Source organism: Pseudophryne corroboree, chromosome 4, assembly GCF_028390025.1.
Source record: "Pseudophryne corroboree isolate aPseCor3 chromosome 4, aPseCor3.hap2, whole genome shotgun sequence".
In the NCBI taxonomy this organism is placed as follows: Eukaryota; Metazoa; Chordata; class Amphibia; order Anura; family Myobatrachidae; genus Pseudophryne; species Pseudophryne corroboree.
The window spans coordinates 595749913-595894091 of NC_086447.1; positions in this window are offsets into that span (position 1 = coordinate 595749913).

Genomic DNA, 144179 nt, shown 5'->3' on the forward strand with positions numbered 1-144179 from the left:
ACACCAGACACACAATTTATCAGAGATTTAAGTGAATAAGCTACAGTGTCCAAGGTACTAAACATAATATATTTTATGGGTTGTCATAAGTAAGTCATTAGAATACTTTCCTACTAAATTTATAAGACATAAGAATTCAATATTTGAGTAAACAAAGAGAAAATAAAGCTATCTATTGGGTTTCACTAAAAAGTCCATTGGAAGACTTGACTATTGTTGTTAAAAGACATAGGCATTCATATTGTAGAGCCACAAACCACACTAGTAAAATAAAAACATGATAACGTGGGATTCGAACCAATGACAGTCTTAATTTGATAGTGCAAACCCAACACCTTACTAACTGTGCTGACCAGACTATGCATACCAGACACACAATTTATCAGAGATTTAAGTGAATAAGCTACAGTGTCCAAGGTACTAAACATAATATATTCTATGGGGTGTCATAAGCAAGTCATTAGAATACTTTCATATTAAATTTATAAGACATAAGTATTCAATATTTGAGTAAACAAAGAGAAAATAAAGCTATCTATTGGGCTTCACTAAAAGTCCATTGGAAGACTTGACTATTGTTGTTAAAAGACATAGGCATTCATATTATAGAACCACAAACCACACTAGTAAAATAAAAACATGATGACGTGGGATTCAAACCAATGACAGTCTTAATTTGATAGTGCAAACCCAACACCTTACTAACTGTGCTAACCAGACTGTGCATACCAAACACGCAATTTATCAGAGATTTAAGTGAATAAGCTACAGTGTCCAAGGTACTAAACATAATATATTCTATGGGGTGTCATAAGCAAGTCATTAGAATACTTTCCTACTAAATTTATAAGACATAAGCATTCAATATTTTAGTAAACAAAGAGAAAATAAAGCTATCTATTGGGTTTCACTAAAAAGTCCATTGGAAGACTTGACTATTGTTGTGAAATGACATAGGCATTCATATTATAGAGCCACAAACCACACTAGTAAAATAAAAACATGATAACATGGGATTCAAACCAATGACAGTCTTCATTTGAGAGTGCAAACCCAACACCTTACTAACTGTGCTAACCAGACTGTGCATACCAGACACACAATTTATCAGAGATTTAAGTGAAAAAGCTACAGTGTCCAAGGTACTAAACATAATATATTCTATGGGGTGTCATAAGCAAATCATTAGAATACTTTCCTACTAAATTTATAAGACATAAGCATTCAATATTTGAGTAAACAAAGAGAAAATAAAGCTATCTATTGGGTTTCACTAAAAAGTCCATTGGAAGGCTTGACTATTGTTGTTAAAAGACATAGGCATTCATATTGTAGAGCCACAAACCACACTAGTAAAATAAAAACATGATAACATGGAATTCGAACCAATGACAGTCTTAATTTGATAGTGCAAACCCAACACCTTACTAACTGTGCTAACCAGACTGTGCATACCAAACACACAATTTATCAGAGATTTAAGTGAATAAGCTACAGTGTCCAAGGTACTAAACATAATATATTCTATGGGGTGTCATAAGCAAGTCATTAGAATACTTTCCTATTAAATTTATAAGATATAAGCATTCAATATTTGAGTAAACAAAGAGAAAATAAAGCTATCTATTGGGTTTCACTAAATGTCCATTGGAAGACTTGACTATTGTTGTTAAAAGACATAGGCATTCATATTATAGAGCCACAAACCACAATAGTAAAATAAAAACATGATAACATGGGATTCGAACCAATGACAGTCTTAATTTGATATTACAAACCCAACACCTTACTAACTGTGCTAACCAGACTGTGCATACCAGACAAGCAATTTATCAGAGATTTAAGTGAATAAGCTACAGTATCCAAGGTACTAAACATAATATATTCTATGGGGTGTCATAAGCAAGTCATTAGAATACTTTCCTACTAAATTTATAAGACATAAGCATTCAATATTTGAGTAAACAAAGAGAAAATAAAGCTATCTATTGGGTTTCACTAAAAAGTCCATTGGAAGACTTGACTATTGTTGTTAAAAGACAAAGGCATTCATATTGTAGAGCCACAAACCACACTAGTAAAATAAAAACATGATAACATGGGATTCGAACCAATGACAGTCTTCATTTGAGAGTGCAAACCCAACACCTTACTAACTGTGCTAACCATACTGTACATACCAAACACACAATTTATCAGAGATTTAAGTGAATAAGCTACAGTGTCCAAGGTACTAAACATAATATATTCTATGGGGTGTCATAAGCAAGTCATTAGAATACTTTCCTATTAAATTTACAAGACATAAGCATTCAATATTTGAGTAAACAAATAGAAAATAAAGCTATCTATTGGGTTTCACTAGAAGTCCATTGGAAGACTTGACTATTGTTGTTAAAAGACATAGGCATTCATATTGTAGAGCCACAAACCACACTAGTAAAATAAAAACATGATAACATGGGATCCAAACCAATGACAGTCTTCATTTGATAGTGCAAACCCAACACCTTACTAACTATGCTAACCAGACTGTGCATACCAGACACACAATTTATCAGAGATTTAAGTGAATAAGCTACAGTGTCCAAGGTACTAAACATAATATATTTTATGGGTTGTCATAAGTAAGTCATTAGAATACTTTCCTACTAAATTTATAAGACATAAGAATTCAATATTTGAGTAAACAAAGTGAAAATAAAGCTATCTATTGTGTTTCACTAAAAAGTCCATTGGAAGACTTGACTATTGTTGTTAAAAGACATAGGCATTCATATTGTAGAGCCACAAACCACACTAGTAAAATAAAAACATGATAACGTGGGATTCGAACCAATGACAGTCTTAATTTGATAGTGCAAACCCAACACCTTACTAACTGTGCTGACCAGACTATGCATACCAGACACACAATTTATCAGAGATTTAAGTGAATAAGCTACAGTGTCCAAGGTACTAAACATAATATATTCTATGGGGTGTCATAAGCAAGTCATTAGAATACTTTCATATTAAATTTATAAGACATAAGTATTCAATATTTGAGTAAACAAAGAGAAAATAAAGCTATCTATTGGGCTTCACTAAAAGTCCATTGGAAGACTTGACTATTGTTGTTAAAAGACATAGGCATTCATATTATAGAACCACAAACCACACTAGTAAAATAAAAACATGATGACGTGGGATTCAAACCAATGACAGTCTTAATTTGATAGTGCAAACCCAACACCTTACTAACTGTGCTAACCAGACTGTGCATACCAAACACGCAATTTATCAGAGATTTAAGTGAATAAGCTACAGTGTCCAAGGTACTAAACATAATATATTCTATGGGGTGTCATAAGCAAGTCATTAGAATACTTTCCTACTAAATTTATAAGACATAAGCATTCAATATTTTAGTAAACAAAGAGAAAATAAAGCTATCTATTGGGTTTCACTAAAAAGTCCATTGGAAGACTTGACTATTGTTGTGAAATGACATAGGCATTCATATTATAGAGCCACAAACCACACTAGTAAAATAAAAACATGATAACATGGGATTCAAACCAATGACGGTATTAATTTGATAGTGCAAACCCAACACCTTACTAACTGTGCTAACCAGACTGTACGTACCAGACACACAATTTATCAGAGATTTAAGTGAATAAGCTACAGTGTCCAAGGTACTAAACATAATATATTCTATGGGGTGTCATAAGCAAGTAATTAGAATACTTTCCTACTAAATTTATAAGACATAAGCATTCAATATTTGAGTAAACAAAGAGAAAATAAAGCTATCTATTGGGTTTCACTAAAACGTCCATTGGAAGACTTGACTATTGTTGTTAAAAGACATAGGCATTCATATTGTAGAGCCACAAACCACACTAGTAAAATAAAAACATGATAACATGGGATTCGAACCAATGACAGTCTTCATTTGAGAGTGCAAACCCAACACCTTACTAACTGTGCTAACCAGACTGTGCATACCAGACACACAATTTATCAGAGATTTAAGTGAAAAAGCTACAGTGTCCAAGGTACTAAACATAATATATTCTATGGGGTGTCATAAGCAAATCATTAGAATACTTTCCTACTAAATTTATAAGACATAAGCATTCAATATTTGAGTAAACAAAGAGAAAATAAAGCTATCTATTGGGTTTCACTAAAAAGTCCATTGGAAGACTTGACTATTGTTGTTAAAAGACAAAGGCATTCATATTGTAGAGCCACAAACCACACTAGTAAAATAAAAACATGATATCATGTGATTCGAACCAATGACAGTCTTCATTTGAGAGTGCAAACCCAACACCTTACTAACTGTGCTAACCAGACTGTGCATACCAGACACACAATTTATCAGAGATTTAAGTGAAAAAGCTACAGTGTCCAAGGTACTAAACATAATATATTCTATGGGGTGTCATAAGCAAATCATTAGAATACTTTCCTACTAAATTTATAAGACATAAGCATTCAATATTTGAGTAAACAAAGAGAAAATAAAGCTATCTATTGGGTTTCACTAAAAAGTCCATTGGAAGACTTGACTATTGTTGTTAAAAGACATAGGCATTCATATTGTAGAGCCACAAACCACACTAGTAAAATAAAAACATGATAACATGGAATTCGAACCAATGACAGTCTTAATTTGATAGTGCAAACCCAACACCTTACTAACTGTGCTAACCAGACTGTGCATACCAAACACACAATTTATCAGAGATTTAAGTGAATAAGCTACAGTGTCCAAGGTACTAAACATAATATATTCTATGGGGTGTCATAAGCAAGTCATTAGAATACTTTCTATTAAATTTATAAGATATAAGCATTCAATATTTGAGTAAACAAAGAGAAAATAAAGCTATCTATTGGGTTTCACTAAATGTCCATTGGAAGACTTGACTATTGTTGTTAAAAGACATAGGCATTCATATTATAGAGCCACAAACCACAATAGTAAAATAAAAACATGATAACATGGGATTCGAACCAATGACAGTCTTAATTTGATATTACAAACCCAACACCTTACTAACTGTGCTAACCAGACTGTGCATACCAGACAAGCAATTTATCAGAGATTTAAGTGAATAAGCTACAGTATCCAAGGTACTAAACATAATATATTCTATGGGGTGTCATAAGCAAGTCATTAGAATACTTTCCTACTAAATTTATAAGACATAAGCATTCAATATTTGAGTAAACAAAGAGAAAATAAAGCTATCTATTGGGTTTCACTAAAAAGTCCATTGGAAGACTTGACTTGTTGTTAAAAGACAAAGGCATTCATATTGTAGAGCCACAAACCACACTAGTAAAATAAAAACATGATAACATGGGATTCGAACCAATGACAGTCTTCATTTGAGAGTGCAAACCCAACACCTTACTAACTGTGCTAACCATACTGTACATACCAAACACACAATTTTTCAGAGATTTAAGTGAATAAGCTACAGTGTCCAAGGTACTAAACATAATATATTCTATGGGGTGTCATAAGCAAGTCATTAGAATACTTTCCTATTAAATTTACAAGACATAAGCATTCAATATTTGAGTAAACAAATAGAAAATAAAGCTATCTATTGGGTTTCACTAAAAGTCCATTGGAAGACTTGACTATTGTTGTTAAAAGACATAGGCATTCATATTGTAGAGCCACAAACCACACTAGTAAAATAAAAACATGATAACATGGGATCCAAACCAATGACAGTCTTCATTTGATAGTGCAAACCCAACACCTTACTAACTATGCTAACCAGACTGTGCATACCAGACACACAATTTATCAGAGATTTAAGTGAATAAGCTACAGTGTCCAAGGTACTAAACATAATATATTTTATGGGTTGTCATAAGTAAGTCATTAGAATACTTTCCTACTAAATTTATAAGACATAAGAATTCAATATTTGAGTAAACAAAGAGAAAATAAAGCTATCTATTGGGTTTCACTAAAAAGTCCATTGGAAGACTTGACTATTGTTGTTAAAAGACATAGGCATTCATATTGTAGAGCCACAAACCACACTAGTAAAATAAAAACATGATAACGTGGGATTCGAACCAATGACAGTCTTCATTCGAGAGTGCAAACCCAACACCTTACTAACTGTGCTGACCAGACTATGCATACCAGACACACAATTTATCAGAGATTTAAGTGAATAAGCTACAGTGTCCAAGGTACTAAACATAATATATTCTATGGGGTGTCATAAGCAAGTCATTAGAATACTTTCATATTAAATTTATAAGACATAAGTATTCAATATTTGAGTAAACAAAGAGAAAATAAAGCTATCTATTGGGCTTCACTAAAAGTCCATTGGAAGACTTGACTATTGTTGTTAAAAGACATAGGCATTCATATTATAGAGCCACAAACCACAATAGTAAAATAAAAACATGATAACATGGGATTCGAACCAATGACAGTCTTAATTTGATATTACAAACCCAACACCTTACTAACTGTGCTAACCAGACTGTGCATACCAGACAAGCAATTTATCAGAGATTTAAGTGAATAAGCTACAGTATCCAAGGTACTAAACATAATATATTCTATGGGGTGTCATAAGCAAGTCATTAGAATACTTTCCTACTAAATTTATAAGACATAAGCATTCAATATTTGAGTAAACAAAGAGAAAATAAAGCTATCTATTGGGTTTCACTAAAAGTCCATTGGAAGACTTGACTATTGTTGTTAAAAGACATAGGCATTCATATTGTAGAGCCACAAACCACACTAGTAAAATAAAAACATGATAACATGGGATCCAAACCAATGACAGTCTTCATTTGATAGTGCAAACCCAACACCTTACTAACTATGCTAACCAGACTGTGCATACCAGACACACAATTTATCAGAGATTTAAGTGAATAAGCTACAGTGTCCAAGGTACTAAACATAATATATTTTATGGGTTGTCATAAGTAAGTCATTAGAATACTTTCCTACTAAATTTATAAGACATAAGAATTCAATATTTGAGTAAACAAAGAGAAAATAAAGCTATCTATTGGGTTTCACTAAAAAGTCCATTGGAAGACTTGACTATTGTTGTTAAAAGACATAGGCATTCATATTGTAGAGCCAAAAACCACACTAGTAAAATAAAAACATGATAACGTGGGATTCGAACCAATGACAGTCTTAATTTGATAGTGCAAACCCAACACCTTACTAACTGTGCTGACCAGACTATGCATACCAGACACACAATTTATCAGAGATTTAAGTGAATAAGCTACAGTGTCCAAGGTACTAAACATAATATATTCTATGGGGTGTCATAAGCAAGTCATTAGAATACTTTCATATTAAATTTATAAGACATAAGTATTCAATATTTGAGTAAACAAAGAGAAATTAAAGCTATCTATTGGGCTTCACTAAAAGTCCATTGGAAGACTTGACTATTGTTGTTAAAAGACATAGGCATTCATATTATAGAACCACAAACCAAACTAGTAAAATAAAAACATGATGACGTGGGATTCAAACCAATGACAGTCTTAATTTGATAGTGCAAACCCAACACCTTACTAACTGTGCTAACCAGACTGTGCATACCAAACATGCAATTTATCAGAGATTTAAGTGAATAAGCTACAGTGTCCAAGGTACTAAACATAATATATTCTATGGGGTGTCATAAGCAAGTCATTAGAATACTTTCCTACTAAATTTATAAGACATAAGCATTCAATATTTTAGTAAACAAAGAGAAAATAAAGCTATCTATTGGGTTTCACTAAAAAGTCCATTGGAAGACTTGACTATTGTTGTGAAATGACATAGGCATTCATATTATAGAGCCACAAACCACACTAGTAAAATAAAAACATGATAACATGGGATTCAAACCAATGACGGTATTAATTTGATAGTGCAAACCCAACACCTTACTAACTGTGCTAACCAGACTGTACGTACCAGACACACAATTTATCAGAGATTTAAGTGAATAAGCTACAGTGTCCAAGGTACTAAACATAATATATTCTATGGGGTGTCATAAGCAAGTAATTAGAATACTTTCCTACTAAATTTATAAGACATAAGCATTCAATATTTGAGTAAACAAAGAGAAAATAAAGCTATCTATTGGGTTTCACTAAAACGTCCATTGGAAGACTTGACTATTGTTGTTAAAAGACATAGGCATTCATATTGTAGAGCCACAAACCACACTAGTAAAATAAAAACATGATAACATGGGATTCGAACCAATGACAGTCTTCATTTGAGAGTGCAAACCCAACACCTTACTAACTGTGCTAACCAGACTGTGCATACCAGACACACAATTTATCAGAGATTTAAGTGAAAAAGCTACAGTGTCCAAGGTACTAAACATAATATATTCTATGGGGTGTCATAAGCAAATCATTAGAATACTTTCCTACTAAATTTATAAGACATAAGCATTCAATATTTGAGTAAACAAAGAGAAAATAAAGCTATCTATTGGGTTTCACTAAAAAGTCCATTGGAAGACTTGACTATTGTTGTTAAAAGACAAAGGCATTCATATTGTAGAGCCACAAACCACACTAGTAAAATAAAAACATGATATCATGTGATTCGAACCAATGACAGTCTTCATTTGAGAGTGCAAACCCAACACCTTACTAACTGTGCTAACCAGACTGTGCATACCAGACACACAATTTATCAGAGATTTAAGTGAAAAAGCTACAGTGTCCAAGGTACTAAACATAATATATTCTATGGGGTGTCATAAGCAAATCATTAGAATACTTTCCTACTAAATTTATAAGACATAAGCATTCAATATTTGAGTAAACAAAGAGAAAATAAAGCTATCTATTGGGTTTCACTAAAAATTCCATTGGAAGACTTGACTATTGTTGTTAAAAGACATAGGCATTCATATTGTAGAGCCACAAACCACACTAGTAAAATAAAAACATGATAACATGGAATTCGAACCAATGACAGTCTTAATTTGATAGTGCAAACCCAACACCTTACTAACTGTGCATACCAAACACACAATTTATCAGAGATTTAAGTGAATAAGCTACAGTGTCCAAGGTACTAAACATAATATATTCTATGGGGTGTCATAAGCAAGTCATTAGAATACTTTCCTATTAAATTTATAAGATATAAGCATTCAATATTTGAGTAAACAAAGAGAAAATAAAGCTATCTATTGGGTTTCACTAAATGTCCATTGGAAGACTTGACTATTGTTGTTAAAAGACATAGGCATTCATATTATAGAGCCACAAACCACAATAAAAACATGATAACATGGGATTCGAACCAATGACAGTCTTAATTTGATATTACAAACCCAACACCTTACTAACTGTGCTAACCAGACTGTGCATACCAGACAAGCAATTTATCAGAGATTTAAGTGAATAAGCTACAGTATCCAAGGTACTAAACATAATATATTCTATGGGGTGTCATAAGCAAGTCATTAGAATACTTTCCTACTAAATTTATAAGACATAAGCATTCAATATTTGAGTAAACAAAGAGAAAATAAAGCTATCTATTGGGTTTCACTAAAAAGTCCATTGGAAGACTTGACTATTGTTGTTAAAAGACAAAGGCATTCATATTGTAGAGCCACAAACCACACTAGTAAAATAAAAACATGATAACATGGGATTCGAACCAATGACAGTCTTCATTTGAGAGTGCAAACCCAACACCTTACTAACTGTGCTAACCATACTGTACATACCAAACACACAATTTTTCAGAGATTTAAGTGAATAAGCTACAGTGTCCAAGGTACTAAACATAATATATTCTATGGGGTGTCATAAGCAAGTCATTAGAATACTTTCCTATTAAATTTACAAGACATAAGCATTCAATATTTGAGTAAACAAATAGAAAATAAAGCTATCTATTGGGTTTCACTAAAAGTCCATTGGAAGACTTGACTATTGTTGTTAAAAGACATAGGCATTCATATTGTAGAGCCACAAACCACACTAGTAAAATAAAAACATGATAACATGGGATCCAAACCAATGACAGTCTTCATTTGATAGTGCAAACCCAACACCTTACTAACTATGCTAACCAGACTGTGCATACCAGACACACAATTTATCAGAGATTTAAGTGAATAAGCTACAGTGTCCAAGGTACTAAACATAATATATTTTATGGGTTGTCATAAGTAAGTCATTAGAATACTTTCCTACTAAATTTATAAGACATAAGAATTCAATATTTGAGTAAACAAAGAGAAAATAAAGCTATCTATTGGGTTTCACTAAAAAGTCCATTGGAAGACTTGACTATTGTTGTTAAAAGACATAGGCATTCATATTGTAGAGCCACAAACCACACTAGTAAAATAAAAACATGATAACGTGGGATTCGAACCAATGACAGTCTTCATTCGAGAGTGCAAACCCAACACCTTACTAACTGTGCTGACCAGACTATGCATACCAGACACACAATTTATCAGAGATTTAAGTGAATAAGCTACAGTGTCCAAGGTACTAAACATAATATATTCTATGGTGTGTCATAAGCAAGTCATTAGAATACTTTCATATTAAATTTATAAGACATAAGTATTCAATATTTGAGTAAACAAAGAGAAAATAAAGCTATCTATTGGGCTTCACTAAAAGTCCATTGGAAGACTTGACTATTGTTGTTAAAAGACATAGGCATTCATATTATAGAGCCACAAACCACACTAGAAAAATAAAAACATGATAACTTGGGATTTGAACCAATGACAGTCTTCATTTGAGAGTGCAAACCCAACACCTTACTAACTGTGCTAACCAGACTGTGCATACCAAATACACAATTTATCAGAGATTTAAGTGAAAAAGCTACAGTGTCCAAGGTACTAAACATAATATATTCTATGGGGTGTCATAAGCAAATCATTAGAATACTTTCCTACTAAATTTATAAGACATAAGCATTCAATATTTGAGTAAACAAAGAGAAAATAAATCTATCTATTGGGTTTCACTAAAAAGTCCATTGGAAGACTTGACTATTGTTGTTAAAAGACATAGGCATTCATATTGTAGAGCCACAAACCACACTAGTAAAATAAAAACAAGATAACATGAAATTCGAACCAATGACAGTCTTAATTTGATAGTGCAAACCCAACACCTTACTAACTGTGCTAACCAGACGGTGCATACCAAACACACAATTTATCAGAGATTTAAGTGAATAAGCTACAGTGTCCAAGGTACTAAACATAATATATTCTATGGGGTGTCATAAGCAAGTCATTAGAATACTTTCCTATTAAATTTATAAGATATAAGCATTCAATATTTGAGTAAACAAAGAGAAAATAAAGCTATCTATTGGGTTTCACTAAATGTCCATTGGAAGACTTGACTATTGTTGTTAAAAGACATAGGCATTCATATTATAGAGCCACAAACCACAATAGTAAAATAAAAACATGATAACATGGGATTCGAACCAATGACAGTCTTAATTTGATATTACAAACCCAACACCTTACTAACTGTGCTAACCAGACTGTGCATACCAGACATCCAATTTATCAGAGATTTAAGTGAATAAGCTACAGTATCCAAGGTACTAAACATAATATATTCTATGGGGTGTCATAAGCAAGTCATTAGAATACTTTCCTACTAAATTTATAAGACATAAGCATTCAATATTTGAGTAAACAAAGAGAAAATAAAGCTATCTATTGGGTTTCACTAAAAAGTCCATTGGAAGACTTGACTATTGTTGTTAAAAGACATAGGCATTCATATTGTAGAGCCACAAACCACACTAGTAAAATAAAAACATGATAACATGGAATTCGAACCAATGACAGTCTTAATTTGATAGTGCAAACCCAACACCTTACTAACTGTGCTAACCAGACTGTGCATACCAAACACACAATTTATCAGAGATTTAAGTGAATAAGCTACAGTGTCCAAGGTACTAAACATAATATATTCTATGGGGTGTCATAAGCAAGTCATTAGAATACTTTCCTATTAAATTTATAAGATATAAGCATTCAATATTTGAGTAAACAAAGAGAAAATAAAGCTATCTATTGGGTTTCACTAAATGTCCATTGGAAGACTTGACTATTGTTGTTAAAAGACATAGGCATTCATATTATAGAGCCACAAACCACAATAGTAAAATAAAAACATGATAACATGGGATTCGAACCAATGACAGTCTTAATTTGATATTACAAACCCAACACCTTACTAACTGTGCTAACCAGACTGTGCATACCAGACAAGCAATTTATCAGAGATTTAAGTGAATAAGCTACAGTATCCAAGGTACTAAACATAATATATTCTATGGGGTGTCATAAGCAAGTCATTAGAATACTTTCCTACTAAATTTATAAGACATAAGCATTCAATATTTGAGTAAACAAAGAGAAAATAAAGCTATCTATTGGGTTTCACTAAAAGTCCATTGGAAGACTTGACTATTGTTGTTAAAAGACATAGGCATTCATATTGTAGAGCCACAAACCACACTAGTAAAATAAAAACATGATAACATGGGATCCAAACCAATGACAGTCTTCATTTGATAGTGCAAACCCAACACCTTACTAACTATGCTAACCAGACTGTGCATACCAGACACACAATTTATCAGAGATTTAAGTGAATAAGCTACAGTGTCCAAGGTACTAAACATAATATATTTTATGGGTTGTCATAAGTAAGTCATTAGAATACTTTCCTACTAAATTTATAAGACATAAGAATTCAATATTTGAGTAAACAAAGAGAAAATAAAGCTATCTATTGGGTTTCACTAAAAAGTCCATTGGAAGACTTGACTATTGTTGTTAAAAGACATAGGCATTCATATTGTAGAGCCACAAACCACACTAGTAAAATAAAAACATGATAACGTGGGATTCGAACCAATGACAGTCTTAATTTGATAGTGCAAACCCAACACCTTACTAACTGTGCTGACCAGACTATGCATACCAGACACACAATTTATCAGAGATTTAAGTGAATAAGCTACAGTGTCCAAGGTACTAAACATAATATATTCTATGGGGTGTCCTAAGCAAGTCATTAGAATACTTTCATATTAAATTTATAAGACATAAGTATTCAATATTTGAGTAAACAAAGAGAAATTAAAGCTATCTATTGGGCTTCACTAAAAGTCCATTGGAAGACTTGACTATTGTTGTTAAAAGACATAGGCATTCATATTATAGAACCACAAACCAAACTAGTAAAATAAAAACATGATGACGTGGGATTCAAACCAATGACAGTCTTAATTTGATAGTGCAAACCCAACACCTTACTAACTGTGCTAACCAGACTGTGCATACCAAACACGCAATTTATCAGAGATTTAAGTGAATAAGCTACAGTGTCCAAGGTACTAAACATAATATATTCTATGGGGTGTCATAAGCAAGTCATTAGAATACTTTCCTACTAAATTTATAAGACATAAGCATTCAATATTTTAGTAAATGAAGAGAAAATAAAGCTATCTATTGGGTTTCACTAAAAAGTCCATTGGAAGACTTGACTATTGTTGTGAAATGACATAGGCATTCATATTATAGAGCCACAAACCACACTAGTAAAATAAAAACATGATAACATGGGATTCAAACCAATGACGGTATTAATTTGATAGTGCAAACCCAACACCTTACTAACTGTGCTAACCAGACTGTACGTACCAGACACACAATTTATCAGAGATTTAAGTGAATAAGCTACAGTGTCCAAGGTACTAAACATAATATATTCTATGGGGTGTCATAAGCAAGTAATTAGAATACTTTCCTACTAAATTTATAAGACATAAGCATTCAATATTTGAGTAAACAAAGAGAAAATAAAGCTATCTATTGGGTTTCACTAAAACGTCCATTGGAAGACTTGACTATTGTTGTTAAAAGACATAGGCATTCATATTGTAGAGCCACAAACCACACTAGTAAAATAAAAACATGATAACATGGGATTCGAACCAATGACAGTCTTCATTTGAGAGTGCAAACCCAACACCTTACTAACTGTGCTAACCAGACTGTGCATACCAGACACACAATTTATCAGAGATTTAAGTGAAAAAGCTACAGTGTCCAAGGTACTAAACATAATATATTCTATGGGGTGTCATAAGCAAATCATTAGAATACTTTCCTACTAAATTTATAAGACATAAGCATTCAATATTTGAGTAAACAAAGATAAAATAAAGCTATCTATTGGGTTTCACTAAAAAGTCCATTGGAAGACTTGACTATTGTTGTTAAAAGACAAAGGCATTCATATTGTAGAGCCACAAACCACACTAGTAAAATAAAAACATGATATCATGTGATTCGAACCAATGACAGTCTTCATTTGAGAGTGCAAACCCAACACCTTACTAACTGTGCTAACCAGACTGTGCATACCAGACACACAATTTATCAGAGATTTAAGTGAAAAAGCTACAGTGTCCAAGGTACTAAACATAATATATTCTATGGGGTGTCATAAGCAAATCATTAGAATACTTTCCTACTAAATTTATAAGACATAAGCATTCAATATTTGAGTAAACAAAGAGAAAATAAAGCTATCTATTGGGTTTCACTAAAAAGTCCATTGGAAGACTTGACTATTGTTGTTAAAAGACATAGGCATTCATATTGTAGAGCCACAAACCACACTAGTAAAATAAAAACATGATAACATGGAATTCGAACCAATGACAGTCTTAATTTGATAGTGCAAACCCAACACCTTACTAACTGTGCATACCAAACACACAATTTATCAGAGATTTAAGTGAATAAGCTACAGTGTCCAAGGTACTAAACATAATATATTCTATGGGGTGTCATAAGCAAGTCATTAGAATACTTTCCTATTAAATTTATAAGATATAAGCATTCAATATTTGAGTAAACAAAGAGAAAATAAAGCTATCTATTGGGTTTCACTAAATGTCCATTGGAAGACTTGACTATTGTTGTTAAAAGACATAGGCATTCATATTATAGAGCCACAAACCACAATAAAAACATGATAACATGGGATTCGAACCAATGACAGTCTTAATTTGATATTACAAACCCAACACCTTACTAACTGTGCTAACCAGACTGTGCATACCAGACAAGCAATTTATCAGAGATTTAAGTGAATAAGCTACAGTATCCAAGGTACTAAACATAATATATTCTATGGGGTGTCATAAGCAAGTCATTAGAATACTTTCCTACTAAATTTATAAGACATAAGCATTCAATATTTGAGTAAACAAAGAGAAAATAAAGCTATCTATTGGGTTTCACTAAAAAGTCCATTGGAAGACTTGACTATTGTTGTTAAAAGACAAAGGCATTCATATTGTAGAGCCACAAACCACACTAGTAAAATAAAAACATGATAACATGGGATTCGAACCAATGACAGTCTTCATTTGAGAGTGCAAACCCAACACCTTACTAACTGTGCTAACCATACTGTACATACCAAACACACAATTTATCAGAGATTTAAGTGAATAAGCTACAGTGTCCAAGGTACTAAACATAATATATTCTATGGGGTGTCATAAGCAAGTCATTAGAATACTTTCCTATTAAATTTACAAGACATAAGCATTCAATATTTGAGTAAACAAATAGAAAATAAAGCTATCTATTGGGTTTCACTAAAAGTCCATTGGAAGACTTGACTATTGTTGTTAAAAGACATAGGCATTCATATTGTAGAGCCACAAACCACACTAGTAAAATAAAAACATGATAACATGGGATCCAAACCAATGACTGTCTTCATTTGATAGTGCAAACCCAACACCTTACTAACTATGCTAACCAGACTGTGCATACCAGACCCACAATTTATCAGAGATTTAAGTGAATAAGCTACAGTGTCCAAGGTACTAAACATAATATATTTTATGGGTTGTCATAAGTAAGTCATTAGAATACTTTCCTACTAAATTTATAAGACATAAGAATTCAATATTTGAGTAAACAAAGAGAAAATAAAGCTATCTATTGGGTTTCACTAAAAAGTCCATTGGAAGACTTGACTATTGTTGTTAAAAGACATAGGCATTCATATTGTAGAGCCACAAACCACACTAGTAAAATAAAAACATGATAACGTGGGATTCGAACCAATGACAGTCTTCATTCGAGAGTGCAAACCCAACACCTTACTAACTGTGCTGACCAGACTATGCATACCAGACACACAATTTATCAGAGATTTAAGTGAATAAGCTACAGTGTCCAAGGTACTAAACATAATATATTCTATGGGGTGTCATAAGCAAGTCATTAGAATACTTTCATATTAAATTTATAAGACATAAGTATTCAATATTTGAGTAAACAAAGAGAAAATAAAGCTATCTATTGGGCTTCACTAAAAGTCCATTGGAAGACTTGACTATTGTTGTTAAAAGACATAGGCATTCATATTATAGAGCCACAAACCACACTAGTAAAATAAAAACATGATAACATGGGATTTGAACCAATGACAGTCTTCATTTGAGAGTGCAAACCCAACACCTTACTAACTGTGCTAACCAGACTGTGCATACCAAATACACAATTTATCAGAGATTTAAGTGAAAAAGCTACAGTGTCCAAGGTACTAAACATAATATATTCTATGGGGTGTCATAAGCAAATCATTAGAATACTTTCCTACTAAATTTATAAGACATAAGCATTCAATATTTGAGTAAACAAAGAGAAAATAAAGCTATCTATTGGGTTTCACTAAAAAGTCCATTGGAAGACTTGACTATTGTTGTTAAAAGACATAGGCATTCATATTGTAGAGCCACAAACCACACTAGTAAAATAAAAACAAGATAACATGAAATTCGAACCAATGACAGTCTTAATTTGATAGTGCAAACCCAACACCTTACTAACTGTGCTAACCAGACGGTGCATACCAAACACACAATTTATCAGAGATTTAAGTGAATAAGCTACAGTGTCCAAGGTACTAAACATAATATATTCTATGGGGTGTCATAAGCAAGTCATTAGAATACTTTCCTATTAAATTTATAAGATATAAGCATTCAATATTTGAGTAAACAAAGAGAAAATAAAGCTATCTATTGGGTTTCACTAAATGTCCATTGGAAGACTTGACTATTGTTGTTAAAAGACATAGGCATTCATATTATAGAGCCACAAACCACAATAGTAAAATAAAAACATGATAACATGGGATTCGAACCAATGACAGTCTTAATTTGATATTACAAACCCAACACCTTACTAACTGTGCTAACCAGACTGTGCATACCAGACACGCAATTTATCAGAGATTTAAGTGAATAAGCTACAGTATCCAAGGTACTAAACATAATATATTCTATGGGGTGTCATAAGCAAGTCATTAGAATACTTTCCTACTAAAATTATAAGACATAAGCATTCAATATTTGAGTAAACAAAGAGAAAATAAAGCTATCTATTGGGTTTCACTAAAAAGTCCATTGGAAGACTTGACTATTGTTGTTAAAAGACAAAGGCATTCATATTGTAGAGCCACAAACCACACTAGTAAAATAAAAACATGATAACATGGGATTCGAACCAATGACAGTCTTCATTTGAGAGTGCAAACCCAACACCTTACTAACTGTGCTAACCATACTGTACATACCAAACACACAATTTATCAGAGATTTAAGTGAATAAGCTACAGTGTCCAAGGTACTAAACATAATATATTCTATGGGGTGTCATAAGCAAGTCATTAGAATACTTTCCTATTAAATTTATAAGACATAAGCATTCAATATTTGAGTAAACAAATAGAAAATAAAGCTATCTATTGGGTTTCACTAAAAGTCCATTGGAAGACTTGACTATTGTTGTTAAAAGACATAGGCATTCATATTGTAGAGCCACAAACCACACTAGTAAAATAAAAACATGATAACATGGGATTCAAACCAATGACAGTCTTCATTTGAGAGTGCAAACCCAACACCTTACTAACTATGCTAACCAGACTGTGCATACCAGACACACAATTTATCAGAGATTTAAGTGAATAAGCTACAGTGTCCAAGGTACTAAACATAATATATTCTATGGGGTGTCATAAGCAAGTCATTAGAATACTTTCCTACTAAATTTATAAGACATAAGCATTCAATATTTGAGTAAACAAAGAGAAAATAAAGCTATCTATTGGGTTTCACTAAAAAGTCAATTGGAAGACTTGACTATTGTTGTTAAAAGACATAGGCATTCATATTGTAGAGCCACAAACCACACTAGTAACATAAAAACATGATAACATGGGATTCAAACCAATGACAGTCTTAATTTGAGAGTGCAATCCCAACACCTTACTAACTGTGCTAACCAGACTGTGCATACCAGACACACAATTTATCAGAGATTTAAGTGAATAAGCTACAGTGTCCAAGGTACTAAACATAATATATTTTATGGGTTGTCATAAGCAAGTCATTAGAATACTTTCCTACTAAATTTATAAGACATAAGAATTCAATATTTGAGTAAACAAAGAGAAAATAAAGCTATCTATTGGGTTTCACTAAAAAGTCCATTGGAAGACTTGACTATTGTTGTTAAAAGACATAGGCATTCATATTGTAGAGCCACAAACCACACTAGTAAAATAAAAACAGGATAACGTGGGATTCGAACCAATGACAGTCTTCATTCGAGAGTGCAAACCCAACACCTTACTAACTGTGCTGACCAGACTATGAATACCAGACACACAATTTATCAGAGATTTAAGTGAATAAGCTACAGTGTCCAAGGTACTAAACATAATATATTCTATGGGGTGTCATATGCAAGTCATTAGAATACTTTCCTATTAAATTTATAAGACATAAGTATTCAATATTTGAGTAAACAAAGAGAAAATAAAGCTATCTATTGGGCTTCACTAAAAATCCATTGGAAGACTTGACTATTGTTGTTAAAATACATAGGCATTCATATTATAGAGCCACAAACCACACTAGTAAAATAAAAACATGATGACGTGGGATTCAAACCAATGACAGTCTTAATTTGATAGTGCAAACCCAACACCTTACTAACTGTGCTAACCAGACTGTGCATACCAAACACGCAATTTAAGTGAATAAGCTACAGTGTCCAAGGTACTAAACATAATATATTCTATGGGGTGTCATAAGCAAGTCATTAGAATACTTTCCTACTAAATTTATAAGACATAAGCATTCAATATTTTAGTAAACAAAGAGAAAATAAAGCTATCTATTGGGTTTCACTAAAAAGTCCATTGGAAGACTTGACTATTGTTGTTAAATGACATAGGCATTCATATTATAGAGCCACAAACCACACTAGTAAAATAAAAACAAGATAACATGGGATTCAAACCAATGACGGTATTAATTTGATAGTGCAAACCCAACACCTTACTAACTGTGCTAACCAGACTGTACGTTACAGACTCACAATTTATCAGAGATTTAAGTGAATAAGCTACAGTGTCCAAGGTACTAAACATAATATATTCTATGGGGTGTCATAAGCAAGTCATTAGAATACTTTCCTATTAAATTTATAAGACATAAGCATTCAATATTTGAGTAAACAAAGAGAAAATAAAGCTATCTATTGGGTTTCACTAAAAAGTCCATTGGAAGACTTGACTATTGTTGTTAAAAGACATAGGCATTCATATTGTAGAGCCACAAACCACACTAGTAAAATAAAAACATGATAACATGGGATTCGAACCAATGACAGTCTTCATTTGAGAGTGCAAACCCAACACCTTACTAACTGTGGTAACAAACTGTGCATACCAGACACACAATTTATCAGAGATTTAAGTGAATAAGCTACAGTGTCCAAGGTACTAAACATAATATATTCTATGGGGTTTAATAAGCAAGTCATTAGAATACTTTCCTACTAAATTTATAAGACATAAGCATTCAATATTTGAGTAAACAAAGGGAAAATAAAGCTATCTATTGGGTTTCACTAAAAAGTCCATTGGAAGACTTGACTATTGTTGTTTAAAGACAAAGGCATTCATATTGTAGAGCCACAAACCACACTAGTAAAATAAAAACATGATAACATGGGATTCGAACCAATGACAGTCTTCATTTGAGAGTGAAAACCCATCACCTTACTAACTGTGCTAACCAGACTGTGCATACCGGACACACAATTTATCAGAGATTTAAGTGAAAAAGCTACAGTGTCCAAGGTACTAAACATAATATATTCTATGGGGTGTCATAAGCAAATCATTAGAATACTTTCCTACTAAATTTATAAGACATAAGCATTCAATATTTGAGTAAACAAAGAGAAAATAAAGCTATCTATTGGGTTTCACTAAAAAGTCCATTGGAAGACTTGACTATTGTTGTTAAAAGACATAGGCATTCATATTGTAGAGCCACAAACCACACTAGTAAAATAAAAACATGATAACATGGAATTCGAACCAATGACAGTCTTAATTTGATATTACACACCCAACACCTTACTAACTGTGCTAACCAGACTGTGCATACCAGATACGCAATTTATCAGAGATTTAAGTGAATAAGCTACAGTGTCCAAGGTACTAAACATAATATATTCTATGGGGTGTCATAAGCAAGTCATTAGAATACTTTCCTATTAAATTTATAAGATATAAGCATTCAATATTTGAGTAAACAAAGAGAAAATAAAGCTATCTATTGGGTTTCACTAAAAAGTCCATTGGAAGACTTGACTATTGTTGTTAAAAGACAAAGGCATTCATATTGTAGAGCCACAAACCACACTAGTAAAATAAAAACATGAAAACATAGGATTTGAACCAATGACAGTCTTAATTTGATAGCACAAACCCAACACCTTACTAACTGTGCTAACCAGACTGTGTATACCAAACACACAATTTATCAGAGATTTAAGTGAATAGGCTACAGTGTCCAGGGTACTAAACATAATATATTCTATGGGGTGTCATAAGCAAGTCATTAGAATACTTTCCTACTAAATTTATAAGACATAAGCATTCAATATTTGAGTAAACAAAGAGAAAATAAAGCTATCTATTGGGTTTCACTAAAAAGTCCATTGGAAGACTTGACTATTGTTGTTAAAAGACATAGGCATTCATATCGTAGAGCCACAAACCACACTAGTAAAATAAAAACATGATAACATGGGATTCGAACCAATGACAGTCTTCATTTGAGAGTGCAAACCCAACACCTTACTAACTGTGCTAACTATACTGTACATACCAAACACACAATTTATCAGAGATTTAAGTGAATAAGCTACAGTGTCCAAGGTACTAAACATAATATATTCTATGGGGTGTCATAAGCAAGTCATTAGAATACTTTCCTATTAAATTTATAAGACATAAGCATTCAATATTTGAGTAAACAAAGAGAAAATAAAGCTATCTATTGGGTTTCACTAAATGTCCATTGGAAGACTTGACTATTGTTGTTAAAAGACATAGGCATTCATATTGTAGAGCCACAAACCACACTAGTAAAATAAAAACATGATAACATGGGATTCAAACCAATAACAGTCTTCATTTGAGAGTGCAAACCCAACACCTTACTAACTATGCTAACCAGACTGTGCATACCAGACACACAATTTATCAGAGATTTAAGTGAATAAGCTACAGTGTCCAAGGTACTAAACATAATATATTCTATGGGGTGTCATAAGCAAGTCATTAGAATACTTTCCTACTAAATTTATAAGACATAAGCATTCAATATTTGAGTAAACAAAGAGAAAATAAAGCTATCTATTGGGTTTCACTAAAAAGTAAATTGGAAGACTTGACTATTGTTGTTAAAAGACAAAGGCATTCATATTGTAGAGCCACAAACCACACTAGTAAAATAAAAACATGATAACATAGGATTTGAACCAATGACAGTCTTAATTTGATAGCACAAACCCAACACCTTACTAACTGTGCTAACCAGACTGTGCATACCAAACACACAATTTATCAGAGATTTAAGTGAATAGGCTACAGTGTCCAGGGTACTAAACATAATATATTCTATGGGGTGTCATAAGCAAGTCATTAGAATACTTTCCTACTAAATTTATAAGACATAAGCATTCAATATTTGAGTAAACAAAGAGAAAATAAAGCTATCTATTGGGTTTCACTAAAAAGTCCATTGGAAGACTTGACTATTGTTGTTAAAAGACATAGGCATTCATATTGTAGAGCCACAAACCACACTAGTAAAATAAAAACATGATAACATGGGATTCGAACCAATGACAGTCTTCATTTGAGAGTGCAAACCCAACACCTTACTAACTGTGCTAACTATACTGTACATACCAAACACACAATTTATCAGAGATTTAAGTGAATAAGCTACAGTGTCCAAGGTACTAAACATAATATATTCTATGGGGTGTCATAAGCAAGTCATTAGAATACTTTTCTATTAAATTTATAAGACATAAGCATTCAATATTTGAGTAAACAAAGAGAAAATAAAGCTATCTATTGGGTTTCACTAAATGTCCATTGGAAGACTTGACTATTGTTGTTAAAAGACATAGGCATTCATATTGTAGAGCCACAAACCACACTAGTAAAATAAAAACATGGTAACATGGGATTAGAACCAATGACAGTCTTCATTTGAGAGTGCAAACCCAACACCTTACTAACTATGCTAACCAGACTGCGCATACCAGATATACAATTTACCAGAGATTTAAGTGAATAAGCTACAGTGTGCAAGGTACTAAACATAATATATTCTATGGGGTGTCATAAGCAAGTCATTAGAATACTTTCCTACTAAATTTATAAGACATAAGCATTCAATATTTGAGTAAACAAAGAGAAATAAAGCTATCTATTTGGTTTCACTAAAAAGTCCATTGGAAGACTTGACTATTGTTGTTAAAAGACATAGGCATTCATATTGTAGAGCCACAAACCACACTAGTAAAATAAAAACATGATAACATGGGATTCGAACCAATGACAGTCTTCATTTGAGAGTGCAAACCCAACACCTTACTAGCTGTGCTAACCATACTGTGCATACCAAACACCCAATTTATCAGAGATTTAAGTGAATAAGCTACAGTGTCCAAGGTACTAAACATAATATATTCTATGGGGTGTCATAAGCAAGTCATTAGAATACTTTCCTATTAAATTTATAAGACATAAGCATTCAATATTTGAGTAAACAAAGAAAAAATAAAGCTATCTATTGGTTCACTAAAAGTCCATTGGAAGACTTGACTATTGTTGTTAAAAGACATAGGCATTCATATTATAGAGCCACAAACCACACTAGTAAAATAAAAACACGATAACATGGAATTAGAACCAATGATAGACTTAATTTGATAGTGCAAACCCAACACCTTACTAACTGTGCTAACCAGACTGTGCATACCAGACACGCAATTTATCAGAGATTTAAGTGAATAAGCTACAGTGTCCAAGGTACTAAACATAATATATTCTATGGGGTGTCATAAGCAAGTCATTAGAATACTTTCCTACTAAATTTATAAGACATAAGCATTCAATATTTTAGTAAACAAAGAGAAAATAAAGCTATCTATTGGGTTTCACTAAAAAGTCAATTGGAAGACTTGACTATTGTTGTTAAATGACATAGGCATTCATATTATAGAGCCACAAACCACACTAGTAAAATAAAAACATGATAACATGGGATTCAAACCAATGACAGTATTAATTTGATAGTGCAAACCCAACACCTTACTAACTGTGCTAACCAGACTGTATGTACCAAACGCACAATTTATCAGAGATTTAAGTGAATAAGCTACAGTGTCCAAGGTACTAAACATAATATATTCTATGGGGTGTCATAAGCAAGTCATTAGAATACTTTCCTACTAAATTTATAATACATAAGCATTCAATATTTGAGTAAACAAAGAGAAAATAAAGATATCTATTGGGTTTCACTAAAAAGTCAATTGGAAGACTTGACTATTGTTGTTAAAAGACATAGGCATTCATATTGTAGAGCCACAAACCACACTAGTAAAATAAAAACATGATAACATGGGATTCAAACCAATGACAGTCTTAATTTGAGAGTGCAATCCCAACACCTTACTAACTGTGCTAACCAGACTGTGCATACCAGAAACACAATTTATCAGAGATTTAAGTGAATAAGCTACAGTGTCCAAGGTACTAAACATAATATATTTTATGGGTTGTCATAAGCAAGTCATTAGAATACTTTCCTACTAAATTTATAAGACATAAGCATTCAATATTTGAGTAAACAAAGAGAAAATAAAGCTATCTATTGGGTTTCACTAAAAAGTCCATTGGAAGACTTGACTATTGTTGTTAAAAGACATAGTCATTCATATTGTAGAGCCACAAACCACACTAGTAAAATAAAAATATGATAATGTGGGATTCAAACCAATGACAGTCTTCATTCGAGAGTGCAAACCCAACACCTTACTAACTGTGCTGACCAGACTGTGCATACCAGACATCCAATTTATCAGAGATTTAAGTGAATAAGCTACAGTGTCCAAGGTACTAAACATAATATATTCTATGGGGTGTCATAAGCAAGTCATTAGAATACTTTCCTACTAAATTTATGAGACATAAGCATTCAATATTTTAGTAAACAAAGAGAAAATAAAGCTATCTATTGGGTTTCACTAAAAAGTCCATTGGAAGACTTGACTATTGTTGTTAAATGACATAGGCATTCATATTATAGAGCCACAAACCACACTAGTAAAATAAAAACATGATAACATGGGATTCAAACCAATGACAGTCTTCATTTGAGAGTGCAAACCCAACACCTTACTAACTATGCTAACCAGACTGTGCATACCAGACACACAATTTATCAGAGATTTAAGTGAATAAGCTACAGTGTCCAAGGTACTAAACAAAATATATTCTATGGGGTGTCATAAGCAAGTCATTAGAATACTTTCCTACTAAATTTATAAGACATAAGCATTCAATATTTAAGTAAACAAAGAGAAAATAAAGCTATCTATTGGGTTTCACTAAAAAGTCAATTGGAAGACTTGACTATTGTTGTTAAAAGACATAGGCATTCATATTGTAGAGCCACAAACCACACTAGTAAAATAAAAACATGATAACGTGGAATTCGAACCAGTGACAGTCTTCATTTGAGAGTGCAAACCCAACACCTTACTAACTGTGCTGACCAGACTATGCATACCAGACACACAATTTATCAGAGATTTAAGTGAATAAGCTACAGTGTCCAAGGTACTAAACATAATATATTCTATGGGGTGTCATATGCAAGTCATTAGAATACTTTCCTATTAAATTTATAAGACATAAGTATTCAATATTTGAGTAAACAAAGAGAAAATACAGCTATCTATTGGGCTTCACTAAAAGTCCATTGGAAGACTTGACTATTGTTGTTAAAAGACATAGGCATTCATATTATAGAGCCACAAACCACACTAGTAAAATAAAAACATGATGACGTGGGATTCAAACCAATGACAGTCTTAATTTGATAGTGCAAACCCAACACCTTACTAACTGTGCTAACCAGACTGTGCATACCAAACACGCAATTTATCAGATATTTAAGTGAATAAGCTACAGTGTCCAAGGTACTAAACATAATATATTCTATGGGGTGTCATAAGCAAGTCATTAGAATATTTTCCTATTAAATTTATAAGACATAAGCATTCAATATTTGAGTAAACAAAGAGAAAATAAAGCTATCTATTGGGTTTCACTAAAAAGTCCATTGGAAGACTTGACTATTGTTGTTAAAAGACATAGGCATTCATATTGTAGAGCCACAAACCACACTAGTAAAATAAAAACATGATAACATGGAATTCGAACCAATGACAGTCTTCATTTGAGAGTGCAAACCCAACACCTTACTAACTGTGCTAACAAACTGTGCATACCAGACACATAATTTATCAGAGATTTAAGTGAATAAGCTACAGTGTCCAAGGTACTAAACATAATATATTCTATGGTGTTTAATAAGCAAGTCATTAGAATACTTTCCTACTAAATTTATAAGACATAAGCATTCAATATTTGAGTAAACAAAGGGAAAATAAAGCTATGTATTGGGTTTCACTAAAAAGTCCATTGGAAGACTTGACTATTGTTGTTAAAAGACATAGGCATTCATATTGTAGAGCCACAAACCACACTAGTAAAATAAAAACATGATAACATGGAATTCGAACCAATGACAGTCTTAATTTGATAGTGCAAACCCAACACCTTACTAACTGTGCTAACCAGACTGTGCATACCAAACACACAATTTATCAGAGATTTAAGTGAATAAGCTACAGTGTCCAAGGTACTAAACATAATATATTCTATGGGGTGTCATAAGCAAGTCATTAGAATACTTTCCTACTAAATTTATAAGACATAAGCATTCAATATTTGAGTAAACAAAGAGAAAATAAAGCTATCTATTGGGTTTCACTAAAAAGTCCATTGGAAGACTTGACTATTGTTGTTAAAAGACAAAGGCATTCATATTGTAGAGCCACAAACCACACTAGTAAAATAAAAACATGATAACATGGGATTCGAACCAATGACAGTCTTCATTTGAGAGTGCAAACCCAACACCTTACTAACTGTGCTAACTATACTGCACATACCATACACACAATTTATCAGAGATTTAAGTGAATAAGCTACAGTGTCCAAGGTACTAAACATAATATATTCTATGGGGTGTCATAAGCAAGTCATTAGAATACTTTCCTATTAAATTTATAAGACATAAGCATTCAATATTTGAGTAAACAAAGAGAAAATAAAGCTATCTATTGGGTTTCACTAAATGTCCATTGGAAGACTTGACTATTGTTGTTAAAAGACATAGGCATTCATATTGTAGAGCCACAAACCACACTAGTAAAATAAAAACATGGGATTCGAACCAATGACAGTCTTCATTTGAGAGTGCAAACCCAACACCTTACTAACTATGCTAACCAGACTGTGCATACCAGACACACAATTTATCAGAGATTTAAGTGAATAAGCTACAGTGTGCAAGGTACTAAACATAATATATTCTATGGGGTGTCATAAGCAAGTCATTAGAATACTTTCCTACTAAATTTATAAGACATAAGCATTCAATATTTGAGTAAACAAAGAGAAATAAAGCTATCTATTGGGTTTCACTAAAAAGTCCATTGGAAGACTTGACTATTGTTGTTAAAAGACATAGGCATTCATATTGTAGAGCCACAAACCACACTAGTAAAATAAAAACATGATAACATGGGATTTGAACCAATGACAGTCTTCATTTGAGAGTGCAAACCCAACACCTTACTAACTGTGCTAACCATACTGTGCATACCCAACACCCAATTTATCAGAGATTTAAGTGAATAAGCTACAGTGTCCAAGGTACTAAACATAATATATTCTATGGGATGTCATAAGCAAGTCATTAGAATACTTTCCTACTAAATTTATAAGACATAAGCATTCAATATTTGAGTAAACAAAGAGAAAATAAAGATATCTATTGGGTTTCACTAAAAAGTCAATTGGAAGACTTGACTATTGTTGTTAAAAGACATAGGCATTCATATTGTAGAGCCACAAACCACACTAGTAAAATAAAAACATGATAACATGGGATTCAAACCAATGACAGTCTTATTTTGAGAGTGCAATCCCAACACCTTACTAACTGTGCTAACCAGACTGTGCATACCAGACACACAATTTATCAGAGATTTAAGTGAATAAGCTACAGTGTCCAAGGTACTAAACATAATATATTCTATGGGGTGTCATAAGCAAGTCATTAGAATACTTTCCTACTAAATTTATAAGACATAAGCATTCAATATTTTAGTAAACAAAGAGAAAATAAAGCTATCTATTGGGTTTCACTAAAAAGTCCATTGGAAGACTTGACTATTGTTGTGAAATGACATAGGCATTCATATTATAGAGCCACAAACCACACTAGTAAAATAAAAACATGATAACATGGGATTCAAACCAATGACGGTATTAATTTGATAGTGCAAACCCAACACCTTACTAACTGTGCTAACCAGACTGTACGTACCAGACACACAATTTATCAGAGATTTAAGTGAATAAGCTACAGTGTCCAAGGTACTAAACATAATATATTCTATGGGGTATCATAAGCAAGTAATTAGAATACTTTCCTACTAAATTTATAAGACATAAGCATTCAATATTTGAGTAAACAAAGAGAAAATAAAGCTATCTATTGGGTTTCACTAAAACGTCCATTGGAAGACTTGACTATTGTTGTTAAAAGACATAGGCATTCATATTGTAGAGCCACAAACCACACTAGTAAAATAAAAACATGATAACATGGGATTCGAACCAATGACAGTCTTCATTTGAGAGTGCAAACCCAACACCTTACTAACTGTGCTAACCAGACTGTGCATACCAGACACACAATTTATCAGAGATTTAAGTGAAAAAGCTACAGTGTCCAAGGTACTAAACATAATATATTCTATGGGGTGTCATAAGCAAATCATTAGAATACTTTCCTACTAAATTTATAAGACATAAGCATTCAATATTTGAGTAAACAAAGAGAAAATAAAGCTATCTATTGGGTTTCACTAAAAAGTCCATTGGAAGACTTGACTATTGTTGTTAAAAGACAAAGGCATTCATATTGTAGAGCCACAAACCACACTAGTAAAATAAAAACATGATATCATGTGATTCGAACCAATGACAGTCTTCATTTGAGAGTGCAAACCCAACACCTTACTAACTGTGCTAACCTGACTGTGCATACCAGACACACAATTTATCAGAGATTTAAGTGAAAAAGCTACAGTGTCCAAGGTACTAAACATAATATATTCTATGGGGTGTCATAAGCAAATCATTAGAATACTTTCCTACTAAATTTATAAGACATAAGCATTCAATATTTGAGTAAACAAAGAGAAAATAAAGCTATCTATTGGGTTTCACTAAAAAGTCCATTGGAAGACTTGACTATTGTTGTTAAAAGACATAGGCATTCATATTGTAGAGCCACAAACCACACTAGTAAAATAAAAACATGATAACATGGAATTCGAACCAATGACAGTCTTAATTTGATAGTGCAAACCCAACACCTTACTAACTGTGCTAACCAGACTGTGCATACCAAACACACAATTTATCAGAGATTTAAGTGAATAAGCTACAGTGTCCAAGGTACTAAACATAATATATTCTATGGGGTGTCATAAGCAAGTCATTAGAATACTTTCCTATTAAATTTATAAGATATAAGCATTCAATATTTGAGTAAACAAAGAGAAAATAAAGCTATCTATTGGGTTTCACTAAAAGTCCATTGGAAGACTTGACTATTGTTGTTAAAAGACATAGGCATTCATATTGTAGAGCCACAAACCACACTAGTAAAATAAAAACATGATAACATGGGATCCAAACCAATGACAGTCTTCATTTGATAGTGCAAACCCAACACCTTACTAACTATGCTAACCAGACTGTGCATACCAGACACACAATTTATCAGAGATTTAAGTGAATAAGCTACAGTGTCCAAGGTACTAAACATAATATATTTTATGGGTTGTCATAAGTAAGTCATTAGAATACTTTCCTACTAAATTTATAAGACATAAGAATTCAATATTTGAGTAAACAAAGAGAAAATAAAGCTATCTATTGGGTTTCACTAAAAAGTCCATTGGAAGACTTGACTATTGTTGTTAAAAGACATAGGCATTCATATTGTAGAGCCACAAACCACACTAGTAAAATAAAAACATGATAACGTGGGATTCGAACCAATGACAGTCTTAATTTGATAGTGCAAACCCAACACCTTACTAACTGTGCTGACCAGACTATGCATACCAGACACACAATTTATCAGAGATTTAAGTGAATAAGCTACAGTGTCCAAGGTACTAAACATAATATATTCTATGGGGTGTCATAAGCAAGTCATTAGAATACTTTCATATTAAATTTATAAGACATAAGTATTCAATATTTGAGTAAACAAAGAGAAATTAAAGCTATCTATTGGGCTTCACTAAAAGTCCATTGGAAGGCTTGACTATTGTTGTTAAAAGACATAGGCATTCATATTATAGAACCACAAACCACACTAGTAAAATAAAAACATGATGACGTGGGATTCAAACCAATGACAGTCTTAATTTGATAGTGCAAACCCAACACCTTACTAACTGTGCTAACCAGACTGTGCATACCAAACACGCAATTTATCAGAGATTTAAGTGAATAAGCTACAGTGTCCAAGGTACTAAACATAATATATTCTATGGGGTGTCATAAGCAAGTCATTAGAATACTTTCCTACTAAATTTATAAGACATAAGCATTCAATATTTTAGTAAACAAAGAGAAAATAAAGCTATCTATTGGGTTTCACTAAAAAGTCCATTGGAAGACTTGACTATTGTTGTGAAATGACATAGGCATTCATATTATAGAGCCACAAACCACACTAGTAAAATAAAAACATGATAACATGGGATTCAAACCAATGACGGTATTAATTTGATAGTGCAAACCCAACACCTTACTAACTGTGCTAACCAGACTGTACGTACCATACACACAATTTATCAGAGATTTAAGTGAATAAGCTACAGTGTCCAAGGTACTAAACATAATATATTCTATGGGGTGTCATAAGCAAGTAATTAGAATACTTTCCTACTAAATTTATAAGACATAAGCATTCAATATTTGAGTAAACAAAGAGAAAATAAAGCTATCTATTGGGTTTCACTAAAACGTCCATTGGAAGACTTGACTATTGTTGTTAAAAGACATAGGCATTCATATTGTAGAGCCACAAACCACACTAGTAAAATAAAAACATGATAACATGGGATTCGAACCAATGACAGTCTTCATTTGAGAGTGCAAACCCAACACCTTACTAACTGTGCTAACCAGACTGTGCATACCAGACACACAATTTATCAGAGATTTAAGTGAAAAAGCTACAGTGTCCAAGGTACTAAACATAATATATTCTATGGGGTGTCATAAGCAAATCATTAGAATACTTTCCTACTAAATTTATAAGACATAAGCATTCAATATTTGAGTAAACAAAGAGAAAATAAAGCTATCTATTGGGTTTCACTAAAAAGTCCATTGGAAGACTTGACTATTGTTGTTAAAAGACAAAGGCATTCATATTGTAGAGCCACAAACCACACTAGTAAAATAAAAACATGATATCATGTGATTCGAACCAATGACAGTCTTCATTTGAGAGTGCAAACCCAACACCTTACTAACTGTGCTAACCTGACTGTGCATACCAGACACACAATTTATCAGAGATTTAAGTGAAAAAGCTACAGTGTCCAAGGTACTAAACATAATATATTCTATGGGGTGTCATAAGCAAATCATTAGAATACTTTCCTACTAAATTTATAAGACATAAGCATTCAATATTTGAGTAAACAAAGAGAAAATAAAGCTATCTATTGGGTTTCACTAAAAAGTCCATTGGAAGACTTGACTATTGTTGTTAAAAGACATAGGCATTCATATTGTAGAGCCACAAACCACACTAGTAAAATAAAAACATGATAACATGGAATTCGAACCAATGACAGTCTTAATTTGATAGTGCAAACCCAACACCTTACTAACTGTGCTAACCAGACTGTGCATACCAAACACACAATTTATCAGAGATTTAAGTGAATAAGCTACAGTGTCCAAGGTACTAAACATAATATATTCTATGGGGTGTCATAAGCAAGTCATTAGAATACTTTCCTATTAAATTTATAAGATATAAGCATTCAATATTTGAGTAAACAAAGAGAAAATAAAGCTATCTATTGGGTTTCACTAAATGTCCATTGGAAGACTTGACTATTGTTGTTAAAAGACATAGGCATTCATATTATAGAGCCACAAACCACAATAGTAAAATAAAAACATGATAACATGGGATTTGAACCAATGACAGTCTTAATTTGATATTACAAACCCAACACCTTACTAACTGTGCTAACCAGACTGTGCATACCAGACAAGCAATTTATCAGAGATTTAAGTGAATAAGCTACAGTATCCAAGGTACTAAACATAATATATTCTATGGGGTGTCATAAGCAAGTCATTAGAATACTTTCCTACTAAATTTATAAGACATAAGCATTCAATATTTGAGTAAACAAAGAGAAAATAAAGCTATCTATTGGGTTTCACTAAAAAGTCCATTGGAAGACTTGACTATTGTTGTTAAAAGACAAAGGCATTCATATTGTAGAGCCACAAACCACACTAGTAAAATAAAAACATGATAACATGGGATTCGAACCAATGACAGTCTTCATTTGAGAGTGCAAACCCAACACCTTACTAACTGTGCTAACCATACTGTACATACCAAACACACAATTTATCAGAGATTTAAGTGAATAAGCTACAGTGTCCAAGGTACTAAACATAATATATTCTATGGGGTGTCATAAGCAAGTCATTAGAATACTTTCCTATTAAATTTACAAGACATAAGCATTCAATATTTGAGTAAACAAATAGAAAATAAAGCTATCTATTGGGTTTCACTAAAAGTCCATTGGAAGACTTGACTATTGTTGTTAAAAGACATAGGCATTCATATTGTAGAGCCACAAACCACACTAGTAAAATAAAAACATGATAACATGGGATCCAAACCAATGACTGTCTTCATTTGATAGTGCAAACCCAACACCTTACTAACTATGCTAACCAGACTGTGCATACCAGACACACAATTTATCAGAGATTTAAGTGAATAAGCTACAGTGTCCAAGGTACTAAACATAATATATTTTATGGGTTGTCATAAGTAAGTCATTAGAATACTTTCCTACTAAATTTATAAGACATAAGAATTCAATATTTGAGTAAACAAAGAGAAAATAAAGCTATCTATTGGGTTTCACTAAAAAGTCCATTGGAAGACTTGACTATTGTTGTTAAAAGACAGGCATTCATATTGTAGAGCCACAAACCACACTAGTAAAATAAAAACATGATAACGTGGGATTCGAACCAATGACAGTCTTCATTCGAGAGTGCAAACCCAACACCTTACTAACTGTGCTGACCAGACTATGCATACCAGACACACAATTTATCAGAGATTTAAGTGAATAAGCTACAGTGTCCAAGGTACTAAACATAATATATTCTATGGGGTGTCATAAGCAAGTCATTAGAATACTTTCATATTAAATTTATAAGACATAAGTATTCAATATTTGAGTAAACAAAGAGAAAATAAAGCTATCTATTGGGCTTCACTAAAAGTCCATTGGAAGACTTGACTATTGTTGTTAAAAGACATAGGCATTCATATTATAGAGCCACAAACCACACTAGTAAAATAAAAACATGATAACATGGGATTTGAACCAATGACAGTCTTCATTTGAGAGTGCAAACCCAACACCTTACTAACTGTGCTAACCAGACTGTGCATACCAAATACACAATTTATCAGAGATTTAAGTGAAAAAGCTACAGTGTCCAAGGTACTAAACATAATATATTCTATGGGGTGTCATAAGCAAATCATTAGAATACTTTCCTACTAAATTTATAAGACATAAGCATTCAATATTTGAGTAAACAAAGAGAAAATAAAGCTATCTATTGGGTTTCACTAAAAAGTCCATTGGAAGACTTGACTATTGTTGTTAAAAGACATAGGCATTCATATTGTAGAGCCACAAACCACACTAGTAAAATAAAAACAAGATAACATGAAATTCGAACCAATGACAGTCTTAATTTGATAGTGCAAACCCAACACCTTACTAACTGTGCTAACCAGACGGTGCATACCAAACACACAATTTATCAGAGATTTAAGTGAATAAGCTACAGTGTCCAAGGTACTAAACATAATATATTCTATGGGGTGTCATAAGCAAGTCATTAGAATACTTTCCTATTAAATTTATAAGATATAAGCATTCAATATTTGAGTAAACAAAGAGAAAATAAAGCTATCTATTGGGTTTCACTAAATGTCCATTGGAAGACTTGACTATTGTTGTTAAAAGACATAGGCATTCATATTATAGAGCCACAAACCACAATAGTAAAATAAAAACATGATAACATGGGATTCGAACCAATGACAGTCTTAATTTGATATTACAATTCCAACACCTTACTAACTGTGCTAACCAGACTGTGCATACCAGACACGCAATTTATCAGAGATTTAAGTGAATAAGCTACAGTATCCAAGGTACTAAACATAATATATTCTATGGGGTGTCATAAGCAAGTCATTAGAATACTTTCCTACTAAATTTATAAGACATAAGCATTCAATATTTGAGTAAACAAAGAGAAAATAAAGCTATCTATTGGGTTTCACTAAAAAGTCCATTGGAAGACTTGACTATTGTTGTTAAAAGACAAAGGCATTCATATTGTAGAGCCACAAACCACACTAGTAAAATAAAAACATGATAACATGGGATTCGAACCAATGACAGTCTTCATTTGAGAGTGCAAACCCAACACCTTACTAACTGTGCTAACCATACTGTACATACCAAACACACAATTTATCAGAGATTTAAGTGAATAAGCTACAGTGTCCAAGGTACTAAACATAATATATTCTATGGGGTGTCATAAGCAAGTCATTAGAATACTTTCCTATTAAATTTATAAGACATAAGCATTCAATATTTGAGTAAACAAATAGAAAATAAAGCTATCTATTGGGTTTCACTAAAAGTCCATTGGAAGACTTGACTATTGTTGTTAAAAGACATAGGCATTCATATTGTAGAGCCACAAACCACACTAGTAAAATAAAAACATGATAACATGGGATTCAAACCAATGACAGTCTTCATTTGAGAGTGCAAACCCAACACCTTACTAACTATGCTAACCAGACTGTGCATACCAGACACACAATTTATCAGAGATTTAAGTGAATAAGCTACAGTGTCCAAGGTACTAAACATAATATATTCTATGGGGTGTCATAAGCAAGTCATTAGAATACTTTCCTACTAAATTTATAAGACATAAGCATTCAATATTTGAGTAAACAAAGAGAAAATAAAGCTATCTATTGGGTTTCACTAAAAAGTCAATTGGAAGACTTGACTATTGTTGTTAAAAGACATAGGCATTCATATTGTAGAGCCACAAACCACACTAGTAACATAAAAACATGATAACATGGGATTCAAACCAATGACAGTCTTAATTTGAGAGTGCAATCCCAACACCTTACTAACTGTGCTAACCAGACTGTGCATACCAGACACACAATTTATCAGAGATTTAAGTGAATAAGCTACAGTGTCCAAGGTACTAAACATAATATATTTTATGGGTTGTCATAAGCAAGTCATTAGAATACTTTCCTACTAAATTTATAAGACATAAGAATTCAATATTTGAGTAAACAAAGAGAAAATAAAGCTATCTATTGGGTTTCACTAAAAAGTCCATTGGAAGACTTGACTATTGTTGTTAAAAGACATAGGCATTCATATTGTAGAGCCACAAACCACACTAGTAAAATAAAAACAGGATAACGTGGGATTCGAACCAATGACAGTCTTCATTCGAGAGTGCAAACCCAACACCTTACTAACTGTGCTGACCAGACTATGAATACCAGACACACAATTTATCAGAGATTTAAGTGAATAAGCTACAGTGTCCAAGGTACTAAACATAATATATTCTATGGGGTGTCATATGCAAGTCATTAGAATACTTTCCTATTAAATTTATAAGACATAAGTATTCAATATTTGAGTAAACAAAGAGAAAATAAAGCTATCTATTGGGCTTCACTAAAAATCCATTGGAAGACTTGACTATTGTTGTTAAAATACATAGGCATTCATATTATAGAGCCACAAGCCACACTAGTAAAATAAAAACATGATGACGTGGGATTCAAACCAATGACAGTCTTAATTTGATAGTGCAAACCCAACACCTTACTAACTGTGCTAACCAGACTGTGCATACCAAACACGCAATTTATCAGAGATTTAAGTGAATAAGCTACAGTGTCCAAGGTACTAAACATAATATATTCTATGGGGTGTCATAAGCAAGTCATTAGAATACTTTCCTACTAAATTTATAAGACATAAGCATTCAATATTTTAGTAAACAAAGAGAAAATAAAGCTATCTATTGGGTTTCACTAAAAAGTCCATTGGAAGACTTGACTATTGTTGTTAAATGACATAGGCATTCATATTATAGAGCCACAAACCACACTAGTAAAATAAAAACATGATAACATGGGATTCAAACCAATGACGGTATTAATTTGATAGTGCAAACCCAACACCTTACTAACTGTGCTAACCAGACTGTACGTTACAGACTCACAATTTATCAGAGATTTAAGTGAATAAGCTACAGTGTCCAAGGTACTAAACATAATATATTCTATGGGGTGTCATAAGCAAGTCATTAGAATACTTTCCTATTAAATTTATAAGACATAAGCATTCAATATTTGAGTAAACAAAGAGAAAATAAAGCTATCTATTGGGTTTCACTAAAAAGTCCATTGGAAGACTTGACTATTGTTGTTAAAAGACATAGGCATTCATATTGTAGAGCCACAAACCACACTAGTAAAATAAAAACACGATAACATGGGATTCGAACCAATGACAGTCTTCATTTGAGAGTGCAAACCCAACACCTTACTAACTGTGGTAACAAACTGTGCATACCAGACACACAATTTATCAGAGATTTAAGTGAATAAGCTACAGTGTCCAAGGTACTAAACATAATATATTCTATGGGGTTTAATAAGCAAGTCATTAGAATACTTTCCTACTAAATTTATAAGACATAAGCATTCAATATTTGAGTAAACAAAGGGAAAATAAAGCTATCTATTGGGTTTCACTAAAAAGTCCATTGGAAGACTTGACTATTGTTGTTAAAAGACAAAGGCATTCATATTGTAGAGCCACAAACCACACTAGTAAAATAAAAACATGATAACATGGGATTCGAACCAATGACAGTCTTCATTTGAGAGTGAAAACCCAACACCTTACTAACTGTGGTAACAAACTGTGCATACCAGACACACAATTTATCAGAGATTTAAGTGAATAAGCTACAGTGTCCAAGGTACTAAACATAATATATTCTATGGGGTTTAATAAGCAAGTCATTAGAATACTTTCCTACTAAATTTATAAGACATAAGCATTCAATATTTGAGTAAACAAAGGGAAAATAAAGCTATCTATTGGGTTTCACTAAAAAGTCCATTGGAAGACTTGACTATTGTTGTTAAAAGACAAAGGCATTCATATTGTAGAGCCACAAACCACACTAGTAAAATAAAAACATGATAACATGGGATTCGTACCAATGACAGTCTTCATTTGAGAGTGAAAACCCAACACCTTACTAACTGTGCTAACCAGACTGTGCATACCGGACACACAATTTATCAGAGATTTAAGTGAAAAAGCTACAGTGTCCAAGGTACTAAACATAATATATTCTATGGGGTGTCATAAGCAAGTCATTAGAATACTTTCCTATTAAATTTATAAGACATAAGCATTCAATATTTGAGTAAACAAAGAGAAAATAAAGCTATCTATTGGGTTTCACTAAATGTCCATTGGAAGACTTGACTATTGTTGTTAAAAGACATAGGCATTCATATTGTAGAGCCACAAACCACACTAGTAAAATAAAAACATGATAACATGGGATTCAAACCAATAACAGTCTTCATTTGAGAGTGCAAACCCAACACCTTACTAACTATGCTAACCAGACAGTGCATACCAGACACACAATTTATCAGAGATTTAAGTGAATAAGCTACAGTGTCCAAGGTACTAAACATAATATATTCTATGGGGTGTCATAAGCAAGTCATTAGAATACTTTCCTACTAAATTTATAAGACATAAGCATTCAATATTTGAGTAAACAAAGAGAAAATAAAGCTATCTATTGGGTTTCACTAAAAAGTAAATTGGAAGACTTGACTATTGTTGTTAAAAGACAAAGGCATTCATATTGTAGAGCCACAAACCACACTAGTAAAATAAAAACATGATAACATAGGATTTGAACCAATGACAGTCTTAATTTGATAGCACAAACCCAACACCTTACTAACTGTGCTAACCAGACTGTGCATACCAAACACACAATTTATCAGAGATTTAAGTGAATAGGCTACAGTGTCCAGGGTACTAAACATAATATATTCTATGGGGTGTCATAAGCAAGTCATTAGAATACTTTCCTACTAAATTTATAAGACATAAGCATTCAATATTTGAGTAAACAAAGAGAAAATAAAGCTATCTATTGGGTTTCACTAAAAAGTCCATTGGAAGACTTGACTATTGTTGTTAAAAGACATAGGCATTCATATTGTAGAGCCACAAACCACACTAGTAAAATAAAAACATGATAACATGGGATTCGAACCAATGACAGTCTTCATTTGAGAGTGCAAACCCAACACCTTACTAACTGTGCTAACTATACTGTACATACCAAACACACAATTTATCAGAGATTTAAGTGAATAAGCTACAGTGTCCAAGGTACTAAACATAATATATTCTATGGGGTGTCATAAGCAAGTCATTAGAATACTTTTCTATTAAATTTATAAGACATAAGCATTCAATATTTGAGTAAACAAAGAGAAAATAAAGCTATCTATTGGGTTTCACTAAATGTCCATTGGAAGACTTGACTATTGTTGTTAAAAGACATAGGCATTCATATTGTAGAGCCACAAACCACACTAGTAAAATAAAAACATGGTAACATGGGATTAGAACCAATGACAGTCTTCATTTGAGAGTGCAAACCCAACACCTTACTAACTATGCTAACCAGACTGCGCATACCAGATACACAATTTACCAGAGATTTAAGTGAATAAGCTACAGTGTGCAAGGTACTAAACATAATATATTCTATGGGGTGTCATAAGCAAGTCATTAGAATACTTTCCTACTAAATTTATAAGACATAAGCATTCAATATTTGAGTAAACAAAGAGAAAATAAAGCTATCTATTGGTTCACTAAAAGTCCATTGGAAGACTTGACTATTGTTGTTAAAAGACATAGGCATTCATATTATAGAGCCACAAACCACACTAGTAAAATAAAAACATGATAACATGGGATTCGAACCAATGACAGTCTTCATTTGAGAGTGCAAACCCAACACCTTACTAACTGTGCTAACCATACTGTGCATACCAAACACCCAATTTATCAGAGATTTAAGTGAATAAGCTACAGTGTCCAAGGTACTAAACATAATATATTCTATGGGGTGTCATAAGCAAGTCATTAGAATACTTTCCTATTAAATTTATAAGACATAAGCATTCAATATTTGAGTAAACAAAGAAAAAATAAAGCTATCTATTGGTTCACTAAAAGTCCATTGGAAGACTTGACTATTGTTGTTAAAAGACATAGGCATTCATATTATAGAGCCACAAACCACACTAGTAAAATAAAAACACGATAACATGGAATTCGAACCAATGATAGACTTAATTTGATAGTGCAAACCCAACACCTTACTAACTGTGCTAACCAGACTGTGCATACCAGACATGCAATTTATCAGAGATTTAAGTGAATAAGCTACAGTGTCCAAGGTACTAAACATAATATATTCTAAGGGGTGTCATAAGCAAGTCATTAGAATACTTTCCTACTAAATTTATAAGACATAAGCATTCAATATTTTAGTAAACAAAGAGAAAATAAAGCTATCTATTGGGTTTCACTAAAAAGTCAATTGGAAGACTTGACTATTGTTGTTAAATGACATAGGCATTCATATTATAGAGCCACAAACCACACTAGTAAAATAAAAAAATGATAACATGGGATTCAAACCAATGACAGTATTAATTTGATAGTGCAAACCCAACACCTTACTAACTGTGCTAACCAGACTGTATGTACCAAACGCCCAATTTATCAGAGATTTAAGTGAATAAGCTACAGTGTCCAAGGTACTAAACATAATATATTCTATGGGGTGTCATAAGCAAGTCATTAGAATACTTTCCTACTAAATTTATAAGACATAAGCATTCAATATTTGAGTAAACAAAGAGAAAATAAAGATATCTATTGGGTTTCACTAAAAAGTCAATTGGAAGACTTGACTATTGTTGTTAAAAGACATAGGCATTCATATTGTAGAGCCACAAACCACACTAGTAAAATAAAAACATGATAACATGGGATTCAAACCAATGACAGTCTTAATTTGAGAGTGCAATCCCAACACCTTACTAACTGTGCTAACCAGACTGTGCATACCAGAAACACAATTTATCAGAGATTTAAGTGAATAAGCTACAGTGTCCAAGGTACTAAACATAATATATTTTATGGGTTGTCATAAGCAAGTCATTAGAATACTTTCCTACTAAATTTATAAGACATAAGCATTCAATATTTGAGTAAACAAAGAGAAAATAAAGCTATCTATTGGGTTTCACTAAAAAGTCCATTGGAAGACTTGACTATTGTTGTTAAAAGACATAGTCATTCATATTGTAGAGCCACAAACCACACTAGTAAAATAAAAATATGATAATGTGGGATTCAAACCAATGACAGTCTTCATTCGAGAGTGCAAACCCAACACCTTACTAACTGTGCTGACCAGACTGTGCATACCAGACACCCAATTTATCAGAGATTTAAGTGAATAAGCTACAGTGTCCAAGGTACTAAACATAATATATTCTATGGGGTGTCATAAGCAAGTCATTAGAATACTTTCCTATTAAATTTATAAGACATAAGTATTCAATATTTGAGTAAACAAAGAGAAAATAAAGCTATCTATTGGGCTTCACTAAAAGTCCATTGGAAGACTTGACTATTGTTGTTAAAAGACATAGGCATTCATATTATAGAGCCACAAACCACACTAGTAAAATAAAAACATGATGACGTGGGGTTCAAACCAATGACAGTCTTAATTTGATAGTGCAAACCCAAATCCTTACTAACTGTGCTAACCAGAATGTGCATACCAAACACGCAATTTATCAGAGATTTAAGTGAATAAGCTACAGTGTCCAAGGTACTAAACATAATATATTCTATGGGGTGTCATAAGCAAGTCATTAGAACACTTTCCTACTAAATTTATAAGACATAAGCATTCAATATTTTAGTAAACAAAGAGAAAATAAAGCTATCTATTGGGTTTCACTAAAAAGTCCATTGGAAGACTTGACTATTGTTGTTAAATGACATAGGCATTCATATTATAGAGCCACAAACCACACTAGTAAAATAAAAACATGATAACATGGGATTCAAACCAATGACAGTCTTCATTTGAGAGTGCAAACCCAACACCTTACTAACTATGCTAACCAGACTGTGCATACCAGACACACAATTTATCAGAGATTTAAGTGAATAAGCTACAGTGTCCAAGGTACTAAACAAAATATATTCTATGGGGTGTCATAAGCAAGTCATTAGAATACTTTCCTACTAAATTTATAAGACATAAGCATTCAATATTTGAGTAAACATAGAGAAAATAAAGCTATCTATTGGGTTTCACTAAAAAGTCAATTGGAAGACTTGACTATTGTTGTTAAAAGACATAGGCATTCATATTGTAGAGCCACAAACCACACTAGTAAAATAAAAACATGATAACGTGGGATTCGAACCAGTGACAGTCTTCATTTGAGAGTGCAAACCCAACACCTTACTAACTGTGCTGACCAGACTATGCATACCAGACACACAATTTATCAGAGATTTAAGTGAATAAGCTACAGTGTCCAAGGTACTAAACATAATATATTCTATGGGGTGTCATATGCAAGTCATTAGAATACTTTCCTATTAAATTTATAAGACATAAGTATTCAATATTTGAGTAAACAAAGAGAAAATACAGCTATCTATTGGGCTTCACTAAAAGTCCATTGGAAGACTTGACTATTGTTGTTAAAAGACATAGGCATTCATATTATAGAGCCACAAACCACACTAGTAAAATAAAAACATGATGACGTGGGATTCAAACCAATGACAGTCTTAATTTGATAGTGCAAACCCAACACCTTACTAACTGTGCTAACCAGACTGTGCATACCAAACACGCAATTTATCAGAGATTTAAGTGAATAAGCTACAGTGTCCAAGGTACTAAACATAATATATTCTATGGGGTGTCATAAGCAAGTCATTAGAATACTTTCCTACTAAATTTATAAGACATAAGCATTCAATATTTTAGTAAACAAAGAGAAAATAAAGCTATCTATTGGGTTTCACTAAAAAGTCCATTGGAAGACTTGACTATTGTTGTTAAATGACATAGGCATTCATATTATAGAGCCACAAACCACACTAGTAAAATAAAAACATGATAACATGGGATTCAAACCAATGACGGTATTAATTTGATAGTGCAAACCCAACACCTTACTAACTGTGCTAACCAGACTGTACGTACCAGACACACAATTTATCAGAGATTTAAGTGAATAAGCTACAGTGTCCAAGGTACTAAACATAATATATTCTATGGGGTGTCATAAGCAAGTCATTAGAATATTTTCCTATTAAATTTATAAGACATAAGCATTCAATATTTGAGTAAACAAAGAGAAAATAAAGCTATCTATTGGGTTTCACTAAAAAGTCCATTGGAAGACTTGACTATTGTTGTTAAAAGACATAGGCATTCATATTGTAGAGCCACAAACCACACTAGTAAAATAAAAACATGATAACATGGAATTCGAACCAATGACAGTCTTCATTTGAGAGTGCAAACCCAACACCTTACTAACTGTGCTAACAAACTGTGCATACCAGACACACAATTTATCAGAGATTTAAGTGAATAAGCTACAGTGTCCAAGGTACTAAACATAATATATTCTATGGTGTTTAATAAGCAAGTCATTAGAATACTTTCCTACTAAATTTATAAGACATAAGCATTCAATATTTGAGTAAACAAAGGGAAAATAAAGCTATCTATTGGGTTTCACTAAAAAGTCCATTGGAAGACTTGACTATTGTTGTTAAAAGACATAGGCATTCATATTGTAGAGCCACAAACCACACTAGTAAAATAAAAACATGATAACATGGAATTCGAACCAATGACAGTCTTAATTTGATAGTGCAAACCCAACACCTTACTAACTGTGCTAACCAGACTGTGCATACCAAACACACAATTTATCAGAGATTTAAGTGAATAAGCTACAGTGTCCAAGGTACTAAACATAATATATTCTATGGGGTGTCATAAGCAAGTCATTAGAATACTTTCCTACTAAATTTATAAGACATAAGCATTCAATATTTGAGTAAACAAAGAGAAAATAAAGCTATCTATTGGGTTTCACTAAAAAGTCCATTGGAAGACTTGACTATTGTTGTTAAAAGACAAAGGCATTCATATTGTAGAGCCACAAACCACACTAGTAAAATAAAAACATGATAACATAGGATTTGAACCAATGACAGTCTTAATTTGATAGCACAAACCCAACACCTTACTAACTGTGCTAACCAGACTGTGCATACCAAACACACAATTTATCAGAGATTTAAGTGAATAGGCTACAGTGTCCAGGGTACTAAACATAATATATTCTATGGGGTGTCATAAGCAAGTCATTAGAATACTTTCCTACTAAATTTATAAGACATAAGCATTCAATATTTGAGTAAACAAAGAGAAAATAAAGCTATCTATTGGGTTTCACTAAAAAGTCCATTGGAAGACTTGACTATTGTTGTTAAAAGACATAGGCATTCATATTGTAGAGCCACAAACCACACTAGTAAAATAAAAACATGATAACATGGGATTCGAACCAATGACAGTCTTCATTTGAGAGTGCAAACCCAACACCTTACTAACTGTGCTAACTATACTGCACATACCAAACACACAATTTATCAGAGATTTAAGTGAATAAGCTACAGTGTCCAAGGTACTAAACATAATATATTCTATGGGGTGTCATAAGCAAGTCATTAGAATACTTTCCTATTAAATTTATAAGACATAAGCATTCAATATTTGAGTAAACAAAGAGAAAATAAAGCTATCTATTGGGTTTCACTAAATGTCCATTGGAAGACTTGACTATTGTTGTTAAAAGACATAGGCATTCATATTGTAGAGCCACAAACCACACTAGTAAAATAAAAACATGGTAACATTGGATTCGAACCAATGACAGTCTTCATTTGAGAGTGCAAACCCAACACCTTACTAACTATGCTAACCAGACTGTGCATACCAGACACACAATTTATCAGAGATTTAAGTGAATAAGCTACAGTGTGCAAGGTACTAAACATAATATATTCTATGGGGTGTCATAAGCAAGTCATTAGAATACTTTCCTACTAAATTTATAAGACATAAGCATTCAATATTTGAGTAAACAAAGAGAAATAAAGCTATCTATTGGGTTTCATTAAAAAGTCCATTGGAAGACTTGACTATTGTTGTTAAAAGACATAGGCATTCATATTGTAGAGCCACAAACCACACTAGTAAAATAAAAACATGATAACATGGGATTTGAACCAATGACAGTCTTCATTTGAGAGTGCAAACCCAACACCTTACTAACTGTGCTAACCATACTGTGCATACCAAACACCCAATTTATCAGAGATTTAAGTGAATAAGCTACAGTGTCCAAGGTACTAAACATAATATATTCTATGGGGTGTCATAAGCAAGTCATTAGAATACTTTCCTATTAAATTTATAAGACATAAGCATTCAATATTTGAGTAAACAAAGAAAAAATAAAGCTATCTATTGGTTCACTAAAAGTCCATTGGAAGACTTGACTATTGTTGTTAAAAGACATAGGCATTCATATTATAGAGCCACAAACCACACTAGTAAAATAAAAACACGATAACATGGAATTCGAACCAATGACAGTCTTCATTTGAGAGTGCAAACCCAACACCTTACTAACTGTGCTAACAAACTGTGCATACCAGACACACAATTTATCAGAGATTTAAGTGAATAAGCTACAGTGTCCAAGGTACTAAACATAATATATTCTATGGTGTTTAATAAGCAAGTCATTAGAATACTTTCCTACTAAATTTATAAGACATAAGCATTCAATATTTGAGTAAACAAAGGGAAAATAAAGCTATCTATTGGGTTTCACTAAAAAGTCCATTGGAAGACTTGACTATTGTTGTTAAAAGACATAGGCATTCATATTGTAGAGCCACAAACCACACTAGTAAAATAAAAACATGATAACATGGAATTCGAACCAATGACAGTCTTAATTTGATAGTGCAAACCCAACACCTTACTAACTGTGCTACCCAGACTGTGCATACCAAACACACAATTTATCAGAGATTTAAGTGAATAAGCTACAGTGTCCAAGGTACTAAACATAATATATTCTATGGGGTGTCATAAGCAAGTCATTAGAATACTTTCCTACTAAATTTATAAGACATAAGCATTCAATATTTGAGTAAACAAAGAGAAAATAAAGCTATCTATTGGGTTTCACTAAAAAGTCCATTGGAAGACTTGACTATTGTTGTTAAAAGACAAAGGCATTCATATTGTAGAGCCACAAACCACACTAGTAAAATAAAAACATGATAACATAGGATTTGAACCAATGACAGTCTTAATTTGATAGCACAAACCCAACACCTTACTAACTGTGCTAACCAGACTGTGCATACCAAACACACAATTTATCAGAGATTTAAGTGAATAGGCTACAGTGTCCAGGGTACTAAACATAATATATTCTATGGGGTGTCATAAGCAAGTCATTAGAATACTTTCCTACTAAATTTATAAGACATAAGCATTCAATATTTGAGTAAACAAAGAGAAAATAAAGATATCTATTGGGTTTCACTAAAAAGTCCATTGGAAGACTTGACTATTGTTGTTAAAAGACATAGGCATTCATATTATAGAGCCACAAACCACACTAGTAAAATAAAAACATGATGACGTGGGATTCAAACCAATGACAGTCTTAATTTGATAGTGCAAACCCAACACCTTACTAACTATGCTAACCAGACTGTGCATACCAGACACACAATTTATCAGAGATTTAAGTGAATAAGCTACAGTGTGCAAGGTACTAAACATAATATATTCTATGGGGTGTCATAAGCAAGTCATTAGAATACTTTCCTACTAAATTTATAAGACATAAGCATTCAATATTTGAGTAAACAAAGAGAAAATAAAGCTATCTATTGGGTTTCACTAAAAAGTCAATTGGAAGACTTGACTATTGTTGTTAAAAGACATAGGCATTCATATTGTAGAGCCACAAACCACACTAGTAAAATAAAAACATGATAACGTGGGATTCGAACCAGTGACAGTCTTCATTTGAGAGTGCAAACCCAACACCTTACTAACTGTGCTGACCAGACTATGCATACCAGACACACAATTTATCAGAGATTTAAGTGAATAAGCTACAGTGTCCAAGGTACTAAACATAATATATTCTATGGGGTGTCATATGCAAGTCATTAGAATACTTTCCTATTAAATTTATAAGACATAAGTATTCAATATTTGAGTAAACAAAGAGAAAATACAGCTATCTATTGGGCTTCACTAAAAGTCCATTGGAAGACTTGACTATTGTTGTTAAAAGACATAGGCATTCATATTATAGAGCCACAAACCACACTAGTAAAATAAAAACATGATGACGTAGGATTCAAACCAATGACAGTCTTAATTTGATAGTGCAAACCCAACACCTTACTAACTGTGCTAACCAGACTGTGCATACCAAACACGCAATTTATCAGAGATTTAAGTGAATAAGCTACAGTGTCCAAGGTACTAAACATAATATATTCTATGGGGTGTCATAAGCAAGTCATTAGAATACTTTCCTACTAAATTTATAAGACATAAGCATTCAATATTTTAGTAAACAAAGAGAAAATAAAGCTATCTATTGGGTTTCACTAAAAAGTCCATTGGAAGACTTGACTATTGTTGTTAAATGACATAGGCATTCATATTATAGAGCCACAAACCACACTAGTAAAATAAAAACATGATAACATGGGATTCAAACCAAATGACGGTATTAATTTGATAGTGCAAACCCAACACCTTACTAACTGTGCTAACCAGACTGTACGTACCAGACACACAATTTATCAGAGATTTAAGTGAATAAGCTACAGTGTCCAAGGTACTAAACATAATATATTCTATGGGGTGTCATAAGCAAGTCATTAGAATATTTTCCTATTAAATTTATAAGACATAAGCATTCAATATTTGAGTAAACAAAGAGAAAATAAAGCTATCTATTGGGTTTCACTAAAAAGTCCATTGGAAGACTTGACTATTGTTGTTAAAAGACATAGGCATTCATATTGTAGAGCCACAAACCACACTAGTAAAATAAAAACATGATAACATGGAATTTGAACCAATGACAGTCTTCATTTGAGAGTGCAAACCAAACACCTTACTAACTGTGCTAACAAACTGTGCATACCAGACACACAATTTATCAGAGATTTAAGTGAATAAGCTACAGTGTCCAAGGTACTAAACATAATATATTCTATGGTGTTTAATAAGCAAGTCATTAGAATACTTTCCTACTAAATTTATAAGACATAAGCATTCAATATTTGAGTAAACAAAGGGAAAATAAAGCTATCTATTGGGTTTCACTAAAAAGTCCATTGGAAGACTTGACTATTGTTGTTAAAAGACATAGGCATTCATATTGTAGAGCCACAAACCACACTAGTAAAATAAAAACATGATAACATGGAATTCGAACAAATGACAGTCTTAATTTGATAGTGCAAACCCAGCACCTTACTAACTGTGCTAACCAGACTGTGCATACCAAACACACAATTTATCAGAGATTTAAGTGAATAAGCTACAGTGTCCAAGGTACTAAACATAATATATTCTATGGGGTGTCATAAGCAAGTCATTAGAATACTTTCCTACTAAATTTATAAGACATAAGCATTCAATATTTGAGTAAACAAAGAGAAAATAAAGCTATCTATTGGGTTTCACTAAAAAGTCCATTGGAAGACTTGACTATTGTTGTTAAAAGACAAAGGCATTCATATTGTAGAGCCACAAACCACACTAGTAAAATAAAAACATGATAACATAGGATTTGAACCAATGACAGTCTTAATTTGATAGCACAAACCCAACACCTTACTAACTGTGCTAACCAGACTGTGCATACCAAACACACAATTTATCAGAGATTTAAGTGAATAGGCTACAGTGTCCAGGGTACTAAACATAATATATTCTATGGGGTGTCATAAGCAAGTCATTAGAATACTTTCCTACTAAATTTATAAGACATAAGCATTCAATATTTGAGTAAACAAAGAGAAAATAAAGCTATCTATTGGGTTTCACTAAAAAGTCCATTGGAAGACTTGACTATTGTTGTTAAAAGACATAGGCATTCATATTGTAGAGCCACAAACCACACTAGTAAAATAAAAACATGATAACATGGGATTCAAACCAATGACAGTCTTCATTTGAGAGTGCAAACCCAACACCTTACTAACTGTGCTAACTATACTGCACATACCAAACACACAATTTATCAGAGATTTAAGTGAATAAGCTACAGTGTCCAAGGTACTAAACATAATATATTCTATGGGGTGTCATAAGCAAGTCATTAGAATACTTTCCTATTAAATTTATAAGACATAAGCATTCAATATTTGAGTAAACAAAGAGAAAATAAAGCTATCTATTGGGTTTCACTAAATGTCCATTGGAAGACTTGACTATTGTTGTTAAAAGACATAGGCATTCATATTGTAGAGCCACAAACCACACTAGTAAAATAAAAACATGGTAACATGGGATTCGAACCAATGACAGTCTTCATTTGAGAGTGCAAACCCAACACCTTACTAACTATGCTAACCAGACTGTGCATACCAGACACACAATTTATCAGAGATTTAAGTGAATAAGCTACAGTGTGCAAGGTACTAAACATAATATATTCTATGGGGTGTCATAAGCAAGTCATTAGAATACTTTCCTACTAAATTTATAAGACATAAGCATTCAATATTTGAGTAAACAAAGAGAAATAAAGCTATCTATTGGGTTTCACTAAAAAGTCCATTGGAAGACTTGACTATTGTTGTTAAAAGACATAGGCATTCATATTGTAGAGCCACAAACCACACTAGTAAAATAAAAACATGATAACATGGGATTTGAACCAATGACAGTCTTCATTTGAGAGTGCAAACCCAACACCTTACTAACTGTGCTAACCATACTGTGCATACCAAACACCCAATTTATCAGAGATTTAAGTGAATAAGCTACAGTGTCCAAGGTACTAAACATAATATATTCTATGGGGTGTCATAAGCAAGTCATTAGAATACTTTCCTATTAAATTTATAAGACATAAGCATTCAATATTTGAGTAAACAAAGAAAAAATAAAGCTATCTATTGGTTCACTAAAAGTCCATTGGAAGACTTGACTATTGTTGTTAAAAGACATAGGCATTCATATTATAGAGCCACAAACCACACTAGTAAAATAAAAACACGATAACATGGAATTCGAACCAATGACAGTCTTCATTTGAGAGTGCAAACCCAACACCTTACTAACTGTGCTAACAAACTGTGCATACCAGACACACAATTTATCAGAGATTTAAGTGAATAAGCTACAGTGTCCAAGGTACTAAACATAATATATTCTATGGTGTTTAATAAGCAAGTCATTAGAATACTTTCCTACTAAATTTATAAGACATAAGCATTCAATATTTGAGTAAACAAAGGGAAAATAAAGCTATCTATTGGGTTTCACTAAAAAGTCCATTGGAAGACTTGACTATTGTTGTTAAAAGACATAGGCATTCATATTGTAGAGCCACAAACCACACTAGTAAAATAAAAACATGATAACATGGAATTCGAACCAATGACAGTCTTAATTTGATAGTGCAAACCCAACACCTTACTAACTGTGCTAACCAGACTGTGCATACCAAACACACAATTTATCAGAGATTTAAGTGAATAAGCTACAGTGTCCAAGGTACTAAACATAATATATTCTATGGGGTGTCATAAGCAAGTCATTAGAATACTTTCCTACTAAATTTATAAGACATAAGCATTCAATATTTGAGTAAACAAAGAGAAAATAAAGCTATCTATTGGGTTTCACTAAAAAGTCCATTGGAAGACTTGACTATTGTTGTTAAAAGACAAAGGCATTCATATTGTAGAGCCACAAACCACACTAGTAAAATAAAAACATGATAACATAGGATTTGAACCAATGACAGTCTTAATTTGATAGCACAAACCCAACACCTTACTAACTGTGCTAACCAGACTGTGCATACCAAACACACAATTTATCAGAGATTTAAGTGAATAGGCTACAGTGTCCAGGGTACTAAACATAATATATTCTATGGGGTGTCATAAGCAAGTCATTAGAATACTTTCCTACTAAATTTATAAGACATAAGCATTCAATATTTGAGTAAACAAAGAGAAAATAAAGCTATCTATTGGGTTTCACTAAAAAGTCCATTGGAAGACTTGACTATTGTTGTTAAAAGACATAGGCATTCATATTGTAGAGCCACAAACCACACTAGTAAAATAAAAACATGATAACATGGGATTCGAACCAATGACAGTCTTCATTTGAGAGTGCAAACCCAACACCTTACTAACTGTGCTAACTATACTGCACATACCAAACACACAATTTATCAGAGATTTAAGTGAATAAGCTACAGTGTCCAAGGTACTAAACATAATATATTCTATGGGGTGTCATAAGCAAGTCATTAGAATACTTTCCTATTAAATTTATAAGACATAAGCATTCAATATTTGAGTAAACAAAGAGAAAATAAAGCTATCTATTGGGTTTCACTAAATGTCCATTGGAAGACTTGACTATTGTTGTTAAAAGACATAGGCATTCATATTGTAGAGCCACAAACCACACTAGTAAAATAAAAACATGGTAACATGGGATTCGAACCAATGACAGTCTTCATTTGAGAGTGCAAACCCAACACCTTACTAACTATGCTAACCAGACTGTGCATACCAGACACACAATTTATCAGAGATTTAAGTGAATAAGCTACAGTGTGCAAGGTACTAAACATAATATATTCTATGGGGTGTCATAAGCAAGTCATTAGAATACTTTCCTACTAAATTTATAAGACATAAGCATTCAATATTTGAGTAAACAAAGAGAAATAAAGCTATCTATTGGGTTTCACTAAAAAGTCCATTGGAAGACTTGACTATTGTTGTTAAAAGACATAGGCATTCATATTGTAGAGCCACAAACCACACTAGTAAAATAAAAACATGATAACATGGGATTTGAACCAATGACAGTCTTCATTTGAGAGTGCAAACCCAACACCTTACTAACTGTGCTAACCATACTGTGCATACCAAACACCCAATTTATCAGAGATTTAAGTGAATAAGCTACAGTGTCCAAGGTACTAAACATAATATATTCTATGGGGTGTCATAAGCAAGTCATTAGAATACTTTCCTATTAAATTTATAAGACATAAGCATTCAATATTTGAGTAAACAAAGAAAAAATAAAGCTATCTATTGGTTCACTAAAAGTCCATTGGAAGACTTGACTATTGTTGTTAAAAGACATAGGCATTCATATTATAGAGCCACAAACCACACTAGTAAAATAAAAACACGATAACATGGAATTCGAACCAATGACAGACTTAATTTGATAGTGCAAACCCAACACCTTAGTAACTGTGCTAACCAGACTGTGCATACCAGACACGCAATTTATCAGAGATTTAAGTGAATAAGCTACAGTGTCCAAGGTACTAAACATAATATATTCTATGGGATGTCATAAGCAAGTCATTAGAATACTTTCCTACTAAATTTATAAGACATAAGCATTCAATATTTGAGTAAACAAAGAGAAAATAAAGATATCTATTGGGTTTCACTAAAAAGTCAATTGGAAGACTTGACTATTGTTGTTAAAAGACATAGGCATTCATATTGTAGAGCCACAAACCACACTAGTAAAATAAAAACATGATAACATGGGATTCAAACCAATGACAGTCTTAATTTGAGAGTGCAATCCCAACACCTTACTAACTGTGCTAACCAGACTGTGCATACCAGACACACAATTTATCAGAGATTTAAGTGAATAAGCTACAATGTCCAAGGTACTAAACATAATATATTCTATGGGGTGTCATAAGCAAGTCATTAGAATACTTTCCTATTAAATTTATAAGACATAAGTATTCAATATTTGAGTAAACAAAGAGAAAATAAAGCTATCTATTGGGCTTCACTAAAAGTCCATTGGAAGACTTGACTATTGTTGTTAAAAGACATAGGCATTCATATTATAGAGCCACAAACCACACTAGTAAAATAAAAACATGATGACGTGGGATTCAAACCAATGACAGTCTTAATTTGATAGTACAAACCCAAATCCTTACTAACTGTGCTAACTAGACTGTGCATACCAAACACGCAATTTATCAGAGATTTAAGTGAATAAGCTACAGTGTCCAAGGTACTAAACATAATATATTCTATGGGGTGTCATAAGCAAGTCATTAGAATACTTTCCTACTAAATTTATAAGACATAAGCATTCAATATTTTAGTAAACAAAGAGAAAATAAAGCTATCTATTGGGCTTCACTAAAAATCCATTGGAAGACTTGACTATTGTTGTTAAAATACATAGGCATTCATATTATAGAGCCACAAACCACACTAGTAAAATAAAAACATGATGACGTGGGATTCAAACCAATGACAGTCTTAATTTGATAGTGCAAACCCAACACCTTACTAACTGTGCTAACCAGACTGTGCATACCAAACATGCAATTTATCAGAGATTTAAGTGAATAAGCTACAGTGTCCAAGGTACTAAACATAATATATTCTATGGGGTGTCATAAGCAAGTCATTAGAATACTTTCCTACTAAATTTATAAGACATAAGCATTCAATATTTTAGTAAACAAAGAGAAAATAAAGCTATCTATTGGGTTTCACTAAAAAGTCCATTGGAAGACTTGACTATTGTTGTTAAATGACATAGGCATTCATATTATAGAGCCACAAACCACACTAGTAAAATAAAAACATGATAACATGGGATTCAAACCAATGACGGTATTAATTTGATAGTGCAAACCCAACACCTTACTAACTGTGCTAACCAGACTGTACGTACCAGACTCACAATTTATCAGAGATTTAAGTGAATAAGCTACAGTGTCCAAGGTACTAAACATAATATATTCTATGGGGTGTCATAAGCAAGTCATTAGAATACTTTCCTATTAAATTTATAAGACATAAGCATTCAATATTTGAGTAAACAAAGAGAAAATAAAGCTATCTATTGGGTTTCACTAAAAAGTCCATTGGAAGACTTGACTATTGTTGTTAAAAGACATAGGCATTCATATTGTAGAGCCACAAACCACACTAGTAAAATAAAAACATGATAACATGAGATTCGAACCAATGACAGTCTTCATTTGAGAGTGCAAACCCAACACCTTACTAACTGTGGTAACAAACTGTGCATACCAGACACACAATTTATCAGAGATTTAAGTGAATAAGCTACAGTGTCCAAGGTACTAAACATAATATATTCTATGGGGTTTAATAAGCAAGTCATTAGAATACTTTCCTACTAAATTTATAAGACATAAGCATTCAATATTTGAGTAAACAAAGGGAAAATAAAGCTATATATTGGGTTTCACTAAAAAGTCCATTGGAAGACTTGACTATTGTTGTTAAAAGACAAAGGCATTCATATTGTAGAGCCACAAACCACACTAGTAAAATAAAAACATGATAACATGGGATTCGAACCAATGACAGTCTTCATTTGAGAGTGCAAACCCAACACCATACTAACTGTGCTAACCAGACTGTGCATACTGGACAGACAATTTATCAGAGATTTAAGTGAAAAAGCTACAGTGTCCAAGGTACTAAACATAATATATTCTATGGGGTGTCATAAGCAAATCATTAGAATACTTTCCTACTAAATTTATAAGACATAAGCATTCAATATTTGAGTAAACAAAGAGAAAATAAAGCTATCTATTGGGTTTCACTAAAAAGTCCATTGGAAGACTTGACTATTGCTGTTAAAAGACATAGGCATTCATATTGTAGAGCCACAAACCACACTAGTAAAATAAAAACATGATAACATGGGATTCGAACCAATGACAGTCTTCATTTGAGAGTGCAAACCCAACACCTTACTAACTGTGCTAACTATACTGTACATACCAAACACACAATTTATCAGAGATTTAAGTGAATAAGCTACAGTGTCCAAGGTACTAAACATAATATATTCTATGGGGTGTCATAAGCAAGTCATTAGAATACTTTCCTACTAAATTTATAAGACATAAGCATTCAATATTTGAGTAAACAAAGAGAAAATAAAGCTATCTATTGGGTTTCACTAAAAAGTAAATTGGAAGACTTGACTATTGTTGTTAAAAGACAAAGGCATTCATATTGTAGAGCCACAAACCACACTAGTAAAATAAAAACATGATAATATAGGATTTGAACCAATGACAGTCTTAATTTGATAGCACAAACCCAACACCTAACTAACTGTGCTAACCAGACTGTGCATACCAAACACACAATTTATCAGAGATTTAAATGAATAGGCTACAGTGTCCAGGGTACTAAACATAATATATTCTATGGGGTGTCATAAGCAAGTCATTAGAATACTTTCCTACTAAATTTATAAGACATAAGCATTCAATATTTGAGTAAACAAAGAGAAAATAAAGCTATCTATTGGGTTTCACTAAAAAGTCCATTGGAAGACTTGACTATTGTTGTTAAAAGACATAGGCATTCATATTGTAGAGCCACAAACCACACTAGTAAAATAAAAACATGATAACATGGGATTTGAACCAATGACAGTCTTCATTTGACAGTGCAAACCCAACACCTTACTAACTGTGCTAACTATACTGTACATACCAAACACACAATTTATCAGAGATTTAAGTGAATAAGCTACAGTGTCCAAGGTACTAAACATAATATATTCTATGGGGTGTCATAAGCAAGTCATTAGAATACTTTCCTATTAAATTTATAAGACATAAGCATTCAATATTTTAGTAAACAAAGAGAAAATAAAGCTATCTATTGGGCTTCACTAAAAATCCATTGGAAGACTTGACTATTGTTGTTAAAAGACATAGGCATTCATATTATAGAGCCACAAACCACACTAGTAAAATAAAAACATGATGACGTGGGATTCAAACCAATGACAGTCTTAATTTGATAGTGCAAACCCAACACCTTACTAACTGTGCTAACCAGACTGTGCATACCAAACACGCAATTTATCAGAGATTTAAGTGAATAAGCTACAGTGTCCAAGGTACTAAACATAATATATTCTATGGGGTGTCATAAGCAAGTCATTAGAATACTTTCCTACTAAATTTATAAGACATAAGCATTCAATATTTTAGTAAACAAAGAGAAAATAAAGCTATCTATTGGGTTTCACTAAAAAGTCCATTGGAAGACTTGACTATTGTTGTTAAATGACATAGGCATTCATATTATAGAGCCACAAACCACACTAGTAAAATAAAAACATGATAACATGGGATTCAAACCAATGACGGTATTAATTTGATAGTGCAAACCCAACACCTTACTAACTGTGCTAACCAGACTGTACGTACCAGACTCACAATTTATCAGAGATTTAAGTGAATAAGCTACAGTGTCCAAGGTACTAAACATAATATATTCTATGGGGTGTCATAAGCAAGTCATTAGAATACTTTCCTATTAAATTTATAAGACATAAGCATTCAATATTTGAGTAAACAAAGAGAAAATAAAGCTATCTATTGGGTTTCACTAAAAAGTCCTTTGGAAGACTTGACTATTGTTGTTAAAAAACATAGGCATTCATATTGTAGAGCCACAAACCACACTAGTAAAATAAAAACATGATAACATGAGATTCGAACCAATGACAGTCTTCATTTGAGAGTGCAAACCCAACACCTTACTAACTGTGGTAACAAACTGTGCATACCAGACACACAATTTATCAGAGATTTAAGTGAATAAGCTACAGTGTCCAAGGTACTAAACATAATATATTCTATGGGGTTTAATAAGCAAGTCATTAGAATACTTTCCTACTAAATTTATAAGACATAAGCATTCAATATTTGAGTAAACAAAGGGAAAATAAAGCTATCTATTGGGTTTCACTAAAAAGTCCATTGGAAGACTTGACTATTGTTGTTAAAAGACAAAGGCATTCATATTGTAGAGCCACAAACCACACTAGTAAAATAAAAACATGATAACATGGGATTCGAACCAATGACAGTCTTCATTTGAGAGTGCAAAACCAACACCATACTAACTGTGCTAACCAGACTGTGCATACCGGACACACAATTTATCAGAGATTTAAGTGAAAAAGCTACAGTGTCCAAGGTACTAAACATAATATATTCTATGGGGTGTCATAAGCAAATCATTAGAATACTTTCCTACTAAATTTATAAGACATAAGCATTCAATATTTGAGTAAACAAAGAGAAAATAAAGCTATCTATTGGGTTTCACTAAAAAGTCCATTGGAAGACTTGACTATTGTTGTTAAAAGACATAGGCATTCATATTGTAGAGCCACAAACCACACTAGTAAAATAAAAACATGATAACATGGAATTCGAACCAATGACAGTCTTAATTTGATATTACAAACCCAACACCTTACTAACTGTGCTAACCAGACTGTGCATACCAGACACGCAATTTATCAGAGATTTAAGTGAATAAGCTACAGTGTCCAAGGTACTAAACATAATATATTCTATGGGGTGTCATAAGCAAGTCATTAGAATACTTTCCTATTAAATTTATAAGATATAAGCATTCAATATTTGAGTAAACAAAGAGAAAATAAAGCTATCTATTGGGTTTCACTAAATGTCCATTGGAAGACTTGACTATTGTTGTTAAAAGACATAGGCATTCATATTATAGAGCCACAAACCACAATAGTAAAATAAAAACATGATAACATGGGAATCGAACCAATGACAGTCTTAATTTGATATTACAAACCCAACACCTTACTAACTGTGCTAACCAGACTGTGCATACCAGACATGCAATTTATCAGAGATTTAAGTGAATAAGCTACAGTATCCAAGGTACTAAACATAATATATTCTATGGGGTGTCATAAGCAAGTCATTAGAATACTTTCCTACTAAATTTATAAGACATAAGCATTCAATATTTGAGTAAACAAAGAGAAAATAAAGCTATCTATTGGGTTTCACTAAAAAGTCCATTGGAAGACTTGACTATTGTTGTTAAAAGACAAAGGCATTCATATTGTAGAGCCACAAACCACACTAGTAAAATAAAAACATGATAACATAGGATTTGAACCAATGACAGTCTTAATTTGATAGCACAAACCCAACACCTTACTAACTGTGCTAACCAGACTGTGCATACCAAACACACAATTTATCAGAGATTTCAGTGAATAGGCTACAGTGTCCAGGGTACTAAACATAATATATTCTATGGGGTGTCATAAGCAAGTCATTAGAATACTTTCCTACTAAATTTATAAGACATAAGCATTCAATATTTGAGTAAACAAAGAGAAAATAAAGCTATCTATTGGGTTTCACTAAAAAGTCCATTGGAAGACTTGACTATTGCTGTTAAAAGACATAGGCATTCATATTGTAGAGCCACAAACCACACTAGTAAAATAAAAACATGATAACATGGAATTCGAACCAATGACAGTCTTAATTTGATATTACAAACCCAACACCTTACTAACTGTGCTAACCAGACTGTGCATACCAGACACGCAATTTATCAGAGATTTAAGTGAATAAGCTACAGTGTCCAAGGTACTAAACATAATATATTCTATGGGGTGTCATAAGCAAGTCATTAGAATACTTTCCTATTAAATTTATAAGATATAAGCATTCAATATTTGAGTAAACAAAGAGAAAATAAAGCTATCTATTGGGTTTCACTAAATGTCCATTGGAAGACTTGACTATTGTTGTTAAAAGACATAGGCATTCATATTATAGAGCCACAAACCACACTAGTAAAATAAAAACATGATAACATGGGATTCGAACCAATGACAGTCTTCATTTGAGAGTGCAAACCCAACACCATACTAACTGTGCTAACTATACTGTACATACCAGACACACAATTTATCAGAGATTTAAGTGAATAAGCTACAGTGTCCAAGGTACTAAACATAATATATTCTATGGGGTGTCATAAGCAAGTCATTAGAATACTTTCCTACTAAATTTATAAGACATAAGCATTCAATATTTGAGTAAACAAAGAGAAAATAAAGCTATCTATTGGGTTTTACTAAAAAGTAAATTGGAAGACTTGACTATTGTTGTTAAAAGACAAAGGCATTCATATTGTAGTGCCACAAACCACACTAGTAAAATAAAAACATGATAACATAGGATTTGAACCAATGACAGTCTTAATTTGATAGCACAAACCCAACACCTAACTAACTGTGCTAACCAGACTGTGCATACCAAACACACAATTTATCAGAGATTTAAGTGAATAGGCTACAGTGTCCAGGGTACTAAACATAATATATTCTATGGGGTGTCATAAGCAAGTCATTAGAATACTTTCCTACTAAATTTATAAGACATAAGCATTCAATATTTGAGTAAACAAAGAGAAAATAAAGCTATCTATTGGGTTTCACTAAAAAGTCCATTGGAAGACTTGACTATTGTTGTTAAAAGACATAGGCATTCATATTGTAGAGCCACAAACCACACTAGTAAAATAAAAACATGATAACATGGGATTCGAACCAATGACAGTCTTCATTTGAGAGTGCAAACCCAACACCTTACTAACTGTGCTAACTATACTGTACATACCAAACACACAATTTATCAGAGATTTAAGTGAATAAGCTACAGTGTCCAAGGTACTAAACATAATATATTCTATGGGGTGTCATAAGCAAGTCATTAGAATACTTTCCTATTAAATTTATAAGACATAAGCATTCAATATTTGAGTAAACAAAGAGAAAATAAAGCTATCTATTGGGTTTCACTAAATGTCCATTGGAAGACTTGACTATTGTTGTTAAAAGACATAGGCATTCATATTGTAGAGCCACAAACCAGACTAGTAAAATAAAAACATGGTAACATGGGATTCGAACCAATGACAGTCTTCATTTGAGAGTGCAAACCCAACACCTTACTAACTATGCTAACCAGACTGTGCATACCAGACACACAATTTATCAGAGATTTAAGTGAATAAGCTACAGTGTGCAAGGTACTAAACATAATATATTCTATGGGGTGTCATAAGCAAGTCATTAGAATACTTTCCTACTAAATTTATAAGACATAAGCATTCAATATTTGAGTAAACAAAGAGAAATAAAGCTATCTATTTGGTTTCACTAAAAAGTCCATTGGAAGACTTGACTATTGTTGTTAAAAGACATAGGCATTCATATTGTAGAGCCACAAACCACACTAGTAAAATAAAAACATGATAACATGGGATTCGAACCAATGACAGTATTCATTTGAGAGTGCAAACCCAACACCTTACTAACTGTGCTAACCATACTGTGCATACCAAACACCCAATTTATCAGAGATTTAAGTGAATAAGCTACAGTGTCCAAGGTACTAAACATAATATATTCTATGGGGTGTCATAAGCAAGTCATTAGAATACTTTCCTATTAAATTTATAAGACATAAGCATTCAATATTTGAGTAAACAAAGAAAAAATAAAGCTATCTATTGGTTCACTAAAAGTCCATTGGAAGACTTGACTATTGTTGTTAAAAGACATAGGCATTCATATTATAGAGCCACAAACCACACTAGTAAAATAAAAACACGATAACATGGAATTCAAACCAATGACAGACTTAATTTGATAGTGCAAACCCAACACCTTACTAACTGTGCTAACCAGACTGTGCATACCAGACACGCAATTTATCAGAGATTTAAGTGAATAAGCTACAGTGTCCAAGGTACTAAACATAATATATTCTATGGGGTGTCATAAGCAAGTCATTAGAATACTTTCCTACTAAATTTATAAGACATAAGCATTCAATATTTTAGTAAACAAAGAGAAAATAAAGCTATCTATTGGGTTTCACTAAAAAGTCAATTGGAAGACTTGACTATTGTTGTTAAATGACATAGGCATTCATATTATAGAGCCACAAACCACACTAGTAAAATAAAAACATGATAACATGGGATTCAAACCAATGACAGTATTAATTTGATAGTGCAAACCCAACACCTTACTAACTGTGCTAACCAGACTGTATGTACCAAACGCACAATTTATCAGAGATTTAAGTGAATAAGCTACAGTGTCCAAGGTACTAAACATAATATATTCTATGGGGTGTCATAAGCAAGTCATTAGAATACTTTCCTACTAAATTTATAAGACACAAGCATTCAATATTTGAGTAAACAAAGAGAAAATAAAGCTATCTATTGGGTTTCACTAAAAAGTCAATTGGAAGACTTGACTATTGTTGTTAAAAGACATAGGCATTCATATTGTAGAGCCACAAACCACACTAGTAAAATAAAAACATGATAACATGGGATTCAAACCAATGACAGTCTTAATTTGAGAGTGCAATCCCAACACCTTACTAACTGTGCTAACCAGACTGTGCACACCAGACACACAATTTATCAGAGATTTAAGTGAATAAGCTACAGTGTCCAAGGTACTAAACATAATATATTTTATGGGTTGTCATAAGCAAGTCATTAGAATACTTGCCTACTAAATTTATAAGACATAAGCATTCAATATTTGAGTAAACAAAGAGAAAATAAAGCTATCTATTGGGTTTCACTAAAAAGTCCATTGGAAGACTTGACTATTGTTGTTAAAAGACATAGGCATTCATATTGTAGAGCCACAAACCACACTAGTAAAATAAAAACATGATAACATGAGATTCGAACCAATGACAGTCTTCATTTGAGAGTGCAAACCCAACACCTTACTAACTGTGGTAACAAACTGTGCATACCAGGCACACAATTTATCAGAGATTTAAGTGAATAAGCTACAGTGTCCAAGGTACTAAACATAATATATTCTATGGGGTTTAATAAGCAAGTCATTAGAATACTTTCCTACTAAATTTATAAGACATAAGCATTCAATATTTGAGTAAACAAAGGGAAAATAAAGCTATCTATTGGGTTTCACTAAAAAGTCCATTGGAAGACTTGACTATTGTTGTTAAAAGACAAAGGCATTCATATTGTAGAGCCACAAACCACACTAGTAAAATAAAAACATGATAACATGGGATTCGAACCAATGACAGTCTTCATTTGAGAGTGCAAAACCAACACCTTACTAACTGTGCTAACCAGACTGTGCATACCGGACACACAATTTATCAGAGATTTAAGTGAAAAAGCTACAGTGTCCAAGGTACTAAACATAATATATTCTATGGGGTGTCATAAGCAAATCATTAGAATACTTTCCTACTAAATTTATAAGACATAAGCATTCAATATTTGAGTAAACAAAGAGAAAATAAAGCTATCTATTGGGTTTCACTAAAAAGTCCATTGGAAGACTTGACTATTGTTGTTAAAAGACATAGGCATTCATATTGTAGAGCCACAAACCACACTAGTAAAATAAAAACATGATAACATGGAATTCGAACCAATGACAGTCTTAATTTGATATTACAAACCCAACACCTTACTAACTGTGCTAACCAGACTGTGCATACCAGACACGCAATTTATCAGAGATTTAAGTGAATAAGCTACAGTGTCCAAGGTACTAAACATAATATATTCTATGGGGTGTCATAAGCAAGTCATTAGAATACTTTCCTATTAAATTTATAAGATATAAGCATTCAATATTTGAGTAAACAAAGAGAAAATAAAGCTATCTATTGGGTTTCACTAAATGTCCATTGGAAGACTTGACTATTGTTGTTAAAAGACATAGGCATTCATATTATAGAGCCACAAACCACAATAGTAAAATAAAGACATGATAACATGGGAATCGAACCAATGACAGTCTTAATTTGATATTACAAACCCAACACCTTACTAACTGTGCTAACCAGACTGTGCATACCAGACATGCAATTTATCAGAGATTTAAGTGAATAAGCTACAGTATCCAAGGTACTAAACATAATATATTCTATGGGGTGTCATAAGCAAGTCATTAGAATACTTTCCTACTAAATTTATAAGACATAAGCATTCAATATTTGAGTAAACAAAGAGAAAATAAAGCTATCTATTGGGTTTCACTAAAAAGTCCATTGGAAGACTTGAATATTGTTGTTAAAAGACAAAGGCATTCATATTGTAGAGCCACAAACCACACTAGTAAAATAAAAACATGATAACATAGGATTTGAACCAATGACAGTCTTAATTTGATAGCACAAACCCAACACCTTACTAACTGTGCTAACCAGACTGTGCATACCAAACACACAATTTATCAGAGATTTCAGTGAATAGGCTACAGTGTCCAGGGTACTAAACATAATATATTCTATGGGGTGTCATAAGCAAGTCATTAGAATACTTTCCTACTAAATTTATAAGACATAAGCATTCAATATTTGAGTAAACAAAGAGAAAATAAAGCTATCTATTGGGTTTCACTAAAAAGTAAATTGGAAGACTTGACTATTGTTGTTAAAAGACAAAGGCATTCATATTGTAGAGCCACAAACCACACTAGTAAAATAAAAACATGATAACATAGGATTTGAACCAATGACAGTCTTAATTTGATAGCACAAACCCAACACCTAACTAACTGTGCTAACCAGACTGTGCATACCAAACACACAATTTATCAGAGATTTAAGTGAATAGGCTACAGTGTCCAGGGTACTAAACATAATATATTCTATGGGGTGTCATAAGCAAGTCATTAGAATACTTTCCTACTAAATTTATAAGACATAAGCATTCAATATTTGAGTAAACAAAGAGAAAATAAAGCTATCTATTGGGTTTCACTAAAAAGTCCATTGGAAGACTTGACTATTGTTGTTAAAAGACATAGGCATTCATATTGTAGAGCCACAAACCACACTAGTAAAATAAAAACATGATAACATGGGATTCGAACCAATGACAGTCTTCATTTGAGAGTGCAAACCCAACACTTTACTAACTGTGCTAACTATACTGTACATACCAAACACACAATTTATCAGAGATTTAAGTGAATAAGCTACAGTGTCCAAGGTACTAAACATAATATATTCTATGGGGTGTCATAAGCAAGTCATTAGAATACTTTCCTATTAAATTTATAAGACATAAGCATTCAATATTTGAGTAAACAAAGAGAAAATAAAGCTATCTATTGGGTTTCACTAAATGTCCATTGGAAGACTTGACTATTGTTGTTAAAAGACATAGGCATTCATATTGTAGAGCCACAAACCACACTAGTAAAATAAAAACATGGTAACATGGGATTCGAACCAATGACAGTCTTCATTTGAGAGTGCAAACCCAACACCTTACTAACTATGCTAACCAGACTGTGCATACCAGACACACAATTTATCAGAGATTTAAGTGAATAAGCTACAGTGTGCAAGGTACTAAACATAATATATTCTATGGGGTGTCATAAGCAAGTCATTAGAATACTTTCCTACTAAATTTATAAGACATAAGCATTCAATATTTGAGTAAACAAAGAGAAATAAAGCTATCTATTTGGTTTCACTAAAAAGTCCATTGGAAGACTTGACTATTGTTGTTAAAAGACATAGGCATTCATATTGTAGAGCCACAAACCACACTAGTAAAATAAAAACATGATAACATGGGATTCGAACCAATGACAGTCTTCATTTGAGAGTGCAAACCCAACACCTTACTAACTGTGCTAACCATACTGTGCATACCAAACACCCAATTTATCAGAGATTTAAGTGAATAAGCTACAGTGTCCAAGGTACTAAACATAATATATTCTATGGGGTGTCATAAGCAAGTCATTAGAATACTTTCCTATTAAATTTATAAGACATAAGCTTTCAATATTTGAGTAAACAAAGAAAAAATAAAGCTATCTATTGGTTCACTAAAAGTCCATTGGAAGACTTGACTATTGTTGTTAAAAGACATAGGCATTCATATTATAGAGCCACAAACCACACTAGTAAAATAAAAACACGATAACATGGAATTCAAACCAATGACAGACTTAATTTGATAGTGCAAACCCAACACCTTACTAACTGTGCTAACCAGACTGTGCATACCAGACACGCAATTTATCAGAGATTTAAGTGAATAAGCTACAGTGTCCAAGGTACTAAACATAATATATTCTATGGGGTGTCATAAGCAAGTCATTAGAATACTTTCCTACTAAATTTATAAGACATAAGCATTCAATATTTTAGTAAACAAAGAGAAAATAAAGCTATCTATTGGGTTTCACTAAAAAGTCAATTGGAAGACTTGACTATTGTTGTTAAATGACATAGGCATTCATATTATAGAGCCACAAACCACACTAGTAAAATAAAAACATGATAACATGGGATTCAAACCAATGACAGTATTAATTTGATAGTGCAAACCCAACACCTTACTAACTGTGCTAACCAGACTGTATGTACCAAACGCACAATTTATCAGAGATTTAAGTGAATAAGCTACAGTGTCCAAGGTACTAAACATAATATATTCTATGGGGTGTCATAAGCAAGTCATTAGAATACTTTCCTACTAAATTTATAAGACATAAGCATTCAATATTTGAGTAAACAAAGAGAAAATAAAGCTATCTATTGGGTTTCACTAAAAAGTCAATTGGAAGACTTGACTATTGTTGTTAAAAGACATAGGCATTCATATTGTAGAGCCACAAACCACACTAGTAAAATAAAAACATGATAACATGGGATTCAAACCAATGACAGTCTTAATTTGAGAGTGCAATCCCAACACCTTACTAACTGTGCTAACCAGACTGTGCACACCAGACACACAATTTATCAGAGATTTAAGTGAATAAGCTACAGTGTCCAAGGTACTAAACATAATATATTTTATGGGTTGTCATAAGCAAGTCATTAGAATACTTTCCTACTAAATTTATAAGACATAAGCATTCAATATTTGAGTAAACAAAGAGAAAATAAAGCTATCTATTGGGTTTCACTAAAAAGTCCATTGGAAGACTTGACTATTGTTGTTAAAAGACATAGGCATTCATATTGTAGAGCCACAAACCACACTAGTAAAATAAAAACATGATAACGTGGGATTCGAACCAATGACAGTCTTCAATCGAGAGCGCAAACCCAACACCTTACTAACTGTGCTGACCAGACTGTGCATACCAGACACCCAATTTATCAGAGATTTAAGTGAATACGCTACAGTGTCCAAGGTACTAAACATAATATATTCTATGGGGTGTCATAAGCAAGTCATTAGAATACTTTCCTACTAAATTTATAAGACATAAGCATTCAATATTTTAGTAAACAAAGAGAAAATAAAGCTATCTATTGGGCTTCACTAAAAATCCATTGGAAGACTTGACTATTGTTGTTAAAATACATAGGCATTCATATTATAGAGCCACAAACCACACTAGTAAAATAAAAACATGATGACGTGGGATTCAAACCAATGACAGTCTTAATTTGATAGTGCAAACCCAACACCTTACTAACTGTGCTAACCAGACTGTGCATACCAAATACGCAATTTATCAGAGAATTAAGTGAATAAGCTACAGTGTCCAAGGTACTAAACATAATATATTCTATGGGGTGTCATAAGCAAGTCATTAGAATACTTTCCTACTAAATTTATAAGACATAAGCATTCAATATTTTAGTAAACAAAGAGAAAATAAAGCTATCTATTGGGTTTCACTAAAAAGTCCATTGGAAGACTTGACTATTGTTGTTAAATGACATAGGCATTCATATTATAGAGCCACAAACCACACTAGTAAAATAAAAACATGATAACATGGGATTCAAACCAATGACGGTATTAATTTGATAGTGCAAACCCAACACCTTACTAACTGTGCTAACCAGACTGTACGTACCAGACTCACAATTTATCAGAGATTTAAGTGAATAAGCTACAGTGTCCAAGGTACTAAACATAATATATTCTATGGGGTGTCATAAGCAAGTCATTAGAATACTTTCCTATTAAATTTATAAGACATAAGCATTCAATATTTGAGTAAACAAAGAGAAAATAAAGCTATCTATTGGGTTTCACTAAAAAGTCCATTGGAAGACTTGACTATTGTTGTTAAAAGACATAGGCATTCATATTGTAGAGCCACAAACCACACTAGTAAAATAAAAACATGATAACATGGGATTCGAACCAATGACAGTCTTCATTTGAGAGTGCAAACCCAACACCATACTAACTGTGCTAACCAGACTGTGCATACCAGACACACAATTTATCAGAGATTTAAGTGAAAAAGCTACAGTGTCCAAGGTACTAAACATAATATATTCTATGGGGTGTCATAAGCAAATCATTAGAATACTTTCCTACTAAATTTATAAGACATAAGCATTCAATATTTGAGTAAACAAAGAGAAAATAAAGCTATCTATTGGGTTTCACTAAAAAGTCCATTGGAATACTTGACTATTGTTGTTAAAAGACATAGGCTTTCATATTGTAGAGCCACAAACCACACTAGTAAAATAAAAACATGATAACGTGGGATTCAAACCAATGACAGTCTTCATTCGAGAGCGCAAACCCAACACCTTACTAACTATGCTGACCAGACTGTGCATACCAGACACCCAATTTATCAGAGATTTAAGTGAATACGCTACAGTGTCCAAGGTACTAAACATAATATATTCTATGGGGTGTCATAAGCAAGTCATTAGAATACTTTCCTATTAAATTTATAAGACATAAGTATTCAATATTTGAGTAAACAAAGAGAAAATAAAGCTATCTATTGGGCTTCACTAAAAGTCCATTGGAAGACTTGACTATTGTTGTTAAAAGACATAGGCATTCATATTATAGAGCCACAAACCACAATAGTAAAATAAAAACATGATAACATGGGATTCGAACCAATGACAGTCTTAATTTGATATTACAAACCCAACACCTTACTAACTGTGCTAACCAGACTGTGCATACCAGACACGCAATTTATCAGAGATTTAAGTGAATAAGCTACAGTATCCAAGGTACTAAACATAATATATTCTATGGGGTGTCATAAGCAAGTCATTAGAATACTTTCCTACTAAATTTATAAGACATAAGCATTCAATATTTGAGTAAACAAAGAGAAAATAAAGCTATCTATTGGGTTTCACTAAAAAGTAAATTGGAAGACTTGACTATTGTTGTTAAAAGACATAGGCATTCATATTGTAGAGCCACAAACCACACTAGTAAAATAAAAACATGATAACATAGGATTTGAACCAATGACAGTCTTAATTTGATAGCACAAACCCAACACCTAACTAACTGTGCTAACCAGACTGTGCATACCAAACACACAATTTATCAGAGATTTAAGTGAATAGGCTACAGTGTCCAGGGTACTAAACATAATATATTCTATGGGGTGTCATAAGCAAGTCATTAGAATACTTTCCTACTAAATTTATAAGACATAAGCATTCAATATTTGAGTAAACAAAGAGAAAATAAAGCTATCTATTGGGTTTCACTAAAAAGTCCATTGGAAGACTTGACTATTGTTGTTAAAAGACATAGGCATTCATATTGTAGAGCCACAAACCACACTAGTAAAATAAAAACATGATAACATGGGATTCGAACCAATGACAGTCTTCATTTGAGAGTGCAAACCCAACACCTTACTAACTGTGCTAACTATACTGTACATACCAAACACACAATTTATCAGAGATTTAAGTGAATAAGCTACAGTGTCCAAGGTACTAAACATAATATATTCTATGGGGTGTCATAAGCAAGTCATTAGAATACTTTCCTATTAAATTTATAAGACATAAGCATTCAATATTTGAGTAAACAAAGAGAAAATAAAGCTATCTATTGGGTTTCACTAAATGTCCATTGGAAGACTTGACTATTGTTGTTAAAAGACATAGGCATTCATATTGTAGAGCCACAAACCACACTAGTAAAATAAAAACATGGTAACATGGGATTCGAACCAATGACAGTCTTCATTTGAGAGTGCAAACCCAACACCTTACTAACTATGCTAACCAGACTGTGCATACCAGACACACAATTTATCAGAGATTTAAGTGAATAAGCTACAGTGTGCAAGGTACTAAACATAATATATTCTATGGGGTGTCATAAGCAAGTCATTAGAATACTTTCCTACTAAATTTATAAGACATAAGCATTCAATATTTGAGTAAACAAAGAGAAATAAAGCTATCTATTTGGTTTCACTAAAAAGTCCATTGGAAGACTTGACTATTGTTGTTAAAAGACATAGGCATTCATATTGTAGAGCCACAAACCACACTAGTAAAATAAAAACATGATAACATGGGATTCGAACCAATGACAGTCTTCATTTGAGAGTGCAAACCCAACACCTTACTAACTGTGCTAACCATACTGTGCATACCAAACACCCAATTTATCAGAGATTTAAGTGAATAAGCTACAGTGTCCAAGGTACTAAACATAATATATTCTATGGGGTGTCATAAGCAAGTCATTAGAATACTTTCCTATTAAATTTATAAGACATAAGCATTCAATATTTGAGTAATCAAAGAAAAAATAAAGCTATCTATTGGTTCACTAAAAGTCCATTGGAAGACTTGACTATTGTTGTTAAAAGACATAGGCATTCATATTATAGAGCCACAAACCACACTAGTAAAATAAAAACACGATAACATGGAATTCGAACCAATGACAGACTTAATTTGATAGTGCAAACCCAACACCTTACTAACTGTGCTAACCAGACTGTGCATACCAGACACGCAATTTATCAGAGATTTAAGTGAATAAGCTACAGTGTCCAAGGTACTAAACATAATATATTCTATGGGGTGTCATAAGCAAGTCATTAGAATACTTTCCTACTAAATTTATAAGACATAAGCATTCAATATTTTAGTAAACAAAGAGAAAATAAAGATATCTATTGGGTTTCACTAAAAAGTCCATTGGAATACTTGACTATTGTTGTTAAAAGACATAGGCATTCATATTGTAGAGCCACAAACCACACTAGTAAAATAAAAACATGATAACGTGGGATTCAAACCAATGACAGTCTTCATTCGAGAGCGCAAACCCAACACCTTACTAACTATGCTGACCAGACTGTGCATACCAGACACCCAATTTATCAGAGATTTAAGTGAATACGCTACAGTGTCCAAGGTACTAAACATAATATATTCTATGGGGTGTCATAAGCAAGTCATTAGAATACTTTCCTATTAAATTTATAAGACATAAGTATTCAATATTTGAGTAAACAAAGAGAAAATAAAGCTATCTATTGGGCTTCACTAAAAGTCCATTGGAAGACTTGACTATTGTTGTTAAAAGACATAGGCATTCATATTATAGAGCCACAAACCACAATAGTAAAATAAAAACATGATAACATGGGATTCGAACCAATGACAGTCTTAATTTGATATTACAAACCCAACACCTTACTAACTGTGCTAACCAGACTGTGCATACCAGACACGCAATTTATCAGAGATTTAAGTGAATAAGCTACAGTATCCAAGGTACTAAACATAATATATTCTATGGGGTGTCATAAGCAAGTCATTAGAATACTTTCCTACTAAATTTATAAGACATAAGCATTCAATATTTGAGTAAACAAAGAGAAAATAAAGCTATCTATTGGGTTTCACTAAAAAGTAAATTGGAAGACTTGACTATTGTTGTTAAAAGACATAGGCATTCATATTGTAGAGCCACAAACCACACTAGTAAAATAAAAACATGATAACATAGGATTTGAACCAATGACAGTCTTAATTTGATAGCACAAACCCAACACCTAACTAACTGTGCTAACCAGACTGTGCATACCAAACACACAATTTATCAGAGATTTAAGTGAATAGGCTACAGTGTCCAGGGTACTAAACATAATATATTCTATGGGGTGTCATAAGCAAGTCATTAGAATACTTTCCTACTAAATTTATAAGACATAAGCATTCAATATTTGAGTAAACAAAGAGAAAATAAAGCTATCTATTGGGTTTCACTAAAAAGTCCATTGGAAGACTTGACTATTGTTGTTAAAAGACATAGGCATTCATATTGTAGAGCCACAAACCACACTAGTAAAATAAAAACATGATAACATGGGATTCGAACCAATGACAGTCTTCATTTGAGAGTGCAAACCCAACACCTTACTAACTGTGCTAACTATACTGTACATACCAAACACACAATTTATCAGAGATTTAAGTGAATAAGCTACAGTGTCCAAGGTACTAAACATAATATATTCTATGGGGTGTCATAAGCAAGTCATTAGAATACTTTCCTATTAAATTTATAAGACATAAGCATTCAATATTTGAGTAAACAAAGAGAAAATAAAGCTATCTATTGGGTTTCACTAAATGTCCATTGGAAGACTTGACTATTGTTGTTAAAAGACATAGGCATTCATATTGTAGAGCCACAAACCACACTAGTAAAATAAAAACATGGTAACATGGGATTCGAACCAATGACAGTCTTCATTTGAGAGTGCAAACCCAACACCTTACTAACTATGCTAACCAGACTGTGCATACCAGACACACAATTTATCAGAGATTTAAGTGAATAAGCTACAGTGTGCAAGGTACTAAACATAATATATTCTATGGGGTGTCATAAGCAAGTCATTAGAATACTTTCCTACTAAATTTATAAGACATAAGCATTCAATATTTGAGTAAACAAAGAGAAATAAAGCTATCTATTTGGTTTCACTAAAAAGTCCATTGGAAGACTTGACTATTGTTGTTAAAAGACATAGGCATTCATATTGTAGAGCCACAAACCACACTAGTAAAATAAAAACATGATAACATGGGATTCGAACCAATGACAGTCTTCATTTGAGAGTGCAAACCCAACACCTTACTAACTGTGCTAACCATACTGTGCATACCAAACACCCAATTTATCAGAGATTTAAGTGAATAAGCTACAGTGTCCAAGGTACTAAACATAATATATTCTATGGGGTGTCATAAGCAAGTCATTAGAATACTTTCCTATTAAATTTATAAGACATAAGCATTCAATATTTGAGTAATCAAAGAAAAAATAAAGCTATCTATTGGTTCACTAAAAGTCCATTGGAAGACTTGACTATTGTTGTTAAAAGACATAGGCATTCATATTATAGAGCCACAAACCACACTAGTAAAATAAAAACACGATAACATGGAATTCGAACCAATGACAGACTTAATTTGATAGTGCAAACCCAACACCTTACTAACTGTGCTAACCAGACTGTGCATACCAGACACGCAATTTATCAGAGATTTAAGTGAATAAGCTACAGTGTCCAAGGTACTAAACATAATATATTCTATGGGGTGTCATAAGCAAGTCATTAGAATACTTTCCTACTAAATTTATAAGACATAAGCATTCAATATTTTAGTAAACAAAGAGAAAATAAAGATATCTATTGGGTTTCACTAAAAAGTCAATTGGAAGACTTGAGTATTGTTGTTAAAAGACATAGGCATTCATATTGTAGAGCCACAAACCACACTAGTAAAATAAAAACATGATAACATGGGATTCAAACCAATGACAGTCTTAATTTGAGAGTGCAATCCCAACACCTTACTAACTGTGCTAACCAGACTGTGCACACCAGACACACAATTTATCAGAGATTTAAGTGAATAAGCTACAGTGTCCAAGGTACTAAACATAATATATTTTATGGGTTGTCATAAGCAAGTCATTAGAATACTTTCCTACTAAATTTATAAGACATAAGCATTCAATATTTGAGTAAACAAAGAGAAAATAAAGCTATCTATTGGGTTTCACTAAAAAGTCCATTGGAAGACTTGACTATTGTTGTTAAAAGACATAGGCATTCATATTGTAGAGCCACAAACCACACTAGTAAAATAAAAACATGATAACGTGGGATTCAAACCAATGACAGTCTTCATTCGAGAGCGCAAACCCAACACCTTACTAACTATGCTGACCAGACTGTGCATACCAGACACCCAATTTATCAGAGATTTAAGTGAATACGCTACAGTGTCCAAGGTACTAAACATAATATATTCTATGGGGTGTCATAAGCAAGTCATTAGAATACTTTCCTATTAAATTTATAAGACATAAGTATTCAATATTTGAGTAAACAAAGAGAAAATAAAGCTATCTATTGGGCTTCACTAAAAGTCCATTGGAAGACTTGACTATTGTTGTTAAAAGACATAGGCATTCATATTATAGAGCCACAAACCACACTAGTAAAATAAAAACATGATAACATGGGATTCGAACCAATGACAGTCTTAATTTGATAGTGCAAACCCAACACCTTACTAACTGTGCTAACCAGACTGTGCATACCAGACTCCCAATTTATCAGAGATTTAAGTGAATAAGCTACAGTGTCCAAGGTACTAAACATAATGTATTCTATGGGGTGTCATAAGCAAGTCATTAGAATACTTTCCTACTAAATGTATAAGACATAAGCATTAAATACTTGAGTAAACAAAGAGAAAATAAAGCTATCTATTGGGTTTCACTAAAAAGTCCATTGGAAGACTTGACTATTGTTGTTAAAAGACATAGGCATTCATATTATAGAGCCACAAACCACACTAGTAAAATAAAAACATGATAACATGGGATTCGAACCAATGACAGTCTTAATTTGATAGTGCAAACCCAACACCTTACTAACTGTGCTAACCAGACTGTGCATACCAGACACCCAATTTATCAGAGATTTAAGTGAATAAGCTACAGTGTCCAAGGTACTAAACATAATATATTATATGGGGTGTCATAAGCAAGTCATTAGAATACTTTCCTACTAAATGTATAAGACATATGCATTCAATACTTGAGTAAACAAAGAGAAAATAAAGCTATCTATTGGGTTTCACTAAAAAGTCCATTGGAAGACTTGACTATTGTTGTTAAAAGACATAGGCATTCATATTATAGAGCCACAAACCACACTAGTAAAATAAAAACATGATAACATGGGATTCGAACCAACGACAGTCTTAATTTGATAGTGCAATCCCAACACCTTACTAACTGTGCTAACCAGACTGTGCATACCATACACACAATTTATCATAGATTTAAGTGAATAAGCTACAGTGTCCAAGGTACTAAACATAATATATTCTTTGGGGTGTCATAAGCAAGTCATTAGAATACTTTCCTACTAAATTTATAAGACATAAGCATTCAATATTTGAGTAAACAAAGAGAAAATAAAGCTATCTATTGGGTTTCACTAAAAAGTCCATTGGAAGACTTGACTATTGTTGTTAAAAGACATAGGCATTCATATTATAGAGCCACAAACCACACTAGTAAAATAAAAACATGATAACATGGGATTCGAACCAATGACAGTCTTAATTTGATAGTGCAAACCCAACACCTTACTAACTGTGCTAACCAGACTGTGCATACCAGACACCCAATTTATCAGAGATTTAAGTGAATAAGCTACAGTGTCCAAGGTACTAAACATAATATATTATATGGGGTGTCATAAGCAAGTCATTAGAATACTTTCCTACTAAATGTATAAGACATAAGCATTCAATACTTGAGTAAACAAAGAGAAAATAAAGCTATCTATTGGGTTTCACTAAAAAGTCCATTGGAAGACTTGACTATTGTTGTTAAAAGACATAGGCATTCATATTATAGAGCCACAAACCACACTAGTAAAATAAAAACATGATAACATGGGATTCGAACCAATGACAGTCTTAATTTGATAGTGCAAACCCAACACCTTACTAACTGTGCTAACCAGACTGTGCATACCAGGCACCTAATTTATCAGAGATTTAAGTGAATAAGCTACAGTGTCCAAGGTACTAAACATAATATATTCTATGGGGTGTCATAAGCAAGTCATTAGAATACTTTCCTACTCAATTTATAAGACATAAGCATTCAATACTTGAGTAAACAAAGAGAAAATAAAGCTATCTATTGGGTTTCACTAAAAAGTCCATTGGAAGACTTGACTATTGTTGATAAAAGACATAGGCATTCATATTATAGAGCCACAAACCACACTAGTAAAATAAAAACATGATAACATGGGATTCGAACCAATGACAGTCTTAATTTGATAGTGCAAACCAAACACCTTACTAACTGTGCTAACCAGATTGTGCATACCAGACACCCAATTTATCAGAGATTTAAGTTAATAAGCTACAGTGTCCAAGGCACTAAACATAATATATTATATGGGGTGTCATAAGCAAGTCATTAGAATACTTTCCTACTAAATGTATAAGACATAAGCATTCAATATTTGAGTAAACAAAGAGAAAATAAAGCTATCTATTGGGTTTCACTAAAAAGTCCATTGGAAGACTTGACTATTGTTGTTAAAAGACATAGGCATTCATATTCTAGAGCCACAAACCACACTAGTAAAATAAAAACATAACAACACGGGATTCGAACCAATGACAGTCTTAATCTAATAGTGCAAACCCAACACCTTACTAACTGTGCTAACCAGATTGTGCATACCAGACACCAAATTTATCAGAGATTTAAGTGAATAAGCTACAGTGTCCAAGGTACTAAACATAATATATTCTATGGGGTGTCATAAGCAAGTCATTAGAATACTTTCCTACTAAATGTATAAGACATAAGCATTCAATACTTGAGTAAACAAAGAGAAAATAAAGCTATCTATTGGGTTTCACTAAAAAGTCCATTGGAAGACTTGACTATTGTTGTTAAAAGACATAGGCATTCATATTATAGTGCCACAAACCACATTAGTAAAATAAAAACATGATAACATGGGATTCGAACCAATGACAGTCTTAATTTGATAGTGCATCCAACACCTTACTAACTGTGCTAACCAGACTGTGCATACCATACACACAATTTATCATAGATTTAAGTGAATAAGCTACAGTGTCCAAGGTACTAAACATAATATATTCTATGGGGTGTCATAAGCAAGTCATTAGAATACTTTCCTACTAAATGTATAAGACATAAGCATTCAATACTTGAGTAAACAAAGAGAAAATAAAGCTATCTATTGGGTTTCACTAAAACGTCCATTGGAAGACTTGACTATTGTTGTTAAAAGACATAGGCATTCATATTATAGAGCCAAAACCACACTAGTTAAATAAAAACATGATAACATGGGATTCGAACCAACAACAGTCTTAATTTGATAGTGCAATCCCAACACCTTACTAACTGTGCTAACCAGACTGTGCATACCAAACACACAATTTATCAGAGATTTAAGTGAATAAGCTACAGTGTCTAAGGTACTAAACATAATATATTCTATGGGGTGTCATAAGCAAGTCATTAGAATACTTTCCTACTAAATGTATAAGACATAAGCATTCAATACTTGAGTAAACAAAGAGAAAATAAAGCTATCTATTGGGTTTCACTAAAACGTCCATTGGAAGACTTGACTATTGTTGTTAAAAGACATAGGCATTCATATTATAGAGCCACAAACCACACTAGTAAAATAAAAACATGATAACATGGGATTTGAACCAATGACAGTCTTAATTTGATAGTGCAAACCCAACACCTTACTAACTGTGCTAACCAGACTGTGCATACCAGACACCCAATTTATCAGAGATTTAAGTGAATAAGCTACAGTGTCCAAGGTACTAAACATAATATATTATATGGGGTGTCATAAGCAAGTCATTAGAATACTTTCCTACTAAATGTATAAGACATAAGCATTCAATATTTGAGTAAACAAAGAGAAAATAAAGCTATCTATTGGGTTTCACTAAAAAGTCCATTGGAAGACTTGACTATTGTTGTTAAAAGACATAGGCATTCATATTCTAGAGCCACAAACCACACTAGTAAAATAAAAACAACAACATGGGATTCGAACCAATGACAGTCTTAATCTGATAGTGCAAACCCAACACCTTACTAACCGTGCTAACCAGACTGTGCATACCAGACACCCAATTTATCAGAGATTTAAGTGAATAAGCTACAGTGTCCAAGGTACTAAACATAATATATTATATGGGGTGTCATAAGCAAGTCATTAGAATACTTTCCTACTAAATGTATAAGACATAAGCATTCAATACTTGAGTAAACAAAGAGAAAATAAAGCTATCTATTGGGTTTCACTAAAAAGTCCATTGGAAGACTTGACTATTGTTGTTAAAAGACATAGGCATTCATATTCTAGAGCCACAAACCACACTAGTAAAATAAAAACATGATAACATGGGATTCGAACCAATGACAGTCTTAATTTGATAGTGCAAACCCAACACCTTACTAACTGTGCTAGCCAGACTGTGCATACCAGACACCCAATTTATCAGAGATTTAAGTGAATAAGCTACAGTGTCCAAGGTACTAAACATAATATATTATATGGGGTGTCATAAGCAAGTCATTAGAATACTTTCCTACTAAATGTATAAGACATAAGCATTCAATATTTGAGTAAACAAAGAGAAAATAAAGCTATCTATTGGGTTTCACTAAAAAGTCCATTGGAAGACTTGACTATTGTTGTTAAAAGACATAGGCATTCATATTCTAGAGCCACAAACCACACTAGTAAAATAAAAACATAACAACATGGGATTCGAACCAATGACAGTCTTAATCTAATAGTGCAAACCCAACACCTTACTAACTGTGCTAACCAGACTGTGCATACCAGACACCCAATTTATCAGAGATTTAAGTGAATAAGCTACAGTGTCCAAGGTACTAAACATAATATATTCTATGGGGTGTCATAAGCAAGTCATTAGAATACTTTCCTACTAAATGTATAAGACATAAGCATTCAATACTTGAGTAAACAAAGAGAAAATAAAGCTATCTATTGGGTTTCACTAAAAAGTCAATTGGAAGACTTGACTATTGTTGTTAAAAGACATAGGCATTCATATTATAGAGCCACAAACCACACTCGTAAAATAAAAACATGATAACATGGGATTTGAACCAACAAAAGTCTTTATTTGATAGTGCAATCCCAACACCTTACTAACTGTGCTAACCAGACTGTGCATACCATGCAGCTACAGTGTCCAAGGTACTAAACATAATATATTCTTTGGGATGTCATGAGCAAGTCATTAGAATACTTTCCTACTAAATTTATAAGACATAAGCATTCAATATTTGAGTAAACAAAGAGAAAATAAAGCTATCTATTGGGTTTCACTAAAAAGTCCATTGGAAGACTTGACTATTGTTGTTAAAAGACATAGGCATTCATATTCTAGAGCCACAAACCACACTAGTAAAATAAAAACATAACAACATGGGATTCGAACCAAAGACAGTCTTAATTTGATAGTGCAAACCCAACACCTTACTAACTGTGCTAACCAGACTGTGCATACCAGGCACCCAATTTATCAGAGATTTAAGTGAATAAGCTACAGTGTCCAAGGTACTAAACATAATATATTCTTTGGGGTGTCATAAGCAAGTCATTAGAATACTTTCCTACTAAATTTATAAGACATAAGCATTCAATACTTAAGTAAACAAAGAGAAAATAAAGCTATCTATTGGGTTTCACTAAAAAGTCCATTGGAAGACTTGACTATTGTTGTTAAAAGACATAGGCATTCATATTATAGAGCCACAAACCACACTAGTAAAATAAAAACATGATAACATGGGATTCGAACCAATGACAGTCTTAATTTGATAGTGCAAACCCAACACCTTACTAACTGTGCTAACCAGACTGTGCATACCACGCACCCAATTTATCAGAGATTTAAGTGAATAAGCTACAGTGTCCAAGGTACTAAACATAATATATTATATGGGGTGTCATAAGCAAGTCATTAGAATACTTTCGTACTAAATGTATTAGACATAAGCATTCAATATTTGAGTAAACAAAGAGAAAATAAAGCTATCTATTGGGTTTCACTAAAAAGTCCATTGGAAGACTTGACTATTGTTGTTAAAAGACATAGGCATTCATATTCTAGAGCCACAAACCACACTAGTAAAATAAAAACATAACAACATGGGATTCGAATAAATGACAGTCTTAATCTAATAGTGCAAACCCAACACCTTACTAACTGTGCTAACCAGACTGTGCATACCAGACACCAAATTTATCAGAGATTTAAGTGAATAAGCTACAGTGTCCAAGGTACTAAACATAATATATTCTATGGGGTGTCATAAGCAAGTCATTAGAATACTTTCCTACTAAATGTGTAAGACATAAGCATTCAATACTTGAGTAAACAAAGAGAAAATAAAGCTATCTATTGGGTTTCACTAAAAAGTCCATTGGAAGACTTGACTATTGTTGTTAAAAGACATAGGCATTCATATTATAGAGCCACAAACCACACTAGTTAAATAAAAACATGATAACATGGGATTCGAACCAACAACAGTCTTAATTTGATAGTGCAAACCCAACACCTTACTAACTGTGCTAACCAGACTGTGCATAAAAGACACCCAATTTATCAGAGATTTAAGTGAATAAGCTACAGTGTCCAAGGTACTAAACATAATATATTATATGGGGTGTCATAAGCAAGTCATTAGAATACTTTCCTACTAAATGTATAAGACATAAGCATTCAATATTTGAGTAAACAAAGAGAAAATAAAGCTATCTATTGGGTTTCACTAAAAAGTCCATTGGAAGACTTGACTATTGTTGTTAAAAGACATAGGCATTCATATTCTAGAGCCACAAACCACACTAGTAAAATAAAAACATAACAACATGGGATTTGAACCAATGACAGTCTTAATCTAATAGTGCAAACCCAACACCTTACTAACTGTGCTAACCAGACTGTGCATACCAGACACCCGATTTATCAGAGATTTAAGTGAATAAGCTACAGTGTCCAAGGTACTAAACATAATATATTCTATGGGGTGTCATAAGCAAGTCATTAGAATACTTTCCTACTAAATGTATAAGACATAAGCATTCAATATTTGAGTAAACAAAGAGAAAATAAAGCTATCTATTGGGTTTCACTAAAAAGTCCATTGGAAGACTTGACTATTGTTGTTAAAAGACATAGGCATTCATATTCTAGAGCCACAAACCACACTAGTAAAATAAAAACATAACAACATGGGATTCGAACCAAAGACAGTCTTAATTTGATAGTGCAAACCCAACACCTTACTAACTGTGCTAACCAGACTGTGCATACCAGGCACCCAATTTATCAGAGATTTAAGTGAATAAGCTACAGTGTCCAAGGTACTAAACATAATATATTATATGGGGTGTCATAAGCAAGTCATTAGAATACTTTCCTACTAAATGTATAAGACATAAGCATTCAATACTTGAGTAAACAAAGAGAAAATAAAGCTATCTATTGGGTTTCACTAAAAAGTCCATTGGAAGACTTGACTATTGTTGTTAAAAGACATAGGCATTCATATTATAGAGCCACAAACCACACTAGTAAAATAAAAACATGATAACATGGGATTCGAACCAACGACAGTCTTAATTTGATAGTGCAATCCCAACACCTTACTAACTGTGCTAACCAGACTGTGCATACCATACACACAATTTTTCATAGATTTAAGTGAATAAGCTACAGTGTCCAAGGTACTAAACATAATATATTCTTTGGGGTGTCATAAGCAAGTCATTAGAATACTTTCCTACTAAATTTATAAGACATAAGCATTCAATACTTGAGTAAACAAAGAGAAAATAAAGCTATCTATTGGGTTTCACTAAAAAGTCCATTGGAAGACTTGACTATTGTTGTTAAAAGACATAGGCATTCATATTATAGAGCCACAAACCACACTAGTAAAATAAAAACATGATAACATGGGATTCGAACCAATGACAGTCTTAATTTGATAGTGCAAACCAAATACCTTACTAACTGTGCTAACCAGACTGTGCATACCACGCACCCAATTTATCAGAGATTTTAGTGAATAAGCTACAGTGTCCAAGGTACTAAACATAATATATTATATGGGGTGTCATAAGCAAGTCATTAGAATACTTTCCTACTAAATGTATTAGACATAAGCATTCAATATTTGAGTAAACAAAGAGAAAATAAAGCTATCTATTGGGTTTCACTAAAAAGTCCATTGGAAGACTTGACTATTGTTGTTAAAAGACATAGGCATTCATATTCTAGAGCCACAAACCACACTAGTAAAATAAAAACATAACAACATGGGAGGATTCGAACCAATGACAGTCTTAATCTAATAGTGCAAACCCAACACCTTACTAACTGTGCTAACCAGACTGTGCATACCAGACACCAAATTTATCAGAGATTTAAGTGAATAAGCTACAGTGTCCAAGGTACTAAACATAATATATTCTATGGGGTGTCATAAGCAAGTCATTAGAATACTTTCCTACTAAATGTGTAAGACATAAGCATTCAATACTTGAGTAAACAAAGAGAAAATAAAGCTATCTATTGGGTTTCACTAAAAAGTCCATTGGAAGACTTGACTATTGTTGTTAAAAGACATAGGCATTCATATTATAGAGCCACAAACCACACTAGTTAAATAAAAACATGATAACATGGGATTCGAACCAACAACAGTCTTAATTTGATAGTGCAAACCCAACACCTTACTAACTGTGCTAACCAGACTGTGCATACCAAACACCCAATTTATCAGAGATTTAAGTGAATAAGCTACAGTGTCCAAGGTACTAAACATAATATATTATATGGGGTGTCATAAGCAAGTCATTAGAATACTTTCCTACTAAATGTATAAGACATAAGCATTCAATATTTGAGTAAACAAAGAGAAAATAAAGCTATCTATTGGGTTTCACTAAAAAGTCCATTGGAAGACTTGACTATTGTTGTTAAAAGACATAGGCATTCATATTCTAGAGCCACAAACCACACTAGTAAAATAAAAACATAACAACATGGGATTCGAACCAATGACAGTCTTAATCTAATAGTGCAAACCCAACACCTTACTAACTGTGCTAACCAGGCTGTGCGTACCAGACACCCAATTTATCAGAGATTTAAGTGAATAAGCTACAGTGTCCAAGGTACTAAACATAATATATTATATGGGGTGTCATAAGCAAGTCATTAGAATACTTTCCTACTAAATGTATTAGACATAAGCATTCAATATTTGAGTAAACAAAGAGAAAATAAAGCTATCTATTAGGTTTCACTAAAAAGTCCATTGGAAGACTTGACTATTGTTGTTAAAAGACATAGGCATTCATATTCTAGAGCCACAAACCACACTAGTAAAATAAAAACATAACAACATGGGATTCGAACCAATGACAGTCTTAATCTAATAGTGCAAACCCAACACCTTACTAACTGTGCTAACCAGACTGTGAATACCAGACACCAAATTTATCAGAGATTTAAGTGAATAAGCTACAGTGTCCAATATATTCTATGGGGTGTCATAAGCAAGTCATTAGAATACTTTCCTACTAAATGTGTAAGACATAAGCATTCAATACTTGAGTAAACAAAGAGAAAATAAGGCTATCTATTGGGTTTCACTAAAAAGTCCATTGGAAGACTTGACTATTGTTGTTAAAAGACATAGGCATTCATATTATAGAGCCACAAACCACACTAGTTAAATAAAAACATGATAACATGGGATTTGAACCAACAACAGTCTTAATTTGATAGTGCAAACCCAACACCTTACTAACTGTGCTAACCAGACTGTGCATACCAAACACCCAATTTATCAGAGATTTAAGTGAATAAGCTACAGTGTCCAAGGTACTAAACATAATATATTATATGGGGTGTCATAAGCAAGTCATTAGAATACTTTCCTACTAAATGTACAAGACATAAGCATTCAATATTTGAGTAAACAAAGAGAAAATAAAGCTATCTATTGGGTTTCACTAAAAAGTCCATTGGAAGACTTGACTATTGTTGTTAAAAGACATAGGCATTCATATTCTAGAGCCACAAACCACACTAGTAAAATAAAAACATAACAACATGGGATTCGAACCAATGACAGTCTTAATCTAATAGTGCAAACCCAACACCTTACTAACTGTGCAAACCAGACTGTGCATACCAGACACCCAATTTATCAGAGATTTAAGTGAATAAGCTACAGTGTCCAAGGTACTAAACATAATATATTCTATGGGGTGTCATAAGCAAGTCATTAGAATACTTTCCTACTAAATGTATAAGACATAAGCATTCAATACTTGAGTAAACAAAGAGAAAATAAAGCTATCTATTGGGTTTCACTAAAAAGTCCATTGGAAGACTTGACTATTGTTGTTAAAAGACATAGGCATTCATATTATAGAGCCACAAACCACACTAGTAAAATAAAAACATGATAACATGGGATTTGAACCAACGAAAGTCTTAATTTGATAGTGCAATCCCAACACCTTATTAACTGTGCTAACCAGATTGTGCATACCATACAGCTACAGTGTCCAAGGTACTAAACATAATATATTCTTTGGGGTGTCATGAGCAAGTCATTAGAATACTTTCCTACTAAATTTATAAGACATAAGCATTCAATATTTGAGTAAACAAAGAGAAAATAAAGCTATCTATTGGGTTTCACTAAAAAGTCAATTGGAAGACTTGACTATTGTTGTTAAAAGACATAGGCATTCATATTATAGAGCCACAAACCACTCTAGTAAAATAAAAACATGATAACATGGGATTTGAACCAATAACAGTCTTAATTTGATAGTGCAAACCCAACACCTTACTAACTGTGCTAACCAGACTGTGCATAACAGACACCCAATTTATCAGAGATTTAAGTGAATAAGCTACAGTGTCCAAGGTACTAAACATAATATATTCTATGGGGTGTCATAAGCTAGTCATTAGAATACTTTCCTACTAAATGTATAAGACATAAGCATTCAATACTTGAGTAAACAAAGAGAAAATAAAGCTATCTATTGGGTTTCACTAAAAAGTCCATTGGAAGACTTGACTATTGTTGTTAAAAGACATAGGCATTCATATTATAGAGCCACAAACCACACTTGTAAAATAAAAACGTGATAACATGGGATTCGAACCAATGACAGTCTTAATTTGATAGTGCAAACCCAACACCTTACTAACTGTGCTAACCAGACTGTGCATACCAGACACCCAATTTATCAGAGATTTAAGTGAATAAGCTACAGTGTCCAAGGTACTAAACATAATATATTATATGGGGTGTCATAAGCAAGTCATTAGAATACTTTCCTACTAAATGTATAAGACATAAGCATTCAATACTTGAGTAAACAAAGAGAAAATAAAGCTATCTATTGGGTTTCACTAAAAAGTCCATTGGAAGACTTGACTATTGTTGTTAAAAGACATAGGCATTCATATTATAGAGCCACAAACCACACTAGTTAAATAAAAACATGATAACATGGGATTCGAACCAACGACAGTCTTAATTTGATAGTGCAATCCCAACACCTTACTAACTGTGCTAACCAGACTGTGCATACCATACACACAATTTTTCATAGATTTAAGTGAATAAGCTACAGTGTCCAAGGTACTAAACATAATATATTCTTTGGGGTGTCATAAGCAAGTCATTAGAATACTTTCCTACTAAATTTATAAGACATAAGCATTCAATACTTGAGTAAACAAAGATAAAATAAAGCTATCTATTGGGTTTCACTAAAAAGTCCATTGGAAGACTTGACTATTGTTGTTAAAAGACATAGGCATTCATATTATAGAGCCACAAACCACACTAGTAAAATAAAAACATGATAACATGGGATTCGAACCAATGATAGTCTTAATTTGATAGTGCAAACCCAACACCTTACTAACTGTGCTAACCAGACTGTGCATACCAGACACCCAATTTATCAGAGATTTAAGTGAATAAGCTACAGTGTCCAAGGTACTAAACATAATATATTATATGGGGTGTCATAAGCAAGTCATTAGAATACTTTCCTACTAAATGTATAAGACATAAGCATTCAATACTTGAGTAAACAAAGAGAAAATAAAGCTATCTATTGGGTTTCACTAAAAAGTCCATTGGAAGACTTGACTATTGTTGTTAAAAGACATAGGCATTCATATTATAGAGCCACAAACCACTCTAGTAAAATAAAAACATGATAACATGGGATTCAAACCAACGACAGTCTTAATTTGATAGTGCAATCCCAACACCTTACTAACTGTGCTAACCAGACTGTGCATACCATACACACAATTTTTCATAGATTTAAGTGAATAAGCTACAGTGTCCAAGGTACTAAACATAATATATTCTTTGGGGTGTCATAAGCAAGTCATTAGAATACTTTCCTACTAAATTTATAAGACATAAGCATTCAATACTTGAGTAAACAAAGAGAAAATAAAGCTATCTATTGGGTTTCACTAAAAAGTCCATTGGAAGACTTGACTATTGTTGTTAAAAGACATAGGCATTCATATTATAGAGCCACAAACCACACTAGTAAAATAAAAACATGATAACATGGGATTCGAACCAATGACAGTCTTAATTTGATAGTGCAAACCCAACACCTTACTAACTGTGCTAACCAGACTGTGCATACCAGACACCCAATTTATCAGAGATTTAAGTGAATAAGCTACAGTGTCCAAGGTACTAAACATAATATATTCTATGGGGTGTCATAAGCAAGTCATTAGAATACTTTCCTACTAAATGTGTAAGACATAAGCATTCAGTACTTGAGTAAACAAAGAGAAAATAAAGCTATCTATTGGGTTTCACTAAAAAGTCCATTGGAAGACTTGACTATTGTTGTTAAAAGACATAGGCATTCATATTATAGAGCCACAAACCACACTAGTAAAATAAAAACATGATAACATGGGATTCGAACCAACAACAGTCTTAATTTGATAGTGCAACCCCAACACCTTACTAACTGTGCTAACCAGACTGTGCATACCAAACACCCAATTTATCAGAGATTTAAGTGAATAAGCTACAGTGTCCAAGGTACTAAACATAATATATTCTTTGGGGTGTCATAAGCAAGTCATTAGAATACTTTCCTACTAAATTTATAAGACATAAGCATTCAATATTTTAGTAAACAAAGAGAAAATAAAGCTATCTATTGGGTTTCACTAAAAAGTCCATTGGAAGACTTGACTATTGTTGTTAAAAGACATAGGCATTCATATTATAGTGCCACAAACCACATTAGTAAAATAAAAACATGATAACATGGGATTCGAACCAATGACAGTCTTAATTTGATAGTGCAAACCCAACACCTTACTAACTGTGCTAACCAGACTGTGCATACCATGCACACAATTTATCATAGATTTAAGTGAATAAGCTACAGTGTCCAAGGTACTAAACATAATATATTATATGGGGTGTCATAAGCAAGTCATTTGAATACTTTCCTACTAAATGTATAAGACATAAGCATTCAATATTTGAGTAAACAAAGAGAAAATAAAGCTATCTATTGGGTTTCACTAAAAAGTCCATTGGAAGACTTGACTATTGTTGTTAAAAGACATAGGCATTCATATTCTAGAGCCACAAACCACACTAGTAAAATAAAACATAACAACATGGGATTCGAACCAAAGACAGTCTTAATTTGATAGTGCAAACCCAACACCTTACTAACTGTGCTAACCAGACTGTGCATACCAGGCACCCAATTTATCAGAGATTTAAGTGAATAAGCTACAGTGTCCAAGGTACTAAACATAATATATTATATGGGGTGTCATAAGCAAGTCATTAGAATACTTTCCTACTAAATGTATAAGACATAAGCATTCAATACTTGAGTAAACAAAGAGAAAATAAAGCTATCTATTGGGTTTCACTAAAAAGTCCATTGGAAGACTTGACTATTGTTGTTAAAAGACATAGGCATTCATATTATAGAGCCACAAACCACACTAGTAAAATAAAAACATGATAACATGGGATTCGAACCAACGACAGTCTTAATTTGATAGTGCAATCCCAACACCTTACTAACTGTGCTAACCAGACTGTGCATACCATACACACAATTTTTCATAGATTTAAGTGAATAAGCTAAAGTGTCCAAGGTACTAATCATAATATATTCTTTGGGGTGTCATAAGCAAGTCATTAGAATACTTTCCTACTAAATTTATAAGACATAAGCATTCAATACTTGAGTAAACAAAGAGAAAATAAAGCTATCTATTGGGTTTCACTAAAAAGTCCATTGGAAGACTTGACTATTGTTGTTAAAAGACATAGGCATTCATATTATAGAGCCACAAACCACACTAGTAAAATAAAAACATGATAACATGGGATTCGAACCAATGACAGTCTTAATTTGATAGTGCAAACCAAACACCTTACTAACTGTGCTAACCAGACTGTGCATACCACGCACCCAATTTATCAGAGATTTAAGTGAATAAGCTACAGTGTCCAAGGTACTAAACATAATATATTATATGGGGTGTCATAAGCAAGTCATTAGAATACTTTCCTACTAAATGTATTAGACATAAGCATTCAATATTTGAGTAAACAAAGAGAAAATAAAGCTATCTATTGGGTTTCACTAAAAAGTCCATTGGAAGACTTGACTATTGTTGTTAAAAGACATAGGCATTCATATTCTAGAGCCACAAACCACACTAGTAAAATAAAAACATAACAACATGGGATTCGAACCAATGACAGTCTTAATCTAATAGTGCAAACCCAACACCTTACTAACTGTGCTAACCAGACTGTGAATACCAGACACCAAATTTATCAGAGATTTAAGTGAATAAGCTACAGTGTCCAAGGTACTAAACATAATATATTCTATGGGGTGTCATAAGCAAGTCATTAGAATACTTTCCTACTAAATGTGTAAGACATAAGCATTCAATACTTGAGTAAACAAAGAGAAAATAAGGCTATCTATTGGGTTTCACTAAAAAGTCCATTGGAAGACTTGACTATTGTTGTTAAAAGACATAGGCATTCATATTATAGAGCCACAAACCACACTAGTTAAATAAAAACATGATAACATGGGATTCGAACCAACAACAGTCTTAATTTGATAGTGCAAACCCAACACCTTACTAACTGTGCTAACCAGACTGTGCATACCAAACACCCAATTTATCAGAGATTTAAGTGAATAAGCTACAGTGTCCAAGGTACTAAACATAATATATTATATGGGGTGTCATAAGCAAGTCATTAGAATACTTTCCTACTAAATGTACAAGACATAAGCATTCAATATTTGAGTAAACAAAGAGAAAATAAAGCTATCTATTGGGTTTCACTAAAAAGTCCATTGGAAGACTTGACTATTGTTGTTAAAAGACATAGGCATTCATATTCTAGAGCCACAAACCACACTAGTAAAATAAAAACATAACAACATGGGATTCGAACCAATGACAGTCTTAATCTATAAGTGCAAACCCAACACCTTACTAACTGTGCAAACCAGACTGTGCATACCAGACACCCAATTTATCAGAGATTTAAGTGAATAAGCTACAGTGTCCAAGGTACTAAACATAATATATTCTATGGGGTGTCATAAGCAAGTCATTAGAATACTTTCCTACTAAATGTATAAGACATAAGCATTCAATACTTGAGTAAACAAAGAGAAAATAAAGCTATCTATTGGGTTTCACTTAAAAGTCAATTGGAAGACTTGACTATTGTTGTTAAAAGACATAGGCATTCATATTATAGAGCCACAAACCACACTAGTAAAATAAAAACATGATAACATGGGATTTGAACCAAAGAAAGTCTTAATTTGATAGTGCAATCCCAACACCTTATTAACTGTGCTAACCAGATTGTGCATACCATACAGCTACAGTGTCCAAGGTACTAAACATAATATATTCTTTGGGGTGTCATGAGCAAGTCATTAGAATACTTTCCTACTAAATTTATAAGACATAAGCATTCAATATTTGAGTAAACAAAGAGAAAATAAAGCTATCTATTGGGTTTCACTAAAAAGTCAATTGGAAGACTTGACTATTGTTGTTAAAAGACATAGGCATTCATATTATAGAGCCACAAACCACTCTAGTAAAATAAAAACATGATAACATGGGATTTGAACCAATAACAGTCTTAATTTGATAGTGCAAACCCAACACCTTACTAACTGTGCTAACCAGACTGTGCATAACAGACACCCAATTTATCAGAGATTTAAGTGAATAAGCTACAGTGTCCAAGGTACTAAACATAATATATTCTATGGGGTGTCATAAGCTAGTCATTAGAATACTTTCCTACTAAATGTATAAGACATAAGCATTCAATACTTGAGTAAACAAAGAGAAAATAAAGCTATCTATTGGGTTTCACTAAAAAGTCCATTGGAAGACTTGACTATTGTTGTTAAAAGACATAGGCATTCATATTATAGAGCCACAAACCACACTTGTAAAATAAAAACGTGATAACATGGGATTCGAACCAATGACAGTCTTAATTTGATAGTGCAAACCCAACACCTTACTAACTGTGCTAACCAGACTGTGCATACCAGACACCCAATTTATCAGAGATTTAAGTGAATAAGCTACAGTGTCCAAGGTACTAAACATAATATATTATATGGGGTGTCATAAGCAAGTCATTAGAATACTTTCCTACTAAATGTATAAGACATAAGCATTCAATACTTGAGTAAACAAAGAGAAAATAAAGCTATCTATTGGGTTTCACTAAAAAGTCCATTGGAAGACTTGACTATTGTTGTTAAAAGACATAGGCATTCATATTATAGAGCCACAAACCACACTAGTTAAATAAAAACATGATAACATGGGATTCGAACCAACGACAGTCTTAATTTGATAGTGCAATCCCAACACCTTACTAACTGTGCTAACCAGACTGTGCATACCATACACACAATTTTTCATAGATTTAAGTGAATAAGCTACAGTGTCCAAGGTACTAAACATAATATATTCTTTGGGGTGTCATAAGCAAGTCATTAGAATACTTTCCTACTAAATGTATAAGACATAAGCATTCAATACTTGAGTAAACACAGAGAAAATAAAGCTATCTATTGGGTTTCACTTAAAAGTCAATTGGAAGACTTGACTATTGTTGTTAAAAGACATAGGCATTCATATTATAGAGCCACAAACCACACTAGTAAAATAAAAACATGATAACATGGGATTTGAACCAAAGAAAGTCTTAATTTGATAGTGCAATCCCAACACCTTATTAACTGTGCTAACCAGATTGTGCATACCATACAGCTACAGTGTCCAAGGTACTAAACATAATATATTCTTTGGGGTGTCATGAGCAAGTCATTAGAATACTTTCCTACTAAATTTATAAGACATAAGCATTCAATATTTGAGTAAACAAAGAGAAAATAAAGCTATCTATTGGGTTTCACTAAAAAGTCAATTGGAAGACTTGACTATTGTTGTTAAAAGACATAGGCATTCATATTATAGAGCCACAAACCACTCTAGTAAAATAAAAACATGATAACATGGGATTTGAACCAATAACAGTCTTAATTTGATAGTGCAAACCCAACACCTTACTAACTGTGCTAACCAGACTGTGCATAACAGACACCCAATTTATCAGAGATTTAAGTGAATAAGCTACAGTGTCCAAGGTACTAAACATAATATATTCTATGGGGTGTCATAAGCTAGTCATTAGAATACTTTCCTACTAAATGTATAAGACATAAGCATTCAATACTTGAGTAAACAAAGAGAAAATAAAGCTATCTATTGGGTTTCACTAAAAAGTCCATTGGAAGACTTGACTATTGTTGTTAAAAGACATAGGCATTCATATTATAGAGCCACAAACCACACTTGTAAAATAAAAACGTGATAACATGGGATTCGAACCAATGACAGTCTTAATTTGATAGTGCAAACCCAACACCTTACTAACTGTGCTAACCAGACTGTGCATACCAGACACCCAATTTATCAGAGATTTAAGTGAATAAGCTACAGTGTCCAAGGTACTAAACATAATATATTATATGGGGTGTCATAAGCAAGTCATTAGAATACTTTCCTACTAAATGTATAAGACATAAGCATTCAATACTTGAGTAAACAAAGAGAAAATAAAGCTATCTATTGGGTTTCACTAAAAAGTCCATTGGAAGACTTGACTATTGTTGTTAAAAGACATAGGCATTCATATTATAGAGCCACAAACCACACTAGTTAAATAAAAACATGATAACATGGGATTCGAACCAACGACAGTCTTAATTTGATAGTGCAATCCCAACACCTTACTAACTGTGCTAACCAGACTGTGCATACCATACACACAATTTTTCATAGATTTAAGTGAATAAGCTACAGTGTCCAAGGTACTAAACATAATATATTCTTTGGGGTGTCATAAGCAAGTCATTAGAATACTTTCCTACTAAATTTATAAGACATAAGCATTCAATACTTGAGTAAACAAAGATAAAATAAAGCTATCTATTGGGTTTCACTAAAAAGTCCATTGGAAGACTTGACTATTGTTGTTAAAAGACATAGGCATTCATATTATAGAGCCACAAACCACACTAGTAAAATAAAAACATGATAACATGGGATTCGAACCAATGACAGTCTTAATTTGATAGTGCAAACCCAACACCTTACTAACTGTGCTAACCAGACTGTGCATACCAGACACCCAATTTATCAGAGATTTAAGTGAATAAGCTACAGTGTCCAAGGTACTAAACATAATATATTCTATGGGGTGTCATAAGCAAGTCATTAGAATACTTTCCTACTAAATGTGTAAGACATAAGCATTCAGTACTTGAGTAAACAAAGAGAAAATAAAGCTATCTATTGGGTTTCACTAAAAAGTCCATTGGAAGACTTGACTATTGTTGTTAAAAGACATAGGCATTCATATTATAGAGCCACAAACCACACTAGTAAAATAAAAACATGATAACATGGGATTCGAACCAACAACAGTCTTAATTTGATAGTGCAACCCCAACACCTTACTAACTGTGCTAACCAGACTGTGCATACCAAACACCCAATTTATCAGAGATTTAAGTGAATAAGCTACAGTGTCCAAGGTACTAAACATAATATATTCTTTGGGGTGTCATAAGCAAGTCATTAGAATACTTTCCTACTAAATTTATAAGACATAAGCATTCAATATTTTAGTAAACAAAGAGAAAATAAAGCTATCTATTGGGTTTCACTAAAAAGTCCATTGGAAGACTTGACTATTGTTGTTAAAAGACATAGGCATTCATATTATAGTGCCACAAACCACATTAGTAAAATAAAAACATGATAACATGGGATTCGAACCAATGACAGTCTTAATTTGATAGTGCAAACCCAACACCTTACTAACTGTGCTAACCAGACTGTGCATACCATGCACACAATTTATCATAGATTTAAGTGAATAAGCTACAGTGTCCAAGGTACTAAACATAATATATTATATGGGGTGTCATAAGCAAGTCATTTGAATACTTTCCTACTAAATGTATAAGACATAAGCATTCAATATTTGAGTAAACAAAGAGAAAATAAAGCTATCTATTGGGTTTCACTAAAAAGTCCATTGGAAGACTTGACTATTGTTGTTAAAAGACATAGGCATTCATATTCTAGAGCCACAAACCACACTAGTAAAATAAAAACACAACAACATGGGATTCGAACCAATGACAGTCTTAATCTAATAGTGCAAACCCAACACCTTACTAACTGTGCTAACCAGACTGTGCATACCAGACACCAAATTTATCAGAGATTTAAGTGAATAAGCTACAGTGTCCAATGTACTAAACATAATATATTCTATGGGGTGTCATAAGCAAGTCATTAGAATACTTTCCTACTAAATTTATAAGACATAAGCATTCAATATTTGAGTAAACAAAGAGAAAATAAAGCTATCTATTGGGTTTCACTAAAAAGTCCATTGGAAGACTTGACTATTGTTGTTAAAAGACATAGGCATTCATATTATAGAGCCACAAACCACACTAGTAAAATAAAAACATGATAACATGGGATTCGAACCAAGGACAGTCTTAATTTGATAGTGCAATCCCAACACCTTACTAACTGTGCTAACCAGACTGTGCATACCATACACACAATTTATCATAGATTTAAGTGAATAAGCTACAGTGTCCAAGGTACTAAACATAATATATTCTTTGGGATGTCATAAGCAAGTCATTAGAATACTTTCCTACTAAATTTATAAGACATAAGCATTCAATATTTGAGTAAACAAAGAGAAAATAAAGCTATCTATTGGGTTTCACTAAAAAGTCCATTGGAAGACTTGACTATTGTTGTTAAAAGACATAGGCATTCATATTATAGAGCCACAAACCACACTAGTAAAATAAAAACATGATAACATGGGATTCGAACCAATGACAGTCTTAATTTGATAGTGCAAACCCAACACCTTAGTAACTGTGCTAACCAGACTGTGCATACCAGACACCCAATTTATCAGAGATTTAAGTGAATAAGCTACAGTGTCCAAGGTACTAAACATAATATATTATATGGGGTGTCATAAGCAAGTCATTAGAATACTTTCCTACTAAATGTATAAGACATAAGCATTCAATACTTGAGTAAACAAAGAGAAAATAAAGCTATCTATTGGGTTTCACTAAAAAGTCCATTGGAAGACTTGACTATTGTTGTTAAAAGACATAGGCATTCATATTATAGAGCCACAAACCACACTAGTAAAATAAAAACATGATAACATGGGATTCGAACCAACGACAGTCTTAATTTGATAGTGCAATCCCAACACCTTACTAACTGTGCTAACCAGACTGTGCATGCCATACGCCCAATTTTTCATAGATTTAAGTGAATAAGCTACAGTGTCCAAGGTACTAAACATAATATATTCTTTGGGGTGTCATAAGCAAGTCATTAGAATACTTTCCTACTAAATTTATAAGACATAAGCATTCAATATTTGAGTAAACAAAGAGAAAATAAAGCTATCTATTGGGTTTCACTAAAAAGTCCATTGGAAGACTTGACTATTGTTGTTAAAAGACATAGGCATTCATATTCTAGAGCCACAAACCACACTAGTAAAATAAAAACATGATAACATGGGATTCGAACCAATGACAGTCTTAATTTGATAGTGCAAACCCAACACCTTACTAACTGTGCTAACCAGACTGTGCATACCAGACACCCAATTTATCAGAGATTTAAGTGAATAAGCTACAGTGTCCAAGGTACTAAACATAATATATTCTATGGGGTGTCATAAGCAAGTCATTAGAATACTTTCCTACTAAATTTATAAGACATAAGCATTCAATATTTGAGTAAACAAAGAGAAAATAAAGCTATCTATTGTGTTTCACTAAAAAGTCCATTGGAAGACTTGACTATTGTTGTTAAAAGACATAGGCATTCATATTATAGTGCCACAAACCACATTAGTAAAATAAAAACATGATAACATGGGATTTGAACCAATGACAGTCTTAATTTGATAGTGCAAACCCAACACCTTACTAACTGTGCTAACCAGACTGTGCATACAATGTGCACAATTTATCATAGATTTAAGTGAATAAGCTACAGTGTCCAAGGTACTAAACATAATATATTCTTTGGGGTGTCATAAGCAAGTCATTAGAATACTTTCCTACTAAATTTATAAGACATAAGCATTCAATATTTGAGTAAACAAAGAGAAAATAAAGCTATCTATTGGGTTTCACTAAAAAGTCAATTGGAAGACTTGACTATTGTTGTTAAAAGACATAGGCATTCATATTATAGAGCCACAAACCACTCTAGTAAAATAAAAACATGATAACATGGGATTCGAACCAATGACAGTCTTAATTTGATAGTGCAAAACCAACACCATACTAACTGTGCTAACCAGACTGTGCATACCATACACACAATTTATCATAGATTTAAGTGAATAAGCTACAGTGTCCAAGGTACTAAACATAATATATTATATGGGGTGTCATAAGCAAGTCATTTGAATACTTTCCTACTAAATTTATAAGACATAAGCATTCAATACTTGAGTAAACAAAGAGAAAATAAAGCTATCTATTGGGTTTCACTAAAAAGTCCATTGGAAGACTTGACTATTGTTGTTAAAAGACATAGGCATTCATATTATAGAGCCACAAACCACACTAGTAAAATAAAAACATGATAACATGGGATTTGAACCAATGACAGTCTTAATTTGATAGTGCAAACCCAACACCTTACTAACTGTGCTAACCAGACTGTGCATACCAGACACCCAATTTATCAGAGATTTAAGTGAATAAGCTACAGTGTCCAAGGTACTAAACATAATATATTCTATGGGGTGTCATAAGCAAGTCATTAGAATACTTTCCTACTAAATTTATAAGACATAAGCATTCAATATTTGAGTAAACAAAGAGAAAATAAAGCTATCTATTGGGTTTCACTAAAAAGTCCATTGGAAGACTTGACTATTGTTGTTAAAAGACATAGGCATTCATATTATAGTGCCACAAACCACATTAGTAAAATAAAAACATGATAACATGGGATTTGAACCAATGACAGTCTTAATTTGATAGTGCAAACCCAACACCTTACTAACTGTGCTAACCAGACTGTGCATACCATGTGCACAATTTATCATAGATTTAAGTGAATAAACTACAGTGTCCAAGGTACTAAACATAATATATTCTTTGGGGTGTCATAAGCAAGTCATTAGAATACTTTCCTACTAAATTTATAAGACATAAGCATTCAATATTTGAGTAAACAAAGAGAAAATAAAGCTATCTATTGGGTTTCACTAAAAAGTCAATTGGAAGACTTGACTATTGTTGTTAAAAGACATAGGCATTCATATTATAGAGCCACAAACCACTCTAGTAAAATAAAAACATGATAACATGGGATTCGAACCAATGACAGTCTTAATTTGATAGTGCAAAACCAACACCATACTAACTGTGCTAACCAGACTGTGCATACCATACACACAATTTATCATAGATTTAAGTGAATAAGCTACAGTGTCCAAGGTACTAAACATAATATATTATATGGGGTGTCATAAGCAAGTCATTTGAATACTTTCCTACTAAATTTATAAGACATAAGCATTCAATATTTGAGTAAACAAAGAGAAAATAAAGCTATCTATTGGGTTTCACTAAAAAGTCCATTGGAAGACTTGACTATTGTTGTTAAAAGACATAGGCATTCATATTATAGTGCCACAAACCACATTAGTAAAATAAAAACATGATAACATGGGATTTGAACCAATGACAGTCTTAATTTGATAGTGCAAACCCAACACCTTACTAACTGTGCTAACCAGACTGTGCATACCATGTGCACAATTTATCATAGATTTAAGTGAATAAGCTACAGTGTCCAAGGTACTAAACATAATATATTCTTTGGGGTGTCATAAGCAAGTCATTAGAATACTTTCCTACTAAATTTATAAGACATAAGCATTCAATATTTGAGTAAGCAAAGAGAAAATAAAGCTATCTATTGGGTTTCACTAAAAAGTCAATTGGAAGACTTGACTATTGTTGTTAAAAGACATAGGCATTCATATTATAGAGCCACAAACCACTCTAGTAAAATAAAAACATGATAACATGGGATTCGAACCAATGACAGTCTTAATTTGATAGTGCAAACCCAAAACCTTACTAACTGTGCTAACCAGACTGTATATACCAGGCACCCAATTTATCAGAGATTTAAGTGAATAAGCTACAGTGTCCAAGGTACTAAACATAATATATTCTATGGGGTGTCATAAGCAAGTCATTAGAATACTTTCCTACTAAATGTATAAGACATAAGCATTCAATACTTGAGTAAACAAAGAGAAAATAAAGCTATCTATTGGGTTTCACTAAAAAGTCCATTGGAAGACTTGACTATTGTTGTTAAAAGACATAGGCATTCATATTATAGAGCCACAAACCACACTAGTAAAATAAAAACATGATAACATGGGATTCGAACCAATGACAGTCTTAATTTGATAGTGCAAACCCAACACCTTACTAACTGTGCTAACCAGACTGTGCATACCAGACACCCGAATTTATCAGAGATTTAAGTGAATAAGCTACAGTGTCCAAGGTACTAAACATAATATATTCTATGGGGTGTCATAAGCAAGTCATTAGAATACTTTCCTACTAAATGTATAAGACATAAGCATTCAATACTTGAGTAAACAAAGAGAAAATAAAGCTGTCTATTGGGTTTCACTAAAAAGTCCATTGGAAGACTTGACTATTGTTGTTAAAAGACATAGGCATTCATATTATAGAGCCACAAACCACACTAGTAAAATAAAAACATAACAACATGGGATTCGAATCAATGACAGTCTTAATTTGATAGTGCAAACCCAACAACTTACTAACTGTGCTAACCAGACTGTACATACCAGACACACAATTTATCAAAGATTTAAGTGAATAAGCTACAGTGTCCAAGGTACTAAACATAATATATTCTTTGGGGTATCATAAGCAAGTCATTAGAATACTTTCCTACTAAATTTATAAGACATAAGCATTCAATATTTGAGTAAACAAAGAGAAAATAAAGCTATCTATTGGGTTTCACTAAAAAGTCAATTGGAAGACTTGACTATTGTTGTTAAAAGACATAGGCATTCATATTATAGAGCCACAAACCACTCTAGTAAAATAAAAACATGATAACATGGGATTTGAACCAATGACAGTCTTAATTTGATAGTGCAAACCCAACACCTTACTAACTGTGCTAACCAGACTGTGTATTACAGACACCCAATTTATCAGAGATTTAAGTGAATAAGCTACAGTGTCCATGGTACTAAACATAATATATTCTATGGGGTGTCATAAGCAAGTCATTAGAATACTTTCCTACTAAATGTATAAGACATAAGCATTCAATACTTGAGTAAACAAAGAGAAAATAAAGCTATCTATTGGGTTTCACTAAAAAGTCCATTGGAAGACTTGACTATTGTTGTTAAAAGACATAGGCATTCATATTATAGAGCCACAAACCACACTAGTAAAATAAAAACATGATAACATGGGATTCGAACCAACGACAGTCTTAATTTGATAGTGCAATCCCAACACCTTACTAACTGTGCTAACCAGACTGTGCATAGCAGACACCCAATTTATCAGAGATTTAAGTGAATAAGCTACAGTGTCCAAGGTACTAAACATAATATATTCTTTGGGGTGTCATAAGCAAGTCATTAGAATACTTTCCTACTAAATTTATAAGACATAAGCATTCAATATTTAGTAAACAAAGAGAAAATAAAGCTATCTATTGGGTTTCACTAAAAAGTCAATTGGAAGACTTGACTATTGTTGTTAAAAGACATAGGCATTCATATTATAGAGCCACAAACCACTCTAGTAAAATAAAAACATGATAACATGGGATTCAAACCAATGACAGTCTTAATTTGATAGTGCAAACCCAAAACCTTACTAACTGTGCTAACCAGACTGCATATACCAGGCACCCAATTTATCAGAGATTTAAGTGAATAAGCTACAGTGTCCAAGGTACTAAACATAATATATTCTATGGGGTGTCATAAGCAAGTCATTAGAATACTTTCCTACTAAATGTATAAGACATAAGCATTCAATACTTGAGTAAACAAAGAGAAAATAAAGCTATCTATTGGGTTTCACTAAAAAGTCCATTGGAAGACTTGACTATTGTTGTTAAAAGACATAGGCATTCATATTATAGAGCCACAAACCACACTAGTAAAATAAAAACATGATAACATGGGATTCAAACCAATGACAGTCTTAATTTGATAGTGCAAACCCAACACCTTACTAACTGTGCTAACCAGACTGTGCATACCAGACACCCAATTTATCAGAGATTTAAGTGAATAAGCTACAGTGTCCAAGGTACTAAACATAATATATTCTATGGGGTGTCATAAGCAAGTCATTAGAATACTTTCCTACTAAATTTATAAGACATAAGCATTCAATATTTGAGTAAACAAAGAGAAAATAAAGCTATCTATTGGGTTTCACTAAAAAGTCCATTGGAAGACTTGACTATTGTTGTTAAAAGACATAGGCATTCATATTATAGTGCCACAAACCACATTAGTAAAATAAAAACATGATAACATGGGATTTGAACCAATGACAGTCTTAATTTGATAGTGCAAACCCAACACCTTACTAACTGTGCTAACCAGACTGTGCATACCATGTGCACAATTTATCATAGATTTAAGTGAATAAGCTACAGTGTCCAAGGTACTAAACATAATATATTCTTTGGGGTGTCATAAGCAAGTCATTAGAATACTTTCCTACTAAATTTATAAGACATAAGCATTCAATATTTGAGTAAACAAAGAGAAAATAAAGCTATCTATTGGGTTTCACTAAAAAGTCAATTGGAAGACTTGACTATTGTTGTTAAAAGACATAGGCATTCATATTATAGTGCCACAAACCACATTAGTAAAATAAAAACATGATAACATGGGATTTGAACCAATGACAGTCTTAATTTGATAGTGCAAACCCAACACCTTACTAACTGTGCTAACCAGACTGTGCATACCATGTGCACAATTTATCATAGATTTAAGTGAATAAGCTACAGTGTCCAAGGTACTAAACATAATATATTCTTTGGGGTGTCATAAGCAAGTCATTAGAATACTTTCCTACTAAATTTATAAGACATAAGCATTCAATATTTGAGTAAACAAAGAGAAAATAAAGCTATCTATTGGGTTTCACTAAAAAGTCAATTGGAAGACTTGACTATTGCTGTTAAAAGACATAGGCATTCATATTATAGAGCCACAAACCACTCTAGTAAAATAAAAACATGATAACATGGGATTCGAACCAATGACAGTCTTAATTTGATAGTGCAAAACCAACACCATACTAACTGTGCTAACCAGACTGTGCATACCATACACACAATTTATCATAGATTTAAGTGAATAAGCTACAGTGTCCAAGGTACTAAACATAATATATTATATGGGGTGTCATAAGCAAGTCATTTGAATACTTTCCTACTAAATTTATAAGACATAAGCATTCAATATTTGAGTAAACAAAGAGAAAATAAAGCTATCTATTGGGTTTCACTAAAAAGTCCATTGGAAGACTTGACTATTGTTGTTAAAAGACATAGGCATTCATATTATAGTGCCACAAACCACATTAGTAAAATAAAAACATGATAACATGGGATTTGAACCAATTACAGTCTTAATTTGATAGTGCAAACCCACCACCTTACTAACTGTGCTAACCAGACTGTGCATACCATGTGCACAATTTATCATAGATTTAAGTGAATAAGCTACAGTGTCCAAGGTACTAAACATAATATATTCTTTGGGGTGTCATAAGCAAGTCATTAGAATACTTTCCTACTAAATTTATAAGACATAAGCATTCAATATTTGAGTAAACAAAGAGAAAATAAAGCTATCTATTGGGTTTCACTAAAAAGTCAATTGGAAGACTTGACTATTGTTGTTAAAAGACATAGGCATTCATATTATAGAGCCACAAACCACTCTAGTAAAATAAAAACATGATAACATGGGATTCGAACCAATGACAGTCTTAATTTGATAGTGCAAACCCAAAACCTTACTAACTGTGCTAACCAGACTGTATATACCAGGCACCCAATTTATCAGAGATTTAAGTGAATAAGCTACAGTGTCCAAGGTACTAAACATAATATATTCTATGGGGTGTCATAAGCAAGTCATTAGAATACTTTCCTACTAAATGTATAAGACATAAGCATTCAATACTTGAGTAAACAAAGAGAAAATAAAGCTATCTATTGGGTTTCACTAAAAAGTCCATTGGAAGACTTGACTATTGTTGTTAAAAGACATAGGCATTCATATTATAGAGCCACAAACCACACTAGTAAAATAAAAACATGATAACATGGGATTCGAACCAATGACAGTCTTAATTTGATAGTGCAAACCCAACACCTTACTAACTGTGCTAACCAGACTGTGCATACCAGACACCCAATTTATCAGAGATTTAAGTGAATAAGCTACAGTGTCCAAGGTACTAAACATAATATATTCTATGGGGTGTCATAAGCAAGTCATTAGAATACTTTCCTACTAAATTTATAAGACATAAGCATTCAATATTTGAGTAAACAAAGAGAAAATAAAGCTATCTATTGGGTTTCACTAAAAAGTCCATTGGAAGACTTGACTATTGTTGTTAAAAGACATAGGCATTCATATTATAGTGCCACAAACCACATTAGTAAAATAAAAACATGATAACATGGGATTTGAACCAATGACAGTCTTAATTTGATAGTGCAAACCCAACACCTTACTAACTGTGCTAACCAGACTGTGCATACCATGTGCACAATTTATCATAGATTTAAGTGAATAAGCTACAGTGTCCAAGGTACTAAACATAATATATTCTTTGGGGTGTCATAAGCAAGTCATTAGAATACTTTCCTACTAAATTTATAAGACATAAGCATTCAATATTTGAGTAAACAAAGAGAAAATAAAGCTATCTATTGGGTTTCACTAAAAAGTCAATTGGAAGACTTGACTATTGTTGTTAAAAGACATAGGCATTCATATTATAGAGCCACAAACCACTCTAGTAAAATAAAAACATGATAACATGGGATTCGAACCAATGACAGTCTTAATTTGATAGTGCAAAACCAACACCATACTAACTGTGCTAACCAGACTGTGCATACCATACACACAATTTATCATAGATTTAAGTGAATAAGCTACAGTGTCCAAGGTACTAAACATAATATATTATATGGGGTGTCATAAGCAAGTCATTTGAATACTTTCCTACTAAATTTATAAGACATAAGCATTCAATATTTGAGTAAACAAAGAGAAAATAAAGCTATCTATTGGGATTCACTAAAAAGTCCATTGGAAGACTTGACTATTGTTGTTAAAAGACATAGGCATTCATATTATAGTGCCACAAACCACATTAGTAAAATAAAAACATGATAACATCGGATTTGAACCAATGACAGTCTTAATTTGATAGTGCAAACCCACCACCTTACTAACTGTGCTAACCAGACTGTGCATACCATACACACAATTTATCATAGATTTAAGTGAATAAGCCACAGTGTCCAAGGTACTAAACATAATATATTATTTGGGGTGTCATAAGCAAGTCATTAGAATACTTTCCTACTAAATTTATAAGACATAAGCATTCAATACTTGAGTAAACAAAGAGAAAATAAAGCTATCTATTGGGTTTCACTAAAAAGTCAATTGGAAGACTTGACTATTGTTGTTAAAAGACATAGGCATTCATATTATAGAGCCACAAACCACAATAGTAAAATAAAAACATGATAACATGGGATTCGAACCAATGACAGTCTTAATTTGATAGTGCAAACCCATCACCTTACTAACTGTGCTAACCAGACTGTGCATACCATACACACAATTTATCATAGATTTAAGTGAATAAGCTACAGTGTCCAAGGTACTAAACATAATATATTATATGGGGTGTCATAAGCAAGTCATTTGAATACTTTCCTACTAAATTTATAAGACATAAGCATTCAATATTTGAGTAAACAAAGAGAAAATAAAGCTATCTATTGGGTTTCACTAAAAAGTCCATTGGAAGACTTGACTATTGTTGTTAAAAGACATAGGCATTCATATTATAGTGCCACAAACCACATTAGTAAAATAAAAACATGATAACATGGGATTTGAACCAATTACAGTCTTAATTTGATAGTGCAAACCCAACACCTTACTAACTGTGCTAACCAGACTGTGCATACCATGTGCACAATTTATCATAGATTTAAGTGAATAAGCTACAGTGTCCAAGGTACTAAACATAATATATTCTTTGGGGTGTCATAAGCAAGTCATTAGAATACTTTCCTACTAAATGTATAAGACATAAGCATTCAATACTTGAGTAAACAAAGAGAAAATAAAGCTATCTATTGGGTTTCACTAAAAAGTCCATTGGAAGACTTGACTATTGTTGTTAAAAGACATAGGCATTCATATTATAGAGCCACAAACCACACTAGTAAAATAAAAACATGATAACATGGGATTCGAACCAATGAAAGTCTTAATTTGATAGTGCAATCCCAACACCTTACTAACTGTGCTAACCAGACTGTGCATACCAGACACCCAATTTATCAGAGATTTAAGTGAATAAGCTACAGTGTCCAAGGTACTAAACATAATATATTCTTTGGGGTGTCATAAGCAAGTCATTAGAATACTTTCCTACTAAATTTATAAGACATAAGCATTCAATATTTGAGTAAACAAAGAGAAAATAAAGCTATCTATTGGGTTTCACTAAAAAGTCCATTGGAAGACTTGACTATTGTTGTTAAAAGACATAGGCATTCATATTATAGTGCCACAAACCACTCTAGTAAAATAAAAACATGTTAACATGGGATTCGAACCAATGACAGTCTTAATTTGATAGTGCAAACCCAACACCTTACTAACTGTGCTAACCAGACTGTGCATACCATACACACAATTTATCATAGATTTAAGTGAATAAGCTACAGTGTCCAAGGTACTAAACATAATTTATTCTTTGGGGTGTCATAAGCAAGTCATTAGAATACTTTCCTACTAAATGTATAAGACATAAGCATTCAATATATGAGTAAACAAAGAGAAAATAAAGCTATCTATTGGGTTTCACTAAAAAGTCAATTGGAAGACTTGACTATTGTTGTTAAAAGACATAGGCATTCATATTATAGAGCCACAAACCACTCTGGTAAAATAAAAACATGATAACATGGGATTCGAACCAATGACAGTCTTAATTTGATAGTGCAAACCCTACACCTTACTAACTGTGCTAACCAGACTGTGCATACCAGACACCCAATTTAGCAGAGATTTAAGTGAATAAGCTACAGTGTCCAAGGTACTAAACATAATATATTCTATGGGGTGTCATAAGCAAGTCATTAGAATACTTTCCTACTAAATGTATAAGACATAAGCATTCAATGCTTGAGTAAACAAAGAGAAAATAAAGCTATCTTTTGGGTTTCACTAAAAAGTCCATTGGAAGACTTGACTATTGTTGTTAAAAGACATAGGCATTCATATTATAGAGCCACAAACCACACTAGTAAAATAAAAACATGATAACATGGGATTCGAACCAACGACAGTCTTAATTTGATAGTGCAATCCCTACACCTTACTAACTGTGCTAACCAGACTGTGCATAGCAGACACCCAATTTATCAGAGATTTAAGTGAATAAGCTACAGTGTCCAAGGTACTAAACATAATATATTCTTTGGGGTGTCATAAGCAAGTCATTAGAATACTTTCCTACTAAATTTATAAGACATAAGCATTCAATATTTGAGTAAACAAAGAGAAAATAAAGCTATCTATTGGGTTTTACTAAAAAGTCCATTGGAAGACTTGACTATTGTTGTTAAAAGACAAAGGCATTCATATTCTAGAGCCACAAACCACACTAGTAAAATAAAAACATAACACATGGGATTCGAACCAATGACAGTCTTAATTTGATAGTGCAAACCCAACACCTTACTAACTGTGCTAACCAGACTGTGCATACCAAAAACCCAATTTATCATAGATTTAAGTGAATAAGCTACAGTGTCCAAGGTACTAAACATAATATATTCTTTGGGGTGTCATAAGCAAGTCATTAGAATACTTTCCTACTAAATGTATAAGACATAAGCATTCAATACTTGAGTAAACAAAGAGAAAATAAAGCTATCTATTGGGTTTCACTAAAAAGTCAATTGGAAGACTTGACTATTGCTGTTAAAAGACATAGGCATTCATATTATAGAGCCACAAACCACACTAGTAAAATAAAAACATGATAACATGGGATTCGAACCAATGAAAGTCTTAATTTGATAGTGCAATCCCAACACCTTACTAACTGTGCTAACCAGTCTGTGCATACCAGATACCCAATTTATCAGAGATTTAAGTGAATAAGCTACAGTGTCCAAGGTACTAAACATAATATATTCTATGGGGTGTCATAAAAAAGTCATTAGAATACTTTCCTACTAAATGTATAAGACATAAGCATTCAATACTTGAGTAAACAAAGAGAAAATAAAGCTATCTATTGGGTTTCACTAAAAAGTCCATTGGAAGACTTGACTATTGTTGTTAAAAAACATAGGCATTCATATTATAGAGCCACAAACCACACTAGTAAAATAAAAACATGATAACATGGGATTCGAACCAATGAAAGTCTTAATTTGATAGTGCAATCCCAACACCTTACTAACTGTGCTAACCAGACTGTGAATACCAGACACCCAATTTATCAGAGATTTAAGTGAATAAGCTACAGTGTCCAAGGTACTAAACATAATATATTCTTTGGGGTGTCATAAGCAAGTCATTAGAATACTTTCCTACTAAATTTATAAGACATAAGCATTCAATATTTGAGTAAACAAAGAGAAAATAAAGCTATCTATTGGGTTTCACTAAAAAGTCCATTGGAAGACTTGACTATTGTTGTTAAAAGACATAGGCATTCATATTATAGTGCCACAAACCACTCTAGTAAAATAAAAACATGTTAACATAGGATTCGAACCAATGACAGTCTTAATTTGATAGTGCAAACCCAACACCTTACTAACTGTGCTAACCAGACTGTGCATACCATACACACAATTTATCATAGATTTAAGTGAATAAGCTACAGTGTCCAAGGTACTAAACATAATTTATTCTTTGGGGTGTCATAAGCAAGTCATTAGAATACTTTCCTACTAAATGTATAAGACATAAGCATTCAATATATGAGTAAACAAAGAGAAAATAAAGCTATCTATTGGGTTTCACTAAAAAGTCAATTGGAAGACTTGACTATTGTTGTTAAAAGACATAGGCATTCATATTATAGAGCCACAAACCACTCTGGTAAAATAAAAACATGATAACATGGGATTCGAACCAATGACAGTCTTAATTTGATAGTGCAAACCCTACACCTTACTAACTGTGCTAACCAGACTGTGCATACCAGACACCCAATTTAGCAGAGATTTAAGTGAATAAGCTACAGTGTCCAAGGTACTAAACATAATATATTCTATGGGGTGTCATAAGCAAGTCATTAGAATACTTTCCTACTAAATGTATAAGACATAAGCATTCAATACTTGAGTAAACAAAGAGAAAATAAAGCTATCTTTTGGGTTTCACTAAAAAGTCCATTGGAAGACTTGACTATTGTTGTTAAAAGACATAGGCATTCATATTATAAGAGCCACAAACCACACTAGTAAAATAAAAACATGATAACATGGGATTCGAACCAACGACAGTCTTAATTTGATAGTGCAATCCCAACACCTTACTAACTGTGCTAACCAGACTGTGCATAGCAGACACCCAATTTATCAGAGATTTAAGTGAATAAGCTACAGTGTCCAAGGTACTAAACATAATATATTCTTTGGGGTGTCATAAGCAAGTCATTAGAATACTTTCCTACTAAATTTATAAGACATAAGCATTCAATATTTGAGTAAAAAAGAGAAAATAAAGCTATCTATTGGGTTTCACTAAAAAGTCCATTGGAAGACTTGACTATTGTTGTTAAAAGACATAGGCATTCATATTCTAGAGCCACAAACCACTCTAGTAAAATAAAAACATGATAACATGGGATTCGATCCAATGACAGTCTTAATCTGATAGTGCAAACCCAACACCTTACTAACTGTGCTAACCAGACTGTGCATACCATACACACAATTTATCATAGATTTAAGTGAATAAGCTACAGTGTCCAAGGTACTAAACATAATATATTATATGGGGTGTCATAAGCAAGTCATTAGAATACTTTCCTACTAAATGTATAAGACATAAGCATTCAATATTTGAGTAAACAAAGAGAAAATAAAGCTATCTATTGGGTTTTACTAAAAAGTCCATTGGAAGACTTGACTATTGTTGTTAAAAGACAAAGGCATTCATATTCTAGAGCCACAAACCACACTAGTAAAATAAAAACATAACACATGGGATTCGAACCAATGACAGTCTTAATTTGATAGTGCAAACCCAACACCTTACTAACTGTGCTAACCAGACTGTGCATACCAGAAACCCAATTTATCATAGATTTAAGTGAATAAGCCACAGTGTCCAAGGTACTAAACATAATATATTCTTTGGGGTGTCATAAGCAAGTCATTAGAATACTTTCCTACTAAATTTATAAGACATAAGCATTCAATACTTGAGTAAACAAAGAGAAAATAAAGCTATCTATTGGGTTTCACTAAAAAGTCCATTGGAAGACTTGACTATTGTTGTTAAAAGACATAGGCATTCATATTATAGAGCCACAAACCACACTAGTAAATTAAAAACATAACAACATGGGATTCGAACCAATGACAGTCTTAATTTGATAGTGCAAACCCAACACCTTACTAACTGTGCTAACCAGACTGTACATACCAGACACACAATTTATCATAGATTTAAGCGAATAAGCTAGTGTCCAAGGTACTAAACATAATATATTCTATGGGGTGTCATAAGCAAGTCATTAGAATACTTTCCTACTAACTTTATAAGACATAAGCATTCAATATATGAGTAAACAAAGAGAAAATAAAGCTATCTATTGGGTTTCACTAAAAAGTCCATTTTAAGACTTGACTATTGTTGTTAAAAGACATAGGCATTCATATTATAGTGCCACAAACCACATTAGTAAAATAAAAACATGATAACATGGGATTCGAACCAATGACAGTCTTAATTTGATAGTGCAAACCCAACACCTTACAAACTGTGCTAACCAGACTGTGCATACCATACACACAATTTATCATAGATTTAAGTGAATAAGCTACAAGGTCCAAGGTACTAAACATAATATATTATTTGGGGTGTCATAAGCAAGTCATTAGAATACTTTCCTACTAAATTTATAAGACATAAGCATTCAATATTTGAGTAAACAAAGAGAAAATAAAGCTATCTATTGGGTTTCACTAAAAAGTCAATTGGAAGACTTGACTATTGTTGTTAAAAGACATAGGCATTCATATTATAGAGCCACAAACCACTCTAGTAAAATAAAAACATGATAACATGGGATTCGAACCAATGACAGTCTTAATTTGATAGTGCAAACCCTACACCTTACTAACTGTGCTAACCAGACTGTGCATACCAGACACCCAATTTAGCAGTGATTTAAGTGAATAAGCTACAGTGTCCAAGGTACTAAACATAATATATTCTATGGGGTGTCATAAGCAAGTCATTAGAATACTTTCCTACTAAATGTATAAGACATAAGCATTCAATACTTGAGTAAACAAAGAGAAAATAAAGCTATCTATTGGGTTTCACTAAAAAGTCCATTGGAAGACTTGACTATTGTTGTTAAAAGACATAGGCATTCATATTATAGTGCCACAAACCACATTAGTAAAATAAAAACATGATAACATGGGATTCGAACCAATGACAGTCTTAATTTGATAGTTCAAACCCAACACCTTACTAACTGTGCTAACCAGACTGTGCATACCATACACACAATTTATCATAGATTTAAGTGAATAAGCCACAGTGTCCAAGGTACTAAACATAATATATTATTTGGGGTGTCATAAGCAAGTCATTAGAATACTTTCCTACTAAATTTATAAGACATAAGCATTCAATACTTGAGTAAACAAAGAGAAAATAAAGCTATCTATTGGGTTTCACTAAAAAGTCAATTGGAAGACTTGACTATTGTTGTTAAAAGACATAGGCATTCATATTATAGAGCCACAAACCACTCTAGTAAAATAAAAACATGATAACATGGGATTCGAACCAATGACAGTCTTAATTTGATAGTGCAAACCCATCACCTTACTAACTGTGCTAACCAGTCTGTGCATACCAGATACCCAATTTATCAGAGATTTAAGTGAATATGCTACAGTGTCCAAGGTACTAAACATAATATATTCTATGGGGTGTCATAAAAAAGTCATTAGAATACTTTCCTACTAAATGTATAGGACATAAGCATTCAATACTTGAGTAAACAAAGAGAAAATAAAGCTATCTATTGGGTTTCACTAAAAAGTCCATTGGAAGACTTGACTATTGTTGTTAAAAGACATAGGCATTCATATTATAGAGCCACAAACCACACTAGTAAAATAAAAACATGATAACATGGGATTCGAACCAATGAAAGTCTTAATTTGATAGTGCAATCCCAACACCTTACTAACTGTGCTAACCAGACTGTGCATACCAGACACCCAATTTATCAGAGATTTAAGTGAATAAGCTACAGTGTCCAAGGTACTAAACATAATATATTCTTTGGGGTGTCATAAGCAAGTCATTAGAATACTTTCCTACTAAATTTATAAGACATAAGCATTCAATATTTGAGTAAACAAAGAGAAAATAAAGCTATCTATTGGGTTTCACTAAAAAGTCCATTGGAAGACTTGACTATTGTTGTTAAAAGACATAGGCATTCATATTATAGAGCCACAAACCACTCTGGTAAAATAAAAACATGATAACATTGGATTCGAACCAATGACAGTCTTAATTTGATAGTGCAAACCCTACACCTTACTAACTGTGCTAACCAGACTGTGCATACCAGACACCCAATTTAGCAGAGATTTAAGTGAATAAGCTACAGTGTCCAAGGTACTAAACATAATATATTCTATGGGGTGTCATAAGCAAGTCATTAGAATACTTTCCTACTAAATGTATAAGACATAAGCATTCAATACTTGAGTAAACAAAGAGAAAATAAAGCTATCTTTTGGGTTTCACTAAAAAGTCCATTGGAAGACTTGACTATTGTTGTTAAAAGACATAGGCATTCATATTATAGAGCCACAAACCACACTAGTAAAATAAAAACATGATAACATGGGATTCGAACCAACGACAGTCTTAATTTGATAGTGCAATCCCTACACCTTACTAACTGTGCTAACCAGACTGTGCATAGCAGACACCCAATTTATCAGAGATTTAAGTGAATAAGCTACAGTGTCCAAGGTACTAAACATAATATATTCTTTGGGGTGTCATAAGCAAGTCATTAGAATACTTTCCTACTAAATTTATAAGACATAAGCATTCAATATTTGAGTAAACAAAGAGAAAATAAAGCTATCTATTGGGTTTTACTAAAAAGTCCATTGGAAGACTTGACTATTGTTGTTAAAAGACAAAGGCATTCATATTCTAGAGCCACAAACCACACTAGTAAAATAAAAAAATAACACATGGGATTCGAACCAATGACAGTCTTAATTTGATAGTGCAAACCCAACACCTCACTAACTGTGCTAACCAGACTGTGCATACCAGAAACCCAATTTATCATAGATTTAAGTGAATAAGCTACAGTGTCCAAGGTACTAAACATAATATATTCTTTGGGGTCATAAGCAAGTCATTAGAATACTTTCCTACTAAATGTATAAGACATAAGCATTCAATACTTGAGTAAACAAAGAGAAAATAAAGCTATCTATTGGGTTTCACTAAAAAGTCAATTGGAAGACTTGACTATTGTTGTTAAAAGACATAGGCATTCATATTATAGAGCCACAAACCACACTAGTAAAATAAAAACATGATAACATGGGATTCGAACCAATGAAAGTCTTAATTTGATAGTGCAATCCCAACACCTTACTAACTGTGCTAACCAGTCTGTGCATACCAGATACCCAATTTATCAGAGATTTAAGTGAATAAGCTACAGTGTCCAAGGTACTAAACATAATATATTCTATGGGGTGTCATAAAAAAGTCATTAGAATACTTTCCTACTAAATGTATAAGACATAAGCATTCAATACTTGAGTAAACAAAGAGAAAATAAAGCTATCTATTGGGTTTCACTAAAAAGTCCATTGGAAGACTTGACTATTGTTGTTAAAAGACATAGGCATTCATATTATAGTGCCACAAACCACTCTAGTAAAATAAAAACATGTTAACATAGGATTCGAACCAATGACAGTCTTAATTTGATAGTGCAAACCCAACACCTTACTAACTGTGCTAACCAGACTGTGCATACCATACACACAATTTATCATAGATTTAAGTGAATAAGCTACAGTGTCCAAGGTACTAAACATAATTTATTCTTTGGGGTGTCATAAGCAAGTCATTAGAATACTTTCCTACTAAATGTATAAGACATAAGCATTCAATATATGAGTAAACAAAGAGAAAATAAAGCTATCTATTGGGTTTCACTAAAAAGTCAATTGGAAGACTTGACTATTGTTGTTAAAAGACATAGGCATTCATATTATAGAGCCACAAACCACTCTGGTAAAATAAAAACATGATAACATGGGATTCGAACCAATGACAGTCTTAATTTGATAGTGCAAACCCTACACCTTACTAACTGTGCTAACCAGACTGTGCATACCAGACACCCAATTTAGCAGAGATTTAAGTGAATAAGCTACAGTGTCCAAGGTACTAAACATAATATATTCTATGGGGTGTCATAAGCAAGTCATTAGAATACTTTCCTACTAAATGTATAAGACATAAGCATTCAATACTTGAGTAAACAAAGAGAAAATAAAGCTATCTTTTGGGTTTCACTAAAAAGTCCATTGGAAGACTTGACTATTGTTGTTAAAAGACATAGGCATTCATATTATAGAGCCACAAACCACACTAGTAAAATAAAAACATGATAACATGGGATTCGAACCAACGACAGTCTTAATTTGATAGTGCAATCCCAACACCTTACTAACTGTGCTAACCAGACTGTGCATAGCAGACACCCAATTTATCAGAGATTTAAGTGAATAAGCTACAGTGTCCAAGGTACTAAACATAATATATTCTTTGGGGTGTCATAAGCAAGTCATTAGAATACTTTCCTACTAAATTTATAAGACATAAGCATTCAATATTTGAGTAAAAAAGAGAAAATAAAGCTATCTATTGGGTTTCACTAAAAAGTCCATTGGAAGACTTGACTATTGTTGTTAAAAGACATAGGCATTCATATTCTAGAGCCACAAACCACTCTAGTAAAATAAAAACATGATAACATGGGATTCGATCCAATGACAGTCTTAATCTGATAGTGCAAACCGAACACCTTACTAACTGTGCTAACCAGACTGTGCATACCATACACACAATTTATCATAGATTTAAGTGAATAAGCTACAGTGTCCAAGGTACTAAACATAATATATTATATGGGGTGTCATAAGCAAGTCATTAGAATACTTTCCTACTAAATGTATAAGACATAAGCATTCAATATTTGAGTAAACAAAGAGAAAATAAAGCTATCTATTGGGTTTTACTAAAAAGTCCATTGGAAGACTTGACTATTGTTGTTAAAAGACAAAGGCATTCATATTCTAGAGCCACAAACCACACTAGTAAAATAAAAACATAACACATGGGATTCGAACCAATGACAGTCTTAATTTGATAGTGCAAACCCAACACCTTACTAACTGTGCTAACCAGACTGTGCATACCAGAAACCCAATTTATCATAGATTTAAGTGAATAAGCCACAGTGTCCAAGGTACTAAACATAATATATTCTTTGGGGTGTCATAAGCAAGTCATTAGAATACTTTCCTACTAAATTTATAAGACATAAGCATTCAATACTTGAGTAAACAAAGAGAAAATAAAGCTATCTATTGGGTTTCACTAAAAAGTCCATTGGAAGACTTGACTATTGTTGTTAAAAGACATAGGCATTCATATTATAGAGCCACAAACCACACTAGTAAATTAAAAACATAACAACATGGGATTCGAACCAATGACAGTCTTAATTTGATAGTGCAAACCCAACACCTTACTAACTGTGCTAACCAGACTGTACATACCACACACACAATTTATCATAGATTTAAGCGAATAAGCTAGTGTCCAAGGTACTAAACATAATATATTCTATGGGGTGTCATAAGCAAGTCATTAGAATACTTTCCTACTAAATTTATAAGACATAAGCATTTAATATATGAGTAAACAAAGAGAAAATAAAGCTATCTATTGGGTTTCACTAAAAAGTCCATTTTAAGACTTGACTATTGTTGTTAAAAGACATAGGCATTCATATTATAGTGCCACAAACCACATTAGTAAAATAAAAACATGATAACATGGGATTCGAACCAATGACAGTCTTAATTTGATAGTGCAAACCCAACACCTTACAAACTGTGCTAACCAGACTGTGCATACCATACACACAATTTATCATAGATTTAAGTGAATAAGCTACAAGGTCCAAGGTACTAAACATAATATATTATTTGGGGTGTCATAAGCAAGTCATTAGAATACTTTCCTACTAAATTTATAAGACATAAGCATTCAATATTTGAGTAAACAAAGAGAAAATAAAGCTATCTATTGGGTTTCACTAAAAAGTCAATTGGAAGACTTGACTATTGTTGTTAAAAGACATAGGCATTCATATTATAGAGCCACAAACCACTCTAGTAAAATAAAAACATGATAACATGGGATTCGAACCAATGACAGTCTTAATTTGATAGTGCAAACCCTACACCTTACTAACTGTGCTAACCAGACTGTGCATACCAGACACCCAATTTAGCAGTGATTTAAGTGAATAAGCTACAGTGTCCAAGGTACTAAACATAATATATTCTATGGGGTGTCATAAGCAAGTCATTAGAATACTTTCCTACTAAATGTATAAGACATAAGCATTCAATACTTGAGTAAACAAAGAGAAAATAAAGCTATCTATTGGGTTTCACTAAAAAGTCCATTGGAAGACTTGACTATTGTTGTTAAAAGACATAGGCATTCATATTATAGTGCCACAAACCACATTAGTAAAATAAAAACATGATAACATGGGATTCGAACCAATGACAGTCTTAATTTGATAGTTCAAACCCAACACCTTACTAACTGTGCTAACCAGACTGTGCATACCATACACACAATTTATCATAGATTTAAGTGAATAAGCCACAGTGTCCAAGGTACTAAACATAATATATTATTTGGGGTGTCATAAGCAAGTCATTAGAATACTTTCCTACTAAATTTATAAGACATAAGCATTCAATACTTGAGTAAACAAAGAGAAAATAAAGCTATCTATTGGGTTTCACTAAAAAGTCAATTGGAAGACTTGACTATTGTTGTTAAAAGACATAGGCATTCATATTATAGAGCCACAAACCACTCTAGTAAAATAAAAACATGATAACATGGGATTCGAACCAATGACAGTCTTAATTTGATAGTGCAAACCCATCACCTTACTAACTGTGCTAACCAGTCTGTGCATACCAGACACCCAATTTATCAGAGATTTAAGTGAATAAGCTACAGTGTCCAAGGTACTAAACATAATATATTCTATGGAGTGTCATAAAAAAGTCATTAGAATACTTTCCTACTAAATGTATAAGACATAAGCATTCAATACTTGAGTAAACAAAGAGAAAATAAAGCTATCTATTGGGTTTCACTAAAAAATCCATTGGAAGACTTGACTATTGTTGTTAAAAGACATAGGCATTCATATTATAGAGCCACAAACCACACTAGTAAAATAAAAACATGATAACATGGGATTCGAACCAACGACAGTCTTAATTTGATAGTGCAATCCCAACACCTTACTAACTGTGCTAACCAGACTGTGCATACCAGACACCCAATTTATCAGAGATTTAAGTGAATAAGCTACAGTGTCCAAGGTACTAAACATAATATATTATATGGGGTGTCATAAGCAAGTCATTGGAATACTTTCCTACTAAATGTATAAGACATAAGCATTCAATATTTGAGTAAACAAAGATAAAATAAAGCTATCTATTGGGTTTCACTAAAAAAGTCCATTGGAAGACTTGACTATTGTTGTTAAAAGACATAGGCATTCATATTCTAGAGCCACAAACCACACTAGTAAAATAAAAACATGATAACATGGGATTCGAACCAATGACAGTCTTAATTTGATAGTGCAAACCCAACACCTTACTAACTGTGCTAACCAGACTGTACATAACAGACACACAATTTATCATAGATTTAAGCGAATAAGCTAGTGTCCAAGGTACTAAACATAATATATTCTATGGGGTGTCATAAGCAAGTCATTAGAATACTTTCCTACTAAATTTATAAGACATAAGCATTCAATATATGAGTAAACAAAGAGAAAATAAAGCTATCTATTGGGTTTCACTAAAAAGTCCATTTTAAGACTTGACTATTGTTGTTAAAAGACATAGGCATTCATATTATAGTGCCACAAACCACATTAGTAAAATAAAAACATGATAACATGGGATTCAAACCAATGACAGTCTTAATTTGATAGTGCAAACCCAACACCTTACAAACTGTGCTAACCAGACTGTGCATACCATACACACAATTTATCATAGATTTAAGTGAATAAGCTACAAGGTCCAAGGTACTAAACATAATATATTATTTGGGGTGTCATAAGCAAGTCATTAGAATACTTTCCTACTAAATTTATAAGACATAAGCATTCAATATTAGAGTAAACAAAGAGAAAATAAAGCTATCTATTGGGTTTCACTAAAAAGTCAATTGGAAGACTTGACTATTGTTGTTAAAAGACATAGGCATTCATATTATAGAGCCACAAACCACTCTAGTAAAATAAAAACATGATAACATGGGATTCGAACCAATGACAGTCTTAATTTGATAGTGCAAACCCTACACCTTACTAACTGTGCTAACCAGACTGTGCATACCAGACACACAATTTAGCAGTGATTTAAGTGAATAAGCTACAGTGTCCAAGGTACTAAACATAATATATTCTATGGGGTGTCATAAGCAAGTCATTAGAATACTTTCCTACTAAATGTATAAGACATAAGCATTCAATACTTGAGTAAACAAAGAGAAAATAAAGCTATCTATTGGGTTTCACTAAAAAGTCAATTGGAAGACTTGACTATTGTTGTTAAAAGACATAGGCATTCATATTATAGAGCCACAAACCACTCTAGTAAAATAAAAACATGATAACATGGGATTGGAACCAATGACAGTCTTAATTTGATAGTGCAAAACCAACACCATACTAACTGTGCTAACCAGACTGTGCATACCATACACACAATTTATCATAGATTTAAGTGAATAAGCTACAGTGTCCAAGGTACTAAACATAATATATTATATGGGGAGTCATAATCAAGTCATTTGAATACTTTCCTACTAAATTTATAAGACATAAGCATTCAATATTTGAGTAAACAAAGAGAAAATAAAGCTATCTATTGGGTTTCACTAAAAAGTCCATTGGAAGACTTGACTATTGTTGTTAAAAGACATAGGCATTCATATTATAGTGCCACAAACCACATTAGTAAAATAAAAACATGATAACATGGGATTTGAACCAATGACAGTCTTAATTTGATAGTGCAAACCCAACACCTTACTAACTGTGCTAACCAGACTGTGCATACCATGTGCACAATTTATCATAGATTTAAGTGAATAAGCTACAGTGTCCAAGGTACTAAACATAATATATTCTTTGGGGTGTCATAAGCAAGTCATTAGAATACTTTCCTACTAAATTTATAAGACATAAGCATTCAATATTTGAGTAAACAAAGAGAAAATAAAGCTATCTATTGGGTTTCACTAAAAAGTCAATTGGAAGACTTGACTATTGTTGTTAAAAGACATAGGCATTCATATTATAGAGCCACAAACCACTCTAGTAAAATAAAAACATGATAACATGGGATTCGAACCAATGACAGTCTTAATTTGATAGTGCAAAACCAACACCATACTAACTGTGCTAACCAGACTGTGCATACCATACACACAATTTATCATAGATTTAAGTGAATAAGCTACAGTGTCCAAGGTACTAAACATAATATATTATATGGGGTGTCATAAGCAAGTCATTTGAATACTTTCCTACTAAATTTATAAGACATAAGCATTCAATATTTGAGTAAACAAAGAGAAAATAAAGCTATCTATTGGGTTTCACTAAAAAGTCCATTGGAAGACTTGACTATTGTTGTTAAAAGACATAGGCATTCATATTATAGTGCCACAAACCACATTAGTAAAATAAAAACATGATAACATGGGATTTGAACCAATTACAGTCTTAATTTGATAGTGCAAACCCAACACCTTACTAACTGTGCTAACCAGACTGTGCATACCATGTGCACAATTTATCATAGATTTAAGTGAATAAGCTACAGTGTCCAAGGTACTAAACATAATATATTCTTTGGGGTGTCATAAGCAAGTCATTAGAATACTTTCCTACTATATTTATAAGGCATAAGCATTCAATATTTGAGTAAACAAAGAGAAAATAAAGCTATCTATTGGGTTTCACTAAAAAGTCAATTGGAAGACTTGACTATTGTTGTTAAAAGACATAGGCATTCATATTATAGAGCCACAAACCACTCTAGTAAAATAAAAACATGATAACATGGGATTCGAACCAATGACAGTCTTAATTTGATAGTGCAAAACCAACGCCATACTAACTGTGCTAACCAGACTGTGCATACCATACACACAATTTATCATAGATTTAAGTGAATAAGCTACAGTGTCCAAGGTACTAAACATAATATATTATATGGGGTGTCATAAGCAAGTCATTTGAATACTTTCCTACTAAATTTATAAGACATAAGCATTCAATATTTGAGTAAACAAAGAGAAAATAAAGCTATCTATTGGGTTTCACTAAAAAGTCCATTGGAAGACTTGACTATTGTTGTTAAAAGACATAGGCATTCATATTATAGTGCCACAAACCACATTAGTAAAATAAAAACATGATAACATGGGATTCGAACCAATGACAGTCTTAATTTGATAGTGCAAACCCAACACCTTACTAACTGTGCTAACCAGACTGTGCATACCATACATACAATTTATCATAGATTTAAGTGAATAAGCCACAGTGTCCAAGGTACTAAACATAATATATTATTTGGGGTGTCATAAGCAAGTCATTAGAATACTTTCCTACTAAATTTATAAGACATAAGCATTCAATACTTGAGTAAACAAAGAGAAAATAAAGCTATCTATTGGGTTTCACTAAAAAGTCAATTGGAAGACTTGACTATTGTTGTTAAAAGACATAGGCATTCATATTATAGAGCCACAAACCACTCTAGTAAAATAAAAACATGATAACATGGGATTCGAACCAATGACAGTCTTAATTTGATAGTGCAAACCCATCACCTTACTAACTGTGCTAACCAGTCTGTGCATACCAGACACCCAATTTATCAGAGATTTAAGTGAATAAGCTACAGTGTCCAAGGTACTAAACATAATATATTCTATGGGGTGTCATAAAAAAGTCATTAGAATACTTTCCTACTAAATGTATAAGACATAAGCATTCAATACTTGAGTAAACAAAGAGAAAATAAAGCTATCTATTGGGTTTCACTAAAAAGTCCATTGGAAGACTTGACTATTGTTGTTAAAAGACATAGGCATTCATATTATAGAGCCACAAACCACACTAGTAAAATAAAAACATGATAACATGGGATTCGAACCAACGAAAGTCTTAATTTGATAGTGCAATCCCAACACCTTACTAACTGTGCTAACCAGACTGTGCATACCAGACACCCAATTTATCAGAGATTTAAGTGAATAAGCTACAGTGTCCAAGGTACTAAACATAATATATTCTTTGGGGTGTCATAAGCAAGTCATTAGAATACTTTCCTACTAAATTTATAAGACATAAGCATTCAATATTTGAGTAAACAAAGAGAAAATAAAGCTATCTATTGGGTTTCACTAAAAAGTCCATTGGAAGACTTGACTATTGTTGTTAAAAGACATAGGCATTCATATTATAGTGCCACAAACCACTCTAGTAAAATAAAAATATGTTAACATGGGATTCGAACCAATGACAGTCTTAATTTGATAGTGCAAACCCAACACCTTACTAACTGTGCTAACCAGACTGTGCATACCATACACACAATTTATTATAGATTTAAGTGAATAAGCTACAGTGTCCAAGGTACTAAACATAATATATTCTTTGGGGTGTCATAAGCAAGTCATTAGAATACTTTCCTACTAAATTTATAAGACATAAGCATTCAATATATGAGTAAACAAAGAGAAAATAAAGCTATCTATTGGGTTTCACTAAAAAGTCAATTGGAAGACTTGACTATTGTTGTTAAAAGACATAGGCATTCATATTATAGAGCCACAAACCACTCTGGTAAAATAAAAACATGATAACATGGGATTCGAACCAATGACAGTCTTAATTTGATAGTGCAAACCCTACACCTTACTAACTGTGCTAACCAGACTGTGCATACCAGACACCCAATTTAGCAGAGATTTAAGTGAATAAGCTACAGTGTCCAAGGTACTAAACATAATATATTCTATGGGGTGTCATAAGCAAGTCATTAGAATACTTTCCTACTAAATGTATAAGACATAAGCATTCAATACTTGAGTAAACAAAGAGAAAATAAAGCTATCTTTTGGGTTTCACTAAAAAGTCCATTGGAAGACTTGACTATTGTTGTTAAAAGACATAGGCATTCATATTATAGAGCCACAAACCACACTAGTAAAATAAAAACATGATAACATGGGATTCGAACCAACGACAGTCTTAATTTGATAGTGCAATCCCAACACCTTACTAACTGTGCTAACCAGGCTGTGCATAGCAGACACCCAATTTATCAGAGATTTAAGTGAATAAGCTACAGTGTCCAAGGTACTAAACATAATATATTCTTTGGGGTGTCATAAGCAAGTCATTAGAATACTTTCCTACTAAATTTATAAGACATAAGCATTCAATATTTGAGTAAAAAAGAGAAAATAAAGCTATCTATTGGGTTTCACTAAAAAGTCCATTGGAAGACTTGACTATTGTTGTTAAAAGACATAGGCATTCATATTCTAGAGCCACAAACCACTCTAGTAAAATAAAAACATGATAACATGGGATTCGATCCAATGACAGTCTTAATCTGATAGTGCAAACCCAACACCTTACTAACTGTGCTAACCAGACTGTGCATACCATACACACAATTTATCAGAGATTTAAGTGAATAAGCTACAGTGTCCAAGGTACTAAACATAATATATTATATGGGGTGTCATAAGCAAGTCATTAGAATACTTTCCTACTAAATGTATAAGACATAAGCATTCAATATTTGAGTAAACAAAGATAAAATAAAGCTATCTATTGGGTTTCACTAAAAAGTCCATTGGAAGACTTGACTATTGTTGTTAAAAGACATAGGCATTCATATTATAGAGCCACAAACCACACTAGTAAAATAAAAACATAACAACATGGTATTCGAACCAATGACAGTCTTAATTTGATAGTGCAAACCCAACACCTTACTAACTGTGCTAACCAGACTGTACATACCAGACACACAATTTATCATAGATTTAAGCGAATAAGCTAGTGTCCAAGGTACTAAACATAATATATTCTATGGGGTGTCATAAGCAAGTCATTAGAATACTTTCCTACTAAATTTATAAGACATAAGCATTCAATATATGAGTAAACAAAGAGAAAATAAAGCTATCTATTGGGTTTCACTAAAAAGTCCATTTTAAGACTTGACTATTGTTGTTAAAAGACATAGGCATTCATATTATAGTGCCACAAACCACATTAGTAAAATAAAAACATGATAACATGGGATTCGAACCAATGACAGTCTTAATTTGATAGTGCAAACCCAACACCTTACAAACTGTGCTAACCAGACTGTGCATACCATACACACAATTTATCATAGATTTAAGTGAATAAGCTACAAGGTCCAAGGTACTAAACATAATATATTATTTGGGGTGTCATAAGCAAGTCATTAGAATACTTTCCTACTAAATTTATAAGACATAAGCATTCAATATTTGAGTAAACAAAGAGAAAATAAAGCTATCTATTGGGTTTCACTAAAAAGTCAATTGGAAGACTTGACTATTGTTGTTAAAAGACATAGGCATTCATATTATAGAGCCACAAACCACTCTAGTAAAATAAAAACATGATAATATGGGATTCGAACCAATGACAGTCTTAATTTGATAGTGCAAACCCTACACCTTACTAACTGTGCTAACCAGACTGTGCATACCAGACACCCAATTTAGCAGTGATTTAAGTGAATAAGCTACAGTGTCCAAGGTACTAAACATAATATATTCTATGGGGTGTCATAAGCAAGTCATTAGAATACTTTCCTACTAAATGTATAAGACATAAGCATTCAATACTTGAGTAAACAAAGAGAAAATAAAGCTATCTATTGGGTTTCACTAAAAAGTCCATTGGAAGACTTGACTATTGTTGTTAAAAGACATAGGCATTCATATTATAGTGCCACAAACCACATTAGTAAAATAAAAACATGATAACATGGGATTCGAACCAATGACAGTCTTAATTTGATAGTGCAAACCCAACACCTTACTAACTGTGCTAACCAGACTGTGCATGCCATACACACAATTTATCATAGATTTAAGTGAATAAGCCACAGTGTCCAAGGTACTAAACATAATATATTATTTGGGGTGTCATAAGCAAGTCATTAGAATACTTTCCTACTAAATTTATAAGACATAAGCATTCAATACTTGAGTAAACAAAGAGAAAATAAAGCTATCTATTGGGTTTCACTAAAAAGTCAATTGGAAGACTTGACTATTGTTGTTAAAAGACATAGGCATTCATATTATAGAGCCACAAACCACTCTAGTAAAATAAAAACATGATAACATGGGATTCGAACCAATGACAGTCTTAATTTGATAGTGCAAACCCATCACCTTACTAACTGTGCTAACCAGTCTGTGCATACCAGACACCCAATTTATCAGAGATTTAAGTGAATAAGCTACAGTGTCCAAGGTACTAAACATAATATATTCTATGGGGTGTCATAAAAAAGTCATTAGAATACTTTCCTACTAAATGTATAAGACATAAGCATTCAATACTTGAGTAAACAAAGAGAAAATAAAGCTATCTATTGGGTTTCACTAAAAAGTCCATTGGAAGACTTGACTATTGTTGTTAAAAGACATAGGCATTCATATTATAGAGCCACAAACCACACTAGTAAAATAAAAACATGATAACATGGGATTCGAACCAACGACAGTCTTAATTTGATAGTGCAATCCCAACACCTTACTAACTGTGCTAACCAGACTGTGCATACCAGACACCCAATTTATCAGAGATTTAAGTGAATAAGCTACAGTGTCCAAGGTACTAAACATAATATATTATATGGGGTGTCATAAGCAAGTCATTGGAATACTTTCCTACTAAATGTATAAGACATAAGCATTCAATATTTGAGTAAACAAAGATAAAATAAAGCTATCTATTGGGTTTCACTAAAAAGTCCATTGGAAGACTTGACTATTGTTGTTAAAAGACATAGGCATTCATATTCTAGAGCCACAAACCACACTAGTAAAATAAAAACATAACAACATGGGATTCGAACCAATGACAGTCTTAATTTGATAGTGCAAACCCAACACCTTACTAACTGTGCTAACCAGACTGTACATACCAGACACACAATTTATCATAGATTTAAGCGAATAAGCTAGTGTCCAAGGTACTAAACATAATATATTCTATGGGGTGTCATAAGCAAGTCATTAGAATACTTTCCTACTAAATTTATAAGACATAAGCATTCAATATATGAGTAAACAAAGAGAAAATAAAGCTATCTATTGGGTTTCACTAAAAAGTCCATTTTAAGACTTGACTATTGTTGTTAAAAGACATAGGCATTCATATTATAGTGCCACAAACCACATTAGTAAAATAAAAACATGATAACATGGGATTCGAACCAATGACAGTCTTAATTTGATAGTGCAAACCCAACACCTTACAAACTGTGCTAACCAGACTGTGCATACCATACACACAATTTATCATAGATTTAAGTGAATAAGCTACAAGGTCCAAGGTACTAAACATAATATATTATTTGGGGTGTCATAAGCAAGTCATTAGCATACTTTCCTACTAAATTTATAAGACATAAGCATTCAATATTTGAGTAAACAAAGAGAAAATAAAGCTATCTATTGGGTTTCACTAAAAAGTCAATTGGAAGACTTGACTATTGTTGTTAAAAGACATAGGCATTCATATTATAGAGCCACAAACCACTCTAGTAAAATAAAAACATGATAACATGGGATTCGAACCAATGACAGTCTTAATTTGATAGTGCAAACCCTACACCTTACTAACTGTGCTAACCAGACTATGCATACCAGACACCCAATTTAGCAGTCATTTAAGTGAATAAGCTACAGTGTCCAAGGTACTAAACATAATATATTCTATGGGGTGTCATAAAAAAGTCATTAGAATACTTTCCTACTAAATGTATAAGACATAAGCATTCAATACTTGAGTAAACAAAGAGAAAATAAAGCTATCTATTGGGTTTCACTAAAAAGTCCATTGGAAGACTTGACTATTGTTGTTAAAAGACATAGGCATTCATATTATAGAGCCACAAACCACACTAGTAAAATAAAAACATGATAACATGGGATTCGAACCAATGACAGTCTTAATTTGATAGTGCAAACCCTACACCTTACTAACTGTGCTAACCAGACTGTGCATACCAGACACCCAATTTAGCAGTGATTTAAGTGAATAAGCTACAGTGTCCAAGGTACTAAACATAATATATTCTATGGGGTGTCATAAGCAAGTCATTAGAATACTTTCCTACTAAATGTATAAGACATAAGCATTCAATACTTGAGTAAACAAAGAGAAAATAAAGCTATCTATTGGGTTTCACTAAAAAGTCCATTGGAAGACTTGACTATTGTTGTTAAAAGACATAGGCATTCATATTATAGAGCCACAAACCACTCTAGTAAAATAAAAACATGATAACATGGGATTCGAACCAATGACAGTCTTAATTTGATAGTGCAAACCCATCACCTTACTAACTGTGCTAACCAGCCTGTGCATACCAGACACCCAATTTATCAGAGATTTAAGTGAATAAGCTACAGTGTCCAAGGTACTAAACATAATATATTCTATGGGGTGTCATAAAAAAGTCATTAGAATACTTTCCTACTAAATGTATAAGACATAAGCATTCAATACTTGAGTAAACAAAGAGAAAATAAAGCTATCTATTGGGTTTCACTAAAAAGTCCATTGGAAGACTTGACTATTGTTGTTAAAAGACATAGGCATTCATATTATAGTGCCACAAACCACTCTAGTAAAATAAAAACATGTTAACATGGGATTCGAACCAATGACAGTCTTAATTTGATAGTGCAAACCCAACACCTTACTAACTGTGCTAACCAGACTGTGCATACCATACACTCAATTTATCATAGATTTAAGTGAATAAGCTACAGTGTCCAAGGTACTAAACATAATATATTCTTTGGGGTGTCATAAGCAAGTCATTAGAATACTTTCCTACTAAATTTATAAGACATAAGCATTCAGTATATGAGTAAACAAAGAGAAAATAAAGCTATCTATTGGGTTTCACTAAAAAGTCAATTGGAAGACTTGACTATTGTTGTTAAAAGACATAGGCATTCATATTATAGAGCCACAAACCACTCTGGTAAAATAAAAACATGATAACATGAGATTCAAACCAATGACAGTCTTAATTTGATAGTGCAAACCCTACACCTTACTAACTGTGCTAACCAGACTGTGCATACCAGACACCCAATTTAGCAGAGATTTAAGTGAATAAGCTACAGTGTCCAAGGTACTAAACATAATATATTCTATGGGGTGTCATAAGCAAGTCATTAGAATACTTTCCTACTAAATGTATAAGACATAAGCATTCAATACTTGAGTAAACAAAGAGAAAATAAAGCTATCTATTGGGTTTCACTAAAAAGTCCATTGGAAGACTTGACTATTGTTGTTAAAAGACATAGGCATTCATATTATAGAGCCACAAACCACACTAGTAAAATAAAAACATGATAACATGGGATTCGAACCAATGACAGTCTTAATTTGATAGTGCAAACCCTACACCTTACTAACTGTGCTAACCAGACTGTGCATACCAGACACCCAATTTAGCAGTGATTTAAGTGAATAAGCTACAGTGTCCAAGGTACTAAACATAATATATTCTATGGGGTGTCATAAGCAAGTCATTAGAATACTTTCCTACTAAATGTATAAGACATAAGCATTCAATACTTGAGTAAACAAAGAGAAAATAAAGCTATCTATTGGGTTTCACTAAAAAGTCAATTGGAAGACTTGACTATTGTTGTTAAAAGACATAGGCATTCATATTATAGAGCCACAAACCACTCTAGTAAAATAAAAACATGATAACATGGGATTCGAACCAATGACAGTCTTAATTTGATAGTGCAAACCCTACACCTTACTAACTGTGCTAACCAGACTATGCATACCAGACACCCAATTTAGCAGTCATTTAAGTGAATAAGCTACAGTGTCCAAGGTACTAAACATAATATATTCTATGGGGTGTCATAAAAAAGTCATTAGAATACTTTCCTACTAAATGTATAAGACATAAGCATTCAATACTTGAGTAAACAAAGAGAAAATAAAGCTATCTATTGGGTTTCACTAAAAAGTCCATTGGAAGACTTGACTATTGTTGTTAAAAGACATAGGCATTCATATTATAGAGCCACAAACCACACTAGTAAAATAAAAACATGATAACATGGGATTCGAACCAATGACAGTCTTAATTTGATAGTGCAAACCCTACACCTTACTAACTGTGCTAACCAGACTGTGCATACCAGACACCCAATTTAGCAGTGATTTAAGTGAATAAGCTACAGTGTCCAAGGTACTAAACATAATATATTCTATGGGGTGTCATAAGCAAGTCATTAGAATACTTTCCTACTAAATGTATAAGACATAAGCATTCAATACTTGAGTAAACAAAGAGAAAATAAAGCTATCTATTGGGTTTCACTAAAAAGTCCATTGGAAGACTTGACTATTGTTGTTAAAAGACATAGGCATTCATATTATAGAGCCACAAACCACTCTAGTAAAATAAAAACATGATAACATGGGATTCGAACCAATGACAGTCTTAATTTGATAGTGCAAACCCTACACCTTACTAACTGTGCTAACCAGACTATGCATACCAGACACCCAATTTAGCAGTCATTTAAGTGAATAAGCTACAGTGTCCAAGGTACTAAACATAATATATTCTATGGGGTGTCATAAAAAAGTCATTAGAATACTTTCCTACTAAATGTATAAGACATAAGCATTCAATACTTGAGTAAACAAAGAGAAAATAAAGCTATCTATTGGGTTTCACTAAAAAGTCCATTGGAAGACTTGACTATTGTTGTTAAAAGACATAGGCATTCATATTATAGAGCCACAAACCACACTAGTAAAATAAAAACATGATAACATGGGATTCGAACCAATGACAGTCTTAATTTGATAGTGCAAACCCTACACCTTACTAACTGTGCTAACCAGACTGTGCATACCAGACACCCAATTTAGCAGTGATTTAAGTGAATAAGCTACAGTGTCCAAGGTACTAAACATAATATATTCTATGGGGTGTCATAAGCAAGTCATTAGAATACTTTCCTACTAAATGTATAAGACATAAGCATTCAATACTTGAGTAAACAAAGAGAAAATAAAGCTATCTATTGGGTTTCACTAAAAAGTCAATTGGAAGACTTGACTATTGTTGTTAAAAGACATAGGCATTCATATTATAGAGCCACAAACCACTCTAGTAAAATAAAAACATGATAACATGGGATTCGAACCAATGACAGTCTTAATTTGATAGTGCAAACCCTACACCTTACTAACTGTGCTAACCAGACTATGCATACCAGACACCCAATTTAGCAGTCATTTAAGTGAATAAGCTACAGTGTCCAAGGTACTAAACATAATATATTCTATGGGGTGTCATAAAAAAGTCATTAGAATACTTTCCTACTAAATGTATAAGACATAAGCATTCAATACTTGAGTAAACAAAGAGAAAATAAAGCTATCTATTGGGTTTCACTAAAAAGTCCATTGGAAGACTTGACTATTGTTGTTAAAAGACATAGGCATTCATATTATAGAGCCACAAACCACACTAGTAAAATAAAAACATGATAACATGGGATTCGAACCAATGACAGTCTTAATTTGATAGTGCAAACCCTACACCTTACTAACTGTGCTAACCAGACTGTGCATACCAGACACCCAATTTAGCAGTGATTTAAGTGAATAAGCTACAGTGTCCAAGGTACTAAACATAATATATTCTATGGGGTGTCATAAGCAAGTCATTAGAATACTTTCCTACTAAATGTATAAGACATAAGCATTCAATACTTGAGTAAACAAAGAGAAAATAAAGCTATCTATTGGGTTTCACTAAAAAGTCCATTGGAAGACTTGACTATTGTTGTTAAAAGACATAGGCATTCATATTATAGAGCCACAAACCACTCTAGTAAAATAAAAACATGATAACATGGGATTCGAACCAATGACAGTCTTAATTTGATAGTGCAAACCCATCACCTTACTAACTGTGCTAACCAGCCTGTGCATACCAGACACCCAATTTATCAGAGATTTAAGTGAATAAGCTACAGTGTCCAAGGTACTAAACATAATATATTCTATGGGGTGTCATAAAAAAGTCATTAGAATACTTTCCTACTAAATGTATAAGACATAAGCATTCAATACTTGAGTAAACAAAGAGAAAATAAAGCTATCTATTGGGTTTCACTAAAAAGTCCATTGGAAGACTTGACTATTGTTGTTAAAAGACATAGGCATTCATATTATAGTGCCACAAACCACTCTAGTAAAATAAAAACATGTTAACATGGGATTCGAACCAATGACAGTCTTAATTTGATAGTGCAAACCCAACACCTTACTAACTGTGCTAACCAGACTGTGCATACCATACACTCAATTTATCATAGATTTAAGTGAATAAGCTACAGTGTCCAAGGTACTAAACATAATATATTCTTTGGGGTGTCATAAGCAAGTCATTAGAATACTTTCCTACTAAATTTATAAGACATAAGCATTCAGTATATGAGTAAACAAAGAGAAAATAAAGCTATCTATTGGGTTTCACTAAAAAGTCAATTGGAAGACTTGACTATTGTTGTTAAAAGACATAGGCATTCATATTATAGAGCCACAAACCACTCTGGTAAAATAAAAACATGATAACATGAGATTCAAACCAATGACAGTCTTAATTTGATAGTGCAAACCCTACACCTTACTAACTGTGCTAACCAGACTGTGCATACCAGACACCCAATTTAGCAGAGATTTAAGTGAATAAGCTACAGTGTCCAAGGTACTAAACATAATATATTCTATGGGGTGTCATAAGCAAGTCATTAGAATACTTTCCTACTAAATGTATAAGACATAAGCATTCAATACTTGAGTAAACAAAGAGAAAATAAAGCTATCTATTGGGTTTCACTAAAAAGTCCATTGGAAGACTTGACTATTGTTGTTAAAAGACATAGGCATTCATATTATAGAGCCACAAACCACACTAGTAAAATAAAAACATGATAACATGGGATTCGAACCAATGACAGTCTTAATTTGATAGTGCAAACCCTACACCTTACTAACTGTGCTAACCAGACTGTGCATACCAGACACCCAATTTAGCAGTGATTTAAGTGAATAAGCTACAGTGTCCAAGGTACTAAACATAATATATTCTATGGGGTGTCATAAGCAAGTCATTAGAATACTTTCCTACTAAATGTATAAGACATAAGCATTCAATACTTGAGTAAACAAAGAGAAAATAAAGCTATCTATTGGGTTTCACTAAAAAGTCCATTGGAAGACTTGACTATTGTTGTTAAAAGACATAGGCATTCATATTATAGAGCCACAAACCACTCTAGTAAAATAAAAACATGATAACATGGGATTCGAACCAATGACAGTCTTAATTTGATAGTGCAAACCCATCACCTTACTAACTGTGCTAACCAGCCTGTGCATACCAGACACCCAATTTATCAGAGATTTAAGTGAATAAGCTACAGTGTCCAAGGTACTAAACATAATATATTCTATGGGGTGTCATAAAAAAGTCATTAGAATACTTTCCTACTAAATGTATAAGACATAAGCATTCAATACTTGAGTAAACAAAGAGAAAATAAAGCTATCTATTGGGTTTCACTAAAAAGTCCATTGGAAGACTTGACTATTGTTGTTAAAAGACATAGGCATTCATATTATAGAGCCACAAACCACACTAGTAAAATAAAAACATGATAACATGGGATTCGAACCAACGACAGTCTTAATTTGATAGTGCAATCCCAACACCTTACTAACTGTGCTAACCAGACTGTGCATACCAGACACCCAATTTATCAGAGATTTAAGTGAATAAGCTACAGTGTCCAAGGTACTAAACATAATATATTCTTTGGGGTGTCATAAGCAAGTCATTAGAATACTTTCCTACTAAATTTATAAGACATAAGCATTCAATATTTGAGTAAACAAAGAGAAAATAAAGCTATCTATTGGGTTTCACTAAAAAGTCCATTGGAAGACTTGACTATTGTTGTTAAAAGACATAGGCATTCATATTATAGTGCCACAAACCACTCTAGTAAAATAAAAACATGTTAACATGGGATTCGAACCAATGACAGTCTTAATTTGATAGTGCAAACCCAACACCTTACTAACTGTGCTAACCAGACTGTGCATACCATACACTCAATTTATCATAGATTTAAGTGAATAAGCTACAGTGTCCAAGGTACTAAACATAATATATTCTTTGGGGTGTCATAAGCAAGTCATTAGAATACTTTCCTACTAAATTTATAAGACATAAGCATTCAGTATATGAGTAAACAAAGAGAAAATAAAGCTATCTATTGGGTTTCACTAAAAAGTCAATTGGAAGACTTGACTATTGTTGTTAAAAGACATAGGCATTCATATTATAGAGCCACAAACCACTCTGGTAAAATAAAAACATGATAACATGAGATTCAAACCAATGACAGTCTTAATTTGATAGTGCAAACCCTACACCTTACTAACTGTGCTAACCAGACTGTGCATACCAGACACCCAATTTAGCAGAGATTTAAGTGAATAAGCTACAGTGTCCAAGGTACTAAACATAATATATTCTATGGGGTGTCATAAGCAAGTCATTAGAATACTTTCCTACTAAATGTATAAGACATAAGCATTCAATACTTGAGTAAACAAAGAAAAAATAAAGCTATCTATTGGGTTTCACTAAAAAGTCCATTGGAAGACTTGACTATTGTTGTTAAAAGACATAGGCATTCATATTATAGAGCCACAAACCACACTAGTAAAATAAAAACATGATAACATGGGATTCGAACCAACGACAGTCTTAATTTGATCGTTCAAACCCAACACCTTACTAACTGTGCTAACCAGACTGTGCATACCAGACACACAATTTATCATAGATTTAAGCGAATAAGCTAGTGTCCAAGGTACTAAACATAATATATTCTATGGGGTGTCATAAGCAAGTCATTAGAATACTTTCCTACTAAATTTATAAGACATAAGCATTCAATATATGAGTAAACAAAGAGAAAATAAAGCTATCTATTGGGTTTCACTAAAAAGTCCATTGGAAGACTTGACTATTGTTGTTAAAAGACATAGGCATTCATATTATAGAGCCACAAACCACACTAGTAAAATAAAAACATGATAACATGGGATTCAAATCAATGACAGTCTTAACTTGATAGTGCAAACCCAACACCTTGCCTACTGTGCTAACCAGTCTATACATACCAGGCATGCAATTTATCAGAGATTTAAGTAAATAAGCTTCAGTGTCCAATGTGCTAAACATGATATATTCTATGGGGTGTCATAAGCAAGTCATTAGAATACTTTACTACTAAAGTTATAAGACATATGCATTCAATATTTGAATAAACAAAGATAAAATAAAGCTATCTATTGGGTTTCACTAACAAATACATTGGAAGACTTGACTATTGTTGTTAAAATACATATGCATTACATTGTATAGAGCCACAAACCACACTAGTAAAATAAAAACATGCTTACATGGGATTCAAACCTATGGAAGTCTTAATTTGATAGTGCAAAGCCAAGACCTTACCAACTGTGCCAAACAGTCTGCATACAAGCCTTACAATTTATCAGAAATTTAAGTAAATCAGCTACAGTGTCCAAGGTACTAAACATGATATATTCTATATGGTGTCATAAGCAAGTCATCAGAATACTTTACTACTAAAGTTATAAGATATATGCATTCAATATTTCAGTAAACAAAGAGAAAATAAAGCTATCTATGGGGTTTCACGAACACTCCATTGGAAGACTTGACTATTGTTGTTAAAAGACATGCATTCATATTACAAAGCCACAAACAACAAAGCAGACTTGTAAAATAAATACATGCTTACATGGTATTCAAACCAATTACAGTCTTAATTTGTTAGTGCAAACCCAACACCTTACCTACTTTGCTAACCAGTCTATACATACCAGTCATGCAATGTATCAGAGATTTAAGTAAATAAGCTTCAGTGTCCAATGTGCTAAACATGATATATTCTATGGGGTGTCATAAGCAAGTCATTAGAATACTTTACTACTAAAGTTATAAGACATATGCATTCAATATTTCAGTAAACAAAGATAAAATAAAGCTATCTATTGGGTTTCACTAACAAGTCCATTGGAAGACTTGACTATTGTTGATAAAATACATATGCATTACATTGTATAGAGCCACAAACCACACTAGTAAAATGAAAACATGCTTACATGGGATTCAAACCAATGACAGTCTGAATTTGATAGTGCAAACCCAACACCTTACCTACTGTGCTAACCAGTCCATACATACCAGTCATGCAATTTATCAGAGATTTAAGTAAATAAGCTACAGTGTCCAAGGTGCTAAACATGATATATTCTATGGAGTGTCATAAGCAAGTCATTAGAATACTTTAATACTAAAGTTATAAGACATATGCATTCAATATTTCCGTAAACAAAGAGAAAATAAAGCTATCTATTGGGTTTCACTAACACTCCATTGGAAGACTTGACTATTGTTGTTAAAAGACATATGCATTCATTTTATAGAGCCACAAACCACAATGCAGACTTGTAAAATGAATACATGCTTACATGGTATTCAAACCAATTGCAATCTTAATTTGATAGTGCAAACCCAACACCTTACCTACTGTGCTAACCAGTCTATACATACCAGTCATGCCATTTATCAGAGATTTAAGTAAATAAGCTTCAATGTCCAATGTGCTAAACATGATATATTCTATGGGGTGTCATAAGCAAGTCATTAGAATATTTTACTACTAAAGTTATGACATATGCATTCAATATTTCAGTAAACAAAGAGAAAATAAAGCTATCTATTGGGTTTCACTAACACTCCATTGGAAGACTTGACTATTGTTGTTAAAAGACATATGCATTCATATTACAGAGCCACAAACCACAATGCAGACTAGTAAAATAGAAACATGCTTACATGGGATTCAAACCAATGACAGTCTTAATTTGATAAAGCAAACCAAACACCTTACCAACTGTGCTAACCAGTCGCTACACATGTGAGACGCAATTTATCAGAGATTTAAGTAAATAAGCTACAGTGTCCAAGGTACTAAACATGATATATTCTATGTGGTGTCATAATCAAGTCATTAGAACACTTTACTATTAAAGTTATAAGACACATATGCATTCAATATTTGAGTAAACAAAGAGAAAATAAAGCTCTCTATTGGGTTTGACTAACAAGTCCATTGGAAGACTTGACCATTGTTGTTAAAAGACATATGCATTCATATTATAGAGCCACACAGCACAATGCAGACTTGTAAAATAAATACATGCTCACATGGTATTCAAACCATTGACAGTCTTAATTTGATAGTGCAAACTCAACACCTTACCTACTGTGCTAACCAGTCTATACATACCAGTCATGCCATTTATCAGAGATTTAAGTAAATAAGCTTCAGTTTCCAAGGTGCTAAACATGATATATTCTATGGGGTGTTATAAGCAGGTCAATAGAATAATTTACTACTAAAGTTATAAGACATATGCATTCAATATTTGAATAAACAAAGATAAAATAAAGCTATCTATTGGGTTTTACTAACAAATACGTTGGAAGACTTGACTATTGTTGTTAAAATACATATGCATTACATTGTATAGACCCACAAATCACACTAGTAAAATAAAAACATGCTTACATGGGATTCAAACCAATGGAAGTCTTAATTTGTTAGAGCAAAACCAACACCTTACCAACTGTGCCAAACAGTCTGCATACAACCATTACAATTTATCAGAAATTTAAGTAAATCAGCTACAGTGTCCAAGGTACTAAGCATGATATATTCTATGGGGTGTCATAAGCAAGTCATTAGAATACTTTACTACTAAAGTTATAAGACATATGCATTCAATATTTCAGTAAACAAAGATAAAATAAAGCTATCTATTGGGTTTCACTAACAAGTCCATTGGAAGACTTGACTATTGTTGTTAAAATACATATGCATTACATTGTATAGAGCCACAAACCACACTAGTAAAATGAAAACATGCTTACATGGGATTCAAACCAATGACAGTCTTAATTTGATAGTGCAAACCCAACACCTTACCTACTGTGCTAACCAGTCCATACATACCAGTCATGCAATTTATCAGAGATTTAAGTAAATAAGCTACAGTGTCCAAGGTGCTAAACATGATATATTCTATGGAGTGTCATAAGCAAGTCATTAGAATACTTTACTACTAAAGTTATAAGGCATATGCATTCAATATTTGAATAAACAAAGATAAAATAAAGCTATCTATTGGGTTTCACTAACAAATACATTGGAAGACTTGACTATTGTTGTTAAAATACATATGCATTACATTGTATAAAGCCACAAATGACACTACTAAAATAAAAACATGCTTACGTGGGATTCGAACCAATGGAAGTCTTAATTTGATAGTGCAAAACCAACACCTTAGCAACTGTGCCAAACAGTCTGCACACAAGCCTTACAATTTATCAGAAATTTAAGTAAATCAGCTACAGTGTCCAAGGTACTAAACATGATATATTCTATGGGGTGTCATAAGCAGGTTATTAGAATACTTTACTACTAAAGTTATAAGACATATGCATTCAATAATTCAGTAAACAAAGAGAAAATAAAGCTATCTATGGGGTTTCACTAACACTCCATTGGAAGACTTGACTATTGTTGTTAAAAGACATATGCATTCATATTACAGAGCCACAAACCACAATGCAGACTTGTAAAATAAATACATGCTTACATGGTATTCAAACCAATTACAGTCTTAATTTGATAGTGCAAACCCAACACCTTACCTACTGTGCTAACCAGTCTATACATACCAGTCATGCAATTTATCAGAGATTTAAGTAAATAAGCTTCAGTGTCCAATGTGCTAAACATGATATATTCTATGGGGTGTCATAAGCAAGTCATTAGAATACTTTACTACTAAAGTTATAAGACAGATGCATTCAATATTTCAGTAAACAAAGATAAAATAAAGCTATCTATTGGGTTTCACTAACAAGTCCATTGGAAGACTTGACTATTGTTGTTAAAATACATATGCATTACATTGTATAGAGCCACAAACCACACTAGTAAAATGAAAACATGCTTACATGGGATTCAAACCAATGACAGTCTTAATTTGATAGTGCAAACCCAACACCTTACTAACTGTGCTAACCAGACTGTGTATACCAGACACCCAATTTATCAGAGATTTAAGTGAATAAGCTACAGTGTCCAAGGTACTAAACATAATATATTCTATGGGGTGTCATAAGCAAGTCATTTGAATACTTTCCTACTAAATGTATAAGACATAAGCATTCAATATTTGAGTAAACAAAGAGAAAATAAAGCTATCTATTGGGTTTCACTAAAAAGTCCATTGGAAGACTTGACTATTGTTGTTAAAAGACATAGGCATTCATATTATAGAGCCACAAACCACACTAGTAAAATAAAAACATGATAACATGGGATTCAAATCAATGACAGTCTTAACTTGATAGTGCAAACCCAACACCTTACCTACTGTGCTAACCAGTCTATACATACCAGGCATGCAATTTATCAGAGATTTAAGTAAATAAGCTTCAGTGTCCAATGTGCTAAACATGATATATTCTATGGGGTGTCATAAGCAAGTCATTAGAATACTTTACTACTAAAGTTATAAGACATATGCATTCAATATTTGAATAAACAAAGATAAAATAAAGCTATCTATTGGGTTTTACTAACAAATACGTTGGAAGACTTGACTATTGTTGTTAAAATACATATGCATTACATTGTATAGAGCCACAAACCACACTAGTAAAATAAAAACATGCTTACATGGGATTCAAACCTATGGAAGTCTTAATTTGATAGTGCAAAGCCAACACCTTACCAACTGTGCCAAACAGTCTGCATACAAGCCTTACAATTTATCAGAAATTTAAGTAAATCAGCTACAGTGTCCAAGGTACTAAACATGATATATTCTATATGGTGTCATAAGCAAGTCATCAGAATACTTTACTACTAAAGTTATAAGATATATGCATTCAATATTTCAGTAAACAAAGAGAAAATAAAGCTATCTATGGGGTTTCACGAACACTCCATTGGAAGACTTGACTATTGTTGTTAAAAGACATGCATTCATATTACAAAGCCACAAACAACAAAGCAGACTTGTAAAATAAATACATGCTTACATGGTATTCAAACCAATTACAGTCTTAATTTGTTAGTGCAAACCCAACACCTTACCTACTTTGCTAACCAGTCTATACATACCAGTCATGCAATGTATCAGAGATTTAAGTAAATAAGCTTCAGTGTCCAATGTGCTAAACATGATATATTCTATGGGGTGTCATAAGCAAGTCATTAGAATACTTTACTACTAAAGTTATAAGACATATGCATTCAATATTTCAGTAAACAAAGATAAAATAAAGCTATCTATTGGGTTTCACTAACAAGTCCATTGGAAGACTTGACTATTGTTGATAAAATACATATGCATTACATTGTATAGAGCCACAAACCACACTAGTAAAATGAAAACATGCTTACATGGGATTCAAACCAATGACAGTCTTAATTTGATAGTGCAAACCCAACACCTTACCTACTGTGCTAACCAGTCCATACATACCAGTCATGCAATTTATCAGAGATTTAAGTAAATAAGCTACAGTGTCCAAGGTGCTAAACATGATATATTCTATGGAGTGTCATAAGCAAGTCATTAGAATACTTTACTACTAAAGTTATAAGACATATGCATTCAATATTTCCTAAACAAAGAGAAAATAAAGCTATCTATTGGGTTTCACTAACACTCCATTGGAAGACTTGACTATTGTTGTTAAAAGACATATGCATTCATTTTATAGAGCCACAAACCACAATGCAGACTTGTAAAATGAATACATGCTTACATGGTTTTCAAACCAATTGCAATCTTAATTTGATAGTGCAAACCCAACACCTTACCTACTGTGCTAACCAGTCTATACATACCAGTCATGCCATTTATCAGAGATTTAAGTAAATAAGCTTCAATGTCCAATGTGCTAAACATGATATATTCTATGGGGTGTCATAAGCAAGTCATTAGAATATTTTACTACTAAAGTTATGACATATGCATTCAATATTTCAGTAAACAAAGAGAAAATAAAGCTATCTATTGGGTTTCACTAACACTCCATTGGAAGACTTGACTATTGTTGTTAAAAGACATATGCATTCATATTACAGAGCCACAAACCACAATGCAGACTAGTAAAATAGAAACATGCTTACATGGGATTCAAACCAATGACAGTCTTAATTTGATAAAGCAAACCAAACACCTTACCAACTGTGCTAACCAGTCTCTACACATGTGAGACGCAATTTATCAGAGATTTAAGTAAATAAGCTACAGTGTCCAAGGTACTAAACATGATATATTCTATGTGGTGTCATAATCAAGTCATTAGAACACTTTACTATTAAAGTTATAAGACACATATGCATTCAATATTTGAGTAAACAAAGAGAAAATAAAGCTCTCTATTGGGTTTGACTAACAAGTCCATTGGAAGACTTGACCATTGTTGTTAAAAGACATATGCATTCATATTATAGAGCCACACAGCACAATGCAGACTTGTAAAATAAATACATGCTCACATGGTATTCAAACCATTGACAGTCTTAATTTGATAGTGCAAACTCAACACCTTACCTACTGTGCTAACCAGTCTATACATACCAGTCATGCCATTTATCAGAGATTTAAGTAAATAAGCTTCAGTTTCCAAGGTGCTAAACATGATATATTCTATGGGGTGTTATAAGCAGGTCAATAGAATAATTTACTACTAAAGTTATAAGACATATGCATTCAATATTTGAATAAACAAAGATAAAATAAAGCTATCTATTGGGTTTTACTAACAAATACGTTGGAAGACTTGACTATTGTTGTTAAAATACATATGCATTACATTGTATAGACCCACAAATCACACTAGTAAAATAAAAACATGCTTACATGGGATTCAAACCAATGGAAGTCTTAATTTGTTAGAGCAAAACCAACACCTTACCAACTGTGCCAAACAGTCTGCATACAACCATTACAATTTATCAGAAATTTAAGTAAATCAGCTACAGTGTCCAAGGTACTAAGCATGATATATTCTATGGGGTGTCATAAGCAAGTCATTAGAATACTTTACTACTAAAGTTATAAGGCATATGCATTCAATATTTGAATAAACAAAGATAAAATAAAGCTATCTATTGGGTTTCACTAACAAATACATTGGAAGACTTGACTATTGTTGTTAAAATACATATGCATTACATTGTATAAAGCCACAAATGACACTACTAAAATAAAAACATGCTTACGTGGGATTCGAACCAATGGAAGTCTTAATTTGATAGTGCAAAACCAACACCTTAGCAACTGTGCCAAACAGTCTGCACACAAGCCTTACAATTTATCAGAAATTTAAGTAAATCAGCTACAGTGTCCAAGGTACTAAACATGATATATTCTATGGGGTGTCATAAGCAGGTTATTAGAATACTTTACTACTAAAGTTATAAGACATATGCATTCAATAATTCAGTAAACAAAGAGAAAATAAAGCTATCTATGGGGTTTCACTAACACTCCATTGGAAGACTTGACTATTGTTGTTAAAAGACATATGCATTCATATTACAGAGCCACAAACCACAATGCAGACTTGTAAAATAAATACATGCTTACATGGTATTCAAACCAATTACAGTCTTAATTTGATAGTGCAAACCCAACACCTTACCTACTGTGCTAACCAGTCTATACATACCAGTCATGCAATTTATCAGAGATTTAAGTAAATAAGCTTCAGTGTCCAATGTGCTAAACATGATATATTCTATGGGGTGTCATAAGCAAGTCATTAGAATACTTTACTACTAAAGTTATAAGACAGATGCATTCAATATTTCAGTAAACAAAGATAAAATAAAGCTATCTATTGGGTTTCACTAACAACTCCATTGGAAGACTTGACTATTGTTGTTAAAATACATATGCATTACATTGTATAGAGCCACAAACCACACTAGTACAATGAAAACATGCTTACATGGGATTCAAACCAATGACAGTCTTAATTTGATAGTGCAAACCCAACACCTTACTAACTGTGCTAACCAGACTGTGTATACCAGACACCCAATTTATCAGAGATTTAAGTGAATAAGCTACAGTGTCCAAGGAACTAAACATAATATATTCTATGGGGTGTCATAAGCAAGTCATTTGAATACTTTCCTACTAAATGTATAAGACATAAGCATTCAATATTTGAGTAAACAAAGAGAAAATAAAGCTATCTATTGGGTTTCACTAAAAAGTCCATTGGAAGACTTGACTATTGTTGTTAAAAGACATAGGCATTCATATTATAGAGCCACAAACCACACTAGTAAAATAAAAACATGATAACATGGGATTCAAATCAATGACAGTCTTAACTTGATAGTGCAAACCCAACACCTTACCTACTGTGCTAACCAGTCTATACATACAAGGCATGCAATTTATCAGAGATTTAAGTAAATAAGCTTCAGTGTCCAATGTGCTAAACATGATATATTCTATGGGGTGTCATAAGCAAGTCATTAGAATACTTTACTACTAAAGTTATAAGACATATGCATTCAATATTTGAATAAACAAAGATAAAATAAAGCTATCTATTGGGTTTCACTAACAAATACATTGGAAGACTTGACTATTGTTGTTAAAATACATATGCATTACATTGTATAGAGCCACAAACCACACTAGTAAAATAAAAACATGCTTACAGGGGATTCAAACCTATGGAAGTCTTAATTTGATAGTGCAAAGCCAACACCTTACCAACTGTGCCAAACAGTCTGCATACAAGCCTTACAATTTATCAGAAATTTAAGTAAATCAGCTACAGTGTCCAAGGTACTAAACATGATATATTCTATATGGTGTCATAAGCAAGTCATCAGAATACTTTACTACTAAAGTTATAAGATATATGCATTCAATATTTCAGTAAACAAAGAGAAAATAAAGCTATCTAAGGGGTTTCACGAACACTCCATTGGAAGACTTGACTATTGTTGTTAAAAGACATGCATTCATATTACAAAGCCACAAACAACAAAGCAGACTTGTAAAATAAATACATGCTTACATGGTATTCAAACCAATTACAGTCTTAATTTGTTAGTGCAAACCCAACACCTTACCTACTTTGCTAACCAGTCTATACATACCAGTCATGCAATGTATCAGAGATTTAAGTAAATAAGCTTCAGTGTCCAATGTGCTAAACATGATATATTCTATGGGGTGTCATAAGCAAGTCATTAGAATACTTTACTACTAAAGTTATAAGACATATGCATTCAATATTTCAGTAAACAAAGATAAAATAAAGCTATCTATTGGGTTTCACTAACAAGTCCATTGGAAGACTTGACTATTGTTGATAAAATACATATGCATTACATTGTATAGAGCCACAAACCACACTAGTAAAATGAAAACATGCTTACATGGGATTCAAACCAATGACAGTCTTAATTTGATAGTGCAAACCCAACACCTTACCTACTGTGCTAACCAGTCCATACATACCAGTCATGCAATTTATCAGAGATTTAAGTAAATAAGCTACAGTGTCCAAGGTGCTAAACATGATATATTCTATGGAGTGTCATAAGCAAGTCATTAGAATACTTTACTACTAAAGTTATAAGACATATGCATTCAATATTTCCGTAAACAAAGAGAAAATAAAGCTATCTATTGGGTTTCACTAACACTCCATTGGAAGACTTGACTATTGTTGTTAAAAGACATATGCATTCATTTTATAGAGCCACAAACCACAATGCAGACTTGTAAAATGAATACATGCTTACATGGTATTCAAACCAATTGCAATCTTAATTTGATAGTGCAAACCCAACACCTTACCTACTGTGCTAACCAGTCTATACATACCAGTCATGCCATTTATCAGAGATTTAAGTAAATAAGCTTCAATGTCCAATGTGCTAAACATGATATATTCTATGGGGTGTCATAGGCAAGTCATTAGAATATTTTACTACTAAAGTTATGACATATGCATTCAATATTTCAGTAAACAAAGAGAAAATAAAGCTATCTATTGGGTTTCACTAACACTCCATTGGAAGACTTGACTATTGTTGTTAAAAGACATATGCATTCATATTACAGAGCCACAAACCACAATGCAGACTAGTAAAATAGAAACATGCTTACATGGGATTCAAACCAATGACAGTCTTAATTTGATAAAGCAAACCAAACACCTTACCAACTGTGCTAACCAGTCTCTACACATGTGAGACGCAATTTATCAGAGATTTAAGTAAATAAGCTACAGTGTCCAAGGTACTAAACATGATATATTCTATGTGGTGTCATAATCAAGTCATTAGAACACTTTACTATTAAAGTTATAAGACATATGCATTCAATATTTGAGTAAACAAAGAGAAAATAAAGCTCTCTATTGGGTTTGACTAACAAGTCCATTGGAAGACTTGACCATTGTTGTTAAAAGACATATGCATTCATATTATAGAGCCACACAGCACAATGCAGACTTGTAAAATAAATACATGCTCACATGGTATTCAAACCATTGACAGTCTTAATTTGATAGTGCAAACTCAACACCTTACCTACTGTGCTAACCAGTCTATACATACCAGTCATGCCATTTATCAGAGATTTAAGTAAATAAGCTTCAGTTTCCAAGGTGCTAAACATGATATATTCTATGGGGTGTTATAAGCAAGTCATTAGAATACTTTACTACTAAAGTTATAAGACATATGCATTCAATATTTGAATAAACAAAGATAAAATAAAGCTATCTATTGGGTTTTACTAACAAATACGTTGGAAGACTTGACTATTGTTGTTAAAATACATATGCATTACATTGTATAGACCCACAAATCACACTAGTAAAATAAAAACATGCTTACATGGGATTCAAACCAATGGAAGTCTTAATTTGTTAGAGCAAAACCAACACCTTACCAACTGTGCCAAACAGTCTGCATACAACCATTACAATTTATCAGAAATTTAAGTAAATCAGCTACAGTGTCCAAGGTACTAAGCATGATATATTCTATGGGGTGTCATAAGCAAGTCATTAGAATACTTTACTACTAAAGTTATAAGACATATGCATTCAATATTTCAGTAAACAAAGATAAAATAAAGCTATCTATTGGGTTTCACTAACCAGTCCATTGGAAGACTTGACTATTGTTGTTAAAATACATATGCATTACATTGTATAGAGCCACAAACCACACTAGTAAAATGAAAACATGCTTACATGGGATTCAAACCAATGACAGTCTTAATTTGATAGTGCAAACCCAACACCTTACCTACTGTGCTAACCAGTCCATACATACCAGTCATGCAATTTATCAGAGATTTAAGTAAATAAGCTACAGTGTCCAAGGTGCTAAACATGATATATTCTATGGAGTGTCATAAGCAAGTCATTAGAATACTTTACTACTAAAGTTATAAGGCATATGCATTCAATATTTGAATAAACAAAGATAAATTAAAGCTATCTATTGGGTTTCACTAACAAATACATTGGAAGACTTGACTACTGTTGTTAAAATACATATGCATTACATTGTATAAAGCCACAAATCACACTAGTAAAATAAAAACATGCTTACATGGGATTCGAACCAATGGAAGTCTTAATTTGATAGTGCAAAACCTTACCAACTGTGCCAAACATTCTGCATATAAGCCTTACAATTTATCAGAAATTTAAGTAAATCAGCTACAGTGTCCAAGGTACTAAACATGATATATTCTATATGGTGTCATAAGCAAGTCATTAGAATACTTTACTACTAAAGTTATAAGATATATGCATTCAATATTTCAGTAAACAAAGAGAAAATAAAGCTATCTATGGGGTTTCACCAACACTCCATTGGAAGACTTGACTATTGTTGTTAAAAGACATGCATTCATATTACAAAGCCACAAACAACAAAGCAGACTTGTAAAATAAATACATGCTTACATGGTATTCAAACCAATTACAGTCTTAATTTGTTAGTGCAAACCCAACACCTTACCTACTTTGCTAACCAGTCTATACATACCAGTCATGCAATGTATCAGAGATTTAAGTAAATAAGCTTCAGTGTCCAATGTGCTAAACATGATATATTCTATGGGGTGTCATAAGCAAGTCATTAGAATACTTTACTACTAAAGTTATAAGACATATGCATTCAATATTTCAGTAAACAAAGATAAAATAAAGCTATCTATTGGGTTTCACTAACAAGTCCATTGGAAGACTTGACTATTGTTGATAAAATACATATGCATTACATTGTATAGAGCCACAAACCACACTAGTAAAATGAAAACATGCTTACATGGGATTCAAACCAATGACAGTCTTAATTTGATAGTGCAAACCCAACACCTTACCTACTGTGCTAACCAGTCCATACATACCAGTCATGCAATTTATCAGAGATTTAAGTAAATAAGCTACAGTGTCCAAGGTGCTAAACATGATATATTCTATGGAGTGTCATAAGCAAGTCATTAGAATACTTTACTACTAAAGTTATAAGACATATGCATTCAATATTTCCGTAAACAAAGAGAAAATAAAGCTATCTATTGGGTTTCACTAACACTCCATTGGAAGACTTGACTATTGTTGTTAAAAGACATATGCATTCATTTTATAGAGCCACAAACCACAATGCAGACTTGTAAAATGAATACATGCTTACATGGTATTCAAACCAATTGCAATCTTAATTTGATAGTGCAAACCCAACACCTTACCTACTGTGCTAACCAGTCTATACATACCAGTCATGCCATTTATCAGAGATTTAAGTAAATAAGCTTCAATGTCCAATGTGCTAAACATGATATATTCTATGGGGTGTCATAGGCAAGTCATTAGAATATTTTACTACTAAAGTTATGACATATGCATTCAATATTTCAGTAAACAAAGAGAAAATAAAGCTATCTATTGGGTTTCACTAACACTCCATTGGAAGACTTGACTATTGTTGTTAAAAGACATATGCATTCATATTACAGAGCCACAAACCACAATGCAGACTAGTAAAATAGAAACATGCTTACATGGGATTCAAACCAATGACAGT